This window comes from Sturnira hondurensis, unplaced genomic scaffold, assembly GCF_014824575.4.
Source record: "Sturnira hondurensis isolate 20B ecotype Veracruz unplaced genomic scaffold, ASM1482457v3 Scaffold0004136, whole genome shotgun sequence".
Classification (NCBI taxonomy): Eukaryota; Metazoa; Chordata; class Mammalia; order Chiroptera; family Phyllostomidae; genus Sturnira; species Sturnira hondurensis.
This window is the reverse complement of record NW_028076767.1, coordinates 36,555,984-36,677,879: the sequence shown is the minus strand read 5'-3', so window position 1 is coordinate 36,677,879 and position 121,896 is coordinate 36,555,984. Positions and strand designations below refer to the sequence as shown.

The following is a 121,896-nucleotide window of genomic DNA, read 5'->3' as shown; positions in this document are numbered from 1 at the left end:
GGCTACATTCACCAGTGTCCCCAATCCTGCACCTCTGATCGGCAATACACACCAGAGGGACAGGGGCCAACAGACAGGGGTACAGCCCTACAATGGTGTAGTCAACAGAACTAAATAATGATGTAGGATTCTCCTAAAGACCCAGATTACAAACTACCAGTTTCTTAGAGTTAAGGACATTGTAAAAAGTACTGACCGTCTCACTACATTGCAAGATTCCACATACCAACTTTTTCTGGGCTTGCCTCTTCATGTTTCATTTGGAATCACTGGGCTGCTAGGGATCAAGAGATATTCTCAAGACACCCTCCCGAAGGAGAGGTCTTCCTTTCAGAGGATTAAAGGAAAGGCAACCACAACCCTCCACAGTAAACTTGTTCAACATTTTTCTGACGGGGAAACGTCTTCCTTTAAAAAATAAAACAAAACAGTACAACTGCTAAAGAAAAGTTTTGAGTATTATGTTCTAAACAGACAGAAAGCAGTTATCAGCACGACTTGTGGGGAAAACCTTATCAAATTTGAAGGTCACTCCAGGAGTTTTCAAAGAGGCTGGTGTTGTACAAGAAGCAACACACCTGAACAACAGCCATTTAAAATGTTTTAAAATTTGTGAAGCTAAAGATTGTGATTTATGTTGTAAAACAGATTACTTAGGAGAAAAGACTAGAAGAACAAGAAGAAATCTCCATTTCTTCATCATTATTAAAGCATTTTTTAAGTGTGGTGTATGGGGTTACATTGCTTTGCTGAACATTCAGGGATCATTATTTTGTCTATCAATTGTTTATAGCAAAGTACTCCAAAAACTAATGGCTTCAAAGAGCAACACCTATTTGTCCTTCACATTTTGAGGATTGGCTTGGTGGTTCTCTGGTCTATGCCAGACAGGTAGGGCTCACTCATGTCTGGTACTTGGCAGGTTGATGACCTTGGAGGGAGGGGAAGACTCACTTATATGTATGATACTATATGTATGGGAATGGCCATGGCCTCATTATATATTTTTTAGAGATTTTATTTAATTTTAGACAGAGGAGAGAGAGGAAGAGAGAGAAACATTGATGTGAGAGAGAAACATCAACTGGTTGCCTCTTGCATGTCCCCAACCAGGACCTGGTCCGCAACTCCGTCATGTGCTTTGACCAGGAATTGAACCAGTGACCTTTCAGTTCACAGGCTAATGCTCAATCCACTGAGCCATACCAGCCAGGGCTACCATGGCCTTTTATTATCTAGCAAACTAGCCTGGGCTCATGAGCTTGAAGGAAGAAGGATTTTTAGCATCAGGAGAGGCCAAGCCCCAGTGAACAAGACCCATTTGAGCATCCCGGTGCATCGTGTTTGCAAATGATCCATTGGCCAAAGCAAATCATATGCCCAGTCAAACCTTCTGCAGGGATACAGAAAATATATTCCAATTGTAAAAGGGCCGCAATTCTAAGTAGGGTTCAGATAAAAACTCAGATTCAGTGCTGGGTATCTCATTTGGTCCCAATGGTGGAGTAACAGAGCGTACTTCTTAATAGTAAGGGGTATGCAACGAGAGAGGAGAGAAATTCATGGCCACAATGCTCTCCTACATCATGCATCTTTGCTTATAGTAAAGAGGCAATGATCACAGCTGTATTTGAGTTGGAAAGGTCAAAAGCAGTTTACTATAGGAGATTTTAGACATATCTTTTTTTCTTTTGCCTTGCTTTTTCTATTGAACAGAAAATGAACAAGTCCTAAGGTCTTACAATCAACACATTAGCACAAAATGAAGAAACATATGTAACTAACATCTAGGCCTGGAAACTGAACAATAGGAGCACTCAGGAGTCCCATTTATCCCTTCTCCCAACATCACCTTGCCTTCCTCCCAAATGTAACCACTACTTTGCCCGTTTTCCTACTTACTGTAGTTGGGCTCATTTAGTGTGTGTTCCCTTGGGTCTTCTCTTGTTCAACATATGCTCATTAGATTTATTTATGTTGTTGCATATAGCTGTGGTTTTGTTGTTTATTTTCTATAAAGTATTTTATTGCATGAATGAAACACAAACTTATTTATCCATTCTACTATTGATGCACATCTGGGCGTTTCCAATTTTGGCTATTACGAATAATGCTACTCTGAAAATTCTTGTCCATGTCTTTTGATGCATATTTGTACATATTTCTGTCGAGAAGAAAGAAGATTAAAGATGTTCGCAGTGTTCTTGCTGTTCAGGAACCTAGGTACCCAACCTTTTTTTTTTGTTCAGTTTTATTGAGGTATAATTGACAAATAAAATTATAAGATATTTAAAGTGCACAATATGATTTGATATATGTATGTAATATACAGCTACATCTATCACCTCACATATTTACCCTTTTTTAGAGAGAGCACTTAAGTTTTTTTCAAAGATACTCAACATTTTTATTTTATTATTTTGTTGTACTTTTAGCTTTATTTTTATTGTTGACACTATTATAGATATCCCCATTCCCTGCCTCTGGCCCTTTGCCTGCCCTGCCCTGCTTCCTTCTGGCCATCACCACAGTTGTCTGTGTCTATGGGTTATGCATACACACACACACACACACACACACACACACACACACACACACATATATATATATGCTAATCCCTTCCCCTTTTTTCACCCAGCGCCTCCTCCCTCTCAGCAAATTTCAATTTTCAGCCTTATCGACTATCATCAACCATGTCATACATTAGATCCTTAGAGTTCATTCATCATGTAACTGGAAGTCTGTACTCCTCGCCCAAGCTCCCCCTGTTCAACGTGCAGTGTGCCGCTCTTCTCCGGGGCACCCAGCAGTGGAACTGTTAGCTCATAGGCAACATGTATATGCAACTTCAGCTGATACCATCACACAATTTTCTAAACTGATTTCACTCATTTATACTCCCACCACTTTTATGCATTTTTTAACACAGTTATAAATATATTTTATCTTCATTTTGGTGTCCTGGGTTTTAAGCTAATGCATTCTTGCCTTCTACTTTCTCTTATTCTACCATAAAATACATACATTTAGACTCCAACTGAGTTAATAGTAGTTGATCCTGCATTTAAACTTTCATAAAACCTCAAGAATCTCAAAGTCTATCCAATCACCCTGCTTAGCAATAAACTAAAATTATCTATTTCCCCATTCATTCATCAAATGCTTATGGAGCACCTACAAGAGATTTCAGATTTAAACCTGGGGATGCAAAGGAATGTAAACAAAGGAATGTGAAAATGAACTTCTGACCTTCAGGAAGTATCTACAGTAGTAAATGGCCCATCAGTACGAGTCTGCTCCTGTCTGGTGTCTCCCACCTCTCCACTCGCTTCACCAACACTTGCCTGCAGCCGAGGCTGGCGATGCAGTGTGTCTTATTAATGGAGAACACACTGTCCCTCCTCTACTTTCCCTCTTTGGACAAATATCCATAAAAGTTTTATTTTCTACCTTTTGGGACAAAAATAGTATTAATGACACAACAAAATTGTTCTCAAAACTTAAGGAATTGTGACAATATATTCTTTTCATACTTTCCCCTATATTACAAGGAAGTTTTTGCATGTATTTGTATATAAAGGGATTTTCAGACTATGTTTATTTTGTATAAGACAATCAAAAATGTTCAGTGTTCTTACTGTTCAGTATTTCATATTGCAAATGATCAGAATATGTCAGTCGTTAAGGCAATGTGCTCAAGTATTTTGTGTCTTTTTATTTTTCTCTTTCACAATTTATTTTTATTTATTTTTTATTGTGTTTTTTCCATTACCAAGTATTTTGTGGTTTTAAGAAAGTATTCCTGCTCCCAAAATAGCTTCAGTTAGTCATTTTCTCTGGCGCTATGAAACCAATTTTTGTTTGTCAATTCTTGCATCTGTGTATGACAATACATTATATTACAAACTCTGAGAAGAATGCTTTAGGGAAAAAGAGGCTCTCCTTTTTTTAAAAAATGGAATATTAACAATAAAATTAACCCCACTTAAAATCAACCTCTAATTGAAGAAGACCTAAGAGCCATCAAAGGTCCTTTGTTGTAATTTTTTCACAGGCCATCTTTAGTGAGTCCATATTTATTTCCCTCTGTCATCGAAGGGCTGCAAGAAAAAGTACATAAGTGAAGGTCTAGTAAGATGAGGACAGCTGTCCTCAACAGCCCATCATTCCAACAACCTGTCCATCCGTGGAAATTGCCCTGAATTGGTCCAGACTCTTTGGTCCAAGTGGTAGAAATCCAAATCAAAGCGGCTTAAGTAGAGAAGTGTCATTAAACTGAGAGGTCTAGCTTCAGTGAATTCAATTCAGGAACGCAAACAGAATTTTTAGGACCCACCCTGCTTCCCCATCTGGGCTCCGTTTCCTTTTGAGTGGCTCTGATAATCTCTGCTGCAGATTAGCTTTTTCCACAGTAGATGCTTTGGCTGCAATGAACAAACTTGTTGGGCTGTGGGCGTGGCCCTGTGCTTCATGCTCTGGATTGGAAAACTACTGAGGAAGGACTCCGACTGGCCCAGATTAGGTCACATGCGTGCTCCCAAACCAATTACCTTGCCCAGGGGGATCAGGTACTATGTATGGCCAGGCCAGGGAGTTCTTTACTTGGCAGGGTCATCATCAGAATGATCTGGCCAGAGAGGAGAAGTCATCCTCTGACAAACACAGCAAACGTTCAGTACAGCCCTCACAGGGTCTTCACAGGTATTGGTCAGAAAAACAGTGCTAGGGAAGGGAGGAACCTGGTAAAGCCAAACAAGGTACTCTGTGAAGCATGGGACTCATAAGGACTCCTAATTCATAACAGAGGTACACGTTCCATGGTTCTGTCAGGGATGGAAATGAACTCACAGCAGATACAATCCCATTTGCCCAGTCTTTTAGGTCTCATAATGCATGAAGTTACTCATTAAATGGCTAGTTTATTCACTTTTATAATCACTGACTGTCCCTGAAGTATTCAATAAAAAATTAAGGTGTTTGGATAGTGAATAACCTAATCATCTAACATAGGATTAAAAATACTACAACAGTCTCAGCTGGTTGTTTTCCACTTCTAAAATGAGTTGGTTATAATAAACAGCTACGGTGAGAAGCCAGAACTTGGATGGCATAGTTATATTATTATATATTATATTAAAACCTACCTCTTAAAACATTAATCAGCCTGTCTCCCCTGGGATGTCTGAATATTTTGCCAGACAAAAAGCATTAGGATGTTGCTGTCCACCACTCTGTTAAATGACGGGCTCCTTAATAAAAATCAAAAGCCTCGCCCTTGCATAAACAGGAGGACAGTATAAGCCACTGCTTTACATGAGTGGACACAGTGACGTTCCCAGAACAGGCATTCTCACTGCAGGGCACTAAAGAGTACTTTCTAAGTGCTACTACGGCAGTGGTAATCAGCTAGGAGCACTTTTGCCTCCAAGGGCATATTTGGCAAATGTATGGACACAATGTCTAATCATCAGGACTGAAAAATTGGTGGTACTGGCATCTGGCAGGTAAGGTCAGGGATGCTGCCAAACACTCTGCAATGTGGGTGAGAGTCCCCCACAATGAAGAATTAACCGAACCAAAATGTCAATAGTGATGAAATTAACACACCTTGGTCTATAGCAAGGTGCAGGCAGAAAGGCAATGTTTTAGACACAACTCTTACCCCTGATAAATGTATAATCTACGCAGGGGAGGGTGAGATAAAGAAATAACAGTGAACTCACTGTACAATTTGTAAGTGGTAGAAGCAAGGCCTTTACTACGTGTGCCCTGCCTGGCATCAGGTGCCACCGAAGGAAAAGCCACTGCTGGGCTCTACATCAGAGCACCCTTCGTATTAGTAGCCAGGTAGATGTGAAAGATTTGGACAAGCAACCAGGGAAGAATATTTTGTGTCGAGGGTACAAGGGAGGCAGAAATCCAGAGGTGAGAGAGAGAGAGAGCAGTGTCTTTTCAGAGCAGTTAAATAATCAGCCTGGCTCTAGCAGGGTAACTGTGGTGAAAAACTCAAGAAAAAATGCTTTCACCTGTCATGTGAAATCAATCATGCAGCCAAGGGAGTCCTGGCTTTGGTGCGTTTTCGCTAGGCAGGTTGAGAGCTGTAAAACTGGGGTTCCTCTTACCTTACAGCTGCTGCTAGAAAAACTGGGCACTGAAATGCCTGCCACACAGTAGTAAAGGATGGCGGCCCCTAGAACAAATATTGAGAGAGACACGTTGAACTTTAAAAACAGGCTATGGATTTACATTTCTCCTGCAGGCTAGAGGAGTCTTTAGACCTCAGTGTGTAAGGGAGTAACAGGAGGAAAATAAACCTTCGGATTAATCTGAATCTGGGTGGATACTACATGGGTGGTCATTGCACAATTCTTTGGGCTTATCTGAATAGCTAGCGTTTTTTCAAAGTACTGGTTTGTTTTTTTTTAACTTTCTGTTCCTCCTGTAAGAATTTAAGCTCCATGAAAAACAAGTCCTCTGTGTGATCACTGTTATATCCTTATAACAGTCCCTGGCACACAGTAGATGATCACTAAACAATGGTCAAAGTCCAGCCACAAAAGAAAAAGGGCCAGAACCAGGCGGGGACAGTTTGGGCGGGAAGATGTAAACATACCAAAGATTCCCAAAAGCAATGTTGATAGAATTTGGTGATTTGGGGATAGACAAACAGCTTTGAAAACTCAAAAGCGATGTAAATTTGGTGGACTTAGTTCTAGTTCATTTAGAAAACATGCTGATTTGAGCAAAAATATTTGAATACATTAAGTGCAGACCTAAAACCTGACAGAAATTTTACAGCTTAGCTACAGAAGACTGCTGAGGCTAGCAAAGCAAGGAAATTTTCTCTAGAAAGATGAAGGGTCTTATGCTTCTAGTATCATAAAGAGCAGAAGTGAAAAAATGATTTTCTTTGTATAACAAATAGTCTCCCTTCAAAATTAAGTAATAGTTTTGGATGGTCAAGACGAACTAGTTATTCAAAAGCTTATTTACCTGTAGACATAATTTTTAGACGGTAGAATTTTGGGCTGCTTTACATTAAAAAAATCATTGTCTACATTTAAAAATCAGAATGTACATAACAATTCTGATTCTTTAATTTTCTTGAAAACCAGGCAGATTTATCAGCCTTCAGCCTTCTTTTCTACACGCACAACTGGATGGAGCTGAGGGACGGTTGCTGCCTTTCACCGACTCAAACATACCACCCAATCCAAGGGGCCTCATTGGTGTTGGCCACCTGGCCCCTCCAGGTGTTTGAGCTTGCATTTCCTGGTCTAGTGGCACTGTGTCTGCTTTAATGACAGTAACAATAAAAACGGTACCGGTAATAACAGCACACTGAGCACTTAGTTCCAGGCCCTGTTCTAAGCAAGCCACAGAGATCATTCACTGCTTGAGGGAGTTACTATTAATAGGCCATTTTACAGATGAGAAAACAGACATGGAAGCTCAAGGACCCACCCAAAAGTTAACAGCCAGCAAGTGGGGTAGGTGAGATAAAAGCCCAGTCAAATGTACATGTGCAGTCAGCTGCAAAATATTCAAATTAAATGGTAATAAATTATTGTGTATGAATCTGAGTATATTTCTAAAAGTAAGCATCTGTACTTCAGCCACAGACTGGGGATCTTCGGCAGTGCACCTATGTCCAGACACGCACACCCCTGAGTAGCTAGCTATCTTCTTTCTTCTACCTTGCACGCTTCTGGCCTAAGTCAAGTTCCATCTCTCTTCTGAAGCCATGGCCTTTGTATGATGGGGAGGGTGTGTGGTCATGGTAGAGACCAGTCCTCACATTCATCTGCAGAAAACAACATGCATGGATAGGACTCACTTCAAGAAATATATGTTCTAACTTGAGATTTGCAATGTACTCAAAGGTTTTAAAGGATTTAAAAAGAAATGTGTGGGTGGGTATAAATGGAAGTTGTAGAGCATATCCAAGTCTGAGGGTACTCCAGAGATCAGAATAAAAACAGCCATGAAAACCACTGGGAAGTGTTTTAGTTAGGGTTTGGAAGTGTATATGTGAAGATGTGTACATTAAATAAACGGAGCTTTCCTAAAGGTCACCCTGGGCACTCTGGGCTCTCTCCTAAATTATTAGTGGGTGTAAAGTGTGCTTGACTGAAGAAACGTGCAGTGGAGTAAACCTGGAACAGAACAGGAGAATCTGCAAGATCAGAAAGAGTATGTGCCTACCTTAAAAAGAGTGAGAATTGGGGGGAAAATCCTGGGTTCTAAAAATGTTGATGCTGGAAAGCATGAAAGTATGAGGTAGGCATGAATTAGGAAAAAAACATCAGTTGAATCGAGATGAAAATCGCATAAACAAATTATTGAAGGATTAAAACTCCACTCGTAATTATCGCAGAGGACCAAAACTTATTTCTCCCTGACAATACTTGGGAAATGTGAAAGCACGAATATCATGGGCGTGAGAAGTGGCTGCCTTGAGCTAAAGGAAGATACTCGTGTACAACTGGGGAGGAGAGTGATGGAGAATTACTTTGTCACAGTGATTCCAGAAAAATCCATTCATTCTCTATCGTAATACCTCCCCCACTCCCCCTTTTTTTTTTACAAAGTACTGCTTCCAATGGGATGAAACAAAGCAGTCTTAATGAGTTGATCAATGAGCTTGAATTTCCTTTCAAGTCTTTGTTGTGTACTGGGAAAAAAATAAAACTGATGTTTACTGAATGCCCACTGTGCTCCGGGCCTCTGACTGCATTACTTCACTAAAATTATTACTGCTACTGTGGAAGGTGGGCACAATGAATATACAGGTGTAGGCAAAAGTTGGTTTATAGTCGTTCATATGGGAAACAGTAAGAATAAACTTTCACATACTCACAGCTATATTATTATTCTCATACACACAATGGTAAACCTACATTTGCCCACTTCTGCATTTTTTAAAAATCCTCACCCAAGGGTATGTCTTTATTGATTTTTAGGGGTGGGAGAGGGTGAGAGAAAGAGTTATCAGTTGCCTCCTTATCTGCCTCAACTAGGGATCAAACCCCCAAGCTCAGTATATTCAGACTAGGTATCAAACCCCCAACATTGTGGTGTATGGGGTGACACTCCAACTGAGCCAGTCGGCCAGGGGCCCACCTGTATTTTAAAGATGAATGTGAAGGTCAGAGAGGTGAAATAATATGCCCAGGTTCACACACCTGGAGGTGGCAGGGCTGGAATTCAAACACTCTCAAACTTCTCTCCATCCTCCAGTTGTGCTTTGTAAGGACGCTGATCTGGGTGAAAACCTGGTCCGACTACTTCTCAGCAGCTTCGAGGTTTGAGCCCAATTAACCTCTCTGGACTTCAGTCTCCTCTTCTGTACTGTGAGGGGACAATGCCAAATTTCATAGGGTTGTTTTATAAAAATTGGTTTATTGATTTATTCTTCCATTCAAATGATGGACCACAGCAGTACAGAAATGCGGGGGGGGGGTAAGTAATGAAAACAAAGTCAATAGATTTGAAGTTTTATTAACATGAGAAAGAGTCCTAGGGTAGCAGTACCAAAGCAGGTGAGCTGGATGGGCAGTGGTCAAAACGTGAGGCTTACAGGGGAGCTTTTGGAGGTGGTGGAGACTAGGAAGTCCACGTAAAGGGGGTGACCCTGGGAGTAAGTGGCTAAGAATGTAGTAGGGATAGAGAAACCTTGGAGGCAAGGAAGTTGATAAGCTGAAAAAGAATGACAAGTGTATGCAAAATGTCTGGAATTCAGCTGACTTTTTAGAATGCTAATCCTAAAAAGTAAAAAATCAGAAATGCAGGCAACCTGTTTGTCTGCATACTAAAAATACTTAAGTGAAAAAGCTGCCCGACTGGAAGCCAGTGCATGTGAATACATCGTATTTGATCGTTGGACGCTGTAGAAATGTGTCACAAAGGCAGAATCGTCCCATTCTGCACTCTACTGCTTAGTCCCCATGTCCCCACACAAGTCACTTACACTCAAACACTTCTGCTTGAACGTAGTTAGGTGTTCTGTTGACTGCTTTTGTTAACAGTAAAAACAGTGAGGACCAAAAAACGGCAAATAAGTAGGAGGGGGAGGAGGGCAGGAGGACTGGAGGAGGAGGAGAGGATGCTTCTTTATTTGCATGGACTTTATTTTTATTTATATTCAAGCTTTTAAACAAAACAGAAAACATTTCTAATCAAGAGTGCACCTGAAAGTCAGACATGAAGATGGTGGTCCCATTATTCTGGAAGCCAGACACGGGGTAAAATGGATTTTATAAACTTTTAAATAAGTGAATGACCACAAGTAGCCTATTAAGAAGTAGGGTTAAATGTCTGCCAACAAATCTAAAATTTCAGTGGCAATGTTTTATTTAAAAAGTGATAATAATATGGTCACATAATATTCGGTGAGAGTTACAATGATGGAAACTCCTAAAATTCTTATAAAAATTGGAATTATTTCAGTTAGGTTGTTGACATTTCTTATGACTGTATGTTTTCCAATTTGGTATTAATGCAAATAAAAAATTAAAATTATATTTCACCAACAATAACTTCAAGGTTGAAAAAAGCACTAGTTACAAAGAATTACAACTAAACATTAATTTAGCAGTCCAGAAAGAAATGTTATAAATGAGAGAAGTTTTAATTATAAATAATATAGCTGTGTACTAAAATACACAGCTAAGACTAAAATACACCCAACTTCACCAAAACACTTGTGAAAAACAATCATATATACCTTTTTTGTTCAAGACAAAATATGAAACTTGAAATAACTGCACTATTTTTTTTAAAAAAGGTGACTCCCAAAGAAAGTTCATAGCATCTCATTCACAAAGCAAAAATGTTACACTGAAACAGTTCACTTATTTTGGTCTTCAATTACAAATAAAAACCCAGTAATAATTCATTATAATACTTCTATGACAACTGGAAACATTATCATCAGAAAAAAATTTGTCAATGAAAAAAAATCACTGATTCAATAAATGTATTTAATCATTTTATTAACAAAATATACGCAAGAAGTACATCCCTCTCCAGTGAAACTTTTCTCTTCAAATAATTTTATGTGGAGGGCCTTGAAATGTATTAATTATATAAACCATGTTAAAATGAAAACATTTTTAACTGTACAATACAAACCAGTACTTTATACAAGAACTCTTATGAAGTTCATTAATCAATGTAAAAAATTATTTGTTTGGACTGAATAAGGCATGTTGAGTTTCTGTAATTTTGCGTAGTTATTTTTTTTGCTTTGTTGGAGACTTTTCTCTTCGCCGCTCCTGACTTCTCTTCGATTCTCTGGATTGTTCAGAGTATCTGCTAGATTTTTCCCATCGCCTATCGGCACCATTCTGATACCTATCTTCATCGCTTCTAGAGTCCGAATGTTTTCTATTCTTTTCTCTTGATTTTGATCTGTCTTTTCTTCTAAAATTTTCACTGTCCTTATTTCGGTGTCTATGCTCATTTTCAGAAAAAGAATTTCTTCTTTCTCCTCTCTTCTTTTTGGGATCACCATACTTATTTTCCACATCGAGGTGCATTTCTTGGTCTCTGTCATTCATGACTCTACTGTAACTATTTCGTTCAGAAGGAACACCTCTGTCTGAAGTGTATTTTGTTATGGGATCTCTCCAATTTGGATCCCTTGAATTTTTATCTCTGAGTTTTTCTGACCTTCTTTCTCTTTCAGTTCTTGTTTCTTGGTGCCTTGGCTCTGACCTTCTTTCATCCTGTTTCCTATCATTTATTTGTTGTTTCCTGATCAATTTATCTACTTCTTTACTTCTGGCGTTGCCTTGTCCCTTCTTTCTTGTAGCTTTAGCTGCACATGTAAAGTAAAATATAGTTAGCTTTAATTTCGTAATTTAACAAACACATTTATTAGTGTAATGTAGGTTTACTAATTCAGATAAACTGGTCTAACTGAATAAAAAGTCTGACAGAACACTGCACAAAAATTTTAAGAGTATGCAATATGTCAACATTAGTTACCAAAGTATTGTTTTGATTTTAGACTCAAAACAGTTAACAGAAAGTTTTAACTACAGCAAGTGTAAAATCTTTTATGAAGTGATGATAATAATTTTCACTTACACATTTTATTCAAAAACAGAAATTCCAGTCCATGTGCATTACGTCCTATGAAATACTACGTCAGTTCTGGTACACAATCAAAATACAGTGATCACACACACCAGCAACATCACTTCTCACAGGTGAGAGGGAGTGGAACAGCTGGGTTTGCTTAACAGCATAAATATATATACTTCAAATAAAAATCACTTTGTATAAAACAGCAGTTTTTCTCCCAGTGCTATTCGAGGACTACAAAAGATACCATCACAGGCTTTGTAAGAGTCACTAAGGCTTGATTTCTGAGAAAACTCTCCCAAGAAGGCAGTGAATAATTTAATTTTACTGAATCACAAAGATAAATATTAAACAACCACAGTGCAATAACTTACCATTTTCAGCTATACAACAAATTTAATTGCTTTATTTGTGCTACTTAGTTTGGATATGTAAGTCAAAGGTGCTGACATGACCAAAACTCCTGTCACATTCACATGTGCACAGGAAGAAGAAACTGAGAGACAAGACCACCCATCCTCATCCTACCCCCACCCACATCTCACCGTACCAACCTGTCTCTGCCCTGCCAAATGCCTGCCCTTGAACAGTCAGCGGGTTTGCCGCTAAGGACTTACTTCCCCATTGCCATGAAGCAGTGCAGCTGAACTGCAGGTACCCAAGCAGAAACCATCTGGCTCCGCGCTAGCTCAACGTCTCTGACACTACTCCACACGGCTCTAGTGGTCTGCTGACACTGAAGCCCGTGCCGTGTAATACCATGCAATCTCCTCTCACCTTTGGTGTTTCCTTTGTAATTTTCCAATTTGGGGGCAGTTCATACTGCTTTCATGCTATTTAATTTTTTTACTTAATATTTTATTTATAAAACTGAAAGCTCTCTACTGAAATTGTATGAGACAAATTAATTTTGAATCAGCAAAGCCTCCTTATTGCAGCACTTCATGCTGTGTTGTCATCTGTTCTCAAAACAGATCATGAAATAACAAATTCTTCAGAATTAAAAGAGGTGAATGTTAAATGAACAATGTTAGCATATTTCAATTCAAGAAGAAGACATCCCATGAGCAAGTGGAATCTTGCTCTAATAATATAAACACTGAGAGCCCCAGAGATCTGGCTGCCACACAGTATGAAAAACACTTCCAAGTCTAACAACCCAGGGAGTAAGAATAAAAAGACCGGGCTTCCAACCTTCTGACACTACAGGAAAAAGTGCTCCCTCTCTAACATATGCATTAAAAAAGTAATATGCATTTTATATAATCAGATTATCTCTAATTCTGACTGAAATACTATAATGAAAGAAAGCAGAGCTGACCTTGCAGAAAACAACACAGACCTTTTCAGAAAATGGGACATTTGAAAAAAATCTTTTACTACAGCACTTCCAGTTCCAGTTCCAGTTCCAAGTAGAATAAAGAAGGCTGTGGAAGACCAGTGTTCTTGTTAAAAACCAACTAGAAATGCTGGACACAAATTTAAATCTCTTATTTAAGGATGATAAAGATCTTGAAGATGCTATAAAGGCAGGCAGTGCTCAGGAAAAGGGCAGGGGTCTGTCCAAAGAACACAGGAGTCAACTTCAAGGAACTCCTAATTGCCAAAGCTGAAATGATCTGAACAAATTGAACGACAGTACTGGACTTTAATCCACAGGATAAGATAAACATCCATGTATCCACACTGATAAAATGGATAGTTAAATTATTAAATAAATGGGAGGAAGGGACAATTCTTTCTTACAGAAGAAATTCAATTACTAAATGCAGAAAAAGAAAGAAATAGAAAAAAATCATCATTCGGCAAACACTACAAAAATAAGTGTTCCAGACAAAAACCAAAGATACATGCTAAAACTAGAGAAGAAAAGTTAAAGAGGAGATTTGCATAGCATCAAATTATCTCCCTACAAGATCCAGGTTACAGAGAAACACCTTTCTATGAAGAAATCCAGCAGACATTACCTTAATCAAGTTATCAATGTTAATGTCACCAATACCTAAGAACACATCACTTCTACGCTCTAGACAAAAATACATAAACCCATTCTAATAGTGAGAAAATGTCAGACATGTCTCTATTCTAAAGGACATCTACAAAATAAGTGACCACAGGACTTCAAGTGTCAAAGCCATTAGGAAAGCCTGAGAGGAACTATCACAGATTGTGGACAACCAAGGAAAAATAAAATTAAATGCCTAGTAGCATCCTGGAACAAGAAAGAGAACATAGTGGAAAAAAACGTGAAATGCAAAATTACTTAGATCTGCTGTTTGGTTAATTGTATTGTTCCAGTATTAATGTCCAGGTTTTGATACATGAACTGTGGTTACGTAACATGCTAACAATTAGGCAGAGTTGGGTGAAGGCTACATGGGAATTCTCTGTACTATTTTTTCAATCTTTTTAAGTGGAAAATTAGTTCAAAATAAAAAGTAAAAAAGTAAAGGCATCAGAGAGCTGCTGAAAGAATAAGGACTAGAAGAGTCAAGACTCAAGAAACAGCAGAAACGGAGAGAGGTAAACTGACGTTCTACAACCACTTTCTCCTGGCCAGCAGCTGCTGAAGCAGAGACCAGCAGAGCTCAGGCAGCCGCAGAGAGACAAGGATATATGCGACAAAGGATATACATCCAAAATACAGAAAAAATCCCATAAATCAACAGGAAATATCATAAAAAAATTGAGCAAAGACCTGAGTAGCCACTTAACAAAAAGAAAATTTCTAAATAATCAATAATAAATAAAATGGTGCTCAACTTCCTTAGCGATCAAGGAAATACAAATTAAAACTACAACGCAATGCCTTTTCACATTGACCAGGATGGCTAACATGAAAAGATGGTCAGTGAAGTGGTGGTGAGGCCAGGCTCTAAGAACTCTCAAACCTGGCTGATGGGGTCATAAGCTGGAATAACCACTTGGCAAACTGTTTGGCAGTATCTTCTAAAGCTAAATATCCACACGACCTAAAACTCAGTAAGTCCACCTCTAGGTAATACATGTGTAACAGAAATGCATATGTATGCAGTCCCAAAAGATGTGTACAAGAGTATTCACCAGAACATAATTACATCTAAACTGCCATCAACTAAAAAGGATGTTAAATACACTGAGGTATATTCATGCAGTGGAAAACTATTCTGCAAAAGAAATAAATGAACTATAAATTCAATAATATGGATGAATTTCACTAAATAATTTTGAAAGACAAGCCAGACATAAAAGAGTTCATACTACATAATTATAATGTTAAAAAAGACAAAACTGATTTATGAAATTATGAATCCCAACAGTAGCTGCCCTGAGGCAGTGCAAGGGAGAAGTGGCAGCAACTGGGAGCGGGAACAAGGAGGACTCCTAAGGTACTGGCCTTTCTTTTCTGGGTGCTGGCTGCACGGTGTGTTCTCTCTATGCAGCTGTACACTGATGAGACATGCACTAAGTGTGTGATACATGTCATTAACTACCACAAAGCTTCCCTATTAAAAGTAAAACCCAAAATTTCTTAAAATATGAACACCAGGAAAGCTCCTATAGACTAGATTGCAGACATTATGAATGATATGAAATATCGTCATTTCTACGAAAGGCTTCCAAAAGGTCACCTTCACATTGTAAACGGTGCAATTTGCCATAGACTGCAGTAGTGACAGACGATTTATTTTAATAATTGTGGCTTTTAAACAACTGAACTCTAAAATAAGAAGAAGGTCAAATTATTTATCTCTTTCATTGTAAACATCACCAGCAATACACTGATTAGAAAAGAACATGGTCCATTCCAAGTTTCCAAACCTGAGGCAGAGCTCTGAGAACTGGCGGACGACGAGTCGCTCTCCTCGCCGGAGGACTCTGAGCTGCTGTCACTGCTGTCTGAGTCGGATGCAGAGGAGTCGGACCCTGCAGAGGAGGATGCGGACGAGGAAGAAGAGGATTTATCGGGCTCAACTTCTGGTTTCTGCGGCACGATAACCTTTGGTGTATTTTTGAGATGCTCACGTAATTCATCCCTAATTAAAAATATAACATGTTAGATTTTGCTTAGAAGGCGATTCTGAGATAATTCTGTAAATTGAAAATACAATTCTGAAAATAATCCTTACGTTAAACCTCCAAGACCTATAGAAGTAAAAAAGTTGATGGCAAACCGAGTGTTTCTGGGATTATCTCGGGGTAATAACCCTTCAAAGAATGGCTGTAGGGTTCTAAAAAAAAGAAAAGAAAATGAACAAAAGAAAACAGATTGCTTAGAGATAAAATTCTCTGCTTACAGGCAAAGTTCTTATAATCACTGTTCAGATTTTCTACGCACTAAATTAGTAAATAAAATACAACCGAGTAAATGATTTATGTAATTTATTAGGTTAGGCTACATGGTATCTACGTGAAATGAGTAGGGTCCATTCTTTACTGAACTTGATTTATGTAATTATACAACAGAGGTTTTAGTAAACTTTTTTGTACACATGCCACACACACAAGGAGAACAGATATATGTCTATAACATACACAAATGTGCATATATCGGAATATATATTCAGAAAAGTAAAAACATCCTCCTCTGTTGTATCTATACACATATATATTAACACATACATACATGCATGCACACATGCAAAGACAACACTGGGCAAGGCACTGGGGGAGGGGAAAGTAATCAACAAAATAGAGAAATCATGTTTATTGATTGCATGTAATTATTAATTATTAGGAGGGGAACAAAAAAACATTAACAATATAATGTGGTTTTGAGTGTCATAGTGAATGAGTAACCAGCAGAGTCAGAAAAAACTGTTTCATAGAAAAAGGTGACAAGTGATTAAGAATGATTAAGAGTTTGCTGGACAGAACAAGAGAGGGATCTCCAGCTCTGGAGATAGAAGTGAAGAGGCGACAAAGAGCCAGTCCTGCTTATTAACAAGCTGGGCAATGCTGGGCTGGCTGGAGCACAGCTTGCTGGAGTGGGCTTTACTAGGTGAGCCTCAGAAAGTGGGCAGGGACCAAAAAATGAGTTTATAAAGCCAAGGAGCGTGGATGGGGTAGCACAGAGAGAGCATGGAGAACCCAGGACAGACCTCTGGTATACACTGGAGAGGCAGGCCCAGGAGAAGACAGGGACTGGGGAGAGTTAGGTAGAATGAAGAAAGTGAGGCGCCACAGTGAGCAACTGGTCAACTGTGTAAGTGAGGCTGAGAATTCAAGGGCCCTGAGGACTGAGAAAACTACTTGATTTGTCTGACAAGCAGTCAGCAAGAGATTTGAAAGGATAACTTCAGTAATGTGAATGGAGCAGAAGCCAATATGAGTGGCAATGGGTAACCTGAATAAATAGCAAATAAAAAGCTGGAATAGAGATTACATAATAGTCCTGAGACAAGACATCAGTTCACTGTAATGACCTGAACAATTACACTACATAGTCATCTGTAAATATTCACAATTGTCCATGATAATAAGAAGCTAATTATTATTCTAAGGCTCAAAATTAGGGTAAAAATGAAAATAAAATTATAAATACTCATCACTGAAGAACTCCAGTGAGCATACAAAAATAATTTTCTGTGTTTTAACTGAATTAAAAGAGGCATTAATTCTGTGTTTCCTCTACTGAACTGAAGCCATCATTAAAACCTTCACGTTGTCCTAAGCCGCAGAATGAGATTCAGAGCAGTAACTAATGAAGAAAAGTCATGGGTGCTTACCTTTTGCTTTATAACAAAGGGAGAACATGTCCCTAAATTGAAGGAAAACCCCTTAGGACAGTTAAGAATGAAAAGTGCTTAAAGATAAACTTACTCATCCTTTAATCTTGCATTAAGTTTAGGGAGACCCATGTATTCACACAGTTCTTGGAAAAATATTTTAACAAAAATTCTACTGGAGGACGTAGTAGTTTCTTCACTTAGCTTTACACATTCAAGAACCTAAAAATTAAAATTGAAAAAGAAAATATTTGTTCAAAAGATAAGACAAAGTGACCAATATCTATAACTCAAAGTTCCTCTTGAAATTATGATTTAGTGTCATCTTCAGTCAGAATTATCTCTGAACATCTTCTCTTGTGCTGATGTGTACTGTACTATTTCTTTGCGAAGTTTAAGAGTACTTCTCTGTGCTAATTTGAAAAATGTTAGGGTGCTACAGAAATTGAGTTCATTCTCTTTCTTGAGTAATGCGCTTTCTATAGCAAGGACATATTGTCTTGAGTATATAATGCTAAAGTAAAGATTATGAGCTCCTAAACCTCACTGATCAAACTGTGGGTATATGAAGGTTTGAGGCAAAATGCCATTTAGAACATCAGACCACAGTTCTGTTCAGCACATACAATACACCATAAAGGTCAAGGCAGAAAGAGTGGTGGCTTCTCCTGAATGCTAAGACTGAGGCTGAAGACACTGAAGCTCTGAGAAAGACAGTTTACAATCAATAAATAAAAGCAACCTCCAGTGTGCGTAGTTGTGTTTCAGGAGACCTTTCGCTTCAACGGTTTAAAACTTTAATTTCATGTTCCCCAAAATGGAAAAAATAAGAAAAAAATGATTTGGCTCCTAGGTTAGGTTACAAAGTGCCTATTAATGCAGTTGAACATACTAAGTACTTAAAATATAACAAAAATTTATCCCATGTGTATAAGCTCAATGATGTTGCTTCATTCTTCCACTAGACCCAGATATTCTACAACGTGATCCTCTTCTTTCTTTCCTCCTGGATGTTCTTTCTTTCTATTGGTGGCTTAATAAATGGTCGTTGAATGACCCATAGTTGTACAACAAATGCCAGCTTAAAGAACGCATTTCAAATTCTAGTCCAGTGCGTGACTCCTCATTAAGAACACCTTCCCTTGTTCTGCCTGTGACAGGAAATCCTCCCCATCACTGAACCGAATTCCATATTGGCTGAAAAGAACACATCCTGCTAGGACAAATGGTTCTCTCATGTTTCTCTCACCAGAGGAAGCAGTGACAATCCCTTAGGAAACGAGCAGCAACTCAGCAATACATTACTGCCAAACCGTGGTGTACATTAACATGAATGTCCACATATGTGTAGAGAGATAAAAATCTATAATAATTTCCATGAGGAAATTCATAGACATTGCTATTACAAAGCACCGTGATGTCTGAACCGCTAGTATCATCTAGAATGGTTATTTTTTACTCTCATATATTTATGCACTTAGCTTTTTGATACCATGTTACATGAACATAACCTCAAAGGCAGTTATTATAGTAAAAGTCTGCCACATATTTCATTTTAAAGTACATTTCCTATGAAAGAAAAATGTGGCTATATTATACTTAATACAAATCTGAGAATAACAGAAGACCAGGAAGAAGTATAAACATTGACCTCCATCTACTTACACTCCATGGAAGTGAATCAGTGTACAGAAGATGAGCAAACATCTTAGCAACATTCCTCAATTTGTTTGTTTCCAAACGATGGATGGTATCATACTGTTCTTTAAATATACTCTCAAAGGATTCCATGTATTCTTTCTTTAGCATGCAAAATCTCTAATAAATAAAACAACTGAATGTCAATAGCATAAAAAATTGAGTATTAATACCATTATGAGCATAGTAAATCCTTCTAAATCAAAAATAAATATCTTCTACATCATTCTTTTGGTGCTATATGATAGGATGCTCAAAAAAGAAATTAATATTCATTACGCTATCTACCTAGAATTTATAAGATACAATAAAATGCTTTATATAAAGCATAGCAACACAAATTATACAAATCATGGACATATACATCTGTATACTATAGAAATACATTTCTCTGTAGGCAGAATTTGGATTTAATTATTTTAGCTTATGCTCTATTTGTGCTGCCAAACATGCACCTGAATAAAGAAGGTGCTTCCAGGTTTCAGAGACACAGTATTTAATTGTCCTCTTTGGAAGTGTTTTACACAGCATGCAGAATTTCAGAAAGTTCTGGAAGAGTAACAGGCAATGGTAAGGGACTACAAAAATGAAGAAGGAAAGAAGGAAGGTGCACATAGTGAGGAAACCTGAGGAAGCGAAGAACCATTTACTTTTAGGAAAGATATGATATTAGTCCAGACCTAAAGGCAGACACATTAATTCACAATATTCATGTTAAAAATTCCTTCAGTGACTCCATTTAATTCCAGCAAGAAAAACGAGGCTAGAACTCACCCCAGCTAATAAGCCAAAAAATTTTTCATATGTTCTTTGTTGAGCACAGCAGTCAAGTATCATGTTGCAGAGTTCTTTCTATTTGGAAAAAATTATAATAATAATTCAAAACATAATCAATATATGTTATATGATTACATATCAATATATAAACAAAACTTCTAAGACTTTGTGAACTTTAGTGATTAGAAAAAAAAATTTAAAAATCCATGCTAAGAGTGGTTTTTAAAAGCCTTCAGTCTGGCTGACAGTTTCCATATACCATTCATGCTAATTAGATTGATTATCAAATTTAACCTAAATTTAGATTGTTTCTAAATAGATTGTTTCTAATTAGATTGATTATCAAATTTAACCTAAATTTAGATTGTTTCTAAATTTAGATTGTTTCTAAATTTACATAAGTATGAACCACTTTAAGAGAACCTAGTATGTGAAACAAGATACAGCAAAAAGAGATTAAATAAACTTTATTTTAGAAAGTCTTCATACAGAATTCTTTTAAATATAGGTCACCAATACGACATTTTACAAATACATCTAACAATTCAGTATATACCTGCAGTTATATACCTTAAATAATAATTTAAACTCAATTATTAGGAAATATATATATAATTAGCAAAGAAAAGGTAACACACGGTGAGTCTTTACAGAAGTGTAAATAAGCACAAGCTTCAATATCAACTTAAATGACAGTCTGGTGGATAGAGAAAAATATATTTAAAAGAACAAAGAAAAAGATCAGCCACAGGGTATTCAGCCATACCCTGTGGCTGAATTTTCTAGGCTCAACATAAATGTTATGCATATGGATCTGTCTACAGGTTAATCTATACAAACAGATGGAATAATTTCTTAACTGCTGGAATAACATATTGTCCAATCAGCTACCTGTATTTCTTAAAAACTCCTGTGTAAAAAATCTATTAAGCTAATAAACCAAGGAATAAATCCAGAATCAGAAAATAGATGATTTATAATTAATAAATATTGTTTATTAATCCCTGAAATAATCATAATGAGAGATTTATTGATTTATAGCAATTTCATAGATGAAAAAACTCAGGCAACATGGACAAATCAATAGAGAAAAAATAAAAAAGACCTAAATTCATTCTGACCACTGCTGTAAAATTGACTAAATATCTTTTTCTACAAAACACTTCTTATTGAAAAGTTTAAAATTATTTTTTCCAAATATAGTAACTGCAATGTATTTGCTTTCTGTAAACAGAAAGTTTATAAAATATAATGTATACCCCTTTAGTTCATTTTTGCCTTTATTTGATTTACTTTTATATTTTTAATTAGCAATTCTGACATTTTGTCATGCTTATTAACACCTAGAGATGCAACCTAGGTTAATATTGCGAACATGAAAAAATCAGGTCGATACATATTTATTGCATATATGTACACGTAAGGGAGAGGAAGGGGACCCTGGAGAAGCACGAAACAGATACCTAACTGTCCTGTCCAGGATGGGGGCCTGCAGCCACATGTGGTTATCTATATTTATATTATTTACTATTACATAAGGTAAAATTTTAGTTCCTCAATCACACTAGACACATTTTAAGTACTTAAAGGCCATAGGTGAGTAGTGGCTACTACACTGGACAGTGTATGAATATTTCCATCATTGCAGCAAGTTCTTTTGGAAAGTATTGTTCTAGAAGCTGATAAAACAAGCTCAACAACCTCACTTCACAATATAGAGTAATTTTTAGATGTTTTGATACTGCTAGATTATTATTTTTTTAAAGATTGGTTGCAAGTTACCTCAATTAAGTAAATGTTTATCCATGTGTTAAGTTTCAAAAAGATGTACTTCGTCAAAATTTAATATAGTACTAAAAACTTAAAATGAGGCTTTTCTAACTTCTGCTTTATTATGCTAATTTTGTATATTAAAAGGCACTGTCAGCTTTTCTACTAACGTTCTTTACAGTAAGAGTTAATCAGGTTGTAAACAGTGTAATATGCTAATGTGCGGATAGTACTGCTAATAAAGTCAGCACTGCTTACAAAACAAACGACTTTCCTCCCTGCACTAAATGCAATTACAAGTGTTATTCCCTGTGGCTTATAATAATGATATATTTTAACATTTTAATTAAATATTATAGCTGTTTTAGAAGAGTCTTTTAAGTATATAAAAAAAGAGACACTCTTCCAAATGTTATAAAATATATGAGGTTAGTTCTAATATTATCCTCTAGATTAATATTAATAAAATTTATAATGACTTCATTATACTCCTCAAATAATAATATACCAAGATCATATAGTAATTTCAGTTTCAATTATAATTTTAAAGGTTAATTCATAAATTTATTTCCTTCTAGTGACAACACATCAAGTGTACCTAGAATACAAACAGTACACTATTATTAATATAATAGTACAAAATTTAAGAGGGGAAAAAAGTATGCATTTTTTAATTTGAAAAGAATAATTTCTTCTCAAAATTCCATACTACAGCATTTTAAGAATGAATCTAGATTCTAGTACAAAGGTTGGCAAAAGGTTATCTGACAGTTTTCTGTAAAAGGTCAGATAATAAATATTTTAGGCTTTGGAAGCTATATATATGGTCAGTCTCTATTGCACCTAGTCAGTTCTGCTGTTATAGCACAAAAGAAACCATAAACAACCAATGGGCATGGCTGCATTCCAACAAAACTTTATTTACAAACATGGGCAGTGGCCTGGCCCAGTCTGCTAATCCCTGCAACAGATCATATTTAAAGCCTTAAGACAAAGAACTTGCAGCTAATGGTAACTTGGCTCAGATAGTCAAGATCTTTTAGAAGAATGAGAAACCAATAGCCTATTAGACTCCAGCATCTGTGTTGATTCTAGCACATGTAATGCCAAGCTTAAAAAAAAAATAAAAAAACCACCAAAACCCAAAATCCTTGACTTAGGTTAAAAGGACTTAAAGTCTAGATGGACTGGGAGTAACATACACAAGAACACAACTTAAAAATATACCCAAGATAATCTATTTAATATAATCTTTATTATCCTTGGCATAGAGTTCTATGATGTTTTGAATAGTGAAATACACATATATACTGAGTTACGATACTAAGAATGCTATGGGCTAAAAGAGGTCTAATGTGCAGTTGATAAATTGTTGAATGCCTGACACCTTGCCTGACATAGTATATGCTGAACTGCTTTTATGAATTTAAAAAAATGATACAGATTCTTCATCCCTAATTAAATAATGTAACATCATGTATGATGTTCTTTATTTCTACCCCAAAATAATGCTTTAGTGTGCAAAGTAGTTGGACCAGGTAATTCATTAAAGAACAAACTTCCTATTGCATTTACACCACAATTTGATGTACAGGCAACCCCTCAGAAATTTATGTACTGTGTGGTGATGCAGACAGCCAGCATCCTTTTCCCACATTACTTTCAAGCAGCCAATTTAATTAACTGGTAAAAAAAACAAAAAACAAAAACCTGCTTTTACCAAACAGTCATTGCATTTAAAATATCATTCATATGCTTCACCTAAGAAAATCACCGAACTCAATGTGAACTTGATTCAGGAATAATGTTAATATATTTGCACTTTTTGTACAATGTTCAAACCCTCACTCTTTTGATAACAGTAGTATGAAATAATTACCCACTATAATAGCAAATATGAAACACACCAGGACTCCTAAGTTTTTAGTTATTTTAAATTTTAATCTTTTGTTATTTTAAACTTTCGTTCATTGCAAATTCTAGAAATTCTACATTTAAATAATATTTAGTACTAAGTTATTATTTCAATTCATGAAACCTATTAACTGTCCTTAATATTTTTATAACCAATATAGTTCCTAATAGGAAAAAAGTATTAACTTACTGTTTGACTTTCAGGAAATTCCATCTTCAGCAATTTGTGAGCACATTCTTCAAAATCTAAACTGTAGAGACACAATGCTCATAACAGTTAGGTTAAAACTTGAAGCACAGTTAATTTATATTACTCAATGATGTACAGGAATCTTACTTTAATAGTGTTTTAAATACTTTTTAAATTAATTTCATATTAGTATATTATGTATATGAAAACGACATAGCTCTTAACTCTACAATGAAGGCAGTACTACAATATGGATGGACCTTAAATTATCCTACGAGAAAAAGGACAGACACATAAGAACACATGATTCCATTTATAAAAACTGTCCTGAGTAGGAAATCCATAGACATAGCAAGCAGGCTTAAATTTTTATCACAGTGCTAAGTGGTTTTTATTTCTTTCTAACTTAAGTCAGTACGTGGTGAAAGATGCTGCAGGAGCCCAATGGGACACAAAGTGCTCAATCACCATTTTTCCAAGTTATCTTGATTTACAACCAAACACAGGGCTTCTACATTTTAACTAAGTATAAAAATAACAAACAACCAAAAGCACTTCTAAGTAAAAAAAACTGCTTTTACCAAACATTCACTGCATTTAAAGTATCTTTCATGTGCTTTACCTAAGAAAATTACTGAACTCAATGTGAACTTGATTCAGGAATAAGGTTAATATATTTGCACCTTTTGTACAATGTTCAAACCCTCACTCTTTTGATAACAGTAGTATAAAATAATTACTGACTAAAATATAATGATTATGAATTTAGTTTTAGAGTTCATCTGCATTTCTCAGCTTCTGTTACTTCTTTGGTTTATTAGAACGGGGTAACAACCCAGGATGATACAATGTAATATAATTTTTAAAAAACTAAAATGAAAAATAAATTATTTTAGGAAAATACATATATCAGGAAAGTGCATTTAACAGACACTATTAAACTGTATTTAGCACTAAGCTCCAATAGTACAGTGTAGTTAAGAAACTTCAATAACAATACCAAAAAGGATTTAAAAAGATGTGACTTTTTCCCTAATGTATTATTTCTAAAGTCTGTCTACCCATTTGTCCATTAAAGATAATACCATGGGCACAGTACTACATATTCTATAGAGTTTTTCCCCACCTAGTATTGTATCAGACCACCTGCCCACATCAATAACAATACTCCATTAGCTTAATTTTCAATGGTGACATAAACTGGATATTTTGATGATTTGTGTTGAACAGTAATTGTCTCCTTTTTTCTGTACTGAACAATTCTGTATATAATTCTAGGTCATTATGTATTTCTTTAAGAAATAAAATAATGGAAAAGAAGGGAATAGACACTAAGGAATAGACACTAAGACCTTGATTCATGCTACTGAAAAGCTTCCCATGAAGAGTTTAAATTCCCACTAATATTGTTTATGTGTGTCTCACTAAAATCATTAGTACTGAGTATCGCTGTTTTAACGAAATAAACCACTTCAACTGCTTTAATGAATGATAACATCATGTTAGTGATATGACTAATAAGTAATATTTTTTGTTTTATACTCCATTATATAAGTCTCCCAACCATACCCTTTAAATACCTTTTATCAGTCTTTTGTGTTTCTTTCCTAAAATTTGTATAAGCTTTTAAGCACATTAACTTTTATCATATAGAAATTATCTTTACTAGGCATTTCGAGGCTGAGAACTCTTAACAAATACCAGAACATAAGGCAGAAGTTACTGTGATGGGTACCACTACATAATGGTAGCTGTCACTGTGTCTTAATGGTTTCATTTTCAAGTCTTCTGTGTGATTCAGAGATTACTAAGGTTAGGTCGACTTTAAAAAAAAAAGGGCTGCTTTTTAAGTAATTATTCAAAGAGATCCACTCTAACTCTTCAAAGTATGGCAATATTAAAACAATAAAATCTGTTGTTAGAACTTATTGATGTTGCACTTGTAAAAAAGGACATACACATAAAAGCTCAAACTCTAAGAATAGTTATCTATAACAAATATTTCTCATCTTCCACTTTAATACTGCATGAAAAAATATTTAATAGGTGTTTTTTTCATGTAAAAGGCAAGGCAATAGGTAAAGATAAACAAAAAAAAATTTCTAACCAATGTCTGCTGTTTAACTTTTCTTTCTGAAGATGAATCTAAGCCAAAAAGTTTTCACACAGACTGAAAACAAGGTGACTCCTACTTATGAATCATTACTGCTATTACATCACACTGAGTGGAAATATTCAAAACCTAGTGACAAAGAAAAACAGAGAAAACACTCCTCCTCCAGTATAAAATGTAAACACTGTGCCCACTAAATCAATAGTTTGATTTGCAAAACAACAGACATAATAAACATTTAACATTTTCATTTACTTTCTTTTTTCTTTTTATAAACATGACCTTTTTTTTTTTTAAAGATTTTATTTATTTATTTATTTTTAGAGGGGAAGGAGAGAGGGAGAGAAACATCAATGTATGGTTGCCTTTTGTGCATCCCCTGCTGGTAGTTAGCCTGCAAGGAACCGGTTTGCAACCCAGGCATGTGCCCTGACTGGGAATCGAACCGAGATCGTCTGGTTCGCAGGCCCACGCTCAATCCACTGAGCTACGCCAGCCAGGGCTTTTCATTTACTTTCTTGAAAAGCTAACTCACAGCCCTGGCTGGCGTAGCTCAGTGGATTGAGCGCGGGCCTGCAAACCACCACACGATCTCGGTTCGATTCCCAGTCAGGGCACATGCCTGGGTTGCAGGCCAGTTCCCAGCAGGGGACTCATGAGAGGCAACCATACATTGATATTTCTCTCCTTCCCTTCCCCTCTAAATATAAATAAATAAAATCTTAAAAAAAAAAAGAAAAAGAAAAGCTAACTCACAGCCTTCAAAGGAAATATGTTTTGTTTTCACGGCATGAAAGTAGTTCTTAGTTAATATTGCTCCGAAGGGTCCTAAAAACCTTTCTAAGTTTAATTTCTATTTTCATTTATATACATTTCCATCTGTACCACAAGTCAGTGTCTGAAAGTTAAAATAACAGTGCTTCTCTCCTTAGAACTACAACTGGAAAACAAATTAGAAAATAATAAAATGTTAAATTTCCACTGCATAATTAAATAATATGCTAGTTCTGTAATATAGAGTTGTTTTCTGGTTCTTATTAGTGATATGTCACTATAAGAAATGGCATGGCTAAAACAAATGAGCAACAAAAAATGCCAACCATTTAATTTTGTAACATAGACTTTCCAAGTAAGTAAAGACAATTTGCTTCTGAAGCAAAGAACCAACAGTGGGGATCTATCGGCTCGGGTTTGGGATGAAGGCGGAGAGGCAGGTACTTTGAGAATCCCTGTGACGATACCAAGTTCTCTGTCATGAGTCTAAAAACCCCACTTCTTTGCTCATTTGCTATGAAAAGAATCAACTGAACTAGTTATCTTACCTCGACTGAATAGCAAGATAAATTGTACGACGAAATGAGACTAGATTAATTTCTGTCTTGTCATGAATAGTCACCTTTTGTCCTGAAAGAAACATAAAAAGTTATACAACTACAAAAATAAATGTGAAGAACTGGACATGTATTTCTACATAGTAATTTTCTAAATACATTTAGGATCTGTGAGTTTAATAACAACAACATTCTTTTCTACAGTGTAAATTAGTTTTTGTAGAATTCAAAGGAACTATTTCAAGTCTTCTGCATATTTTAAAGTACTTTAATAACTTTGGAACTTAGAGAAGTCTAGAACTAAGCCAGGAAAATTATTCTTGTTTCTGTGAGACCTGCCCATTTACTTTAAAAAGCTGCACTTATGATGTTGTTTGGCAAAATATTATTTCTAAAGTTCTGAATAGTTTCTTCTTTATATAGAAAAATTGGAACTCATGGGTAGAAATATAGTTTCAGAAAACAATGAGATTATCACGACAAGTTGGATGGATCCAATAAAAATATGTTCATTTGTCAAAAGTTTCTCTTATCTAATGCATAAAAACTTTCCTGTTAAATATTTACTCAGTTTATTTGAACAGTATTTTCACATGAAACAAAGAAATTCTAAAGTGAAATACAGTACATGAATAGTAAGATGTTTTAAGTAAGAAAGACAACGGAAAAATTAAAGTTATTTTTATAAAATATATTATAGAAGAACGAGTATACTCTAAGACAGAACTAAAAATATACATTACGCCCTAAAAGGGAAAGATATACTTTTAACATTTTCAAGTACGTAATACAAGTAGTGACGAATACAGGCATGTTCTGATATTCAGACTGAGACTCACCCAAAGTAGTGAGCTCATTTTTCTGTGAAATATAATGTAATCAAAGCTGAAAAGAAAGAACTTTGTGCCTACTTTTGTGTAAATATAGAATCTGGCTTCCCCAGTCTATTTTGCCCAAATGAATAGCAAATATCTAGTCATTCTCATTTGTCACATTAATGCCAGGTTTACATAAATTATATGCACTGAATATGAATGCACCTTTTCCCCATTTATAATCAAAGACATAAGATGTCTAATTAAAATTACGCTGAGGTTAAAAATGAATTTCCTTGTTGAATACTTTTAGGTCAAGGTTTTCAACCTTGGCAGTACTGACATTTTAAGCTGAATAATACTTTGTTGTGAGGTGTCCAGACTTGTGACTTATTTTTATAAGACTGGACACCTTTTATAATTACATTTAACATCATTCTTAGCCTTCACCTAGGAGGTATAGTAGCAACCCTCCCACTCCCACAGATTGAGAACCACTGTTTTATAGAATTACATTAGAATTAAATTAATTTCAAAGTATTTTAGTGTTATTTAAATAAGCTATACTTTTACCTTCTTCATCTTCTTCTCCCTCTTCCTCTTCTTCTTCCTCCTCCTCTTCACTACTTTCAGCATCTTGGTCTGTGTTTGAGTCACTATCTCCCTCATCGAGAATTTCTAAAAACAACAAAGTAAAATTAGGAAAATATTCATGAGCCAATGATACCCATGCAATTCATTCTGTAAAGATCTGAAATCCAAAAAGGTGCAACAGTTTATCAGCTGATCACACAGGCCTCCTGGAACTGCCTCAGCGGTCAGAGAGCATTATAACTAAATTGACTAGCGAGAGCCATGTATCATTCTTCTGACAGAGAAAAGGTGACCACGAAAAAGGAAGGGGTGAAAGTTTCCAAAAGAGCATGAGTATATCGGAGTCAAAATATTCTTAGTTTATCATTGGAAAGAAGACAGTCTGTTTACACAGGCGTAATACAGAAAGCATGAATTAAGGCTAAGAATGTTTACTGAAAGACAAAAAGGGAAAAGAAACAATCGCATAATATAGCATTCATTTCAAATAAATACCAATGAGATTCTTATTAAAATGGACACCTATTAAAAAGAACATTACACTCAATCTAAAAACTTCTATATGTAAAACAGAAGCCAAAGTTTAAAAGCATGTAAGAAAACTGGTAAGATAAGCACTTCACTGGATTATCACTTCTTAAAATACAACTCACACTCAAAACTGGGTGAATATAGTGATGTAAATAAGAGACTATATAAAGGCCAGTCATCATATTAATAGTAAACAATTAACTAAAACTAAAATTGTATTCTGTCCAATGGTTGTGCTCTATTACCCTGATAACAGATTTTACAAACCTAACACTTCTTTTTTTTTCATTTCTATTATAAACAGAATTTTTAATAAAACGTTGAGGGCCAATTCATTTTTAGGAAATTTTTAATGTCTTTGTATTTACTAAGCAGTATAAACCAGGAGCCACATACAATACTTAATGTTAGCAGAGATGTTATACTATGAGGAATAAATCATTTACAAATAATCAATCAGCCCATAGCTGACATACAAACCTCCTCAAGAATATTTCTAACAAAAGCGACTTCAAGAAATAATCTGGGAGGTTGTGGCCAAGATGGAAGCACAGGTAGAAACGTTTCACTTCCTTACACAACCAAAAGAAGGATAACAACCAATTCAAAAACAAACAACCAGAACTGCCCCAAATCAAACTACATGGAACTCTGACAACCAAGGAGTAAAAGAAACATTCATCCAAACCAGTAGGAGGGGCGGAGATGGACAGCAGGGCAAAGAGGACCTGGCAAGGCAGCAGACCGTGCGGGTGAAGAGGACCTGGCTGAACGGGGACCTTCCAGCTATAAAATCCTGGGAGGGTTGCAAAGGTGGGAGAAAACTTCAGTCTCACAAGACAGTTCCTTGGAAAGTAGGCTACAGAGGAACAAGCAAGTGGCATCGTTCCCTCTCTGACCCCTCCCCCACAGACAGCACCACAAGCAGAGGGTTGCCCTGCCCTGGTGAATACCTATGGCCCCGCCCGCCCCCTTACAACATAACAGGTGTGCCAAAACAGAGAAATATGGCCCAAATGAAAGAACAGATCAAAACTCCAGAAAAAGAGCTGAACGACAAGGAGAGAGACAATCTATCTGATGTAGATTTTAAACCATTAGTAATCAGGATGTTCACAGAACTGATTGAGTTCAGTTGCAAAATGAAGGAAGAAATGAAGACTATAGAAAGTGAAGTAAGGGAAAATATACAAGGAACCAACAGTGATGGGAAGGAAACCAGGACTTAAATTAATAATTTGGAACAAAAGGAAGATAAACATCCAACTGGAAGAGAATGAGGAAACAAAAATTTAAAAAATTAAGAAGAGACTTAGGAAATCTCTGGAACAACTTAAGAGCTCCAATATCCAAATAACAGGGTGCCAGAAGAAGAGGAGGAAGAATAAGAATTAAAAACTTATTTGAAGGAACAATGAAGGAGAACTTCCTCAATCTGGTGAAGGAAACAGACTTATGGGAAGCCCAGAGTCCCAAAGAAATTGGACCCAAGGAGGAACACACCAAAGCACATCATAATCATAATCACATCACCCAAGATTAAAGGTAAGGAGAGAATCTTAAAAGCAGCAAGACAAAAGGAGACAGTTCCCCACAAAGAAGTTCCCATTATGCTATCTGCTGATTTCTCAAAAGAAACCTTGCAGGCAAGAGTTGCTGGAAAGAAGTATCTGAAGTCAGAAAAGGCAAGGACCTACACCAAGATTACTCTATCCAGCAAAACTATCATTTAGAATGGAAGGACAGATAAAGTGCTTCCCAGATAAGGTAGTTAAGAAGAAGTTAAAGATAAGAAGTTAAAGGAATTCATCATCACCAAGCCCTTATTATATGAAGTGTTAAAGGGACTTATCTAAGAAAAAGAAGTTCAAAAACTATTAACAGTAAAATGACAGCAAACTCACAACTATCAATAACTGAACCTAAAAAACAAAAACAAAACTAAGCAAACACCGAGAACAGGAACAGAGTCACAGAAATGGAGATCTCGGGGCGGGTTATCAGTGGGGAGAGGGAGAGGGAGAAGGAGAACGGAGTGGAAAAGGTACAAGGAGTAAGAAGTATAATTGGCAGGCACAAAATAGACAGGGGGAGGTTAAGACTAGTATAGGAAATGAAGAAGCCAAAGAACTTTATGTACCACCCATGGACATGAACTAAGTGAGGGGGGAATTCCAGTGGGAGGGGTTGCAGGGTGGAGGGGGAATAAAGGGGAGAAAAAAATTGGAATGATTGTAATAGCATAATCAGTAAAATACATTTAAAAATAAATTGATATAAAAATGATCTGAACTGTCTAGTTTATTATTACCTAACATGGTTTAGACAGACTTTTAGAAAAGGAAACTATTTAGTATTCTATAGTAGGAGGACAGGCACCCCTGCTGTTTTCCCAAATGCCGTCAGACCTAAAACACAAGTATACTTGAGTCACTCTCAGGTGCTAATTACTAAAGCTGTGCCCACTTCCTGCTGTGGCCATTTTTTTTAATGCCAGCTCTAGAACAATTTATGAAAGAATGAAGGTCAAATGAATTGTCTAGTCATTTACATCATCTTCTCATCTGTCCACTTTAGAATGTACTTACTCAATTCACTTAGGCAATGACAACCGGATTTCATTAATTGCAGAAAGCAGTAGTTTCAAAGTATGGTCTGTGAGTCCCTGGGGGTGGGGGGTGATCACTGACACCTGCCAGGTGGTCTGTGCGGTTAAAACTGTTTTCATAATTGCGGGAAGACATGATCCGCCTTTCCCTGCACTGACATCTGTAAGGATGGTCCAAAAGCCATGGGAGGTAAAACTGCTGCAACCAGAGCACAGCCGTATGAAGGCGCTGACCGCACCAGCAGTGGTGCTCTTTACTGGCACCTCCCTCTTGTGGTGGGGAAAAGCCAGTTTCACTTGAGGACGTCCTTGAAGTAGAAAATTACTGATTTTATTAGCTCTCAGCCCGGGAATACAGGCCTTTGTAATAATGAGTGACTGCTGTTAAAGACAGATGTGAGATGATGGCTATCTCAAGGAAGAGCACTTACTTATGCGATCATTTGAGCTGCAATATAAATCAGTTTCCTTTCACTTTTACTTCAATGAATGGCTCACAACCTAAGTTGTTAGGTATTTGGCACACATTTTCAAATATAAACAAAGTGAGACTGTCACCTCAAGGAAAATAACTAACTGTTTTGCCACTATGATACAATTAAAATTTTCAAGAAAAAAATTAGCTTTTTGGAAAACTTGTACCCATCCCTGTGGACTTGATAGTTTCCTAATATTCAGACTTTCCTGACAAAACAGGTGATAATATTAATAAGTGTGATTTCTTGATATTACACTAACATGTTAATTTGATAGTGTCAATATGTTAACACTTGGAAAATACACATAATTTGTTCAATCAGCATTTTCCAAATGACCAATGCAATATGTTACAAAATCATGCATGGATAGTGACAGGCCAAAAATTTTAATTTAACAGGATATGAAAAATCATGCATAATATTTGAGGTTTCACATTATAATTTATCTGTAAGGAACTACTAGCTATTATATATCAGCACAATGTTAAAGAAGAGTATACACAATTATCTGAAAAGCCTATTAAAATACTCCTTTCCTTTTGAGCTAATTATCTGTGTGAGGCTAATTTTTTTCTTGTTAACCCACACATTAAAATGTACAAAATATAAAAATATGTCATTCTTCTTATTACATTTCTTTGCTGTGTAATTTTTATAAAAATGTTACTTACTAATAGGCACCAGGTTTACTATTGTTATTTTAACATTTTTTACATTCTCAGTTTTAATTTCTAATAGAGTAAATGTTAATCATTATAACCCAGATAAACAAAAGCTCTTTGGAGTCTTCAATAATTTTCAAGAGCTCTTGAGACCAAAGAGTTTAAGGGCGATAATCAAGAACAGAGCTTCCTTTCTGGCACTAGCCAACAGCCTAGACCCTAAAATGAAGGATGGGGAATTCCCAAGTTCAAAAAGAAATCATAGAAGATACAACAGATAATTCATAAAACCATTTAGCATGTTTTAGAAGACTAGAAAATGACATTCATAAGAAAAAAAGAAAATAGCTCTAAGAAGTTCTCTATGTTTGGAAACATACATAGTCTGTGGCTGTTGCATTCAAATTCCCTGAGGAAATTGGCATCTAAGAGGAGAAACCAATTTATCGTACCAGATTTTTAGAACAATATATGGAAATGGAAAGCATCTTACACCTTTACTTTCCACTTCAATATTCCACTTCTAAGAATAACCACAGATAGGGGGCAGGCAGTGACACTCTTCTAGGTCTCTGTTCTCTCCTCCTAGGAGCTTTCAGAACAGTGAGTACTTCTCAGGCAAATCACAATTCACGAAAATAAACTCATAAAGTCATCACATAATTATAATATGTAAGTATATATTTATCATGTAAATATATAAGTAGCCCTGAATATTAGCTTTAGAAAAAATGATAGAAGTGTGAAAAAAAGTATCTTCATTTAAATACTTGCTCTGTGACAATATAAAGCACTGTACTTTATTTATATTTATACAAACAAGGAACATTTACTCTTATATCAAACAAGTAACTTCTTCCAGATCACTTAGCTAGTAATGGCAAAGACAAAATACGAACCACAGTCTGTCCAAAGTTAATGCTTACAATACACTAATGGTGTACGAATAATAATTATCATTTATGAAACACTGATAGCTAGCACTGTGATTGGTATTATCAAAAGACTATATAAACCTGCTCTCAAGAAATAATCAGCTATAGTACTTAACTGAATATTAAACTGGATATCAGGCCTGGCTGGTGTAGCTCAGGATTGAGCGCGGGTCTGCAAACCTAACAACCACAGCTGGATTCCCAGTCAGGGCACATGCCTGGGTTGCAGGCCAGTTCCCAGCAGGGGACCCACAAGAAGCAACTATTCACTGATATTTCCCTCCTTCTCTCCTTCCCTTCCCCTCTAAAGATAAATAAATAAAATCTTTAAAAAAGCAATTATAAAAAAATAAAATAAACTGGGTATCAGTTAGAGTAGTAATTCTTGCCCTGGCTGGTATGGCTCAATGGGCTGAGTGTTGGCCTGTGAACCAGAGGGTTGCTGGTTCGTTTCCCAGTCAGCGCACATGCCTGGGGTGTGGGCCAGGTCCCCAGTACAGGGTGTGTGAGAGGCAACCACATATTGATGTTTCTCTCTTTCACCTTCCTTGCTCCTCTCTAAAAATAAAATCTTAAAAAAAAAAAGTAGCGATTCTTAAGCAGTAGTGAAGTTAAAGAAAGCCCACTAGTAATACAATTTCTTAAGAAGGATGAAACTTAAGAGTTACATAACTGAAACACAGGGAAAGAGGAGAGGAAAAATTATGTAAATAATAATGAAGTAATACAATGGATAAGCACTAGACCAAAATATAATGCATGCAAAAAACAGTGAAGGGGACAGCTTCAATAAGAGCAGAGATTTTATTTATCAGTGATCTACAGATCATTGACTTTTTATCAGCATTACATTAACTACAAAAATTGCTTCCATTTATCCAAAATAAATTATGTAATAAAATTCTACATACCCTTCTTAATAGCTTTGTATTTCTCTTCATTCTCCATGAAATTAGGATCCATCTTGAAAACATCTTTAAAAAAATAAATTGAAAGTTTAAGTAAGTGCTTAGTTTCTGTGTTTACATTTGTTGGTCCTACTTCCCAACCATCACCCCTGACTCACTAAGAACATCTTCTTGATTATAGTCATCTTCCAGAGGGAGCATGTGGGTGAACTGATCATCTTCCTCCACTAGGTCAAGTCCTTCTAGGATAACAGGGTGGTCCTTGAAGCCATCTTTCCTTACCGCAAACATCACTTCAATCATATACTGCACTCTTTTGTCAATTTCAGACTCATGGAGGATGTTTCTAAGGCGTTCGAATATAGCTTAAACAGAAGGAAAAGGTGCAATAAATGTTATAATATTCAAACAAAATCTCAGTTTCAAAATAAGGATATAAACTTACCATTGATTCCTCTTGGTGACACTTGTGTTAATTTGAGTCCACATTCCTTAAGGAAACCAATAGCTACTTCAACACTATCATCTGTTGGTCTTTCCAGGAGCAAAGTAAGCATCTCTAAACATAGAATTTCATGCGCCTTAAATAGAATAAAGACATAACAGAATAGAGAAAATGCTTATACACACACACACACCCCTACTATTGAGAATAATTTTAAGTTAGTAAATCTGGTCTTTGCAGTGGTAATATATATATATATATGATTAGCAAAGTTTTATAATGTATATAAAAATACTGCAAATACAAAATAAATTCATTCTTTCATTTCCATTATGCATCTGTTAAAAATTTGACTTATCTCCACAAGAAGTATTCTTATACAGTATATAAATATATAATATACATCATCTATGGGAAATGCAATTGACCTCAAAATGTAAGTTAAAAATCATGACTAATTTTTAATCTGAGATATTTTCATATTCTCCATGAGCACAAATCTTTATATTCATCTTCCAATTCATTCTATCAGCAACTGTTAGACAGAAAAATTACATAATTATGTGATCAGAAAGTATCTTAGTTTCTGCTTTGCAATAACAGTTTTGAATACATCCCCTTCCTTCCTTCCTTCTTACTAAATCAAACTACTTACACTGGACATATTCAAGAATTAAAACTTATAAACAACACCTGGTAGAGTGGGAGTAAAATTCTACTGGGAAGCTTTATTATGAAAGAAAAGGAACTAGGAAACACATTCAAAATCACCATATATAAAAACCTTTCTGAAATCAAACATTTAAGATGGGGAGGGAATAAGCCTCAATCTCAACTCAGGAAATTAACTTTTTTACATTGACCACAAGATGAAATATATATACCACCTTTTTGGGGAAAGGGACAAACAGTCTTATAAGTGACAAGAAAGTACTGCCCTGTACCACAGTTGAGAAGATCTAAAACACTTATCATTTTAACTGCTTTGTGGTAATATCGAAAGTATCTACAATAGAAGTAAAATACACATTCAAAAACTGAAACACACAGCTGTGCTGATATAGACATGTAAAGTTTTTATAGTCTTAATCAGCAAGTTAAATTGTTATAATATGGCTAACTAGGGTAAAATCTAAAAGGTTTCTAACTGTAAACAGTGTAAACAATTCTATGTAGGAAAGATATATTTAATGTTAGTGAATTAAATGTGACTTCAAAATTTCTCCTTTTATAGATATAATTATATCATATAAGGATAAAATATATTAAAGAAACCTCTGAGCATGAACAAGAGAAATTTTACTATTTTCAAGTTGAATAGAGCTGAACCAAACATCTCAAATACTGACTGAATACAAAATAAACACAAAAATTTAATAAAAAATTATTTGTGTTTAAAAATGATTAAAGTTATAATCTACTATATTTTATAAACTGATTCTATGGATATATGGCTCTATGTACCACACAGTTGCAGGAATCTGGGTTTTTAAATTGGACACTATTAGTTTTTCATGCATACCACATACAGAGAAAAACAGTGGAAAAGATACCAACTTTATTGCTTTATGAAGACATATTTAATTACTTTCTCTAAAGAAATGATTTGTATTTAAGTAACCATTTACAGAATTAAGAGATCAACTTGATGAAACACTGCCTGGTTCTTCCTCATATTAAAGGTATTTATTATAGATTTAAAACTAAAATATTACCAAGATAAATTTCTTAAGGACTACAACATCAAAACAAAACCTGAAATGTACCTAAAGTACATCAGGCCTGTGGTCTCATGTCAAGAAAAAGCTCCAAGCTTTGAAGATAATTACTTACCACATTTTGGTTAATAAGATGTGCCACAAATTTTGAAGCAGTCAGACAAAGTTGCTGAAAAGTGAAGGTAGAAAAAAGTTCATCTATAAACTAAAACCAATTCTCATTTATCCTGTAGCATCTACAGCTTACTTACATACTCCATTTAAAATATGTAACATGTAGGATAATTTTTTCATTAAGGTTAAATAATAAGGACTAAAACATGTAAAAATGACATTTCTGGCAAAACAGTTATAATTCTATAGCAATAGCCATCATTTTGTGGCTCATTAGTGGCCATGGATATTTAATAGAACAAAGAAAAGTTCTCATGAAATATGTAGTTTTAAAAAATATTTCCTATGTAGAAATCAACACTGCTCACTATTTTTGATACAAATTTTTTAGTCTGTTCTTATGTGGCAATCTACTTATAATCCCATCATTATAATACCTTATCATTTCTTCGATAGCCTTTTCGAAAATTAAGAATTAATCTCTTGAGGATTAATTCTCCAATTTGTGGAAATTTTGAGTTGATAATCGCAACTAATGCTGCATAAACATGGGTGAAGATTGGAGAAGCACTTTGTGCTTGCAAAACAGATCTGGACAACAGGCCTCTGTTCAAAAAGAAAAAGTCAACAATAATCACCAACTTAATTAGAAGAATAAATATCTCGATTAAAATCCAGTAATATTATCCCCCTGTAAATAATCACAAATGCTAAATCAGGAATAAATTTAGACCACTTTATGTAGGATGTATGTCTTCCTAATAAATAAAGACTGCTTTCGAGAAACTTTAATTTGTGCTTTTATAAAAGAGACAGATTTTATCACAATATTTTCTTCGAATTTTTTCTTGATATATAATTCTTCTCCAGTTTGTTAGACCTAGTTACAATGTGAGTCTTTTAAACTTCTTAGAAATAATATAATATTTTCAAAGCAGTGAAAGGAAAAAAAAAAGCCTGCTTCAAAAGTCCTAAGTTTAGACAATGTAAGATTTCCACTTTTGGTCCGTTATTTTACATAAAATTATGTGATTAAAGACAAATCTGAGCAGTTCCCACCATTAAACCTATTTCCAGTGAAATAAAAATGAAGATGTGAAACACTCATCTGAAAGATAAAAAAGCTCTGCGAGAACAATGCTGAAATGGGGCCAGGAAAATAAAAGGTTCTCCTTGAATTCATTTTGAAATCAGCATGTTTCTATGTGCATTTGATAAGGAGAGAAGTGGGCTAAATAGTTGTTTTTAGCAATGTAATGACAAATAATTATTGGATTGCCAAAATGCAGGAAAACACTGTCTCAGTAGTTATGTTCATGTATGATAACTAAATCATAGAACAGAAAATGAGAAAAAAGAACTAATGAATTTTGTAAGACCTTAAGCAACCCATATAACTGTTCTGAGTCTTTCTCAGTGAAATAAAAGAGCTCTACCTACATTTGAGAACAATGGCTGCCTTTTGGTCACCTTTGCGTAGCCCCAATACATGCTACACCTTAAATACACCCTCGAAGTTTTTTGAGATAAGAAATCAGGGTTATGTGTATGACACAAGAAAATAGCCTTCAGATTTTAACATAATATACAAAATCAATATAGGATATCTCTATTTCCTGACCTTTTTAAACATCACAATTTCTTAAAACCACATAGAAAATGCTAAGTCATTCTCTTCTGCTTTTCTAGAATGTATTACTGATCTTTCTCATTTCTTTCACATTCTCACTTTGAATCACTAGAAATTAAACTGGTCTGGGGTCATATATATGCACACACACACACATATATATACATACCCACATATATTCACTATCCTCATAAGTTTAAATTATTTGGAAGTATTTAGTAAATAAATGTGCAAAAATTATTACATTACATCAAAGCTTCAAAAAGCCTCAGAAAGCAAAAACTCCATATAACCTCTAATAGTGAAGTATAGATTATTAATTAATAGCTTATATTTGTATAAAAATGCATTTTAAATATTTTTTACTTCCTTTGAAATAAAGTAGCATAATAAATCAATGTTTATTATTCATGTAGTTATTATGTTCCTTTAAAACAATACTATGAAGACTTCTAGTCAAGATGGAGACGTAAGCAGACACACTTCATCTCCTCGCAGAACTACAAGAAGGATCAAAACTAATCCCCCCCCCAAAAAAAACACCCAGAAATGCTAGAAAACTGAACTGTATGATGGAAGTCCAACATTCAAGTATTTAAAGAATTCATTCAAAGGTGGGGGGCGGGGCAGAGCTGGGGAGCCAAGGGAGAAAGAATTCAGTGTGGCAATGGGTGGTCCCACGTTCATGTGTGGTGGATAAAAATCAGGAGGGTACCTCGAGAGCCAGTGATCCCAGACCCAGGCCAGCCTGTGTAGCCCACGGTTCCAGTGCCAGGAAAATAAAGCTCCATAACTTCTGGCTGTAAAAACCCATGGGGTTTAGGGAAAGCAGAATAAACTGCTGGTTGTTCAGAAGAGTCTGTTCAAAGGGTTTGCACGGTCCTAGAATGTAAGGAAACCTACCCACTCTGGGAACAAACACTAGAGCAACAGCTAGAAGGGTGCCAGTCACACATGGGAGGTGGGTAAATTGACTGGGAATGGGGTGAGTATGGAGCAAGCCTCCAGCAGCCAGGCAGCAGCACTGTCCACTCTCCAACCCTTCGTTCACATTTAGAGCCACAAAGCTGTGAAGTAGGTTGCTCCGCCCTAGCAAATACCTAAGGCTCCACCCCATAAAACTTAACAAGTGTGCCAAGAGAGAGAGTCAAAGCAGCTCTACCTAATATACAGAAACAAACACAGGGAGGCTGCCAAATTGAGGAGACAAAGACATATGACCTAAATGAAAGAACAGAACAAAACTCCAGAAAAAGAACTAAACAAAACAAAGATAGCCAACCTATCAAATGCAGAGTTCAAAACACACTGCTGATAAGGATGCTCAGAGACCTCATTGAGTACAGCAAAGCATAAGGGAAGAAATAAAAGCTACATTAAGCGAAATAAAGAAAAACCCAGAGGGAAACAACAGTGAAGGAAAGCAAGCCAGGACTCAAATCAATGATTTGGAACATAAGGAAAAATAAACATTCAACCAGAAAAGAATGAAGAAACAAAGTATCAAAAAAACAGAGAATGAGAATACTCTAGGACATCTTTAAAAGTGCCATCATCTGAATCACAGGGATGACAGAAGAAGAAATTGAAAATTCATTTGAAAAAATAATGAAAGACAACTTTCCTAATTTGGTAAAGGAAATAGACATACAAGTCCAACAAGCACAGAGAGTCCCAAACGAGTTGGACCCAAGGAGGAACACAGCAAGACACACCATAATTAAATTACCCAAGATTGAAGATATGGAAAGAATCTTAAGAGCAGCAAGACAGAATAAGAGAGTTACCTACATAGGAGTTCCCTTAAGACTAACAGCTAATCTCTCAACAGAATCTCTGCAGGGAAGACAGGACTGGCATGAAGTATTCAAAGTAATGAAAAGCAAGGACATACATCCAAGATTACTCTATCCAGCAAAGCTATCATTTAGAATGCAAGGGCAGATAAAAGTGCTTCCCAGACATGGTAAAGCTAAAGGAGTTCATCACCCTTATTATATGAAATGTTAAAGGGACTTACTAAAAAAAAAAGATCAAAACTATGAAAATTAAAATGATAACAAACTCACAAGTATCAATAGACAAATCTAAACAATAAAACCGAAAACAAACTAAGCAAACAACTAGAATAAGAACAGAATCATAGATATGGAGATCATTTGGAGGGCTATCAGCTGGAAGAGGGAGCAGGGAGATTGCAGTGAAAGGTGTGGGGATTAAGAAGCATAATTGGTAGGTACAAAATAGACAGGAGGATGTTAAGAACAGTGTAGGAAATGGAGAAGCCAAAACACTTATAAGCATGACCCATGGACACGAACTAAGGCGCGCGGGGGTGTGGGGGGGTGCGGGGACTGCCAGAGTGAAGGGGGTACCAGGAGGAGGGGAGCAAAGGGGGGTAAAATTGGGACAACTGTAATAGCATCAATAAAATATACTTAAAAAATAAAAATAATAAACTAGTATGAAACACTACAAATAAAATAGCTGATGCTTACCTTCCTCTAACTATATTTTCTTGAAGAAGTTCTTGAATAATAATACATATATTAGAAATGTTGACTTTGTTGATAAGACCATTGATTGACTTCTTTAGGGCTTCCCAGCTCATCCTCTGGTATGCTAAGCTAAAAAGATATATTTTAATAAAGATTAAAACTTAGTCAACAATCAAATGAGGTTATAATAAGAATATAAAAAATACTTAGTTTATCAAATAAATACATACACTATATCCTAAGCTATTTGACTTTTATGTACATATAATGCTTATATACAGACTGCTTCCCTTTAGTAACATATGACTACAAAGAATATGTAAGGATGATCTTTGTTCTTATGATCGTGATCATGTACACTGTCATTTGTAACATTTAATTCATCAGTCAGATTCACTACATGCTTACTTTACATTGTACCAATTCATAAAACTTGTCTCTAAAGAGAATATTTTAAAATAAAAGCTATTATTTTTTATTTTAAGTAATTATCTGAAATGTCCACAAATATATAAAAAAGAAAATTTTTATTATGTCTCCTTTTGTAAAAGCATGACAGAAAAAAATGTTTTAAACTACAATATAAAAAATAATTATAGGAAAAAGGGAAAATCATGAGGCTGAAAAACTTCTAAATATTTTAAAGAACATCTCTACATTTATGCAGTAATTTCACGCTATACCAGCTGAATGTTAGTTATACTCTTTTTTAACTAAGTTCTGAGGTAAATTCTTTAGACTAATTGGGTTTCTTTGGTTGAATGCAATGATAACAAAAGCTTTTTAATATTAAAGTTCTAAAATTCTGTGGTTTTTATAATTATTTCTCTGTGAATATGATTTCAGATGCAGTCTTAATTTTATATTTTTACATTTAGCTCTCCGATGAAGCTGACAGACTTCTTGGAATAATATATACAAATACATAGGTTTACAAAGAATAGCAATCATATTGAAATAAGTTTTTAAAAACATGAAAAGAGCAAAAGTTTGAGATAGTATTCTCTGTGCTTGTTAACACATTAAACAACAAGAACTGGTGGTAAGCCTAATAACTATCTTCAAGTAATCTACTTAAAATTACATTTGCTGCTGACTCTGTCCACTGTACTCATAAAAAGACTTGGACTAACAACAACGTTTCTGGTCTTTTACAGTTAGGACTTCCTTGGACCGGACTGGAGAAAGTAAACACTTCGCACTAAGGCTGCCACTACTGCTTTCTGCAAGAGCTACAAGCCTACATGACCATGAAGCTACCACGAACCACAGAAGATGTCCAAATCTCTTCTCCACATAAAACCCCAAGCATCACTACCAAGTGTTGGAATGTGACACATAAAGAGAAACCTATGAGTTTTAAATTTAATGTTCTCTAATGTTCCTTTCTACTACATATTTATTTTAATTTACTTCGCATTTTTAATACTTTATTTTATGTGACATTTCTACCACAAGCTCATTCTTGAAATAAATTTAATCTCGTTTACATAAAGTTCTCAAGTTCTTTCAAGCTGCCATTAAAATACCCAGGAAAGATGCAGCAACACTTCCTTGGCCCACCCAGAATCCATTCTTCTTAAAGTACAGCTATGTTCTAATCTTCTTACTAACTCCCTGGCAATGGTGTGCCCATTTCAATCTTGAACCATATTTTACCTAGATAGTATCTCTTTCCATTAGAGAAAAAGGTCTTGAAAACTTAGCTGCACTTTCCTATATAATGCCTCAACATCCCAATTATTTTGAAAAGGGAAGGAAAGGTATTTTGAATGTGAATATTCATACATGAATTTTGATTCTTTGCCTTAGTGTAGCAAAACATTACAGTCTACGATGATACGGCCTAAAAAAGAAAGGAAAAGAAAAAACTGTCTACTTAGCTTCACGGATTAGTACAGGGGTTGGCAAACTATACACGAGTCAAATGCAGTCCACAGTCTGTAGACTGTTTGTACAAATAAAGCTTTATTGGAACTAAGCTACTCATCTGTTTATGTATTATCTATGGCTGTATTCCCAACAGAACTAAGTAGCTGCAACAGAGATAGAACAATAAACAAAGCCTTAAGTGTTTACTATCTGGTCTTTACCAGAAAAAATACACCAACTCCTGGTTTGGTCAAACTGAAGAGATTCATTTTAGGTCAAAAATATCAATACTTAATTATCCAGGAAAAATAGATACTACTTATACGCAAGCATGCAATTAGGAAAGAAATAATGTAAAAAGAGCTAAGTGATCTTTCCTCAAATTTTTAAATTCATATGCATAAAAAATAAAGAAGTTATGAGCTAATGTCAGGGCAAATAGTATGAAAGCTCCAAAGAAGCTTATAGAGTAAAAAAAGAAGTCTAATTTGAGGGTTCTAACATCATTGTGGACTACTGTAAATTCTCAACAGCCAAGGTTAATTAGAGCACACCTGACTTTTTTTTCCAATGAGGATATCCTTGCCTTGTACACTCAGTGAAAATCAACATGCCTGTTTTTATCTGTAATCTGTTCTTGCATCATCCTGAGCTTCGCAGGAGGAATATACGCTCCACCAGTTCGAGTAAGAAGAGGATCCAGTTCATCCTTCTTCTTCTTTGCAGCAGGTTCATCCTGAGCAGAGGAGCCCCGGTTTACCAACGGTTCTGGGCTTCTTCTCCCAGGAGATGGGGATTTCCGCGACCTTTTCCTTTCCACATCTCTTTCTCTTTCTCTGCGTTTTTCTCGGTCCCTACCCCTGTAACATTAAATTTTTGAAAATGGAGAAAAGACAATAGGAAATACATTCTTAAATGTATTTCTGTATACCAAATGAGTGAAATCATAAGTGGGCCCCAGAAATTCAGACAAGGAAGTGGTTTGGAATGGTGAGAAAGTGCTTCACAGAAAAAATGTAACGTAAATTAGGTCTTTAACATTTGACAGAATTTATATTGAGGGGGAGGAGGAAGAGGGAAGGGAGACCGGCTTCCTGCGAATAGCAGTAGACAGAATAACTACTGAAAAACTAAGCAAGTGTGTCCAGGCCAGAGTGAAAAGAACAGCGTGGAAACAATAAAGAATCCAGTGTAATAGTAGTTGAAAGGAAAAGTTCAGCAACACACTAACTTTTTTATATTGGGGATTCATCACTAATTTTTGAGTGGGATAGTTATACGAAAATGTTCTAAGAAGACAAATTGGCCTGTGATATAGATAATGAATTATATAAAAGAGAAAGCAGAGTTTATTTCCAATGCTGACAATTTAAGAGAAAAATTATTGTAGAATATGTAACATTTGAAATTATTCTTGACACAAGTGGTATTTTTATTAGAAATTTCAGAACATCGGAAGTTTCTGTTTATTTCAGACAATTTTCAAAGAAAACCAATCATTTCCTAGCCACAATGACTCTTCCCTACTAAGTATTGAGTACCCTTTCTTAAGCCAACACTTTTAAAATAATCAGAATATTGTTCTCTGGAACTATCAAGAACTATCAGGAAAAGGTATATATCCTTGCTTTTTATTACTTTTCCCTAGAGAGGAGTTTGTCCACTTAGCTATTATTTACATATACTTCCTTGGAAACTCAGATATTCTGCTCATGCTCTGTACTACCAGAGGTTATATAGGCAGAGTAAGTAACAGCAATTTCCTATTATCATCATATAGATTTTTAATATTTATTTGTTTGTTTATTTACTTATTTATTTATTGGAAGGGAGGGAGAAAGAGAGGGAGAGAACATCAATGTGTGGTTGCTTCTTACACTCTCCCTATTGGGAACTGGCCAGCAACCCAGGCATGTGCCCTGACTGGGAATCAAACCAGCAACTCTTTGATTCACAGGCTGGCGTTCAATCCACTGAGCCACACCAGCCAGGGCAGATTTTTTAAATTTATTAAATATTAGAGAGAAAAAGAGAAAGAGAAACACTGATTTCCTGTTCCACTTCTTATGGATTCATTGGTTGCTTCTTATATATGCCCTGACCAGAGATGGAACCCTCAGCCTTGGCATATTGGGACAATACTCTAACCAACTGATCTATCTAGCCAGGACCAAATACATTTTTTCTATAGTTAAAATTTCCAATACTAACCGTGACTCCATGCTACCATCATAAGAACGTCCTCTTCTTGAACGCTCATAGTCTGACCTGCTGTAATCGAAGTAATCTCTATCCCGAGGGGATCTTTCTTGCTCTGCATATCTAATATAGAAAATTTTAAAAAAGTTGGAAACAACTATGGTATATATTTAGGAAAGTCATACATTCATAATGTAAAACAACTCTACGGCTAAAAAATGTGCTATCAAATTTTTAAGGGACAGCTCATTTTTGATACCCATTCATTCAGTCTCAATTATAAAAGATTTCAGTTTATGTACAACAAAATCAGCTCTGGAATTCACTTAACCAAATTTGTCATCCTGATTCACACTGTACTTGGTAAAGGATATATAGATATCATATATAGTTAGCATGAAGTCTATACTGCAAATGCCTTCTTTTGTTTAGTCTGCATCTACTCATTTTATCAAGACACTGAACAAATGAGACCAATGTCATCAAGTGGTCTCTATTAAGACCAGTTTAATTCCACTGCAAAAGACTTTATTAGCTATTAATCTTGAAACTACGTTTTTGGACAGCAGTGGTAATGAATTGAAATTACAAGCAAACAAGGATGAGTAGTATAAGATCTGCTATTTGAATTTTAAGACTCAATACAATCAGAGAACCTCAAGAGAAGTTAAACACATACTAACATAATATACGGTAACACAATCCATATTTTACATATATGTCTATGATTAATTTATATACACACAAAGACCTATGTGTGTTTCTGTATGTAGAGAGATTTTTTTTTAATAGACAGTAGGTAACTGATGAAAGATGGCAAATAGTTGCAAAACACTGTAATTGATTTATCCATTAAGCAAAGGTTTTTAAAGACAGCAGAGTGGAATAAGAAGAAAGTGCATATGAAGTGAGGAAGAGATTAGAGAAATGAAAAAGTTCAGAGGGTGCTTTTCCCTTCATAAATTATTTTTAATGGTCACAGTTTACTAAGTGAAAAAACTGAAGTCCCCTATGAATGCATGATGAATAATAATGGTGATATTTCTGGATCTTTGATCTTAACATGATTATGATAATATATAAAAAATATTTTAAAGACTATAAAGACCTATTTAAAGGTAAAGGACAGTAGTAATAATAAAAGCAAAGCCTCAAAATAATGTGATTTCAACTCAATTTTCCATTTTATACACTCATTTTATCTCATACTAAAGATATTAAAGTTCTTCACTCTCACTTAAAGAATTACTTAAAATCCACAATTATTTACTAGAAAGTTCTAGAATAATCAGTCAAGAATGGTTTGTCTCTGGCACTTGGCTACTGTAAACCATACTGCTGTGAACATAGGGATGCACAGGTTCTTCCGTTGGCGTTTCAGGACTCTTAGGGCATAATCCCAGCAGTGGTATATCTCACCTATAACTGGAGCCTAATCAACAAAACAAGCAAACAAAATATAACCAGAGACATGGAAATAAAGAACAAACTGACAGTAACCAGAGGGGAGGGGGGAATGGGATAAAGGGGGAAACAGGGGAAGGGCCATCAAGGAACATGTATGAAGGGCACATGGACAAAGCCAAAGGGGGCGGGTTGGGGAAAAATGGAGACAACTGTAGTTCAACAAAAATGAAAAAAATAAATATTTTACGAAAAGAATGATATGCCCTCAAGCCCACTCAAGTAATATCCTTTATAAAACATAAAAAAAGTTGTTCAAACTAAAATTAGAAACCTAAGAACTAAGTGATTTCTTAAGCTTATTATAAAATATTTAACTTGAATTCATCACGCAGAAAACTGTTTACCTGTCCTCTGGAGAGACGGTCCGCTGATATGAACTACTGTTTTCCCTTCTGTCATGACCTGAAGAATGCTTTCAAAGGGGAAAAAAGAGGAAGCATTTAAAAAATTATGTTAAAAAATACATGCACAATGAAATATGGATCTCAGAAAATTGGAAGTGCTTTAGAATTACTTCAAAGTATTTTGTAAAAATCCGTTTTCACAATGGAGCAAATACCCTTTTTAACCCCCTAAAATTAAAGTAGATGAAAATATTTTTCAAATTTTCAATACCACTTAGATGATATTTTATTTATTAAGTTTATATAAACTATAAACGTATAGAATGTCATTTCTATAAAAACATCTCCTGTTGAAAAATAAGATCAAAGCTTTCTTTTGGTAACATACATGACTAGGGGCCAGATGTTTTCTAGCTCACTCTTGTGGTTATGCCCAAGTCTTTACACTGAACTTATCTACTTATTCCTTCGGCTTATAATAACCACAACTTTAGTCCAGGTTAAAGAACCTAGATGAAATAAACTATTAGAAGAAACAAACTTGTATGTGTTTATGAAATTCACTTTTGTTTTAGACAAACATTATTTGAGTGGCTGATATGCATGGCACTACATTAGCTCTAAGGATTTGAAAGATTTGATTCAAAAGATACAGCTCCTATGTTAAATCCTTTGAAAAGGAACTGACATACAAAGAAGTTCAATGTAACATGAGATTGAAGAGACATGTCACATGAGACAGACATGAATCATCTAGTTTGGGAACATATCCTAACTTAAAAATCCAAATATATTTAAGAAGCCAAAATACTTAACTCTACAAGTAGGTAAATTTTTTATAGCACTGGTCAACATTTATATTCATAAGCTTTTTAAAAGAAATTAAAACAATTTCATTGACCTAAGAAAAATAGTAATTTTTAAAAAGTATCTTAATCTTAAAATTGAAGAAAAAGAAAAACAAATAATGAGTAATGTGTTTTGTATACTTACATTCTTGTCTCCTTAAGGAGAAAAAGGTACATTTAAAAATAGAAAATTATACTGCATAGAAAATAAACAACTGGTCAAACTTCCTCTTATTTTACGATGATGTGATTAATGGAAGTTTTAGTCTAATAGCATCACAAGTAAATTCCCAGCCCCATTAACTACTGAATTTTTCAAATAGTATACACAGACCGGACTCACCTATGTAAGGGAACAGGCATGTGATCCAATTTACAATTCACAGTAGCCACAGTTAGGCTGTTATTTTATACTCAACACAACCATCTTAAAATCTTGTTTCTAATGTTTGTAAGAGAGCTTTAAAATTATTTCACTTAGCAACACAATAAAGTAGAAATGTTCTACATGTATACATAGGTTTCCATAAAACCTGACTTCAGTATTTTAAGCCAAATATGGAGCACAAGATTCATTCAATTCATGGTAACACCAAACATAGTATTTACTGGTGATTTACAGTAAGACAAAGCCCTTCCTGTGTAGATACTCTGAAGGATACAAAAGATAAGAAAAGCCCCCAAGGACTTCATGATCTTAAAGGAAAAAGATGATTATAAAGATTTCCAAAATTAAACATATCAGATTACATGTTGCCGAGAGAGAGAGAGAGAGAGAGAGAGAGAGAGAGAGAGAGAGACAAAGAGAGAGAGAGAGAGAGAGAGAGAGAGAGAGAGAGAGAGAGAGAGAGGAAGAAAAAGAGGNAAGAGAGCTTTAAAATTATTTCACTTAGCAACACAATAAAGTAGAAATGTTCTACATGTATACATAGGTTTCCATAAAACCTGACTTCAGTATTTTAAGCCAAATATGGAGCACAAGATTCATTCAATTCATGGTAACACCAAACATAGTATTTACTGGTGATTTACAGTAAGACAAAGCCCTTCCTGTGTAGATACTCTGAAGGATACAAAAGATAAGAAAAGCCCCCAAGGACTTCATGATCTTAAAGAAAAAGATGATTATAAAGATTTCCAAAATTAAACATATCAGATTACATGTTGCTGAGAGAGAGAGAGAGACAAAGAGAGAGAGAGAGAGAGACAAAGAGAGAGAGAGAGAGAGAGAGGAAGAAAACAAGGCGGAGGACGAAAGAAAAAGAAGAGATAATAAAACTGCAAATTCTACTTTTTTTTTTACAAGGCAGTGCAATTATTTTGATTACATTAGAGAGATGGCCTCAATTCTGTGCTAATGATCTTTAACACATCTCCGCAACATCTGTTGTGAGCAAGAAGGAGAAACCAAAAATACTGAAGTTGTGAACAGGGATTTCATAAATACGATCAAGTTAACAGATGACTGGCACACACCAAGTGCTAGCAGGAGATCCGGAGTATGGCACATCACTATGCTACACAGTTCTGAGGGATGACAGAGGGTGGGGGGACCTGAACTGGGCTTTAGTTGCTGAATAGGATTTCATTAAGCAAAAAATCATTTTGAGGTATGATTCAAGTAATAATAACCAGAATTTCTCAATTTCCTTTATCACAGAGTTTAGACTGTAAATCAGAGCAGTAGTTGAAAATAACATATTGCCAAAATTACTTTTAAAAATTCTCTAAGTTGTTCATCTAGCAAAACAAATACAGTACATCATTCAATCACTTGTAGTCTATCAACGCAGAGAGCAGTACAAGGAGGTGAGTGAGGTAGGGAGCCTGAGTAAAGAGGCTCTGAGCACCCATTAGGCTCAGGGAGCAAATCTTCAAGAGCAAGGGACAGGAGGGGCCGAAGGAGGTAGGGAGCTTGCTTCCAGTTACCCAAAGAAACTACAGTAAGATTCAATGTAAAAACAAGGGATCTCCAGCTCAAACCTCTTCAACCTAACAGATGAACCCTCAGCACATCAAGGAAAGATCTGAGCTTCACCTGAGTAACATTGGGTCCAACCCAGATAGTGGACCTGCTTGTGGCTAGCAAGATAGAGGGAGGCACAATAAACTGAGAAGCGGGCCATGGCCAGCTAGCTCAGTTGGTTAGCACATCATCCCAATATGCCAAGGATGCAGGTTCGGTTCCTGGTCAGTGCACATACAAGAAACAACCAATGAATGCATAAATAAGTGGACCAACAAAGCAATGTTTCCTTCTCCCTCTCTTTCAAATTAACTTAAAAAATTTTTTTTAAATAAAACTGAGAACCGAGTGGGAGGTCCAAGCCACTACTACGTGTAAAGGATGAGCTGACTGAAGACACCCACTCCTAGGTGGAAGGGATATCATAGAGGACCCATGAGGAACACAAAAGAGAAAGGTAGAGAAGCATAGTCTAAGAAGAACAGGAAGAAGACTCTGACAGCGATTAAACACTTCTCTCTCTATATAAAAGGTTTCAGTCTAAATCTGAGTGCCCTAATCTAACATGGCTCAGTCAAGAGTCAGTTCCACACAAGGTCTTCTTACGTTCCCAGCTCCTAATACCATCTGCCACTTACTAGGCCCACAATAAATTAATTGTTTGAGTCCCAGTGGACCAATAAGTACAAGTCCCACAGAGGCAGATTTCAGTTAACTACACATAAAAGTTGTCTACTAACAGATGGAGCTACCTTTAGAGATGGCAAGCCTCCTGCCAAAGGAGATACGTAAGCACAGGTGGGATGTCTACTAAACAGGAAGGCTGGAACATGTGTCTTCTCATGGTCGAAAGAATTTAGAAATGATGGTGGCAGAGCCTGCCTCAGTCTGTAAGTCTATCAATTTAGTTTATTAAACACTTAGCATGCACCAGGTTTTCTACCTGGTGCCTGCTGTTAAGGAGCTCACGATCTACTGCTTCTCTTTAAAGGAGGGTTACAAGAACACAGCTCACAGAGAAGCGGAAAGAAGTGCCTAGATTTATAATTAAATAAAAATATGCCTTCTCCTTCAATCACTCTGAAACCCAGGAAGTGATGTGCCTGCTTGTAGATCCATGAAGTTGAAAAGAAAAAGAAGTGAAACGGTTTGCTCTCCCACTAAGTCCACCCACAGCAGGGAACCAGTTCTGAAAGCAATTGGACTTACTGACCTGTGACTGCTCTGCCCTCATCTCCTTCTATGCTCCCCTTTTCATAAATTGCTGCAACCATGCTAGACCCTCTGTATTTGCACTTGCTGCTCCCTCTGCCTGGCACATGCTTCCCCCGGACATCTCCATGGCTAACTTCCTCATACCCTTCAAGTCTCTGCTTAAATGGCTACTTTTTCAATGGGCCTTCCCTATTAAAAATTGCAACCTCCAATGATATGGATCAACCTTAACCCATTTCTTTTACTTATAAACACAAGTCTAGCACTTAACACTCCAACATAATTTACTTACGTTTTAAGTTTTACAATTTATTTTGTCCCCCCCCACTAGAATAGAAACTCCATGAGAACAAGGATTCCTGTTTTGTACACCTTTGTAGCCAAAGTAGTTAGAAGAGTCACTGAAACATAGTAAGAATTTGGCAAATATGTGCTGAGTGCACACATGTCTACAGGAGAATACAGGGATGAAGAGTTCACTTATACACGTGAAATATGCAACAAAAAGCTCACCTATAGTCAGATCTGCAGGAACTGTGACCAATTGAGGACACAGTTAATTACATGCTCATTCAAGAAGGCATGTTCTTTAAGAATGGTGGAATTTCCTGCTGTTACTATTTTTGTTTTTCATGTGTCCATTCACATGCACTTTGTTGATTGATGCAGAAACTAATGAGCATGTGTACATGTACACACACACACACACACACACACCCTGTATGTTCCATCAACTGTCCCTTCAAACACTATTACTCCCACTTGACCAAGTATCTACATTTGAAATTGTGCAGGTTAGAGGTGTGCCACTCAACTGTCTGCTTCTAATGTCCAAATTCTATAAATGCATTTCTGTTTAAAGGATAGGTAATTAACTACAAGTTCATTTTTTGTTATAAGTTTCAAGCACTTACTTTTATCTGTGCCACACTACTTTTCATTTTCTGTTGCCAGCAGATCCTATAAATCAGACTCCTATAAATCAGCTCGTCCAAATAACAAGTACCAAACGGTATGAACTCTTTGACAGTTTACTCTTTCTGTCTGCAAGGGTCACCTATAAAATATACCAAAAAACGCTTTGTTAACTTTGACCACTTTAGTTTTGTTAATCAATAGGTTGAGATATAATAAACAACTTAAAAATCTAAAAAATCCTTAAATAGTTCCACGTAATGTATATAAAGAATACATATCAATTATGTATTATGAAATTATACAGAAATTATGCTGAACAATGAGCAAATAGTAAAAAGGACACATTATGCACAATAAAGTATTTTATTCTAATGACTGAGAGGAAAAGTTAGTAACTGATGTCAGGTAACTATTCAACTTGTCCTCAGTGAGGGATACTTATATCTACATCATAAAACAGCACTGTGACATTATTAAAAAAAAAAACAAGTGAACAGAGGAAACAATTATAAGTTAGAAACTTTGTATAAACTGAACATAAATTATGCAATGTTTCTATATAAACTAAGAATGAAATATCCAATGTTCTTGTAATAATGATCACTCAGAGATAAATATACTTTGCATGAAAATATAAGATGCTATAGCAATCAAGTCTTAATACGATCTACCAAAGGCACACAGGCTTCAGACATATGCACTTATGAGAACTAGGCATTTGGTTCAGAATAAACGGAGTCACCAACATTAAATGCTAAAATAAAATGTCTTTCAGTATCTATCTGTTAAATTTTAGGAATTTTTGAAAAATTCTGAATGTTATATTTATATAGAACTGTCATTTAAGTATTTTATTGGAATTATATATCTAAGTGGTATAATTATGGTTTATGGAAATTGCATATTTTAGTAGTTTTTAGTAATGGTATATAGAAACACAATTACAAAAACAAAATGAAATAGAAAAAAAAATAAAATTAAAAGACACAGATAATCGCCCTGGCTGGTGTAGCTCAGTGGATTGAGCACAGGCCTGCGAACCAGAGGATTGTGGTTCGATTCCCNCTACCAAAGGCACACAAGGCTTCAGACATATGCACTTATGAGAACTAGGCATTTGGTTCAGAATAAACGGAGTCACCAACATTAAATGCTAAAATAAAATGTCTTTCAGTATCTATCTGTTAAATTTTAGGAATTTTTGAAAAATTCTGAATGTTATATTTATATAGAACTGTCATTTAAGTATTTTATTGGAATTATATATATAAGTGGTATAATTATGGTTTATGGAAATTGCATATTTTAGTAGTTTTTAGTAATAGTATATAGAAACACAATTACAAAAACAAAATGAAATAGAAAAAAAATAAAATTAAAAGACACAGATAATCTAAAGCAAGAACTGTGCTCAGTACCAAAATAATTGCATACAATGAGGAAAAAATTTTAATTTGAATGCCAGAAAGGATGTTATAGATTTTCTTCTTTTTTTAATCCCCACCCAAGGATATGTTTACTGATTTTTTAAGAGAGAGAAATGTCAATGTGAGAGAAAAACATTAATCGGTTGCTCCTGTATGCACCCTGACTGGGAAATGAACCTGCAACCTAGGTATGTACCCTGACCAGGAACTGAACCTGCTATCTTTAGGTGCATGGGACAATGCTGAACCAAATGAGTACTCTGGCCAGGGGCCAATTTCTTCTTAAACATCAGAGTACTGAAGGTCAGGTAAGTCATTTCAATGACCTAAGTAAGCTATAATAGTTGTGAACCCTAAGTATAAACCTAACTTGAGGACACCCAATTAAGTATTCTTTCATTAGACCCTGTACACAAATAACCTCAACACTATAAAGTAACACAGGGTTGCTACCATTTAAACAGATGGGGATGTAAAGAACAACTAAGTCAAGGAAAGTTTCTATTACAATGGTTAGCATGATATCAAGGTTAGTATATGCAATATACGTGAGAGTCTTTACAAATTTATCAATGTATAAAATATAATTTCAATCTAAAGCACACTACCTGTGACATTTTTGCAGCTGCAGATAGGCTAATGTGCTGCTAGAGGGCTCCCAGATGGGAGGGAGCCAGAGAAGGGGAACTCAAAGTGCTGGTTATGAACTCTCCCAAATCTGACCAATAGATGCACATGCCTCTGTACCAACAAATGCACAAAACAGAGTCCTGCTAAGGATCAAAGAACTAAACTCAGATGTGAACAAGCTAAAAGAGAATTTGCAATTTCTGTCTAATCAACCTAACTGCCTAAAAAGTCACTACTTCTCATAAGAATGTAATAGAACCCAGTCTTCATGTAAAAAACCTTAACTATCAGGAAACTTGTTAGTTTTTCTGTAACAGGCCTAATCTTAAGAAAATCAAAGACACCAACACTGAGATGACCCAGATGTTGGAATTATCACACAAGGTTTTTAAAGCACATTAAAAAATGCACAGGAAAACAAGTTTTCAAAAAATAACAACAGAAAATTTCAGGGAAAAACCCCATATAACACCATAAATCATATAAGAGAACAAAACTGAAATTTCAGAACTGAAAAAAGTCCTAAGTGAAAAATTCACTGGATAGCTTTAACAGCAAAATAGAGATAAGGGAAAATCAGTGAGCTTGAAGAAAGATTAAAATTATCCAATCTAAAGAACAGAATGCCAAAAAATTTAACAAATAGTATCTGGGACATGTAGAACAATATCAAAAGGTCTCATATATGTGTAAAGTCCAAGAAAAGAGAGAAAAACTGGGATAGAAAAAATATTTTAAATTTTAGAGCCAAAGCTGCCTCAAGTTTGGTGAAATGCATAGATTTATTCATGAGGCCCAGAGAATCCCAGAGATGAACCCAGTCTTCATATTTATCCCAGGCAGGATAAGTATAAAGAAACCACACTTAGATGCACAGATATAGATTATGTGTATTAGTGAAGTCAAACCGCTAAAAACCAAAGATAAAGACAACATCCTGAGAGCAGCAAGAGAATAAAACAAACTTTACATACATGGAAATAACAATTGAAATTACTGCTAACTTCTCATCAGAAACTAAGGGGACTAGAAGACAGCAGAACAACCTTTAAAATATTGAAAGATTTAAAAAAAACTGTTAATGTAGGATTCCAGCAAAAATACTCTTGCACCACAAGAAATGCTAAAGGAAGTTCCTTGGGCTGAAGAGAAATAAAACCTGATGTAATTCATTTTTTCAGGAAGAAATGGAGAACACTAGATATAGTGACTTTCTCAGGAAACACAAAAGAATATTTTTTTAATCTAAAAAAACGCAGGTCAGCTTAAGGTAAAAATTATAGTATCTCAGGGAGTTACAGTCTATGTTCTAAAGACAGAACCATTTACTGCTCCAGCGACTCTCTAGTTTACATCCTCTGCCCAATGCCTATCCCGCCTCTGATGACTGACGACCTGGAGTCTCACAAACTATTTATGTACCCTTTCTTAACCACACCTTTTGAGGCTCCATCTGATTCCCTATAGTATGCTTTCTCCCTTGCTGAAGCAAATTAATAAATTAACTTTGACTACTAATTAAGTATCTTAATGGTGAGTTTTCATTGGTGGGCTTTAACATACAAGACGAATGAACCACTTTCTCCAACAATTCCATGGCATGGAGGACAAAAAAGAAAGAGCAGGACAGTTATAGAATAAAGGAGACTAAATAAATATAATATGTGGTTCTCGAATTGAACAGTTTGCCGTACTCTAGGATGGGATATTTTTATATAGTAAGAACCCATGTTAACTTGAATTCAACACTAACTCGATTGATTAATATCTTCTATTCAGCCTTCTTTCTTAAAAAAAAAAAAAAGGTGAGTTGAAGCTCTTATCTCTACATTGGAAACAAAATAATGGAAGAGAACCTTTTCTTAGTCCAGTAAGATTGTAAACTTGCTGACCATTATCATATTCACATCATGGTTTTCTGTGTAAAAGAATGAGATCTGGGTGGGATTTGGAGTATCAGAATTACTGGCATTCTTTTACAGATTCCTACACTCTTTAATGTTCCCAAGACATCTAGAGATTAATTAATGAACTACATTTCCTATTTCAGAAATTAAAAATGTGTAATTTAGAATAAGATAACAATAATGAATAATGATAAATTATTGCATCTACAAAGACATTACACTAGGTACTTTTATTATATAATCTTTTCAATCCTCACATGTATTCTACTTTGGTGATTTTTTTTTTAAAAAAAGAAAGAGGGGAAGGGAGGGAAAAAGAAAGGGAAAAAAATATCTACTGGTTGCCTCTTCAGGCGCCCCAACCAGGGACCAGGTCCGCAACTCAGGCATGTGCCTTGACTGGGAATCGATCCAGCGACCTTTTGCTTTCCTGGACAATGCTACACCAACTGAGCCTTGGTCAAGTACCTTTTGACCTTATTTTTCAATGAGAGAATTGAAATACAAAAATTTGAAGCAATGTGTTCAAATAAATTATAGCTAGTAAATGGCAGAGCTAAAACTCAAAAACGTTTAAATGTCAAAACTATCTGCTACTCCAGCCCAATGAAAATGCCAACATTAATAAATTGACCAAACTGGCACATCATACAATGTACACAGGTATGGTCTCTAATATCCAGAAAATGTTCCTATTCTAAACTGATGATTCTTCCAAAATTCCAGATAGCAAAAATTTTGATGTTATATAATGAGACACTACTTCTTTTTAAACATCCATAATAATAATTTTAATGATACCTTTTAGTCAGCACACCCAGAATTCACTATCACTAGATATAATACGAGCAAATCACTTCACTCTATTGTGCAAAATTTAGCATTTTCCTTTGAAATTTCCTTACAATCTTAAAATCTGGTTTCTTTTCTTGACCTACCAACACGTTTCAAAAAATGTTTTTTTCTATATATTTTATTTCAAATTTACCTTACTTGTTTAAATTCAGTGAGTTTTTTTCTGATCAGTGTCATCTTTTCTCCTTCTACCCTTTGACCACCATCATCAAATAATATTCTGGCAATCAAGTACAGTTTGTTACATTTCCATGTCCCAATATGTAAGTGCGAAATTAACAGTATAGTAAGTAGACTGCTACTGCAGTCAGTTCTAACAAAAGAAAGAAAAAATGTATAAAGTTCTATCACCATCCAGATTTACACAGAATATGCCTCTGGGGAAATTCTGAGAGTTCACCATGTGCATGCTTGATACTTGAACTAATTAGAAATTCCTGCAAAGAGAGCAATTTATCTAGAGTTTATAGCTCTCACTGTTCTTCTGAATTATTAAATTTTTCTTTCCTTGTCACAAGTAAGCAACTCAGCAAAACCACACCTGCTCTCCTGAACAAGGAGATTTTATAATAAGGACATGCGGTTTAAAAATGACGATCTTCCTATCAGTTTTACCAAGCATCAGAAATCAAAAATTTTAATAACATATAAGGACTTTAAACTGTTAACTGGAAACTATGAAACTGTGAATTCTACAACTATCTCAAAAATTCAAAAAATGAGAAAATGCTCAACCAATGGCTGAAATGCACTGTTTTCTCTATTGTTTTAGTAGAACCCATCTACTGTTGTCCCTTAGGAGTTCTCAACCCAGGTTAGAGGAACTCACCAAAATATACCATCACAAAATTGTTAAAAGGAAAGTGGATTCCCTATAGTTTGCTCATAGTGACAGCAGGCTTGGCAACCTTCAAATAATGTAACAGAGTTAAAACACCTCAATTCTTACATGTCCAATGGGGAGAATGGTAATATTAACTAACATTCAAATAAAAACTAGTTAAAATTTGTTCTAAATGCAAAAAAATGCAAAAAAGGAATGGGAGGATGGGGTCCTCAGGGAAACCCACAAACAGAATCCAAGCCCCAGCCCCTTCCAAAGAGTGGCTCCCTCCCCTGGGAACAGGCAGTGGCCACAGACTCACTGCAGTTCTTACGCATTAATGACAAGATTGCTCCAGCCTGTCCCTGTCTGCACTAAAGGAAAACCCCTGTTTAAGAAAACCATTTTCTTATTTTTTTTCTTGCTTTGTTTCCCCTTTGGAAATGTACATATTGGTTAGAAATTTGTCCTATGGTACGCTGCATAAGGAAAATGATGTAATTTGACTTTAGCCTAGTTCACAATTTCAGGAAAGTAAAAAGGCCAACATACTGCCATCCCTTTCAGGAGAAATCACCAGGTATCTGCAACTCTGAAATCCGAAAAGCTCCAAAAATATAAAGATTTTTCTTTTTAACCTTGTGGCAAACTCAATTGGCAGCAAAATCTGACATATACCAACTTGAGACTTCATGGGATTCTTGATGTACTGCAGAAATATTAACGTGTTTAATTAGAGGACACTGCCCATGACCCCAAAAGGGATATTATGTACTACATCTGTACTGTATTTCTTCCTTAAAATCTGAAAAATTCTGACTATCAGAGCAGTCTGACTCCAAGAACTACAAATAAAGACTGCAGAGCTCTTCTCCCCATTGTCTGTTCCTAGTCTTTGCACACTAGGGGTACGATTCGACTCATGACCACCTGAATGACTGAATATTCCCGTGTTCCAAGTACCGGACCAGAAGCTGTCCAGATAGTATCTGGATACTGTTTCGGTTTTGCAAGTGATGAGGAATAAACACAATATAAAAGCCTTTGACTAGTCTCTGACTCTGTATAGTGGAGACGACACCAATTTTGGGACATGTCATAAAAGATGCAGATGAGTAAAAAAAAGACAAAATTAAAAAGTTCTTATCTTTTTAATGAACTCAGTGATACCATATCCATACTAAAAATAACTAATTATAAACTGGAATAGCTATTATACCCCATTCATTTCCTACATCATGAAGCCAGTCCATAGTGGTTGGTATTTAAGTAACCAAAAAACACAAAGTTAGTGATATGATCATTTGGATATGCTACTTAATTTTTTTTTAAAACTTTGTTTGCTGTTACTAGGAAGATCCTCTAATGTGCTCCTTTTCATCAGAATATAGACCCTATGAGAGCAGAAATTTGTTAATTTTTTTATTGTTTTAAAACTTCTATCAGCTATTTCTTGATTTATAGTATTGATTTCAGAGTTTAAAAAAATTCTACATGTTGAACTTCTTTACTGATTCACTTAAATATAAACTATGACATTTATGAGGCAAATTCCCTTTATCATGCCCCCTCTCTAGTTTCTAGGTTTCTTTTTTTCTTCCCTAAACAGCCAATTTTTTTAATACACAAGTCTACACTTGATGTCACCAATTTTTAACCTCCCATTAATTCCACTTACCCACCCGAAGTCTTTTCCACTCCCACTACTCCAAAGTACTCATTAGGTTATACAATAATCTCTTTGTTGCTAAATCCAGAAACCTTGTCTTTCTTTCATCTGACATCACTCCAGAATTTGGTAGTGCCAAGCACCTCTTCCTCACTTTTCAATGCCTCTGTCCCTCCATCCACCCCTAACAGTAAATAGTAAATAACATTTACTAGTGCAAAGAGGTTAATCTTTGCTCATGGATTTTTGTCTTTGTTCATTCCCATGTTCCCAGCATAGAAAGCTCTTAATACATATTTGTCATTTGAACATTCCTTATCTTTTCTCCATATTCCCTCCACCCCCACATCTTCAACTGACTTCATAAGAATGACTCTTACTCCAGCCCAACCTTCTCTAAAGTTCCAAATCCTTACGTCCAAATGCTATAGGAAATCTCCACACGGCTGCCTCCGAACTGGACTCATCATTTCCTCCTCTCCTCAAACCAGCTCTTCCTCTAAATCAAGATATTACCTATAAAGCTAGAAGTGACATTTCCTTTTCCTCACTCATAGTCTGTCTCCAAATTCTACTGATTCCACCTTCTCATTTAGTAGGAAATATGTAGGTGGATGCTTTGTTTAGAAAAGATCCCATAATAAGGCAATTTTCATTTCCTTTTAGAGGGCAAATTGTTTTTGAGCTCTCCACCAAAATTTCTCACAAGGTCTTCATTATCTCTAAGCTATAAGAACTTTTGCAACTTGCCTCTAAAAAATATAAATCATATATGCATACTAACAGGTAGAGCTCCACTGTATTCCACCCATGCAGGGCAAAAAGACCCTTTCAAATATTTGCAAAATTGCCCTCAGGAAAACCCAGGCCTTAAATTAAAAGCACATTCCACTACAATATAGGCAATATTATTCCATACTTTCCAAATTTCTAAGTTTTTAAAATGAAAATTTTGCCTCAATGTCTACTGTATCAACAATCTTATCTCCACATATTATTCTTTTGTAGAAGCTTTTCCGTAGCAGTCCCTCTAGTTACTGAATAAAAACAAGTCCTAAGGGACATCTCCACTGCTACTAGACCCTCAATCACTTGTACTTACATCCTCCCAAGGCCACTCTGCTTTGCCTGAGTTCCCCTGTACATCCCTTGGTTCACAGCTCAGCTGCGTGACAAAAAGATTTAACTTTCCTCATTAGCCCCATCATCTCATTCACTGAACAAATATTATTTATGTGGGTTTTCTTGGTCTAGTGATTAAGTCAATTTATACCCATTTTCATAACAAGGAAGAGCCAAAACCTTAAATTGAAAACTTATACCATAACCCTCACCATTTTACTTAATATATGTCTCGTGGCTAAGAAACAGGTCCAATGCTTCTAGTCACCCGCTGAATGCTGCCGTTTTCATTTTTATGTTAAAATATGTATTTGTGCAGAAGAGACTCCTTTGTAAGACCATAAAAATTAAAAAGTTTTGTCCCAGACAAACAGGAAAACAAACAAAAAAAGATGAGGCTGGGGACATACTTGATAGTGCTATTACTAAGTGCTTCACAAAAGTACTTACAGAGAAAGTAAAGTATAAGCTTAAGAGAAAAAGCAGTATGGTCATGGTCTTTTCCTTCTTTTCTTTATCCCCCACTTCCTGGAAACAAGTTCAGCTTAGAGGGTTACAGGCAGTGTCTGTGCATATAGTAAGGTGACATATACCTTACACTGCAAACAAGGCAGTGTAAGGTAATAATTTTAATGATACCTTTAAGTATGAGAGGTCTGAGAGATCGCAGTTCCTGTCCTCTAAGCAGAGAAAAGTCTAAATGTTACAGCAGCAACTCAAACACAATACTACTGGAAAAGAGGAACTACAAGTAAGTATGCGGGTCTGGGGCATAAGGAAAGATGTGTGTCTTGAACCTCAATCCTGAAGGATGCGTGGGAAAGGGGTAAAGGTCACTAAGAAAATGGGATTAGCATGTGTAAAGACTCAGAGACACAACTGAATTTAGGGCGCAGGTGGCAAACACAAGGCCCAGCTGACCAAATCCAGCCCCTCACCCTGTTTTATCAGCAGGGCACTGTGTTTCTAGCTGGCAGCAGTGCCAAGCTCCTTGCGCCTAGTTAAGGAGTAGTTACATTTATACGAATTTACATTCGGCCCTTTGAAGGCAACCTCAGGGCTGATGTGGCCCCTTATGAAAAGGAGTTTGACACCGCTGATTTAGGGGAGTCACAGTTGTTTGAATCAAGTATAGGGTGCATACAGAAGATTAAGCAATAATGAGATGGAACACAGAGATTTGTGAAGCTACAGCATAAAAGAACTTGTATGGGAATACTGGATACTTGAAGTTCTTGCTCACTTCTTTATACCCAGAACCCAAGACTGTTTGCTACTTAGTAGGTTCCAATTCTAAACTTAAATATAAAAGAGGCTGTGATTTTCCCTCTTTTTTCCTATACAGAACTCCCTATAATGATCTTTTGACAACTTCTTTACCAACAAATACCCCGGCAACCTCGTTCCACCTGTCAGCCCCACTTCTAGCAATCCCCACACTGTCTATCATCAAACTGCGTCCACACCGAAACCGCACGATCAGGGGCCAAACCCTCTGTCTTCACCCCATCGTTCTCGATGAGCAGCTTGAAAAACCTCCCTTCTGAGATGGGAGGGAAAAGTCCCTTTGATGGCACTGAAAGAGGAAACAGGACCCTCAAGGTGCTGTTACTTCAACTTACAGAAACAAGTCTCATTACTGAGTGTGTCGTATGCCTTCAACATTCATACAGCTTTGCTCCCATTCCCAAAAATTCTGTTGCCCGATTAAGTATATGGGGTAGATATGTTCTGCCAATTCTCTCACAGCACAGCTCTGAAAGTGGGCTTTCTACTTATTTAATTCAAGAGCCACATTCTAAGTTTCAGAGAAAACCTGAAGGCAGTAGCCTCCAGAGATTGTGTAGTCCCTAGGCACACGCCATTACATTCCACTACAGAGGCGCCTATCACCAGCTGTCCTGGTAAAAAGCTGTCATAATAAAACTAATTCAGGAAAGGACATTCAAGGCAACTTTTTAGGTGGAAGTGCTGAACTCTGTCTAGCCTTATCCATTTATGAGTTAGGCTCCAACTCAAGTTAAACACACATCTCCACAGGGTCTCTCCTTCCCATTAGCTAGCCTACGCTGAATGACAGGCGCTCATATGTCCCCAGGCCAAAGCAGACCATACTATCCTTTTGGTATTTCTTCACCGGGAAAGACTAATTAGCTTGGCAACAAACGGAAACAAATCCATTGGCAACAAATCCATTCCTTCCTTCTGATGTATTATTTTTGAAGAAAATGCTTTGAAAGTTTGTACTTTCTTGTAGGCATTGAAATGTCTCTTCCATGTCCACTTGAGAACTGCATATACTAAGATATTTAGGCTATAGGTTTAGTAAGTCTGATGTTCGCTGAAACTACTATGCCAGAGGCTTTTTCCTTCCACCCCCTTCCCATGCTAGGATTCTCAGACTGGAACAGAAAAGCAGACGAATGCAACAAGCCCGCAAAGTCATCAGTGGGATTGGCTTATACTACCTCTAGGCTAGTCTTGATTTATACCAAGCAGGGTTACACCAGGTAGTACAAAATTCAGACTAAATGCAGATTGGCATCCCACAGAAAACAATGTGCTAATTAAGGCATGGGGTTATAAACACACAATGTGTCACTGTGCACTCTTAGGTGGTCTCAGGGTACAAAAGCTGGCTGTAGATCACTTGGCAAAGCACAATCATAAGGGAGAAAAGTTAACCTCTACGAATTCAGCTCCTGGGAAAACTGAGAGAGCTGAAGCTGGTTTAAGAAAGGCAGTGAAGTAGTCTAGGAAGTGTCAGAAACTAAACTGTTCAAAGTGGGGAAGGAAGGGCAGCATAACACAGATACACTGGCTAGCCATAGACCAAATACTTTGCAGCAAGGAAGGCAGCAAATCTGATTCCAGGGTGGCGGTGGACCATAACAGATCCCTGGCAGGAGATTCCAGTGGCTTGGTAAAAAAAAGACTGAAGGGCCCTCCATTCCCCAGGTTCTGATTCAACACGGCTAGGGTAAAGCCCAATAATTTACATTACTTACAAGTTCCAAGAAAATATTAATTCTGCGTGATTCAGGAGACCACATTTTCAGAACCACTGGGCCAATGTTCTTGGGATCTTAAGTCTCAGAGCCCCAGACAAATGAGGTGGGAAAGGCTCCATGAAAGTGACATGGGCACAAAAAAATGGAAGGGCAACACTCAGCACCACAGAACAGGAAGTGAGAAAGACAATTCGTCAACTATATCATAGTAGTAGCAATAACATAATAGTTAAAACTGTATGCAAGGCACTCACTGTGTGCAATGCTTTCCTTACATGCATTATTTTTCTTCATCCTCAAAACAGCCACTGAGGTAGGTATCACTATCATCCACATTTTTCAGATGAGGATGCTGAGAACAAAGATGTTAGGTGATCTGCCCTAAGCAACAGACTGATACATGCTGAAGCAAGGCTGAAATCTTTGGCTTACTACTCCATCTTACTACTCAGCACCAACGTGAGTAGGTCTCCTCCTTGTACAGATACTGCCTGTAACAATGCTTCTTTTGAACAAAATCACACTTTTAATGCTAATTCTAAATCTGCTTTCCCATTGTACAAAGTTAATTCAGGTTAACTCTCCACTTCACAATCCTAAAACAAGACAAATCTAACCACAATTAAAGAGGAGGCAGGCTACCTGGTCTTCTGAAGCCCAAGTATGCTTGCTTATTTATCTGCTGTTTCCGGTCTGGACACCTGCAAACGCTAAGGGAGCTCTTACCACACTTTCAGTCACCAGTCTTGCATGTGCAATAATAGCCTTTCCTCAATTTTTTCCCTCTCCGTTTATCTCAAGTAATTGTAAGGATTATAAGTGAAAACAGGTAAAGTGGTGTTGCAGTTAGACTTAGTGGAATTAACTATTATACTACCATTACATGCAAGTGTACTGTGAGATCATGAGCTCAACAGAGAGGTCGTGACTAAAGGGCCAAGTGTGGGAGCTATCACGTTTTTGGAGGTTGATCAACTTACGGAACAATAAAGAATGACAGAGGAAGAGCAACACATACTGAGGAACAAAGAATCCCCAAGATTAAACACTAAGAAGAATCATCACTTGCGGGGCCAATGTATGAAAAAGAAACAACTGACATTTCAGAGAAGCAGTCACAGGGAAACTACGCCGAAGCACATGAGTGGAACTTGCAGCTATTTTTCAATCACAGTTCATTAAATACAATCCCATGTCCTACGGACCGAGAAAAAGGGGCCTCTAGCCCAAACGATTCGAGAGGCTCTTAAATGATCGGCGATTGAAACACAGCACACGGTAGAAAGAACAAGCGCTGCTGCCGGATTTCAGCAACAAAGATACCGAAGAACCTTACTAGGGACCTACACCCCTCCGCGCAGGCGAATGGGGAGTTCCCGGCCGCCCCTTACCCACCCGCTCAGACTCCTCCGCCCGAGCGGTTCGCACTCTCCAGCCTGGCGGGCCTCTGCGAGGCGGGAAGAGCCACGCGCACCGCAGTAGGGCCTGCGGTTGTACTAGCAAGCCCGCACCCACCCCTGGGTCCAATCTCACTTCCCATCCGGTCCGGTAACCCACCACCCGCCCTCTGGTTCCCTGCCTGTGACGAGTCTGCAGACTTAGGTATTTACCTGGAACTCCACCGCGCCGCCACTACACCGGATGTATGTCACTTCCCCTTCCCGGACCAGGCAGGAGAAAGGCGGAAGGTAAACTATGGAAAAACCTCGGCTTCGTTACGTTATCGTTATAATTTATTTTAAAAACCGTATCGTAATACCAGATTCAGAGCAGTCTGTTCGGCCACGCTTTTCTCCTCCGAAAACGGCAAGTTGACACAAACTACAAAGTCCAGAATCCACCGCCTGTGAGGGTGGAAGTGGCGTAAGCAAATGCAATTTAGGCTGAGAGGGCCGCGGTGTACGACGGGAATTGTAGTCCGTCCCCCCACCCCACCCCCGCCACAGAAGCGCCAGAGTACATTCAGGCGGCTGGTCGGAGACCTGGTTGTGATTCGGCCTAAACAAAATCCATTTTAAAATTGTTTCTTCGTAGTTGCGAATAGTAGTGCATAGTAGTCATTTCCCATGAAAATCTCAAAAAGAGCAGACGCCACTTTTTCTGTCCTTTTACAGTAATTAGACCGAAAATCAAAGCGAAAATATTACTGTTACATGCCTACTAAATTCCAAGATTTCAAGGCCAAAGTGAATGGGAGAATGTTGGAACATAAAGTAAAGTAATGAGGAGAGCTAATTCTGTAGAGAAAAAAGATGCCTCTGTTTTAGGTCAAGGCACCAGCTCGTGGTGGGGATAAGGAGATTTCCTGGCCAACTTGAAAATAGCAGCTTGTGCAGGGATCAGAGGTAATCCAAGTGTTTTCTTGGGCTTTACTTTGCAGTAGTAACAAAACTTTAAAGTTCACTTACCTGTAACGGTTTTGGGATCTATATTTCCCTAAAACAACTGTATCTTTATGTTCCTCAACCCTTTACAAATCAGGCCTGGTTTCTCCAAACACCACTTTTTTGCAATTTTAGTGTGCTGGTGCTACCAACCGTTTCCTAGAGGCAGAAGAGTGTAATGATTACGGAAAAAGACACTGGAGCTGGACTACTCAGGTTTAAGTTATGAATCTATTGATACACTTGTGGATGATATACATGTGGGGCATGTTTCCTGATCTGTTAGATAGGAATAATAGTACCCACCCACAGAGTAGTTTGAAGAATTTAATCAGTTGATACACTTGATGCATTTGAGGTAGTTCCTACTATGTAATAGTACTATCATTTTTTTTCATTTTTACGATATTTGGCTATAGTTAAAGGTGCATTTTGGTGGCTTAAGATATCTAAGTAAGTTGATTTCAGTTGTACCAATACAGGGTGCAGGAGATGAATCTGGTAAACATTTGTATGTATACCTGAAAAAAAGCACAATACCACTTCTACAGTTATCAATAGACACAGGAAGGTTTGAGTTGAACCTAGCAGAGCTGGATGGAGCTGGAAAACACTAGGTTTGTCATTTGGGTCCTTGAGGAAGCAAACAGTGAGATAGAGCTAAGAATGTGAAAAGGGTTCTGGTTGGTGTAGCTCAGTGGATTGAGTGTGGGCCTGAGAACCAAAGGGTCTCTGGTTCTATTCCCCACCAGGGCACACACCTGGGTTACAGGCCGTGGCCCCCAGTGGGGCGCACGTGAGGGGTAACCACACATTGGTGTTTCTTTCCCTCTTATTCTCCTTTTCTTTCTTCCCCTCTAAAAATAAACAAATAAAATCTTTAACAAAAAGAATGTGAAGAGAAATGAAGGAAACTGAATGGAGCAAGGGTAAGAGTCCCACACTGGGGCAAATTGGTAGGTCCCTGTAATTACAGTCGTGATTAGCTATTGAGTGGAGACACCCCAAGAAGAATGTGGCCTCAACTCTGGACCTGAGATGGACTTGAAAATGTTAAGAGTTGAAGGCTGTCATCCAAGGACACTCCTCCCAGCCGTGGAAAAGGGCTTTTTGTTGAGGCGGCATCTGAGCAGCACATCTCCGTGCCTGTCATAGTTCATACCTTACACCATGTAGATTGACTCTTCATACACATTCAGGGAATAGTGCCTGCAGGGCTCCAGTGGGCGTGTCTTTCTGAAGAGAAGCCAAGACGCCAAGAGGAGAGAAGTTAGTGGCCAACTACAGCCCCCATCTTTGCAACTGGTTTGAGTCACAGCTGAACTCATTGCACCTTCTCTTCCACTATTCATTCTAAATTCTCACTCTCTGCCTGGCCTCGGCCATTAAACTGGTTGTGGGAAAACCTTAATTCTTGAGAAATTTGAGCCCCCGGTAATAATCTCCTCCTCAGACAGGTGTTGCTGCACTTGCCCATTTAGAGTCACTATTGGACAAGGTCGTCCCTAAGAGATGCCCCAGTGGATCACCGGAGTCCCACACATAGGCTCATTTCCCCCCAGTGTGTAACATCAAGCCTCCCTCCTCCTGCTGATCTGAGTTAGCATCACCTGCCAAGGTGTTTACTCCTTGCCTACTCATCCCTAAATTCAAGAAGGCCAAAGGGCTAGGCAGTAGATGACGCATAGTTCAGTGGGACTCTTGCTGTGTCTCCTAGCAAGACTGTACCATCTTTGGGGGATAGGACCTCTACTTCCACAAAGCTCAGAGATGTAGGAACAGGAGACACTATCTCTCCCAGTAGGTCATGGAGAGTGATGGGGAGTTGGGCTATTTCTATTTTAATCCCTTGTTTCCTGGACCCTTGTATTGTTCTTACTGGGGACTCTGAGCCATATCAAGGTGTACCACATCCTAAGGAACACCACCTCATTCTTGCTAAGTATTATTTCCTAGAAGGTTCTTGAACTTCACCGTTGTCAGGCCATTCCAGTGCTCTGTTAGGCCAGCAGCTTCTGGGACATGCAGGATGTGTTATAACCAGTGGAAGCCATGGGCACAGGTACCCCCCTGCATCACCTTTGCTGTGAAGTGCTTTTCCTGGTTGGATGCTATATTGTATTACATTCTATGTCTGTGCACCAGACATTTTATAAGTCCCCAGAGAGTGGTGCTGGACGAAGATTGGTAAGTAGGAAATGCAAATGTATATCCAAAATACATCACCTATTTCCTTGAAATGAAACCACTGCCCCTTTCTGGATGGGAAGGTCCCAATGTAGTTAGCTTGTCACCAATTGGCTCCTTGATCTCCTAAAGGGATGATGACATATTAGAAGTTCTATACTGGCCTCTCTTGTTGTCAAGCTGAGTTATCAGATGGTGCAATAGACTGGTCAGCTGGGGTAAGTGCGTTTTATGATAATGGACCCATACATAGACTGTTTACTCGCATGACCATTTCATTCACGTGTGCCATGTGCTGCACTGGGATGGCCACTGGCAGACAGGCTAACACCAGCCAGATGAGGAATCTTGTTTACTCAGTTGTCCAGTGCTTCTTCCATAATGTATTCTTTCTGGTGGACATTGTTACGTAATAAAGAGATCTTCATGCTTTTCGCCCACCTTTCACATCAGTATGTAGTTTATCTACGTAGTTTTAACCCTCTCAAACTTCCCTGTCTGCAATCTCTTAGACATCTTTCTCTTTAGACCTCTGACTGGCCAGCCAGGCTATTTGCCATTGCCTGTCTGTGTTCCATCATCAGACCCCGTTTCCTTCCACACGAGTGGATGACCAGATGCACCATCTGAAGCTCTGTCGTTAGGAAATTGCCCTTTTCTTCTGCTCTCAGTTCTGTTCCTGAGTGGGGCTGTAATGTAGCTGACATTCAATTTCAGCTTTCATCCACATACTTAGGCAACTCATCTGCAGCCTAAGCTTGGCTGTGTTTTCTTCCTTCAGCTGTTGTTCAAGACTCCACTCCTACCTGATATTGCCCACAGTGTGAGCTGAGAGGGGGTTTGATGTAACTGAGGTGGTGATGTCGAGGCCTGTACTACTTGCTCATGTAGACTGTGCCCTCTGGTCTTCTTTGTTTTCCACCCCTATAATACTTTCATCTTGTGATGAATTGCACCTGGCCCTTGTCCCCAAATTTCTAACATGATGGATTCAATAAGACATTTCATTTTGTGTCACCTAATGGCCCATGGTCCAGCAATTCTTCTTTACCAGAAGCATGCCAAGAGCTAATTCTTAAAATATATGCAAACTGCTCCAGAACCCCATGGACCTGAACTGGGATTTTTTTCTCTGAGATTTCCATAAACTCCACACTGCATTTTTCCCCAAAACTGATAATTGTACTATTATAGGATCTGCCAGATCCTGTAGCCCACGTGTCAAGGTGCTCACACCACTGCTCAGAACTGCTACAGAGCCCTTTCTTGTGCCAGGTTGTTAAGCTGTCTGCTTTTTATGTCACCTGGTATATGGGCCAGAAAAATATCCCTGGCCGTGGAGTATGTTGCTCACAGAACCCAAAGCCACCTCCTATGCACTCTGCTTTCTCCTTCCTTGTAGGGCAGTGGTCCCCAATCTTTTTGGCACCAGGGACCAGTTTCATGGAAGACAGTTTTTCCACGCACTAGGGGTGGGTGGGAGAGCAGGTAGACAGGAGGCAGAGCTCAGGCAACAATTTGAGCAAAGCTTCACTTTCTCTCCTGCCACTCACCCACCTGCTACATGGCCAGTTCCTAACAGCCCATGAACTGGTACTGGTCCATGGCCTGAGGATTGTGATCCCTGTTGTAGGGAATGCAAAAGGCAGCAAGTTTTTTTTTTTATTTTTTTAATTTTTATTTTTTTACTTTAAAGGGGATGTTCTAGCGTGTTCTGAATATTGGTCCTTTAAAATCTTTGATGAAGAGACAGGTTCCTGATTCTTCATAGGACTAGTTTCCCTCTCTTTGGAGCACAAACCTCCAGCAAGCTAGCCACCTCTTGCTCAACCTGTTGGGTCAACATGGTGCCATTGATATAAAGGATCAGTATGCTAAACCATAGAATTTCCACTGGATTCAGATCTCTTTGGACTATTATTATAAGAGAGACAGAGAGTTAATATAGCCCTGGGCAAAAGTGCCAATGCGTACTGTTGTCTGTCTGTATCATGTGGACCATTTCTAATTGCCTTTCTTGATTGGGATAGAAAATACTGCATTCTTGAAATAAATGGGTGTATTATCCTGTGTTAGCAATGATATAGTGCTTGGCATGGCAGCTGGAATTGGGGCTGCTACTTGGTTGAACTGCTGGTAGTTTACAGTCATCCTGCTAATTCACCTGGTTTCTGGAGATGGGATGGGAGCTATTATTTATGTATCCTTTAAATGTTTCAGGATATCACTAATCTCCACCATTCCTATGGCATTATGATGTTGTTTGAGATTTACTTTATTGGTCAGGAGGGGAAATTTCAAAGACTTCTACTTGGCCTTCCGCACTATAATAGCTTATGCTACAGGCCAAGGATAATAAATAGAAAATATTTCAACTGTGAAGAATATCAAATCCCAATTACACACTTGGGACCACTGACTTGATCTGTGAACCAGACTCTGGCCGTAACTCCATTTATTTCCTGACGTCCATATCCCTCCATTCCAATAGGCAAGTTGTGATATATCAATATCAACTCTGACCCTGTATCCAGTAGTCCTCAAAGTATGTGGCTATTTCCCTTTTCCCAGTGCACAGTCATTCATCTAAGTGCAGGCAGGTACCTTTGCGGAAGGTCCACAGGAACCATTACAATATGTATTTGACATAGTGTTGCATGGTGCTTCTTCTTGAAATCTAGCCAGGTGTTCAGTCAATTGTTTAAAAACTGGCACAGGTCTAGGAAGTGAGCAAGAGATTGTGACTTTTTATGGGGATCACCCACCTCAGCCTTCTGCTCATCTGTTCTTTTTGTGTGTGTATGCTAAGCAACTGTCACTGGCTGCTCATTTATTTTACTCCTAGTGACACCATATCCTATGGACCATCTTCACAACTCCCTCATGGCCTCTTTTCCAGCATTCGGGTCACTGTAATTGTGACCCCCACCACCCCAGCCTCTAAGGGTTAAGTGCTGCTTAAGCTTGTGTTGCTTCAAGTGCCCATCATCGTCACTGCCCTTAATGAACCAAGTTTTGTGCAGCCTGTCCTATAGTCAGGCCTGACCTGTGAAGAGGAGCCAGCACTGGGTGTCTTTGTGATGCTGGGACCCTTCTTGCTAGCACATTCCTGTCGGTCTTCAGAAATATGTCTTCTGGAGAGAGGTGGNACTGGCTGCTCATTTATTTTACTCCTAGTGACACCATATCCTATGGACCATCTTCACAACTCCCTCATGGCCTCTTTTCCAGCATTCGGGTCACTGTAATTGTGACCCCCACCACCCCAGCCTCTAAGGGTTAAGTGCTGCTTAAGCTTGTGTTGCTTCAAGTGCCCATCATCGTCACTGCCCTTAATGAACCAAGTTTTGTGCAGCCTGTCCTATAGTCAGGCCTGACCTGTGAAGAGGAGCCAGCACTGGGTGTCTTTGTGATGCTGGGACCCTTCTTGCTAGCACATTCCTGTCGGTCTTCAGAAATATGTCTTCTGGGCTCTTCTATGGAAAATAATTTTCTTGTAGGTTTTCTGGCTGCACATACTATACGGATTCCATCATGGCATGTCAACTTTCCTGGGCTTTTTATTTCCTTTCTCTAGTAATGCTAGAGTAATGCAGGCATTTCATTTTCCCCAGCAGGAACCATTGTTTTCTCCAGGTGTCCAGAAGTCACCCAGGGCAGGGGATTTGCTCTGCCCCTTTGGGTTCATTCCAGAGTGTTTACTCCCACATCCAAAGACAGTTCCCCAAAGTCAATGAACTCTTTCTATGCAGTATTATGTTCCCATGCTCTCTGCCAGTGAAAAATTTTAGCAGTTGCACTCATGTTGTGCTAAGGGTGAGTTGTGCCCCATTTCTCACCTGGGATAGGCTTGTTTTTACCCAGGCAGTGAGGGATCCAGTCTCAGAACCCCAACTTCCCACTTTGGGGGGCCATTCCTGCTATTGTTGTGCTAGTTGGGTCCTCTGAGAAGTGCACGGAGATAGAAACAGCAGTATACAATGTTTATTGGGGAATATATCTGTGAAAGGAAAAGGCAGGGAGCAAGACTGGGCGGAATGGTTGACAGACAGCAATGCAGATCTGACAGAGACTCGGAAAGCCCAACAGAAAGGTCCACACTGATGATTACCTATTAAAAGAGTCTTGCATTGGGCAGAGGTCGCAGCCCTGTGGCACATCTTGCTTGGTCGTTAGGCGAGGCCAACCCAAGAAAAGCCTGGCCTGAGCTCACAAGGTGAGGCCAGCCTGAAAGAGTTAATAGCTAGAGGCCACAGGTCCTTCCCTGAAGAAAGATCTGAACATCAGAAGGGTGCATGTCTATATCTGTCACAATAGGTATTAGCACTAGAGAGATGTGGGAAAAAGTTAGGTTTGTTTGGTGTGCTGCATACTTCTCAATTATCTCACCACTAATTGCATAGGAAGAATTCAGATTAGAGCCTTCCCTAGGTTAAGTTCATTTAAAAATTTCAGAAATTATAGATTTTAAAAGAAGGCCCTGGAAATTATCCCTGCCCTCACTATTCATAATAGGTTCTTAGTTCATGGGAAACATTGATTAGACCCTTATGGAATACCTAATATAGAATTTTTCATTCTGATATTATTGCTACTGCAATAAACTGACCACAGCAATTCAGTCTCATTATTAAGCAGGTTTCTGCTTCCTTCTGAAGCTTACCTGACACTCTAGGTTAGACAACAGGCTAGTGATTATGTCTTCTACAAAAAACAAACAAACAAAAAACAACGGTCTCAGAGACCTATGGAAAAAACTGCACTAGGTACTCTGAACTAACGGTTGTTCAAAGAACAGTCTTTATTGTTGTTGTTTTGGAGTAATATTCCACAGTACATGTATACCACTGTTGGGAACCACCCTGCCTTGTTTCAGAAACTGTAACCCCCCATGGCAAAGGATGAGTGAGAGATCTTGGGACCCTAAGCCACCAAGGAGACAAAGCTTATCTTCCTTGTAGGGGCACCGCCTCTGCCCCCCTTTCACCTCACCCTGCGTGGCCCCAGGCAGATGATGGGTTAGCCAGTGCTGGGTAAGATTCCTCAAGGAAGGGATGACCTAAGACAGGTATAGTCACAAAGGAGCGCTCAGGGAAGGACTTGGGGGGCTATAGAGAAAGGGGTGATGGACCCTCACCCCTCAGCTCTGACATAGCCAGAGTACTCATTCTGTGTGTAAGAAGTCTCCTAATCTCTTGGCTGCATTACTTCCACTGCCTGACTTAAGCCTGAAACAGTGCTAGAGGTGGACGCAGCCCTGTGCTGGAAAGGAGGGGGTTCTCTGGTGAATATCCCCTGTGCTGGAAAGGAGGGGGTTCTCTGGTGAATATCCCCTGTATTCCTATGCAAATAAACCCAGTAAAAGCCCACTGAGGAACAGGCTCCAGGCCCTTCTCCTTTGAGAGATTGGCCACCTTTCCTCCCCAAGCAGATCACGTCTTGGTAGACTTACTTTCATCTGTGGTGGACAGGGGCCTCTGCAGGCAAAGCTCTTTGTCCACTCATCTGTGGATTGATGTGTGGTTTGCCTCCATATCTTGGCTATTGTAAATAATGCTGCAGTAAACATACAGGTGCATATATATCTTTTCTAACTAGTGTTTTTATTTTTTTTCAGTGAATAGCCACAAGTGAAATTGCTTGGTCATATGGTAGTTCCATTTTTAATTTTTTTGGAACCTCCATATTGTTTTCCATAATGGCTGCTCCAATTTACAATCCCACTAGCAGTGCAGAAGGATTCCCTTTTTTCACATCCTCACTGACACTTGTTATTTGTTAGATTTTTGATAATAATCATTCTGACAGGTGTGAGGCAATATCTTATTGTGGTTTTGATTAGCATGTCCCTGTTGGTAGTGATGTTGAACACCTTTTTATACGTCTGCTGACCATCTGTATATTCTCTTTGGGGGCATGTCTATTCAGGTCCTCTATCTGTTTTTTAAATTGGATTATTTGTTTTTTGATTTTGAGTTGTATGAGTTCCTTAAATATTTCAGATATTAACTCTTTATTGGATATACTACTTGCAGATATCTTCTCCTATTCAATAGGCTGTCTCTTCTTTTGTTGATAGTTCCTTTCACTGTGCAGAAGCTTTTTAGTTTGATGTAGTCCTGTTTGCAGGACAGAAAACAAACTGATGGTTGCCAGGTCGGAGGTTGATAGGTGAGTGGATAAAAAGGTGAAGGCAAAAAAGAGGTACAGACTTCCAGTTATAAAATAAATCAGCCACAGGGATGTAGTGTACAGCACAAGAAATATAATCAACGACATCCTAATAACTTTGCACGGTAATAGCTACTAGACTTATGGTGGTGATAACATCATAAGGCATGTAAATGTCAAATGACTATGTTGTACTATCGAAACTAATATAATACTGTACCCCAACTGTACTTCAGCGGAATAGGGCAGCTCTGTGCAAAAGCAGACATACTTCATCAAAGCTAACTGCTCCATCCAAGGCCCAGTAAAATAACAATTAATTACAGTGAACTTAATAAACTATTGAGGGAAAATTGAATGTGGTAATTTATACTGAATAGTTTTGGTATTTTAATATTCTGTCCTTTGGAAGCTATTTCAAATCTTCAATTTAGGACACTCTGCCTTTGGGATCTAATTCTCACTGATGCCTAAGAATTGAGAAACAAATTATTTTGCTGAATCTCCTTATTCTCACAGCAACCTAACTTTTTATCAAAAATAATATTTTCTCTTTTTACCAGGGTGTAATTGGACAAATCAGTTGTGCAACAGGGTTATTCTTGAAGTAGCACATTTGAGAGCAATTCTTATTTAATCATGTATCAACAAGGGTTGACTCTATGTGTTATGACCAACTCAAGAATGAAAGAGTGTTGACTTTAGCTGCAAAGGGCAGTCAGCTGAGTAATGGCCATTTCCTCGGAGACCAGAGGACCTGGGAACCCTGCACTGACCTAAGGATCCTCACTTGTCTCTTTTCCTAAAAAGCCTAGATGCCGTATTAGAAAGCAGATGGGTGGGGATGGATCTGGCACACTAGAAGATTTGCCTAAATACCTCACTTAGTATTATGTAGGGTTTTTTGTTTTGTAGGGGGCAGCAATACTAACCTGCAGTGGGCGGTTGGAAATGTGTAAGGGTGGTTAAGGTGGTGCTGTCATCGTGCCACACCACTGGCACTTTGTAGAAGAAGGAGGTAGGGAGGAGGAGGGGGTACAGGATGCTAAATGTCTGCTGAGCTCTAGGAAGAACTGTCGCACCTAACGTGCCACTTGAGTTATCATGAGAAATGAAGAAAGAGGTTAAGTCATCCCATCCCTTTAGGTTTAGAGAAGTGGCTTAACAGTTTTTGTTTTTTCTTGGTTTTTTTCCCCCTCCACACAACCCAGTGGGTTGGGCTTTTTGAGGAAGATAACATTAATTTAAATCAAATAAAGGATTGACTTTGGATCCCATATCCAAATTCTAGTGTGAATGGTTCTGTTACAGCTATGCTTGAAAGCATAGTTAATCCAAATACAAAGTAATTGTAGCCATATTTTTTTAAAGCTAGGAATATAGAAAGGAACAAAAAAAATCCTTTAATTGGTTTTCTTTAAGATGTGTTATTTTCCAGGGTGCTTAAATCTCAGCTGATCATGTTATTCACACTAAAAAGCTAAAGCTTTGACCCATGGCTGTGTGACTCATTTCATATCGTATTTTGAACATTTTAACAAGTCTCCAGTGCTTATGTAACCCACATGTAATAACTTAAAAGTGCTCTTGGAACTCTTTCTGACAGCTTCTATGAAAACACTTTAATTGGGGTAGCCAACAGCTTTTCAGTGCCAAGGGGATGTTTTGATATGGGAAGTGGGTGGGAACAAAAACAAAACCCGCTGCAGAAGTGAGTTCTCTCGCACCACCCCCCCCCCCACCTGTGTTTTTCTTTCTGATGATGTTTCCAGAAAACTGTTTTTTTCAGACAAATGTTAAATTTTCAGAAGGCAAGTAGTGCCTTTTTCTGTAAGTGAAAACAGTTTGCAGGAGAAAATGGAAATGAAGAGGAAAATGGGCTCTAAGAGTAAAGAGTAAAAAAAAAAGCGGGGGGGAGCTCAAAAGCAGTGATGGAAGAGAAACAAAGAGAAATAAAGGAAGTGGTAATAAGAATGGATATTTCTGAGTCATAATCCAACAGGAATGATCAATAATGGCCTTGTAGTGCAAGTAAGAAAACCAGGGATGTTTCTTTGGGACAGGAGAAGGAGTTGATTATAGTGCAGGCCATGTGCTAGAATCTCAGCACTACCCAGGCCACTGGGAAATAGGAGGAGCCTACTAGGCTTACTCACAAGCAGTAGCTTCTGTGATGGAAGCTTAGAGAGCCAATCCCAAGTCCTAGGGAGCAGTAGAGCATGTCCAGAGCCAAATCACCTAAGTTTTGGTGTATTACTTGATACTCTAAAGCTTAGTGCGTACAGGAAGGTTTATTAACTCACATTTTCTGAGAGTCATGAATGGGGTGCAGCTTAGCTCAGTCCTCTGGCTCAGGGTGTTTTACAAGGCCATAATCAAAGTGTTGGCCAGGGCTTCAGCCATCTCAGGGCCCTACTGGAGAGGGTTCCGTCCTGGCTCACTGATGTCGCTGCTATTAGGCCTCAGGTCCTCATTGGCTATTAGCTGGAGCCATCACTTCCGGCCGCTGAGGTTGGTCTCTCCCCAGAACAGCTCTCAGTATGGCAGCTGGCTTCCATCAGAGGGAACAAGAGAGAGCGGGCACAGCCTAATTTCAAAGGTGACAAGTCATTATATATTTTTTCCTGCATTCCTTTGGTTAGAAGCAAATTGCTAGTGTCATCCTACATTTAGCGGGTGGGGGGAGGGGAGAGGAGAAGGGAACTACCCAAGGGTGTGAAAGTCAGAAGGTTATCTCAGAGGCTGCCAACCTACCAAGCCTTGGTTTCCTTCACTCTAAAATGAGGATAAATAATAGCATTTACAACATTTAAAAATGCAATACACAATATTAGAGTTGTTTAAGGATGAACTAAGATACTGTATGTAAAATACTGAACATGGTGCCTTACACAGAATAACACTTTTGAAACAATGATCATTTTTGTTCCCAGGGACTTTATTTTCCTTCTCTGATACAAGGAGTTGCATTCCTTAGCTCATTCCTTGGGAAAGAGACATGGCAGAATAAGAAGCTAATGGCCTGCTGGTCTTCCTGGTTTGGTTTCCAAAAGCCTAGGTTTTTATAGAAACAGAAGGTTTAGGGTAGAAACCAAATATATAGGAAAAACAATAAGAAAAGAGCCATTCCTAGAAAGGAAGAGTGGATTGAATGCTAAGCTTTCTTCTGCTTAAATCAGGTATAACCTGTTATAAAGGTCTTTGTTTTCTAATTATTTTGAATAAGCAATTCAGTGGGGGAAATTATCCCAGGTATATTATGAAGAGGTAAAGTCTTTATAATCTCATCCCATCCTGGATGATGTGTTCTGTAATCCTTAGATTAAGTAGAATGAACATACTCTACAAAAGCAATAATGGGGATTTCACTGCCTGAAGTTTAGGTTTATATTGAGTTAAAATTTAATACCACTTGGTAGTACTCTAAAAGTCATATATCTATAGTCACTCAAAGCTGTTCTGGAAAAAAGTGCTGACATTTCAGATGGCTTAAAAGTTGGTGTCCAATGTATTAGAGTACTTAGGAATAAAAATAAATAAAGGACTTTTCTCATATTTGTGTGTTTTATCAGTAACTAGTAATTATTACTAAGCATAGGTCACAAGTGAACTATGTAAGAGTAATAGTCAGAGTCATCTGACTATGTAACAGTAAGAGTCATCCTGAGGAACAAGAAGTTTAGGAAATTGTTTTCTCCTTTCAGATTTCCTATCTAGTTGATAGTTTTGTGAAAGCTGATTTTTTTTTCTTTTATTAGGGACCCTGAGAAAGAAAATACCTAGGAAGAAGGGCTCCTGGTGGCAACCATTTCTACATAACAGACTCTCCCACAAACTACACTTCACAGAGAAGCATGCACTGAACTTCCTGCCCTGACCTGTGTGCCTACACTGTGTTTCTGCCATCTGAGTCAGCTTCTATAAAGGAGTTACTGGAATCCTATTTCCACCAATAGTACTAAAGCCTTCCCGATCCAATCGGAGCAATGCAGCTTCTACCAATCAGAGTGGTCCAATTAGGGCAGTGCCTTTGGAGCAGTGAAACTGTAAGAATTTGGAGTCCTCATTTGCATGAGGATAAACTAATCAGGGACCAGGGGAGGGAACTTCTGTCTATATAAGCTAGGTCCCCTCTGGCTCTTGGTATTTTCCCTTCCACCCAAGACTGAAGTTCCCTTCCACCCACTGGCTGAGCTGAAACACCGAGGGGCCTCTCCAGAGCAGAGTGGAATATACCAGTACAGGCCAGAACAGAGCAGAGCAGACTAGCAGCGCACAGCTCTCTAGCCAGACAGGGGCCTGGCTCCAGGATTGCCTTACAGCCCCGATGTTTTCAAGGCAGCGCTAGATCACAATTAAGCTGTTCCACAGCCATGCTGTTTTCACAGTCCTGCTGTATCATAGCTAAGCTGTTTTGCACTGAATAAAATATCCTTCTTTACCACACCCCACATTGGGGACTCCTGTTGACACTGAATTGGCTCCAACAGCCGTCATCGGTTTACACTGTGTAGTTGAGATCTGTGAAAGGCCTCCTCTGACACAGGATCTTACATCAAGTTTCCCTCCTGATTTCTGAAGATCCACAGGGAATAGGTTCTTGTTCCACAAACTTGTCCCAAGAAATATAATATCATAGTGACTGGCTCTAAGGCAAAAGTGATTGCCGGAATTTGTACTTTGACTTGGCCACTTACTAGCTGTTTGATCTTGGTCAAGTTATTTGGCATCCCTGTATCAGTTTTACTACCTATAAAACAGGAATAATAATATCACTTACGTCCTGTGGTTACTGTGAAAATTAAATGAGATAACCTGTGAAAAACTTAGAGCCTTTTAAAACAGTTCAAACCTGTCTGGTTCAATAAACATGAGTGTATTATTAATAGCTGGTTCTCAGTCGCTTTCCACCCCTCCCCTGCCCCAACAAAACGAGTGTTTTCAGGCTTTTCTGCTCGTTGCCATTTTAAAAGCACTTTGTCGGGTTGCTGTTTGTGTCCCATTTTGGTTATTCCCCAAAGACAGACAAGTCTCCAAACCTTTAGTTGCCCAAAGCACAACTTTGATATTTTATAAAACATCACTGAAACATACGCAAGACTATAGTATAATTTAGAAAATGAAAACCTGGGATGAAATATTAGATGACGTTTTTCCTAAAGTCCATTAGTCATGCCCTTCCAAAGGAGCTCCTTGGAAGGCCAGCTCTGTCCTTTTCTCTGCCTTGCCACCATTCGTTTTCCTAAATGGATGCTCTGTTACTTTTGCCTTCCCTCAGGATCCAGTGCCTCCACCTGCTCTGACTCCAGCTTTCTCAGGGGAAAAAAACCTAGCCAACATTATCATAATCTCCATAGAGATAACAAATACCAACAAGAAAAATAGAGCAAGCAGATTTCTTTCTAATTATCTCAAGAATCTCAATTCCCACTTTCTCCTTGCTTTGCATAGCCTACAGGCCCTTAAAAATGGATTTTGCCAAAATGCTGTCTTTCCCTCAATATAAATTTTCTGTACTCCCTAGAACAATAGGCTCACCCAAACTCCATTCAAATGAACTTCTTTAAAATCTCTATCGTAATTATTAAGTTAACATTTTCAGTATGGAGGAAAGTGGGGAATATATTGAATGAGAATGGATTGCGTTGCTGGTGTGGGTATCTGCGGCTCAGTTCTGCGGGAGACCCTTTAAAAAACTACATATAATATTATTCAAAAGAAAAGTAAAAATACAAGCCATGTATGTAATTTTAAATTTTCTAGTAAGTAAAAAAATGAGACTTAAATGTTACTTGTGGCATCATAAAAGTCCTAGAGGAGAACACAGGCAGGAAAATCTCAGATATTTCATGCAGCAATATTTTCACTGATGCGTCCCCTAGAGTGAGGGGCATAAAGGGAAGAATAAACAAATGGGATCTCATCAAAATAAAAAGCTTCTGCATGGCTAAAGAAAACATCAACAAAATGGAAAGGGAACCAAAAATGGGAAAACATATTTGCTTGACCCTTGGACAAGGGTTTGATCTCCAAAATATATAGAGAACTCACATGACCCCACACCAGGAAGATTAAACAACCCAATTAAAAAATGGGCAAAGGACCTGAGCAGACACTTCTCCAAGGAGGACATATAGGGGGCCCATAGACACATGAAAAAGTGCTCAATATCACTAGCTGTTAGATGCAAATTAAAACCACAATGAGATACCACTTCACATCAGTCAGAATGGCCATCATTAATAAATCAATAAACAACAAGTGATAGTGAGGTTGTGGAGAAAAGGAACCCTAGTGCACTCTTAGTGAGGATGCAGACTGGTGCAGCCACTGTGGAAAAGAGTTGGAATTTCCCCCAAAAAACTGAAGATGGAACTGCCTTTTGATCCAGCAATCCCACTGCTGGGAATACACCCTAAGAATCCTAAATCACCAATTCAAAAGAACCTATGCACCCCAATGTTCATAGCAGCACAATTTACAATAGCCAAGTGCTAGAAACAGCCTAAGTGCCTGCCCATTAGTAAATGAGTGGATCAAAAAAGTGGTGCATTTACACAATGGAATATTGTGCAGCAGAAAGAAAGAAGGAACTACCCTTCACAACAGCATAGATGCAACTGGAGAGCATGATGCTAAGTGAAATAAGCCAGGCCATGAAAGACAAATACCATATGATCCCACCTGTAAGTGGAACCTAATTAACAGAACAAACAAAGGAAAATAGAACAGGAGGCTTGGAAACAAGGAACAGACTGATAGGGACCAGAGGGGAGGGAGCAGGGGAAAACGGGGGAAAGAAGGGGAAGGGGCAAGACAAGGAACAGAGTAGAGGACTTGTGGAAGATGGGGGCTGGTAATGACTGTGGGAGCCAGGGGGATGGGGCAGGGAAAAGAAATGAGGGAAAGGTGGGGCAACTGTAACTGAACAACAATAAAAAATAAGGTAAAATTAAATTTGATTATATTTTATTTAGCAAAATATTGTAATTTCATTATGTAGTCAATAAAAATATTAATGAGATAATTTACCTTTTTTCATACTATATCTTTGAAGTCCAGTGGATATATTACACTTTAAAGTTCATATCTGTTGGACAAGCTACATTTCAAGTCCTCAGTAGCTACATTTGCTAGTAGTTACTATACTGGAAATCATAGAGAATGGAAATCGCCCCTATCAGGACAGTGTGGTCCTTCACTGGGCAAGAGCTGCTGCTGGGGGAGTTAACTTCCCCTGGCTGGTCTGGCATTCTAGCCATGCTTGCTCTGCAGCCAGAGAAAGGCCTCAGGCAGAGATGGCAATGCTTATGCTAAAACGTCGTTAGGGAGCTGTCCACCAAGCTCCAGGTGACCTCTGCAGAGGCCAGGGAATATAATCAAGGTATCAACAGCTTTCGCTTCAAGGAAATAGTAGCTGGCCCTGTACTTTCCCAGGTTAGCTAAAAATGGCCACACTAGTTATAAAATTAGGACTTTATCAGGAGTCCATTCTTTTTTTCTCTTCAACAAACAATGTTCTTTACTCTTGAATATGAAATAATAATGAGGCTCCTTCTCCTCTATAACTCTCTATTCACCCCGTGTCAAATCTGCGGATAGATAGACTATCCTTGCTTCGGGGAAGGTTAGTGGTAGGTCAGGAAATAGAAGCCACTTGTTTTCTGAAGGCCTGTACCTCTGGAAGGCACCACAGTCGTGTGCTGCCTGAGTGTACCCTGTGAAAGGCATTCTCAGGCCATCTCATTACTGTGTGAACATCACAGAGTGCACTCACACCGATCTAGATGGTGCAGCGTACAGGGCACCCAGGCTACACGCTGCAGCTCTTGCTCCTAGGCTACACTCCTGTACAGCGTTTCACTGCCCTGCACACATTAGGTGATTATAATAACACTCTGGTGTTTGTGTATAAACATTCAATGACAGGACGTTACATCAAGCACAAGACAAAGTGATACAACCAAGAGATGCAGTAAAGATGCTATGTTATTGCTGCCAGTGTAACATGGCACGCTGTTTTTACAGGCAACATTTGTAATAGGTAGAAAGAGTACACTCTAAGATAATGATGAAAGTATAATACAGTAAATACATAAGCCAGTAACATAGTTACTTATTATCAAGTACTAATAGTGTACATAATTGTATGTGCTGTGCTTTTACACACCTGGCAGTGCAATAAATTTGTTTACACCAACATCGCCATACACAATGCATTGTGCTGTGACATTAGAATCACTGCACTATGACTTCGTAATAAAACTTTCCAGATCCATTATAATTTTACAGGGCCATCATCATACATGTGGTCCATTGTTGACTGAAATGTCATTATTTGGTGCCAGTTTATGCTGTAGTGGTGGGAAGAGACAGGGAAAACTGTTGGGACCAAGGTGGGTTAGTCTGCAAGTGGGGGGACTTCGGGCCATTCAATGGAATAGCTTTGGTATATGGGGAGAGAGAAGATGGCAAGATTGCAAGAATGACTACTTCCACACTCAGGTGTGAGGATCCCAGGCTAGTAAAGCCTGGCACAGAAGTGACAGTCATCATAAGTCAAGCATCAGTGAGCATCTCTGCAGTGATCACTGTGGACGAAGATTAGGTGGGCCTCCCTGGACATACTGCCCTGGGTGAAACTCTGGGCCCTGGGCCCTAGTAAATTTGGAATTATTTTTAAAATTTTTTTCTGGATTGTTTACTTCAAGGTGTCTACATTATTTCAAAAGTTTTCAGGAAGTATGGGCAGGATTTTTTAAATTCTTTTTAAAGACACATCCGAAATTTTATTTGATTCCATCCTCCACTAATAGAAAGTATATAGGCCTTTTTTTTTTGCTCATAGGAAAATATAAACACGAACAAGCAAACATGCACATCACTTTCTCTTCCACGTGCTGTGTTCCTAGACTGCTTTAGAAATTGGCTTAATAAATCAAGCCCCTGCTTTGTCTGACTCGATTCTTCCAGGGTTAACTTTGGCCTCAGAGAAGGTGTTTTAAAAGGTCAGAATCTATTTTCCTCACCATACCCCACTGGAAAATTTCTATCACTAAGAATCTGCCCTTATTTATAGGTATATCACAACTTTATAAGAGTTGGTTTGTGAAGGAAAGTGTGGGATAGAAAGACATGTAAGTTTAGAAGGAAACAAAATCATATCAGGCAGATGTAAATATTTAGGTTTCTCTTAACCATCCTATTAACATATTGCTTGACATTAAGTTGCCTTTTCTAAATCCTACAGCTGAATATAACTTCATCTTTCCTTTGTTTCATCCTTTAGTTCTTTTCTGCTTTATTTATTCATTCCATAAGCATTGATTTCCTTCAATCATCTTATGAGTTTCTCTTAGGCCTTTAATTTTTCACAACATCCCTGTGACATAAGGCAGTTTGTGGGTGCAATGAGAGGAAGGAAGAGAAGAAGGAATGACCAGGGTTATTCCACCATCAGCAAACTTGAGGGCCTATCACATGTACGTCAGTGATTTTCCTACTCTCAGGTCGGTTCTCCTCAATTTGCTCGGGGAACTATATTGGACCTATTTCACTAGATATCATAAAGGTGTAGAAAGTAGGGAGCAGTAGGGAAGGTATTATTGTAGTTTATTAGTAGTGTATGATCTACCTCTAGTGTTTAAAACAAATAGAGAATAAATTTTAGTTACTAGAGATCAAGCGACATTTCTTGAATGACTCAATGGTGTCATTACTGATATTGCCATTTTACATTCAGATTGCAGAATATTAAGATAGGAAAGTTTTTTGAGTGCCAACTGCTGCTAGGCATAGTCCTTTCCCCCTCATAATGTTATGATGCAGTATAATTTACTATTCTCTTTTATAAAGGTAAGAGAATTGAACTTGGGCAGCTTGTTCAAGATCACACAACCAGTAAATGAAAGATAAGGGATCCAAACCCAGGACATTCTGTTTCTGAAGTTCCTCTCCTCTTTCTATCTTAAAAATTGGCTAAATTTAAAATCCTAACCAGCTACAATTTTATCTCAAGGGGGAATAATTTTATATACTACACCCATTCACTTCAGGCATTCTTACATTGGCTCTTTAGATCTTCCTTCTTGACACAAAGACATTTTCTCTCCATAAAGATATTTGCATGAAAATAAGCTGACTTCTTAGTTCACATTTTCCTTATTCCATACCTGAAAGTATAAGCCCCAGTGTGTGAAAGATGACAAATAATTAGTGTTCAAAACCTGGAAAAGAAAGCTGGAGCTAAGTGTCTCTAGAAATCAAAATCTGTTGAGTCAAGAGGAAGGAATATGAAACCAATAAGGCTTCTTTACTGACGAATACAGCATCTGGGCATGTGCCTGTGGGGAAAGGCATGGGGAATCCTGGGCCATTGGAAAACTTACCTCCAACACTTGCTTTGGGAAACCCTGCCTTGCATCATATCAAACACACTTAAATGAACCCACATGTCACATTAAATGTGATTTCTGTCCAGTGAACAGAATGCAAATACTTTTTATAGTTTTGTTTTGAATTACTTATGTTTAGCTCTGATTTCTAAATAATCATCATGCTTACTAGAGAATTATTTTAAAATGAGACAATGTAACCTATAAATGGCTGCCCAGGATAATTAAATTGTTGTTAACATTAAATTTAATGGTCAATGAAATAAACATAACATTTCTTTATAGACATTTAATTATTTTCTTTTGTGTTTGGAGCCAATAACTTTTGTTTTTCCAACTAGACCAGTGCCTTTTTAAAAAGCTGCTTTATCGAGGTATTAGTCACATATTACACAGTCCACCACCCATTAACATGTACAATTCAGTGGGTTTTAATACAGTCACGAATACATGCTATGATCAGAACAATCAATTTTAGGACATTTCATCACCTCAAAAGGAAACTCCATGCACTTTAGCTATTACCTTCCATCCTCGTTTCCCTTCATTTCCCCTCTAGCCCTAGACAACCACTAATCTACTGTTTATCTCTATAGATTTTTCAGTTTTGAGTATTTCACATGAATGGAATAATATACAATAAAGGTGATCTTTTGTGACTGGCTTCTTTTACTCAGCATAATGTGTTCAGGTTCATTCATGTTGCAGGATGTATAAACAGTGCAATACTTATTATGATGGAATAATACATCTATTATATGGAAGATGACACTTGGCTTACCCATTCATCAGTTGATAGACATGTGGGTCATTTCTACCTTTGCCTGTGGTGAAGAGTGTTGCTTAAGGATTTGTGTATAACTATTGGAATACCTCTTTTCAATTCTTTTGTGTATATACAAGGAGTAGAATTGCTGGATCATATGGTAACTCTGTTTGAATGTTTGAGGAACTACTAGACACCATTTCACATTCTTAAGTGTATGAGGCTTCTGATTTCTTCACATCTTTATCAACACTTGTTATTACCAATTCTAACCTCCTAGCAGGAATAAAGTGGCATCTCATTGTGATTTTAATAACATTTTCCTGATGACTGACAGTGTTAAACACCTTTTTATGCATCTATTAGCCATTTTATATAGCTTCCTTGGAGAAATGCCCATGCAAAATGTTTGTCCATTTAAAAAATTGGGTTGTCTTATTGAGTTGTGAAAGTTATTTATATATTTGACATACAAGTTCCTTACCAGATACATGATTTAAAAGTATTTTTCTCATTTTGATGGTTGCTTTTTCACTTTCTCAGTGTTACCCTTTGAAGCACAAACATTTCTGACTTTAATGAAGTTAAACAGATCTATTTTTCCTTTTGTTGCTTGTGCTTTTGATGTCATATCCAAGAATCTTTTGCCAAATGTGAGGTCATGGGACTTACCCTTTGGTATGTCTTTGATCCATTTTGAGTGAATTTGGTTGTTCTGTCACAGTTGTCCCAATTTCCCCCTGTTGCTCTCCCTCGCCCTGCCTACCCTCCCCATCTCCACTCCCACAGTCAATCCCCACCCTGTTTTTCATATCCATGGGTCATTTGTACCCGTTCCTTGACTAGACCCTTCTCCTTTCTTTTGAGTTAATGTTTGTGTGTGGTATGGGGAAAGGGTCTAGCTTCAATCTTTAGCATGTGGCTATTCTGTTGAAAGACTTCCCATCAGATGGTCTTGGAGTTCTTATTGAAAGTTAGTTGGCCATGACACATGATTTTATTTCTTGACTCTAAATTCTATTTCAACTTATGTATATGTCTATCCTTTGCCAGTATCACACAGTCTTGAATACCATTGCTTTGTAGTAAGTTTTGAAATCAGGAAGTACAAGTCCTCTTACTTTGTCTTTTTCAAGATGGTTTTGTCTCTCTTGGATCCTATGTAATTTCACATAAATCTTAGAATCAGTGTGTCAATTTCAACAACGAAATCAATTGAGATTCCATTGGCATTATCTTGAAGAAGTAGATCGGTTTGGGAAATATTGCCATGTTAACAATATTAATTCTTCCAATCCATGATCATGGATTTTTTTCATTCATTTAGATCTTTTTGAATTTCTTTCAATGTTATGTGGATTTCCAAGCATAAGTTTTGCGCTTCTTTTGTTAAATTTATTACTAAATATTTTATTGTTCAATGCTTTGTGAATTGTTTTCTTATCATTATTTTAGATTGTTCAGTGCTAGTGTATAGAAATACAGTTGATTTTTATATATTGACCTTGGTGCAAACTTGTTGAATTCATTTCTTAGTTCTAATAGTGTATTAGTGCTCTAGTGAATTCATTACGATTTTCTATGTACACTATCATCTCTTCTGTGAGTAGAGTTTTAGTTCTTTCTTTTCAACCTGAATGCCTTTTTTTTATTGCCTAATTGTCCTGGCTTGATACTCCAGTATAGTGTTGAACATAAATGAGGAAAGAGAGGTCATTTTGTTTTTTTCCTTGATCTTAAGGGAAAGACACTTAGTTTCTATTATTATGCATGGCATTAGCTATAAGTTTTTCATAGATACCCTTTATCAGATTGAGGAAGTTCCCTTGTAATCTTTGTTTGCCATGAGTCTTTATCATTAAAAGGGTTGGAGTTTGTCAAAATCCAAGGGGTTGTGAGTTTTGTTTTTTATTCTATTGATATGTTATATTATATCAATTGATTTTCAGTTGTTAAATCCTCCTGACATTCCTTGGGTAAATCCCATTTGGTCATGGTGTATAATTTCTTTTTATGTTACTGGATTCCATTTGCTAATATTTCATTAAGGATATTTGTATCCATATTGGTAGCAGATATTGATTTGTAGGGTTTTTTTTGTGATGTCTTTGTTTATTTGTAGCATGGTAATACAGGGTAATAAGTTGGGAAGTGTTCTCTTCTTTTTCAATTTTTGGAAGAGTTTGTGAAGAATTGGTATTAATTCCTTAAGTGTTTGGTATAATTCTTCAGTGAAGCCATCTGGGACTTGGTTTTCCTTTTTGGTATTTTTTTGTTAATAATTTATTTTCCTCACTTGTTCTAGATTTATTCAAATTGTCTAATTCTTTTTAAGTCATTTCAGTAGTTTGTGTCTTTCTAGGAATTTATTTATTTCATCTAACTTATCTGATGTATTGGCATGAAGTTATTCATAATATTACTTTATAATGCTTTTTATTTCTCTAAGGTTAGTACTAATGTCTTCTCTTTTATTTCTAGTTGTGGTAATGTGAGTTTCTCTCTCTTTTCTTCATTCTTTTATCATCCCATAGTTATGCTATGTTTTGTCTTTATTTTCATTCATTTTAAAAATATCTCCTTTGGTTTATTCACTAACCCATTGGTTACTTAGCCCTGTGTTAATTTCCATATATTTGTGGTTTCCCCTCAATTATTTTTCTGGTGCTAATTTCTATTTTCATTTCATTCTGATCGAAGAAGATATTTTATTCTTCAACTCTTTTGTATTATTTCAACACTTTAAAAATTTTTGAAATTTGTTCTAGCATTATGATCTGTCTTGGAGGATATTCCACATGTACTTGAGAAGAATGAATATTCTGTTTTTGTTGGGTAAAGTATTATATAGATTTACGTTGAAACTGGTTGATTTATAGTGTTTTCCTGGTATTCCAGTTTATTTTTTGTTTTAATCTTCTGGATAGGTAGTTGTTCTACCCATTATTAAAAGTTGAGTACTGAAGTCTCCAACTATTATTATTGAATTGTCTATTTTGCTTTTCATATCTTTCAGTTAGTAAGTCTTTTTGATCTCACTTTTCAAAGGCCCTTAAATATCACAGGTTAAGATCATTGTGCTTTATAGTGCCCAGAGGGAAAATGGCACCAGCTAAAAGGTCTCCACTGAGAAGCTCTGAATATTTTTACAGATATGACCTTACTCTGTGAAGATTGTTTGCTACTGAAATCTCTGAGTTTCTTGTGATCTAATTTCCATGAGGCATTAAAAAGAATTTGAGTACCAGCAGGTCAAACAGATGGACTGTAGAGTAAATGATGTTTGGAGGGACCAAAAAAGATTTTTACTTTTTCATTAGTTTGCCTACAGCTAACTCTGCCCCGTTGACATCAAACTGGGCATCACCACTTTTGGTTCTTTACACATATAAAAGTCATAATGTTGTGTATTAGCTAACTAATTTTTAAATAACACCATTTAGAGTTTTGGGACACTTCCTCAGATTGCATCAACCCATAAGAGTAAGTAATGGTGGATATTTATCACTTCTAATGATCCAAATGTGTACGCCCTGTACCTCCCATACTGTTCCCCGGGGTTATCCTGGATAAGTCTTTAGGAACGCAGAGGTTCTGGATCACTCACTTTGACTTGCTTGCAGGACTTCCTTGTCCGAGAAATAAGCCATTAGAACCTTAGCAATCTTTATAGACATATTCAATGCCCCAAAAGAGGCAATGATTCTAAGAGGGAGTGCCCTTTGGGGGACTCTAATTGCACACAGAGTCACAAGAGAGGTGTTATTAATCATGGAGGTAAAAATAATACCCAAGGCTCTGTCTCTAAAGCCCCAGACTCTGCTAGAACAGATTACCTTACATCTAGAACACAGGTGGCAAACACAAGGCCCGCAGCCCTTCATCCTTGTTTTATCCAGCCCGGCACTTTGTTTCTACCTGGCGGCAGCACCGAGCTCTTGCTTAACAGTTAAGGAGTGGTTACATTTACACATTCCAATAATTATGTTTGGTCCTTTGAAGGCAGCCTTGAGGCTGGTGTGGCCCTCGGTGAAAATGAGTTTGACACCCCTGATCTAAAGGCCTTAAGAAATCAGGCCTCAGGGCATTGCTTCCAGAGTCCTAACCTACATTAAGGCTGAGGAGTTCAAGATTTTCATAGGCCATGCATGTGCAAATGTAGTATTGTCAATAACATGTGTGTGTTGGGAGGAAGAAGCAAGGAGAAGGCCATGGCCAAAGCCTGTGCAACTTCAAAGCTTGAACACTTTTACTGAGCAAGTAAGAGCCAAATTCTCAATCACAAAATTTCGACTGTCCTTAGTGCCCTTAGAATCACTTGGAATCACGCGTAGAATCTCATGAATAAGACACAGGTTTCTCAACTACTGTCGTGCTCATGCTTCATTCCTGCTTTCCCGTATACAAATTCTGAGGGATCATATTTCACTGCTAGATGAAGGTCTAGAGTAAATTGAGGCCTGAGCATTCTTCCAGCTTGCACTCCCAGGCTTCATTCATCCCTGTGTTCCTTAGATCTCTCTTGATTTTATCCTTTAGGGGCTGTGAAGAGAGAACTGATCCCTCTGGTCTGATTTATAATCCTTTTGTTTTATCTTTCAAAGATCCAATGGAGGGAAATAACTTTGAACCCCTTTAAAAATTGTCCCCTCTCCCCTCTGCAAACCCTCCCTTCCTGACCTTCCCCCCCAGGATGATAACGTTGAATGCTGGAGGACCTTGTTTCAGCTCTGACCCAGAGAAATTCTTGCCCTTCTTAGACTAGGATGGTAGCAGGGGAGGCCTCTACAAGGTTTTGCTCAGTTGCCATAGAAACCGAGAGGAGAAACTTGTTTCAAAAATTAACAAAACAAATTTGGGGTGATGTCTTCCCATATTATGATTTCAACAAATTGTAGTATTCTTAATGCTTTACAGATGAGAAAATTGAGTCTCAGCTAGGTTAAGAGACTTGCTTGAGTTCTCAAAATGCTACAGCTCAGGTTCTTGACTAGACTAGTTTTCTTTCCATTACATCACAGTTACTATTTATGTTTAGTATTTTAGTTTTATTTTTTAAATGTTGTAGCCAAGGGAATTTTCCTACCGTAATGTATCAAGTTAGTCTGATTCAGGTTAGAAGAATAAAATCTTGAGAACATTTCCTAGTAGAAAAAGAAGAGAATGGAAAAATATACAGATTCAGTATTGTGTATATAAAAGACTATTTACAATAAAGAACCAATAGGTACCACATCGTTTTTTAATTAAATATAGATTCAGTTGAAAGATGTACAGAGACTAGCCCTGGTTGTCATGGCTCAGTTGGTTGGGCATTGTCCGTTGTCCTGCAAAGTGAAAGGTCACTGGTTCAATTCCTGGTCAGGGCATATGCCTGGGTTGCGAGTTCGGTCCTCAGCTGGGGTGCATAGGATAGGCAACCAGTCGATGTTTCTCTCACACATTGATGTTTCTCTCTCTTTCTTTCTCCCTCCTCTTCCCTCTGCCTAAAAGTAAATAAATAAAATCTCTTAAAAATAAGTAATCAGAGACTAACTGAAATAAAAGTCTGTTTGTAATTGGGTTAGAAAAGACCACTCACTAAATATGAAGTATCTTTGGGTACTCAGTTTCTTTTGATCTTGTTTTGTCAAATATAGCAGCTAAATGGACAATTTCTGGTATTGCCTTGCAAGGGAACAGAGTGTAACAAATGAAGATGATGAAGATGATGATGATGATGATGATGATGATGATGATGAAACAGTGTTCTCTAGTAACATGAGTTTGGGAACACTGCAGGTGTGTATTTTGCCTCTCTTCTCTCCTACATCCCATACACCTCCATTACCCTGAATTGCAATCTGAGGGGACAGAACCTAATGTATCCCCACTAATTGTATATGTGTTCCCACTAATCGTATCTCTTGCCAAGACTGGCTGCTAACAATCCTTTTATAACTTTTTCCATTTTAATATGGTAAAATAAAACCTTATTTTAATTTGTAGCTTCCCGATTGCTAATGAAGTTGAGTCTATTTTTCCATAATAGTAAAAATAGCTAACGCTTATTGAATGCATACACCATGACATTTATTTGCTCAGTTTCTTAAATGGATTCCTTCCTTCACTCTTGAGAGTATTCCTGTGATGTAGGATATCTGATCATCTTTACTTGCAAATGAAAAAGCACAAAGAGATCAGTGACTTGTCCAAGCGCACAAAGCTAGAAGTGATAGCCTGGACTTGAACCTAGATAGTCTGAGTCCGGAGCCTCATGCTGTACATAATTAGTTATAATACCTTTTAAAAATATGTTTATTGTTCATTTGGATTTTTTATGTGAATGGTATTTTTCATATCCTTTGTTCTTTGTTCCCTTTACATAGCCACTTGATTAAATTTTATTGCTTAAATCATACTGGTGTTTCAGAATTGTGTTTCCAATGCCTTAGCCTTGTAGCAAAAACAAACAAAAAAATTTGTAGTAGATCAACAGAAAATGGCCTTAATAATTTTTAGAAATTCTCAGACTTGTAAAATTACTATATAGTAAACTATTAGGTACAGTTTTATATTTTTGTTTTGATAATGAAAAAATTGCTGGGTCTTTATTTCTAATGTTCCAAAATAATAATTTAGAATGTTCATAATATTTTAAAAACAAATAATTTGTGGTTATAACTACTTAAGATATTCTTAAATTAAGCACTTAAAAACCCAACTCAATATTATTTTTTTCCAAGGAGATGTAGTTGCCAAGAATATTTTAACTTGTGAGAATATTGCACAATTTAATTGGCAGAAAACATTTGTACCAACCAAGTTAAAAATTGCTCAGAGAAGTTTCCAAGCAAAATTGTCAGTCTGAGATGTTGACTTCCTTTTCCCTGTTGAAATAGTGAAGGTCACAGGTTCCACTCAATATGTTTTGGCTAGTTTTACAAAAATGAATACTACAAAACAATTTCTACTCTCTCTTTCTCTCATTTTTTGGATTCATTTGTCCATTGGTTAACAGAGTTTTTGCCTTTCAGTTACTTTTATTACATAACTGTTTTTAAAACAACTGTGGAACCGTTTTTTAATTTGACTTCAGTAACATAAACGAGCCAAAACACACACACACACACACACACACACAACACACACACACACCTTGTGTTTGGAACCAAGTGAATATTTCAAACGCTATTCTCAGTTGTTTGAGTCTAGAACCATATGACAACTGAAACTATGCTATTAAGTCAGGAAACAGGAAGAAACCATTGCTAAAACAGTGGCTAACCATGACTATTTCTTTGGAAATACTTAGTTCACATCACTGCTATGATGTTTACAGAGTGCCTACCATGAATACAGGTGAGAAATCATGAGAGTTTTGCTTGGCTGACATGGCAACACTGGACTTTGGTCCAAACAGGTGATGGGATGTCCCATTCATCAGAATGGCCTCCCAGACATAGTCCTTTGGGCACAGTCCCTTCCTTCTTATCTACTCCAGCCTAGGATCTTTACCTCTGTGTCTTTCTTTTCCTCTTGCTTTCACAAAATTATCTCATGTATCACGTATTCTTTATCTTTTAATATAGATTATATGGAAACATGAGGGGAAATATTGAAGACAGGGTGGGGAAGAACAAGCCTATAAACCATTCTAGTCTTCTCTCAGATTGTTGAAATGTTTTCCATCATCTCCCAAAATGTACCTCTTGCCCCATGCTTCTTCCAACCAAGAGACTGTGCCCTCTACTGCTATCATAAATGCATTGAGATTCTTCTGAACAGAAGGCAATTTTGCTACCCAAGCCTTCCCTCATCGCCTATGGCATCTTCATCTCTTCTACTAGAGTTCAAGCAGAGTAAGAACAACGAATAAGCTAGGTATGTGTAAGCAATCTTTTAAGTCACATTTTATTCATTTATTTTTTCAGCTTCATTGAGGCATAATTGACAAATAAAGTTATAATATATATAAAGTGTACATCGTGGTGATTTGATACACATATACATTGTGAAAGTCACATTTGTCCAGTTTTATTGAGATGTAACTGACATATAGCATTGCATTCATTTTAGGTGTACAACGTAGGGGTTGGATATGTTCTTGTATTGTGAAGTGACCACAGCAATAACTCACCCTCTTTGACTTCACATAGTTACAGACTTTTTCCCTATGATGAGAACTTTTAAGATACTCTCTTAGCAACTCTCAAATATAGAATACAGAATTGTTCATTACAGCTACCATGCTGTTGTTACAGCCCCAGAACTTATTTATCTGACAACTGGAAGTTTGCACCTTTTGAGCATCTTCCCCGAGTTTCCCCACCTTACCCGCAACTTTGGCAAACATAAATCTAATGTCTGCTTCCATGAGTCTTATTTATTTTCCCTAGCATAATGTCTTCAAGGTCCATCCATGTTGTAGCAAATGATGAGGTTTCCATTTTTTATGGCTGAATAGCATTCCCCTGAATGTCATAGTTTATCTTTAAGTCTAACTATAAAACATAAAGCTGTGAGAAAAATCACAGATTTTTTTCCATGCTTGCTTTCAAGCCAAGAGAATAGATAAATGCTATGAGGTTACTGTGTTTCCCTTTGGGCCATTGAAAAGCCCCAGACAGAAACAAAAGATGTGGTGCTAAAAGGAGAAGTCACCTAGCCAACTCTTGAGGCTTTCAGCAGATAGAAAAGAGGTGACAGGGCACTGGCCAAGATGATGACCTAATTTGTCATCACTCCCAGGAGCCTCTGACCCAGGTCCTTATATCCCCATCAAGTTGTGTTCTGCTGGAGCCCCGCCCAGGCCATGGGAACTGCATCAGAAACTCGGATCTAGGGAGTGAACAACCATTGACCACAGCTGAGGGTTTGCTCTGTTCATGTGTTTTGTTTGGCAGGTATTTCATTTTTTTCCTGTAAATTTGAAGGCTTTCAGGCATGGAATCTTTAGTTTACCACTTTTACCACCACTCCCTGTTACCTAAATACTCAACAGTTTCAGTTGTTTATGTTGGCTCCACAATCTTGCAGATATTTATGACCCTGATTACAGTTTCATGGCTGGAAATGGGGAGGTGTGTTCTTACTTCTTCCTGGAGCCTTTGTGGGCTGAGTCCTTATATGGCTGCATCTTGGAGAAAGAGGAAAGGGCTGCCCCGATGCCCTTTAAAAACTTATAAAGCTAATTCCGTGGGCTGCATTCCCCACCGTCATCTACTTCCTCTCACACGAAAGCCCCCGATTTGCTCCGTACTGATGGTGCTCCTGCTGAAGCGCTGAATGTGCCACCCCCCACAGGGACACACTTTGGGTTGGCTAAAAATTTCCTACGTTTTTTTCCATAAGGTGGCTCTAGTAGCACTTAAGTGTCTTTAACTTCATTCTAAACAATTTTGTTAGATTGCATTGTGACAGCTGTCATGTCAGCGTGCATTATAAAAGCTTCTCAAAGTTGGTGAATTTTTGTGTGGCCATTTTACCATTGAAGATAGGAGAAAATATGCAGCATTTTAAGCATATTTATTATTCCAAAAAAGGTAAAAACATAACTGAAACACAAAAGGAAGAGTTGTGCAGTATATGGAGAAGGTGTTGTGACTGATGGAACGTGTCAAAAGTGGTTTGTGAAGTTTCATGCTGGAGATTTCTCACTGGACGCTGCTCCACGGTGGAGCAGTTGAACTTGACAGTGATCAAATCAAGACATTAATTGAGAACAATCAACGTTATTCCACGTGGGAGATAACCGATATACTCAAAATATCCAAATCAATAAAGCTATTGTGAAAATGAAAAATCTGTTTTTTATTTTACAGAAAAAACTAAATGAACTTTTTGGCCAACCCAATACGTACATGCGTATAGATACTGGTGTTTTAAAAAAATCAATAACAACAAAATAGAGCAAAACAAATTCTGACACACACACACACACACACACACACACACACACACACACATGTGTACTCCTGACTTTAGTGATTTTTTTCCCCACCAAAAACAGCTTAACTAAGCCCTGGCTGGTGTAGCTCAATGGATTGAGCATGGTCCTGTGAAGCAACCAGTCTCCTGTTCGATTCCCAGTCAGGGCACATACCTGGGTTGCAGGCCAGTTCCCAGCAGGGGACACATGAGTGGCAATTGATGTTTCTCTCCCACTCTTTCTCCTTCCCATCCCCTCTCTCTAAAAAATAAATAAAAATAAAATATTCAAATATATATATATATATAACAGCTTAACTGAAAAGAAATATATATATATTTATATATAAAACAGCTTAACTGAAAAGAAATTCACTTGTTGGAAGTCCTTTTAAATTTAATATAGTCACATGTTTGTAAATTAAATGACAATATTTGTTAATTATGATTTCAAATACATACTTTTTCTTAATATATTGCCTTTTTAAAAATATGATGGAACAAAAGTATTACTCTAAGGAATTTCAGAACTTGACTTCATTCTTATTGTAACTGGCAATATAATCTATTTTTTTTCCTGCTGCTGGTTTTATTTTAGTTTCTATACATAGTGTGACTATTTGCCTAAAGAAAAAAAGAGAGAACAGAGACAAGTGTAAGAAGAAGAATTTTTCTTTTTTTCTTGGTAATTTTCCTGCAGGATCAACCAAGCAGTGAGCTGTCATATCTTCATTTCTAGGGAGGAGTGGAGGAGAACTGGACAGAAATTGAAGAAAAATGTCTGATAAAAATGAATCAGTGAGTTTATTACTTCAGGTAAATATGGAATCTAATAAAACTAGTGTGCCTTTTTGTACCTGTGAATGATATTTTATAGAAATCAGTTAGAACTGAAAAATGTTTAAGATAGTAAATGTTTGTGTATTCTACCACCAAGAAATGGAAGGAAAAAAATCAGTAAGAACTAAGACAAGTTACAAATCATGAGTTGATAAGAAAGATTTAGTTTCTGAAAATCACAAACTCAGTATGAGAATGGCTGTTCAAATAAAAAAACCAGTGAGCATGTGTTTAAAGTCTTCAATGTCAACTGCAATTAAGTTTGAATATTTTCCCCTTTCAAAGTGTGACAGCTTAATCAAAACAGCAGGAACAGCAAAGCAAAGGAAAAGAAACACGAAACTTGTGGATAGTATATTCTTGGAAATTGAAATCTTCCACTGGCATCCTTGCAAATCGTACACAGATGCATTAATTGGGTGAAAATTAGTTAAATATCCATTTAGAAGCTGTCTTAATATCACATCATTAAGTAATAGCAATTGTTGATTTTTCTTAATCACAAATGGGGAACGCAAAGAATAAATTGGAGTTAAGGGACATTTTGAAATGATGTAGTTGATCTGCAAATCCTGGTCTGAACTTACTATAATTCTGTCTGGCTCATTTGTTGTATTGAATACTTTTGGGGATTTTAGTGGTGCTTGTTAGTAGAGAGAAGAAACATGGATGGGAAAAACAAATATTGCTCCTGGATGATGGATCTGGAACTTTAGGGCTATGGATCTTTTTGAACTTTGATGAAAATTCATTTGCATATACCTCAAACTATCTATACACAAAATTAATGTTGAGTGTTCACAGACTGTCTGAAACTCATCCATGAGTCATCCAGAGTTCTGTAGACCTAGAGATAAGAGTCCTTCCTCCCAGGTTTACCTTCAAGTTGGGTCGTCAGAAATCTGATCTCACAGTAGACTTTGCTTCGGTGGTGGTCCAGTCTGAGATCGTATGTAGCAGTAGGAGGATTTAGACAGTGCTGACGTGCAAAGCTAGGGAGGCCTCACCAGATCATCACATCACTCCAAACCAGACTACAGACTGCAGCTGAGAGTAGAGGGGACATGCCTCCATCTTTCCATAGATGAACAGTTTCAAATCGTTAACCAGGTTCACAATCTTTATTAAATAGGACAGTCTAGCAAACTAGAGTAGGAATCAAGAAATTAAGGGGAATCTTATAGCCTGGGTGAACCCACTGTAGATTTGGATAGTCCGCACTATTTGGAGGACCCACTGGAGCCACAAGCTTATGCTTGCCAAACACCATACCTTTGGCAGCAAACTAAATTTACAAACATAAAGGAGATTCTTTTTGTACTTGATGCACTGGTTTTACCTTAGGGATTTCTGAGCTGAAACCTGTGGGTGAAGAATATCAGAAACTATTATTGAATATGGCCAAAAATGTGAGGCAGAGTTAATGGTACATTTATTTTACTTCTGAGCATGAACTTGAACTGTAGAATATAGACAGTGTGGCAATAGCATTGGCCCTTTACGTAGGAGAGTACATACACAAAGCCACTTCGTATGGAAATGGTATAGCAAGCATTGCTATTCTCCTTTGGTGACAGGCAGATTAGAGCTTGTTGGGTGTTGTGCTGTTTCCTAGCGGACTGTCTGGATCAACCCAGTTCTTAAGCATGACGTTATTTCTTTTCTAAGTCGGTGACTGAGGCTGTGCTTTAAGGAGAACATATTTATTATTTGGTATTTTTTCCTCCCTCCTAATGGTTTGGATCATCAGACTCATTCCTCCGAGCACAAGCTGACTCAGTGTGTCATCTGGCATATCACACCTGCCACATTTCAGCCCTGCTCTGTCCGGCATAAAAATCTGAGCAACTTGCTCTTTAAATGGAGCCATGCGGATAGTTTCAGTTTATTCAAATAACAACTGAGATGTGCACAGATTAACATTCAGATAACAGAATCTAGTTTTTATTCAAATAAAGAGATGAGGACTGGGTTTTTGTCACGATGGACAGACTCACATCTCATTGCAATGAATCAGTGATGTCATTTACCAGAGATTTTTCCGTCTAGCCTGCCAATAAATTTAGGGCAGGGTCCTAGTGCCTTTATAAAGAACCTATCACTAGACATGCAAAAATAATACTATTTTCTTATTATTGGGGAAAAGCACTAAACTAATCAAAAACCTCATCGAGTGTCCCTCCCTGCTCACTTCACTGGAAGAATCTATTTTTGAATTTGCTAGATTTGCCCTAACTCATCTGAATACCTTCTGCATTCTTCAAGAGGATGAGATGTTCAGGTTGTGTAGGTTAGAACGACAGTCATCTTTCAGGGACAGACTTTGGTCAGTCAGATACCAAGTATATGCTCTGTGACCTTAAGGAGACTGAAGAAGGTGGTGGGAGGAGGCGGTAGGGTAAGGATGCAGAACACAGGGGTGCCTTCGGATGCAGTCTGTTGTGGGGGCTGATGGCCTTATCTCCATGTTGGAGTACAGACGCCTTGCAGAGACCTGTCCATCAGCATGGGTGAGGCAATTCACAGAGGTCATAAACAGGGTGGATTTATGTAAGCTGCCTATTTGTGTAGCATGGGCCAGGTAGTCTTAGAAAGTAATTGCTTTCATTTTTCACTGTGGTAAGTTCTGTATCATAAATATAAGCCTAGATATAATCCTAGAATATAGAGTTTTCTTGAAATCTTTTCCCCAGGCTATCCTTAGAGAAAATTCGGAGGGAAAATAGAAGAGTCTGGTGACTTCCTGTCCGTTGTTTCCCACCACCCCATGCCTGTACCGCCCACTCCCCAGACACTCCCTGGGCCTCAGGTCTACTTTCTTTCTTATCCCCATCAAAGCCTGTGCCTTTTTAAAAAGAAACACTCAGAATCATTTTCACATCCACATTAAGTTTACAAAATGACAGATTGTTGACTTTTGCTTTGCCTGAAACAAACAAAAACTAGACAAAATATATGAAATAATGGTTTTCAAGATAGCAGACAATAAAGGGCAATGATCCGTGGGAAACAGGAACAGATGAGATGGGCCCTGCGATGGCCCCAACTCATTGCCGTTGGGGGGAGTGCCCGGGCCATGATGTACACGCAGCCTGGCGGACTCTCCAAAGGGAGGTAGATGGGGGTGTTTTCGTTGTCTCTATGACAGGGTGTTGCAGACAGCTAGTGGACCGCAAGCAGTTGATGGGAGCAGTCTCGAATAACAGACTTTTCCCAGCCAGGTTGTGCAAATGCACTGAGGAGAAACTGGCAGATACTCTCTGCTGAGAAAGCCGAAGAAGGTTAGGGCATATCCAAGACTTTGCCCTGTAACAGCACTGGAGGCTGAGGGCAGAACTGTTTCTAAAAACACAGTGAGCATTCAACGAACCCTGTAGTTCAAGAAGTATTTAATGAAGAAGAATTTATGACGTATTGAGTATTTCAACCAGTCTGAAGGATTCAGGGACCATTTTCTTTTTTAGGATGTAAAACTCCACAATGCTGAAGCCCTCTTTCCTTAGCAACATATTTTGATCTCTTTTGAATTTTCACTTCATCCTAGCATTGCCTTTTGCAAACAGGTGTCTTTAAATAAAGAAACATATGGTTTTAATGTGGCTTGATGAACTGAAAGTCACATTCCTGCAGATGAAATGTCACTTCAGGCAAAGTACAGGTGGCCCACTTCAGAGCACGCTAATTGTTACTCGTAAGTAAACGTATTGGTGACAAATGAAAAGAAGCAACTCTTCCTATTTAACGAAAGCAAAAACTTAATTATGGTAGGAAAACAAATCCTTAGTTTCAAAGAATAAGATTATTTTGTCTTGTAGTTAACCATAGATAGAAATCAGTGCTTGTGTATTAACAGATGATTGACATATTCAACAAAATTACTTTTATATATGAGTAGCTTGCCTTTGCTGAGCAGAGTTGAAGATAATTGTTGGCTAATATGCGTTTCACTTCCTTCTCTCAATCCATGCTCCTTCATTGTATTCTACGGAGAGGAATTGTGCCAGGTGCTGAGTGAGGCACAAGGTAAACAAGACAGACGGCCCGTGCTCTCTTCCTTCGTTAAGTTGCTGTCAGTTCATAAAAGTGAGGTGGTTGGGGCCGGCGACCTTGCTTCTAAAGCAGACGTGGTGTGTAAAGGACACAGGAGCAGCGTGGGTGTTGGGTCTGAGGACCGGCTCTGGCACCAGTATGTGACCATGGGGAAATCACATTACCCGCTGGGTATCTGTTCTTTCATCTGCGAAATGAATGCATTGCTCTTTGGTTGGAAATGGTGTTTTCAGCTTTAGTTTATGAATGAAGGAGATCTGCTCTTTCCCCCAAGGGATGGGAGTTCTCCCAAAGCAAAGTTAATGTGCTAAGCAGAGGCCATTTTTTACTGCTTCTGACAGTTCTTTCCCTGCTGTGCTGCTACAGCCTGTTGGGCAGAGCAACGAGGCAGAGTGGCTGAAATCATGAAGTATCCCTTCTCTTCTCCAGATCCTTTCCCCTAAGGTGAGAGATCGGGTTGTGCTAGGTCCCTGGGGAAACATTTCAGAAGGCTGAAGGCTCTGCAGTTCTGGTGATGACTTGTTCAATACCATGCACAGACAGGCTCAATGTTCCTACACAGTGTAATTCACCCTAACCAGCTCCAATGGTCTGACCAACCTAACTTAATACGTTCATAGCTTTATTGAGTATCTTTTCTGTTATTCTGGTTTAACATTGATGCCCTATAATAATTAATATAAAAGCTATGAATATCACCTTCAGATTTTCATCTGTGAGCGTGAAGAATAGTATAGCAATATTATTGGTCACGGCAATACTTTGAGCAATGCCTGAGAGACTCTAAGTATTCAATAGATGATAGCTCTTATTATTGATCTGATAACCGAGATTTATAAATGTTCCAGTGTTTGGTAGGGCAAGCATCTTCTCATTATTTTAGTCTTCACAAAATGGTTTTCCGTTGTTACCCAATAGTGTTACAGATGACCTTTAGAATACTTTTATCAAGACCCAGAGGGAATGGGGGAAGGGATATTACTGTCATCTTATGGTTTAAGTTTCCTCGTTTCTGTGACCTGTTGTTGTGAAGCAAGTTGCCATGGCACTTAGTGGTGTCAAACAAGAAGAGTTTATTATTTCTCACAATTCTGTGGCTTGACTGGGCTCAGTTAGGAGGGATTCTTCTGCTCCATGTAGCGTAGCTGTGGTTGCTTATGTCATTCTGTTCCACTGGGAGTTCTGCTGCAGCCGGGCTGGAAGGTCCAAGCGTCCTCTCTGATGTGTTTGGGGCCTCAGTGCTCACTGTTGCCAGATGCCTCAGTCTTCTCTCGATAGCCTTTCTCTCCAGTGACGCAGCCTGGACTCCCTTCCAGGGGGGGCAGCACGCTTCTAATACCCCAGAGGTGAAAGCCACAGCTTCTCAAAGCCTGGGCTCAGGGCTGCACAGCGTCACTTCCAACACATTCTGTTAGTCAAGAAAAGTCACAAGTCTAGCCCAGATTCAAGGGGAGGGGAAACAAATTCTCTTTGATGGAAAGGGCAATATGTCCACGGAGGGGAGAATTTGATAGAGTTTGGTGCTGGGCTGGTTCCAGTGTTACTCAGCATGATCAGCAGTTTGGAAGAAAGAGCTGGACATGGAGCACAAGAGTGGGAGGGCGCACCGGAATTCACGGGAACCTCGATATCTGTCTGTCACGGCAAATAACGTTTTTTTCTTTTTAAGGTTTTGAAATTTTACTTTCCATTACAGTTTGCATTCAGTATTATTTTGTATTAGTTTCAGGTGTACTTCATACTACATATATTGTACAAAGTGTTCCCCTCGATACAGTACCCATCTGTCACCACACACATTATTATTATTGTGCAGTATTACTGACTGCATTCCCTGTGCTGCACTTACATCCCCACAACTAGTTTGTAGCTACTGTTTCTTTCTTCTCAATTTCTTTACTTTTTTGGTGAAGTTTCCCAACCACCCTACCCTCTGGCAACTGTTGGTCTGTGTCAAGGAGTCGGTTTTAATTTGGTTTGTTCATTTATTTTGTTCTTTAGATTCCACATATAAGTGAAATCATATGGTATTTGTCTTTCTCTGACTGAATTATTTCAGTTAGCATAATACTCTCTAGGCCTATCTATGCTGTCACAGATGGTAAGAGTTCTTCTTTATGGTTGAATAATACTCCATTGTGTAATTATACCACAAATTTTTATTATTCACTCATTTATTGATGGGCAGTTGAGTTGCTTCTATATCTTGGCTATTGTAAATAATGCTGCAATGAACATAGGGGTGCATATATTCTTTCAAATTCGTGTTTTGGGTTTCCTCCATACATCCATCTGTTACTGCAAATAACTATTATCAGCTTCAAAGAGCAAGAACTGCTGCTTCGTTCCAACCTCCCAAATCCCATTTGAACATTTCTTTTGGCCAATCCTGACTCAAAGTGATACAGAGGAGAGGAATCTGGGACTATAGGTCTAGTTTAACTCAATTGAAAATAGAATGATCCAGCAGCTATTCAAGAACATGGTGTATCTCACTTTTCGTTCAAGTTCCTTTTTATAACATTCAATATTTTTTAAAATTGTTTTGTTTATATAACTCTCTTAATTTTATTCCCACATGTTGAATGAGGTTTTGTTGTCTTTACTGCTTTACTGTATAGTTTTCCCTTTTTTGCTGATTGTTAGTATTTATGTATTGCTTTTCAAAATATGCTTTCTGTAACTGGACAGATTAGTGAGATAGTTAGTTCTTATAGCCTTCTCACCAATACAATTATAGGTAGAAAGTAATCACATGTAGATATTGAGTTTCATTTTTTTCTTCTTTAAAATTTATAACACACATATTTTTAAACTCTAGATAGGTTAGCACTTCCCAGGAGGTTCTCTGCTTGGGATTTATCCTTCAAAGGGCTCTACGTACCTCAAGAATACACCAAAATAAATTTGTTAAAGATACTGTGAATGTTGCTACCACTTGATGCTGTACTTGATGCTAATACAGTACAACCTGTAAACTAAAATCTCCACTTTCTGACTAACACCGTCCAGGCTCCAGAGAAATGCTTCTCCCCAACTTTTGCCCAATATCCTTGAAGCAAAAGCCAGTGAAAAGTTTTGAGGGTTGTTCCACTGTGAAGGTTTGTGGACTGTGCCACTGCTAACATTGGTGATGGCCACTGTTTTGGAATGCAAATAGGCTTTGCACCATTTAAGTATCTGGGCCATAGAAAAGAGATATTAACTGACAATACAGCCTTTATTTGGAATTTATTGTGGTGATTCCCTTTTGGATTTGGATAAATGCATTTTAAGTGGGATTCTTCAGGAACACTGCTAAGTAGGTGGCACCTAGGAACAGTCTCTAGATTACAAGTGACAGATGGATTGTGATGTTGTTTTGAGAAGTACTCTAAATACAACAGATCCCTCCTCACTCACCTGGAGACTGATGACTGATGCCTGCTGTGGTGCAGGGGAAAGAGTAGGCACACGCCTCCCGTGGGTTTGCCGTCTCGGTTCTAGATCTAGTGGAAGAATGACTGGGATTGCAGGTGCACGCACTGTTAAGAGCAAGTAAAGGAGCTCTTTTGGGAACTGGGAAGGAGCCTATTCTGACCTCCCCCAAATGCTATCAGAGAGCCACCATTAAGTACACCATATTTTTCAGACTATAAGACGCAATCCCCACCAAATTTGGGAGGAACCTGGGGATGTGTCTTACAGTCCAAATGTAGCTTACCTGGCTCGCTGTGGGGGGTGAGGGAAGTGGCAGCGGTGGAGCGGGGTCACAGGTTATTAAAAATGTTACCACATTTTTTGCTTCAAATTTGTTTTTCCATTTTCCTCCTCTAAAACCTAGGTGTGTCTTATGGTCTGGTGCATTTTATAGTCCTAAAAATACAGTAATCTCCAAGGTGTGTGTAGTGCCAGTTTTCTTGCAGTTAGTCCAGAAAGCCTACGTTTCCTATACTGAATACTGCCCTCCTCTAGTGAAGGAGAGGTCCAACAGCCTCTGCAAACATTGAAGAATAGCACAGTGCTCGGAGAGAGGCTGGTATATATTGGTAAGTAAGAGATCTAGAAGATGTCATCAAAGACCAGAAGTGTGGCTAAAATTCGTCCTAGTTATCTATAGCTAGAAAGCACTTGGAAGAAAGAGAACATATGTAGGACTAGATGTTTATGTAAATCTAAGTACATGCTAACTCCTTCAATACTAACTCTCTCTACATGTCTTAAGTTGTAAGCCCTCAAGGGCAGGAACACCATGACTTTTAGTCTCCGTTCCCAGCCAATGCCTCTGTGAGCCCTCAGTACACATCCACTGGAGGGCAAGCTCTTGTCAGCCAATCCTATGACTCCTAACGTCCAAATTAATCATTTGGTTCAGGCACCTTTTGCATGAAGAGCTTAGGAGTGTGCTATGGAAGGTTTTTTGCCCCTGTATCAGACTTTTTAAGCACACTGATGAATAACACAGCACCATTATCTTCGAGTTGGAAGGCCTTCATCTGAAATCTCTGGAAAATAATGTGTTCTGTCCAGGGAGGTGATGAAGGTCGAGTGAGATAATTCACAGTTTCCACAGGTACTTTGCTGGAACGCAATAAATGTCGTTTTCCTTCTCTCGAACATAACAACTTAAGAAAATATATAACATAATCTACAAGATGAGAATAAGGCAGAGTAATAAAAATCAAAATGGCTTTTGAAGTTTATCAAAGTTGAGTACTCTCACTTAGATATAGTTTTGGTTATTTTTGTGGTTATTGTTTACCTGTAGCTTAAATCAGGCTAAGAATCCATCCAAACAACTTTTTTCAATTAATGTAGTCACAAATAGAGCTGGTTTGCTCATTACGTTATGACTGTCTGCAATCCTGTTTTCTAATTTTATTTTATGACTCTCAGAAAAGCTTTTGGGCCTGATCTAATGTGCCTTTTGAGAACCATTAGACTTGAGTGGATTTCAGAGAATTTTGTGAAAGTTTTGACTATTATCTTAGGCTTGTGTTGCTTGTAAAAAATAAAGACTTTGATGTATACTTAAATCTTTAAGATATTAAAATTATGTTGACTATTTTCTAACATTTCTAAGGTTATCAGAAGATTATAATAGTAACGAAATAAAGTTATTTTAGTTTTTATGTTACAGCATTCTGCCCACTTCTTTAGGTCTAGGTAGGGAAATATAACATCAGCTGAATGGCAAAATCCCTATTGTCATGGTCCAGCCTGTGAAAGAATATTTTCAGTCTTTAGAACTATCATATAAGATTAATTTTTACTGAGTTCCTGATTTGTAAATGTACCAGACAACAAGAAGTGGGTTATGAAGAAAACAGAGCAGGAGGATTATTCAGCTTTAATGAAGCTTCTTTTTTTACTTTTTTAAAGCTTATATATTTTTCAAATTTAAATTTTTAAAAAAAATTACAGTTTACATTCAATGTTATTTTGTATTGGTTTCGGGTGTATGCCAGACAATCACATACTTCGGTATACTTTACAAAATGTTCCTCCTGATCCTTGCAGTACCTAACCAGCACCATTCATACGTATTACAGTATTATTGACTGTATTTCCTATGCTATACTTTGTATCACCATATATTGTAAATACCAATCTGTATTTCGCAATCCCTTCATCTTTTTCACCTAGTCCTCAAACTCCCACACCTCTGGCAACTGTTATTCTGTTCTCAGTATCCATGAATGTGTTTCTGTTTTGTTTGTTCATTTATATTGATCTTCAGGTTCCAATATAAAACAGTGTGGAGTTCTGTCCAGGAAAAGTCCAGCCGTTGTTAATATAATGAGAGTGGTTTGTGTAACATTGACGTAACCTGGCATTCAAGGAGAATGGACTGGAATGTGCATGTGTGAGCAATGACAACTTCACTGTACTAGTCAGTGAGGGTGGTAGACGCCATTGAGTGAACATGTGTACTGTGTGGCCGTCACATTCAAAATGACTGAGTGCATGAGCAATGAACTGCATCAGATTTTGTGTTAAGCTTGAACATTGTGGGGGACTATTTGGATGATTCAGAAGGCTGCAGCTATGGGCAGCTGGTGATGGGAAGTTTCATCTTGACAATGTACCAGCTCACACATCTTGTGCATGGTTTCTTGGCAAAACATCCAATCGCCCAAGTGAGAGCCTCCCCTTTAGCCCAGGTTTGGTGTCCTGTGACTTCTGGCTTTTCTCCAAACTAAAATCACCTTTGGGAAGAGGTGATTTTCCCATAGGTGAAGAGATTTCAGACTATTGATGAGATTCAGGAAAATATGATGGGGCAGCTGATGGTGATTGGGAGAATTGTGTGAGGTCCCAAGGTACTTACTTTGAAGGGGACTGAGGTGTTGTCCTGTGTACAATGTTTCTTGTATATTGTGTCTTCTTCAATCAATGTGTGTATTATTTATATTACATGGCTGGATATCTTCTGGACAGACCTCGTATAAGTGAAATCATATGATATTTGTCTTATTCTGACTGATTTATTTCATTTAGCATAATACCCTCTAGGTCCATCTATACTGTTCCAAATGGCAAGATTTTGTTTTTGTTTATGGCCTAGTAATATTCCTCTCTCTCTGTGTGTGTGTGTGTGTGTGCTGCAGATTTTTCATCCACACACCTATTGACGGGCACTTGGTCTAAAAGGTAGGTTCACTATTCTAAATAATGCTGCAATGAGCATAGAGGTGCATATATACTTTTGAATTTATGTTTTGGGTTTCTTCAGAAATATTCCCAGAAGTAGAATTGCTGGGCCAGACAACAGTTCCATTTTTAATTTTTGTGAGGAAACTCCACCCTGTTTTTCCATGGTGGCTGAACCAGTCTGCATTCCCACCGACAGTGCACGAGCCTCCCTTTTTTAGATGTCCTCACCAACACTTGTTGTTTGCTGATGAGAGGCATTCGGACAGATGTGAGGTGATATCTCACTGTGGCTTTAATTTGAATTTCTCTGATGATTAGTGGTGTTGACCATCTTTCCATATGTCTGTTTTTTTTGGCCATCTTCTGTTTCCACTTTGGAGATAGTCTATTCAGGTCCTTCGCCCATTTTTAATTAGATTATTTGTCTTTTTTGGTGTTCAGTTGTGTGAATTTTTGTGAATTTTGGATATTAATCCCTTATGAGATGTATCACTGGCAAATATGTTCTCCCATTCAGTTGGGTTGTCTTTTCATTTTGTTGATGACTTCCTTTGCTGTGCAGAAACTTTTTAGTTTGATGTAGTTCTGTTTGCTTTTGTTTTTTTTTGTTTCTTTATTTTTTTTCTTTGTCTAAGGAGATATATCCCAAAATATTATGAAAGGAAATGTCAAATTTTATTGCCTATGTTTTCTTGTGGGATTTTTGTGGTATTTTGTAAAGACTTACATTTAAGTCTTTAATCTATTTTGAGTTTATTCTTGTATATGGTATAAGAAGGTGGTTAATGAAGCCTATTTTCCAAAATACATAGTTGTCCCGACAGCAGTTATATTATAGGGGGAAAGGCCAAAGCTAAATTCAAGAAATTATAATTTATAATTTTTTATAATTTCTTTCTAACCCAGCCTGCTATTATACCACCAGTTACTTACTCATTTCTCCACAGTGTAGTGCCCTGTACTGTGCTCATGATATGATAATGCTCATGAGAAAGTGTTAAATAATGAACTTGATGCTTTTTAGAGATTATCTCAGGCATCCCTTCTATTTACTTTGTCTTTTCTGCTTCTGTTTATATTTTAGCCAGACTTTAAATGTGTGTCAAACAATCAGAGATCACTGTTGTGCCATGTACATTGTACACTCAGTTTATCTGGAAATGTTAATGAGATTCTTAGATTTGGTAAAACCAAACCTTTTTTTCTATAGCTGAGGATATTGAAATTCAATGAGGTGAAGTAATTTACCAGAATCCTCGGGGTTAATTTGTACTAGATTTTGAAATTATAAATTTCAAAAAATTATAATTTATAATTTCTTGATTCAGAAATTATAAAGCCTGCCAGGATGGCGTCACTATTTCACAAACAGAATACTACGTATCAGAGGTTTAAAATTTTATTAAAAAGCTACTCCCTAGATTTTTAAGCCTCTGGCATTTGTTTCAAATGTGAAATTTTAGCAATTTTGATACCTAGCTGAACTCTAATTTTTTTTTGTATTTGAAAGTACTGTTCTTTTTTTCCCCTCCATATAAGCCTCTGGCAATAATATAGTAGAAATAAATTCACTTCATGTTAAAAAATCTTGAAGGACTTAAGATACTCGTAGTTGAAAATGCATTAAAAGGAAGGAAGGATTTCCCCCCATTTGTAAAAATGGATAGTTGAAATTATGCTTTTAAGAAATAATTTTAACACTCATGATGAATGTGGACCTGTAAAATTGAATGCTGATTTGATATTCTATTAGAATATCTAGAGACCTCTCTTAAAATGACTGTAGGATTACCTAATAGGGTCTTGGTGTTTGCATTAAATTTCTAGAAATTTTAATGAAAAGGTCAGCTGTTGGAGTCAGGAAATCTTTAAAGCACGTGCAGTTTCTGTTCTGTTCTGCTATAAAGCTTTTGAAAGCTGCCACACTGTTTAAATCTCAGTGAAAGGACTAGAACCAGCTAAAGTCAGAGATGTAAAGTATAATAGATGAAGCTCATATTTACTGGCCAGAGCTCCCTCATCCCTTGGTGCCCTTTCTGCATCCTTGACGTGAGTACCCCAGCAACCCCCACTTCACATAAACATGGTGCTTGTGTATGGCCCTCTGTATCAAAACTCGTTTGCAGATAAAGAGTAGATAAGAGACAGTCATACCTTTATTCAAACCGGTAACCTAGTGATTTATTGTATGTCTGAGGAATTAAAAAAACAACTTTTCTTTGCCACTATCTGTGATCAAAGAAGGCAGTGTCTAAAAGCACAAGATGCTATACTTTGCATCAGTGTGATAGCTGCTTTCATAAATGCTCTTGTGAATTACTGAGCCAAAGAAAGGCCTTGAGCATTACCTAGTTCCTTTGCTTTATTTATGGAGGTGATAGTGGTGGGTGGTTAGTGGGTGCAACAAAGTGGACCCTGGGGCCCAGAAATGAAGTGGTTTTCCCAGCCTCACAGGTGTAGTATCAGTGGAAGATTGAAGTTCAGGCTGCCCAAATGCTAGCCCAGAACTCAGCCTTGTGCAAAGCAGTGTGTCATGTGTTGATTAAGAACACAGGCCCTGGAGTTAGACCTTCTGGGTTTAATTCTGGCTCCAGCCCAGCCCTGGTTATTTATTTAACATGCACCTCGGTACCAGTCTCTACCGTAGTCTTGGTGAGGAGATTAAATTAGCTAAATGATGCTTAAGATTGCCTGGCGTGGTGACAGCGCCACAGACATTAATTGTACCACGTGGCGTTGAGAGGGCGGGTCTGCACTGCCCTTTGACCTGTATTCAGAATTATTTCAGTCCATGCTGTAATGTTGCAAGTTTTATTTTTCAGCTCATTAAAGAGGTTATTCCTGCTGAGCTATGACTGGACCCCCGAATTAAAGGCCATTAGAGCCACCATAAAAAGGAAGCATTGGGCTATCTCTGCTACTTGCATACATTGAACCAAACGTGTTTTAAGCACAGAGTAGAGAGTTCTTTAGAAGGATCCTTGCTGCCCTTTCCTGGGGAAAGCCATTGAGTTTACTTGATATTCCCAAGTGGACCCTATTAGTGTGGTGAAGCAACACAATGTTTCTTCGCACCTGCTCATAGCTGCTGCTTCCGAAACAGGAACATCCTCCCTACCCTGCTCCTGGTGTGAAGACGTGCTCAGGAGCTGGGACTAGAAGTGCTGTTCTGGTTGGCAGACATTTCATCTCCACACTGTGTTAACCCATAAACTTTTTGTTTTAGGAATTATTCAAGTGTTGCCAGAAATGTAATACAGTACTCTTATTTTGACCCAGTGGCTGTGAGTTATAGTTGACATGGATGCTAAATTGTTTTAGTCTTGACACATCATTAAAAGATGTTCCAATGCGCCACCTCAGTGAATTACATTACTCATCTGACAGGAATTTTTTAAAGAAATACTGCCCTCTTGTGTTGTAATATGATAAACTATTGAATGAGAATAATTCAAGAAAGTGTACATTCTCTGTAAGAATAGCAGATCTCACTTAGAACGTTAAATAAGGCGTGCTGTACATAATACTTTTTACACATTAATAAGTAGTTATCAGAAAAATATAGACAGGATGCTTATTCCGATGGTGGAGTCTTGACAGGGAGCAGCATAAATACGGCATTTTAGAAAGATTATAGTCTGTCTTCAGTGAACTCTCCTTTTGGTTCTGTATTGGTCTTCGCACACCATTTTACCTGGAAGAGACACTACTGGCACATCCATCCATCTGTGACAGTGCTTGCTTCACAGGCGACAGAGGACTTTTGTTCACCTGACCTCGTTCAACCCTCAATCCTCTGTGTGAGGAGAGGTATTACTATTATTCTTCCCACTTTACAGAAGAAAAGTATAAACAAGCAAAGTCAAATAATATACCCAAGTCCGTACAGTTAGAAAGTGTAATTGGTAAGAATATAAGAAAGTTAAATAATGTACCTAAACTCACACGATTAAGACCTTCAAACCTTAGCTACTGAGTCCTTGTGTCATAAAGCGCGGACCCAGAAACACGGAGGTCAGGACCCCAGCCGTGCCGCTTACACTGTAGAGCTAGAACTTTCAAATATTAACCAAACTGAGCTTCTGTTGCAGTGCCATAGCTCTATGTTTTATACTTACTTGTTTTACGAAGCACAGTACTAGCCTGCGGTGCATGTCTTTTGGTAGGTTTAATTTGTGGGTCAGCCAGCACTGCGGATGAGCGCCACGAAAGAAAAAAACCCGCTGGGCTTGCTTTCGTTCTGTGATTGGAGTGTCTCTCTTAGAAGGAATCACTGTGCTGAAATATTGCTGAGATAGAAGTTATAAAATATGCTAGAATAGCACACAGATCAAGTGTTATGAAGCTAACTTTTTTTTTACTTAAACAATGGGTAAATAAATCCCCATGGTTAAACTTTTCAACAATACAGGGAAAGGAATTAAGAGGTTAAGGATCTTTTCTCTCTGCCAAATCCCATTTTTCTCCCAAAAGTAAACACTGTTAGCAGTGTGATATACATTTTCCCCTGTATTTTCCATTCATTTACATATGTTTGCATGCATGTTGACAAATGTATTGTTTTTTGAAGTCATGTGTAGGATCTAGTTGTATTTGGTTTATTGATTTTTTCACTTAAAACTTTTTTATTCTACTCTGTCCATCTCTCTTTTCTCCCTTCCTTCCTTCCTTTTATTGTTTTATTCACTCTCCCTCCCTCCTTTTCTCTCTCTCCCATCTCTTTTCTCCTTTTTTTTCTTTCTCTCCTTCCAACCAACCATCTTTTCTTCCATTTCTTTTTATTTTTTCTTCTCTCTTCCTTCCTTCCCTTCCTTCTATTACACATGAATATTAAGACCCTCCGGTACTATAGATTGGATTGTCAATAATCCTACTTGTGTTGTGCTTCAAAAATTATTTTGGCTACATAAGGCCACATATTCCAAGTCATTTTGGAAGGATAGATAAAATAGACAACCAGCCTGACATCCAAAGCAGAGTTCTTAGGAGTCATTTCTGAGTTTGCGGCACCCTAGCGAATAGATGTCCTTCAGGTAGAAAGCCTGAGGAGTGAAGCAGGAACTTTGATTTTTCCCAGTTGCTCAAAGTCAGTGGTGAGTTGCTCCGGTTGCCTATTCCCCTGTAAAATATCTCTGGGTAGAATATTCTCTCTGGGAGAGTGTACAGTCTTCCCATCACATCTGTAAGTGCCGGTAGGTCTTGTGTCTCTCTATCCTCGGCCAGGTTTCCTTCATTTCACAGCAACCCAGAAATTTGAGAGAGAGATGTTATTCTTTACAGACAATTAAAGTAGGAAGCAATATCACAAATAGAAACAAAAGTTATTTTAGTTAGAATATAACAAGAGCTCAATTCATTTGCTCTCATGTTGTTAAGAGTTATGAAAACTTCTGTCTCAGTTTTCTTATAGGTAATATCGAAAAAAAAACTAACCGGCAGGGTTATTCTGAAGATGAGGAATAATATGAAGTCTAAAGCATGGTACAGAGTAGAAGTTCAATACAGTTGTTGTTTTTATTATATCTTTTATTTGAGCTCTAGCCCCCTCACCCCCCTCCAAGCTCTTACAGTTACTACTGTTCACACTGAGATAACACAGTCCATCTGGTGACAGAACCCAGGGTGTGTGAGTATGTGCATGCGTGTGTGTGGCCAATCTTAAAAATTGGCCTAGAGATATGCCACTCTTCTCCAGTCAAAGAATTTTAAAATTATGGCGTTATGGGAAGGACCATGAATTGAAGAGCGAGGCAGCAAGGAATCAGGGGTTGATCTTTTACACTTTCTCACGTTTAGTCATCTCAATGCATCTCCATGGTTTTTGCTTTCTGTGCCTGGCAGTTGTCCTCTTGTTATTATAATAATACATTGGCCTCAGTTCAACTCACTTATTTTGTGTCATACTATTTTAATCAATAATCCTTCTGATGGTATGCCATTTTAATCCCTATCATGTATGTTACATATGCTACATTTTATTTTAAAGACTACTACTTCATACACATATAATTTACATACATATAATAACCACTAAAATGGAAATGACTTCTTGGTGTGCACTTACAATCATATCTTAAGGCATTTTCCCCGTGCTGCACTTGCCTGGGGCAGCTCTCTTCGGAGGAGCACTGCGCTCAGCCTCCCTAAGTTCTGTGGTTTGTCACAGGCTGGGGGCCAACCGGCCAGTGCCTCCTCCCTCCCTCCCTCCCCACCCAGCCTGCTATTATCCCACCAGTAACTCACTCATTTCTCCACAGTGTAGTGCCCTGTACTGTGCTCATGAGATGATAGTGCTCACAAGAAAGTGTTAAATAATGAACTCGGTGCTTTTTAGAGATCACCTCAGGCATCCCTTCTATTTAATTTGTCTTTTCTGTTTCTGTTTATATTTCAGCCAGAATTTAAATGTGTGGCAAACAAGCAGAGATCACCATTGTGCCATGTACACAGTATGCTCAGTTTATCTGAAAATATTAATGAAATTCTTAGATTTGGTAAAATCAAACCTTTTTTTTTTATAGCTGAGGATATTGAGACTCAATGAGGTGAAGTAATTTACCAGAAACCTCAGGGTTAATTTGTCCTGGATTTTGAACCCAGGCTACTTGACTCCTAAGTCAATTCCAAAATATCTGGGCATATTTCCCAACCACCAGCTTGGGGATTAGGAAGGCAAAGTTTCGTTGCCTGTTGTCCATTTCTCCTTTCTTCCTCTCCCCAACATAGTCCCCCCACCCTCCATGTGCTCATCCACACTCATGGGTTCTATTTTCTACGTCACTCTGGGTGATTGAGATAGAGGCTACTATGTAATTATACTACAATTTAAAATAGGTAACAAAAAAGTGCAGCATGGCTTGTTTTTTCCAGTTTAGGAAGACACTGCCTTTGAATGTTTTGCACTGCAGTAGAAATGGTCGTTTTGTACCGTGTCATTGGTACGACACAAACACAGCACACACTGTCTGTGTCGACGATGGTGAGCACATTTGGGTTTCACAATGAGATAGGGATTGCATTAAGGCCTCCAGAAAAAAAAGAATATTTCATTGACTTTGTATTCAAAAGCTCTTTATGTAAGGTGATTTATACCTGGCAAATGAGTCTCAGCGCTGATGGAAAAGCAAGCAGATGAGAGCAGTGTGCATTTAGTAATGCGGTGTGATCGGACAAGCTGTTCCAGGCTTACCCCCACTGAGCACAGTGGACAGCAATACAGCTCTCCCAGGAAGAGATGAGCTGTACTTCATTCTAATGCCAAGGACGAATTCCTGCTGCAGTTTCTAGTATAGAGAATTTAGCAAGAGGGACCATCTTTTGAAAAATATATAAAACTCCTTTATTTCCTTCACTAGTTAACCTGATGCTCTTTTAGTTTTCACGGAGGTCACCAACCATTGGCTTAGTAAGACCATACTTTCAGAGTATTCATAACAGGTGAAAAATAAATTATTTCTGAAAGTAAGAATCAGGGCTACCCCCTTCACCAGACAGAAGTTTGCTTTTCACATCCAGCTCCTTGTTTTATGCTCACTGCTTTTGTGCTAGTGTGCGCATGCACGTTCCTTTTCCTCCTCCTCTTTATTTCTCTCCTCCTCTTCTTACCTTCTTCTCTTTGGTTTATTGGTCCTTGGCCACTGTTTTAGCTTCATCTTGCTTAGCACCTTTCCACAAGGCCAGGGGTGACCCTTTGACCACCCAAGTCTTATGTGTATAGATCCCTCTCTCTGTAGCTCACTTTTTTTCTTTTTTTTTTTTTTTTTTTGCCAGTACTTGAATAATCTGCTTGGGAGCTCATCTCTTAGAGCAGGTGCTCCCACTTTGTCTAAAGGCAATTTGTTGATCTTCTAAATGCACTATCACTATCATACTAAGGATGAGAAGCTACAGGGTTATATCTTACTTTCTAAGGCATGTGAACTTTCATATATGAATTTATAACCTAACTTGGGGCAATAACGGGCATGCTAGGCAGAAAGAGAAAGGCAAGAAGGGGAGATCACTTTGGATCTTTTCAGGGGCTGATGACATGCGTAACTTCTGGTAGCTGGGAGGTGTATTACCTTAGCTGCCGTAAACTGCCCTGAAGAAACTGTGTCAGATATTTATGATTGACAGGGAAAGTCTCCTCCCCTCTTCCTCTCCTGTATGTTCTTTCCTTTTTTTAAAAAAGATTTTATTTATTTATTTTCAGAGGGGAAGGGAAGGAGAGAGGGAGAGAGAAATGTCAATGTATGGTTGCCTCTCGTGGGTCCCCTGCCGGGAACTGGCCTGCAACCCAGGCATGTGCCCTGACTGGGAATCGAACCTCGATCGTGTGGTTTGCAGGCCCTCGCTCAATCCACTGAGCTACACCAGCCAGGGCCTCTCTTTCCTTTTTACCCTTCTTCCAAACTCTCATTATTTTCTTACTTCTTTCTGGATTATATTACTGCTTAAGTTTTATTTCTTTACTCCAGCTATGGATTAGGTCTTTGAAATTCAGACCAACTTTTCAACTTTATTTTCTCAATTTCCTATCTTTGTCCTCAGCTCTTCTATTTATTCAATTTAAAAAATAATTTTAAATGTCTAAATTGTTCAAGTTGACCTATTAACGTTGTGATCATGCCAAGTCAGTCTGTAATGGAATTAATATAAATAGCAAATGTGGATAATTGCACTAGAAATATGCTTTTAATTACTTCCTCCCATAAATCTGGATAATTTCTTTAATATCCTATTTCATTTTTGCTTGCAGAGGAAACACCAGATATAAAATTTAAAAATTTAAGAGTCTATTTGGGCAATGACTTGCCAGATGTGTTTATAGATGAGTTTTTTAAAAATTAACACTTATAATAGCCTAATGTGAAGACCAGATTAAGTCCTGACATTTACAGAATTAGGAATTGAACAGTTTTTCAAGTGACTGGTTAAAAATCAGGTTTTATAGTTGGAACTATCTTTTAAAAAGAGATTAAGATTCTACGTAGCAATCCATAGAGATTGACTTCAGTGATTAGAAAAACTGAAGAGATGCCACAAATTTCTCACAGCAAATGCCCTCTTATTTCCAACATCAGTGTTCTCGTTTGAGAGATAACACGTTAGCCTTTGATTCTCTCTGTAACATCAAATACATACCGTGGAATACAGATCTTACGAGTTATAGTTTAATGCCTTTTAATGAACTCACATATGTCATCTAACCATATAATCCTGGTAAGATGCAGAATATTTCCACTATCCCAGAAAGTTTCTTCATATCTCTTCTCAGTGGGTCCCCACCACTGCTGAGGCAGTGGCTGCTGTGAATATTTTTACCCCAAGTTATTATGCCTGTTTTAGAAAGTAATATAAGTGCATTTGTATATACAATGTGCGGTCTTTTGTGTCTGGTGCCTTCCACTCAGCATAATGTTTTTGAGATTCATGAACGCTTCTGTGTGTGTCAGTAATTCATTCCGTTTTGTTGTTGCGTAGTATTCTTTTGAATGAATACAATTGATTAAAAATCAGGGTTGTTTTTGTTTTGCTTATCCATTACCTGTTGATGGATATTTTTAGGGTTGTTTTTAGGTTTTGACTACTATGAATAAAGCTGCTAAGAATATTTTCGTACCAGGCTCTTTGAAAATATATATTTCCACTTGGATAAATATTTTGAAGTAGAATTGCTGGTTAATGTGATAAAAGCTTATTCAGCTTTTGGAGAAATTGCCAAATCATTTTCCAAAATGGCTGTACAATTTTATACTCCCACCAGCCATGTAGGGTAGTGCTGGGTGCCTGACACTTTCATCAACATTTGGTGCTATTAGCCTTTATAATTGTAGCCCTTACAGTGAGTGTGTAGTCCTGTCTCACATGGTTTTAATTTGCATTTCCCTTGTGACTAGTGAGCATTATTAGCCTTTTAAACATCTTCCTTATTAAGTGTCTGTCTTATACACTTTTATATTACTTTATTTGTTTTTTGTCAAGTATATGTATCATAAATATTTTTTCTAAGTCTGTAGCCAGTCTGGTTAAGTCTTAAGACTTTCATTGATTAAAAGAATTTTTACTTTTGATAATGGATAATTTACCATTTTGTTAATGACTAATGTTTTCAGTGACCTGAGAAATTTTGCCTACCTCAAGGTCATAAAAGATAGGTGATATTTTTAGAAGATTTATTGTTTTAGTTTTTATGTTTAGGTCTATAATCCATGTCAATTTACTTTTTACATATGGTAGAGATTAAGAGATCTGCCTTTTTTTTCTGTAGGTATTCAGTTGTCCCAGCACCATTTAATGAAAAGGTCGCTCTTTCCTTTTGGAACTTTTGTTGGCAATCAGTTGATCATAAATCTGTTTTTTCTACCAAATACCTATGTAGTCTTTTGTTTTAGCTAATTCCTAATTACATAGTTTATCTTATTGTGGTTTTAATTTTTATTTCTATAATGACTAATGATGCTGAACATCTTTCATATGCATATTGGCAATTTTTCTTCTGTATCATTGTTTTTAAAGAAAATTTGGGGTTTGTGACAGAGAAGAACCTGGTGGCCTCAATTTTCTTCCTTTCCTCTGGTGTGTTTGTGGCCTGCCAGTCACAGCTGACAGTGCACTGCACTGACGCTGCCAAAGAAGAAATATAAAAGGAAGCCTTACGTGGATGTAGAATTAATTCACAAAGCCTGGGGTAGAGAAGTCAACCTCTGCGCACGAGGTTCCCTTCGTGCATCTGGGAAGATTGGACCCTGTCCCAGCAATGTGACATGATGACAGCTCTGGGTGCATCTCGGTGGTGTTCAGGTCTGCCGTTCCCTTAAAACAGCTCCTGTGGGTGCAGATTTTAATATGAAAGCATGGAATGATCTCTTATATTACAAAGAGTTATTCTGAACATTTTTAAAACATGGTTTCTTTGAATAGTATGTTTGTTCCCTGTGAGATTTTTTTATTGGAAGATGTTGGATACATTTTAAAAGGTCTACAAGTTGCTGCTGTGACGTTGAAATTAGAGCTGGTGAAATACATTTTCTGCTTTCACGAGGTTAGCTCCCTTCAAATAATATTGGCCACCAGTATGTTCTTTTTGTAATCTTTCTTGTAACCAGATTTGCATCCACACAGATATAAAAGACAAAAATAAAATTCTATAACATTTAATATCTCCTAGTATAGACATTTTTCTAGATATATTTATAGTCCATTTGTATATGTGTATGTATATGGATATGAATATGTATATGAATGTGTATATGTACATATGTATATGTATATACATATGTTTATATATATACTTTACTAGGTATATACATAAAGTATATGCATATATGTATACTTTACTAGGTAACCTTATATCAGGTAACTAGGTACCTGGTATACATGCTTTTTTAATAAAGTAGAATAGTAATAATCTTGCTGTACAAAATTCTTGTGACAAATAGTAAAATAAGAATATGGAATATTTATGTGATATGGTTTATCAGCAGAGACAGAGCTGGGTCTCTCACAGAGTATTATGGAGAGAGAGAAGAGAAGAGAGAAGAGGAGGGGAGGGGAGAGGAGGGGAGGGGGAAGAAAGAGAGGGGAAGGGGAGGGGAAGGGAGGGCAGGGGAAGGAGAGAGAGAGAAGAGAGGAGAGGAGAGGTAGGAAGAAGAAGGGAAGGGAATAGAGGGGAGAGAAGGGGAGAGATGGAGAGAGAGGGGGGAGAGAGAGAGAGGAAACTCTTTGGTTCCTCTTCTCCTAAGGGCACTTATTCTATCGTAAGAAAGCAACTCTCATGACCTTATTTAAACCTAATGACTTCCCAGAGCCAGAGGCCTTGCATCCACATACCATCCCCTGAGAGTGGGGATAAGACTGTAATATACGGATTTTGTCAGAGGGGAATGCAATTCAGTCCATAACACACAGGTAAATAGAGAAACTATGAGGGAAAAGAAAACAATAATGAAAAACTATAGCATACTATATGGGCATTATACCATTTTATAGTCATTCTTTTGCTTTGCATCTATAAAACATAAGCCATCAATTCTGGTGAAACTTAATATGTAGAATTTTTTCATGAAATTTATATAGTAATGTGGTGCTGGTATATGCTGTAAGATGCTTTCTTTCTCTCCCTACTTAGACCAGCAGGACATGTATATTGTTGAGAGCTAGTCTGAGCCTCTTCTGTTTGGGCATTTTATTATTTATTACAGATTTCCTCCAATACTTTGAAGGGCATGGTAGGTGGTACTTTACAAATAGGGTGAGTGTGACCTCATGGTTCCATGCAGAGATGACTGGCAGGAGCAATTAATTCAGCAGGCCACTCCATTGTGATAAATCTGGAAGAGGGCTTTTGTCCCACAAACCTTGAGGGCATGGACCAGGAGAATGTCTTAGAGCTGTTAAATCCCGTTTCTCAAAAAAGAGCTTCAGAGGGGAATGCAAAAGCAGCTTGAGCCATTTGCTCAAATGATGTGAATGAAGAGTACAGTGTTTGGAAGGAAACTGTACTGAATTGGATTTGGTATGAAAACGTAGCAAAGGGACATTAATACAAATACATGAGGTCAGAGAGGCTTTTTATTTTTATTGTGAATATCTTGTTCTCAACTTACATGCTTACAGTATTCACGGCAGCGTGATCAGCAGTTTTATTTACTTATTGATTTAAAAATACATATACAGTGCTTACTCTTTGTCAGGCCCTGTTTTGAATGATGGCAACCCTGTGAGCCAGGAACTATTATCCCTGCTTTAGACTTGATGAAATGAAGTTCAAGATCTTGTTCTGACCTCTTGTTCAAGGTCAGGCATAGTGCTTATTGTCTTCCAAATCAAATGAAAAAATTATATAGTATTAGAATCACTGTGCTTAAGAGAAAGGGTAGATATGTTTTCTAGTAATAATGTATTCCCACCCATCTAAAAAACTACCAGGACTTTTTAAAGAAAATCTTGTTCCACATTGAAATACTGATACGCATTTAGTTAATGCAAAACCATATGCATCTGACCAGAAAAATGAGAGGGACCGAGAGAGGGAGGGATAGAGGGGAAGGGAGAGACAGAGAGAGAAAAGGAGAAGGAGAGGGAGAGAGAGGTGCATCAGAGAGAGGAGAGGAGGGCAGTGAGGAGAAGAGGGGAGGAATGGAAAGAGAAGGGGAGAGAGCCCATGGCTTGTTGGCAGTTCCTCCCAGCACAGCACTGGACTGGAGTTTGCTCCAGAGTGAGTGTTTTATGTGATCTGTTCATCTGCTGTGCCCTCCTTCTAACTCAGCTCCTCTGGGCATCTTGCCTTGCTCGTATGAATTTTCCATGTACTGTCATGCCCTGTGTACTAACCAACACATTCACCAGGTGCTAAGTCATAGAAAGAGTGACATGTCCCAATACTAGAAGAAAAAATGTTTTGCGTTTTTTTTTAGATTTAGAAAAGGCAGGTGGGACTCCAATGTTTTACCATTTTAAGGGACTTTCAAGGGTAATTTTGACAAAATGCGATTTTTCAGTTTTCAAATCTTAAAAGTTAACTGTATTATCTAATTTCCATCTAACATATAACTTCACTCACTTTACCCAAGTGCATCAGAAGCCAGGTGGCTTCCACAGTGCACAAGAACAAACATGTCAAGACAACCTGCAAGGTCTATATATCTTTTTTCCATGCTCACGAGACTACTCAGTAATTTCAGATAACTCTCCTCATAGAAGTATCTGACACGCTTCTTTAAAAAATTAAAATATTAATTGAGTTATAACAAAGGAAGTGTACAAAACATAAGAATACATCTTGATGATGTTGCACAAAGTCTTTGAACAGCCCCACTTAACCACATGAAGAAATGGAAATTTCCCAGCATCCAGAAGCACCCAGAGTGCCCCCAACACACACCACTCCAGTCATTATTCCTTCCGTAGTGACAACCTCTGGTCCTTGTTCATTCTCACCTCGGTGTACGCTGTGGTGTGATAAGCCATAACCTATGGATGTATTCTGAAGCTGGTAGACTTTGGGGTTGTTTTTGCTTTTTAGCTATCCTGGATAGTGCTACTAAGAATGTTATTCTGAATATATTTTGGTTACTACTTACAAGCATTTCTGTTAGGTGTACATATCTACAGACCATGTTTATATTCAGCTTTAATAAGGACTACCATTTCCCAAAGTGATTACATTAATTTCCACTCCTGCCAGCACAGTACGAAACATACCCTTCTTAAAACCTCAGAATTTCTGCCACATGGAATTTTAGATATTTTGGTGTGTACTGTTATTCCTTTGTGGTGTAATTTAATTTTCCTGATGATTAATGAATTTCAGCATTGTTTTTATGTTTATTAGTGATACAAATACCTCTTTTACAAACTTTTGCTATTTTTGTTGTGTCTTTGCATTATTGACTTGAATGACTAGATACACACATAGGCATAGATGTAGACACAGATGCAGATAGAGATTCATATTTGAACGCAAGTCCTCCATTAGGGATGTGCATGGCAGTGTTTCCTCACCACTCTGGGGTTTGCCTGCTCATTCTCTTTGGTGTCTCAAGTTGAATGGAAGTATTACGTTTTAATGTAAACTTAAATTTTACGTTTTATTTCTTCTTATGGCTATCCCTTTTTGGTTCCTGTTTAATAAATCTTTGTCTACCTCACATTCACATAGAATTTCTTTATGCTTTTTCCAGAAAGCTTACTTTTCATGTTTAAATCTAGAATCTATTTGTAGATTTTTGGGTGTGGTGTGAGCAAGGCATCAAGATTTCTTATTTGAAAGAAC

The 121,896-nt window shown here is 37.6% G+C and overlaps 1 protein-coding gene across 1 annotated transcript; it reads right to left on the bottom strand.

Annotated features, from left to right (window-relative positions):
* Positions 1-11,234: 11,234 nt before the first annotated feature.
* CWC22 (CWC22 spliceosome associated protein) lies at positions 11,235-65,516 on the bottom strand. Its single transcript, XM_037044352.1, has 20 exons — positions 65,412-65,516; positions 52,354-52,496; positions 47,411-47,478; positions 45,612-45,722; positions 44,015-44,260; positions 41,529-41,657; positions 37,838-38,006; positions 37,402-37,455; positions 35,569-35,704; positions 35,282-35,488; positions 35,127-35,189; positions 28,980-29,084; positions 27,583-27,664; positions 24,148-24,208; positions 20,271-20,348; positions 19,464-19,616; positions 17,893-18,020; positions 16,200-16,301; positions 15,892-16,106; positions 11,235-11,821 (listed from the first exon to the last, which is right to left on the bottom strand). Exons 2-20 carry the CDS (start codon positions 52,378-52,380, stop codon positions 11,235-11,237), a joined length of 2,721 nt encoding a protein of 906 aa, XP_036900247.1. The 5' UTR covers positions 52,381-52,496; positions 65,412-65,516.
* Between the last annotated feature and the right edge of the window lie 56,380 nt (positions 65,517-121,896).

What these genes read in the sequence shown, in the direction of transcription:
- CWC22 (XM_037044352.1), bottom strand. Translation starts at nt 52,380, where the DNA reads ATGAAAAGTAGTGTGGCACAGATAAAA. An exon ending in GATGGTAGCATGGAGTCACG is followed by an intron (nt 44,261 to 45,611) that starts GTTAGTATTGGA and finishes TTAATGTTACAG; the next exon opens with GGGTAGGGACCGAGAAAAAC. An exon ending in TAATCAAGAAGATGTTCTTA is followed by an intron (nt 35,190 to 35,281) that starts GTGAGTCAGGGG and finishes ATTTTTTTAAAG; the next exon opens with ATGTTTTCAAGATGGATCCT.